The 144,179-nt window shown below is 38.3% G+C and overlaps 1 protein-coding gene across 2 annotated transcripts; it reads left to right on the top strand.

The window, feature by feature from the left end:
* The first annotated feature begins 37,983 nt into the window (after nt 1-37,983).
* Nucleotides 37,984-134,959, top strand: LGR5 (leucine rich repeat containing G protein-coupled receptor 5). Of its 2 annotated transcripts, XM_071552222.1 has the most exons (18): nt 37,984-38,306; nt 75,318-75,389; nt 88,286-88,357; nt 89,902-89,973; nt 107,079-107,294; nt 110,019-110,090; nt 112,441-112,509; nt 115,059-115,130; nt 115,936-116,007; nt 116,114-116,182; nt 116,314-116,385; nt 119,714-119,779; nt 119,975-120,046; nt 120,924-120,995; nt 122,861-122,986; nt 127,549-127,694; nt 129,144-129,227; nt 130,989-134,959. In XM_071552222.1, the coding sequence occupies exons 1-18, from the start codon at nt 38,092-38,094 to the stop codon at nt 132,077-132,079; spliced, it is 2,730 nt and encodes a 909-aa protein (XP_071408323.1). In that variant the 5' UTR covers nt 37,984-38,091; the 3' UTR covers nt 132,080-134,959. The 2 variants fall into 2 exon arrangements, with proteins under 2 accessions (XP_071408323.1, XP_071408324.1); XM_071552223.1 differs by lacking the exon at nt 107,079-107,294.
* The last annotated feature ends 9,220 nt before the right edge of the window (nt 134,960-144,179 follow it).

Here is a 144,179-nt window from a genome sequence, read left to right as displayed (position 1 = left end):
AAACTAGAAGTACAACTCTCTGTTTTATATACATTTGATGGATAATTTCATATTTTCTTTTCCTTACTCCACTTCAAGGCCCAGAAGTGTGTTCTAAGAAAAGAAAGAAGAAAAAAGTGAAAAGTTTATAAAATGCTCCAGCCTTTTTAACTGTGTGACACATGTAAGGCAAGAGCATAAGCTCACAAAATTTCACAATGGTATCTCAGAAAAATCTTCAACGGTATGTGAAGTGTGAGAGATTCTTGCCTGGCTACTCCCTCAGGCAGCCTACATTGAGAAATACTTGAAGAATCAAATCTTTTTCAAGATCCCTGAAAAATCCCTGATCTTGAAAAATAGTTTGTATTGTCTTTCTATGTCCTGTAGACTCTGAAAACAGACATAGGAGTTACATAGTGGTTGGCCTTGATATATTTTCTTAACAAATTTCTTTTCCTTTGTTACCATGAGTCCCAACATCAGTGTCCTCTTCCTCCATCTTTTACAATGACAAATATACCTATTGCATAAGGTACTGAGGGTAAAGGGCTTGAATTGATAGTACACTTTCACATCCTAGGATTTTAATGGCTTTTCAGCATAGAAAGACCCCACAGCAATAAAGTTCTGAATTCATGCTGAATTTTAAGCAGATGTCTGTTATCATGGCTTAGCACAATACATAACTATGCACTGAAACATATATTGGACTGGTTCCTAGCAGTGACATGGTTTACATGCTTGAAGTGCAATCTGCTCACATGCTGCACTGAATCTCGTATACTTGTCTGGGGAAAGTAAAATTGTATTTCAGTATGCCACCTGAAGCATCACTGGCAAAGAAAAGTAGGATATTTAGCACATGTGAGCATATGTGCCAGCATCTTTTCAGGGAATAGAGTGTATAAAAAGTTTTCCCTTATATTGACTTAACAAGCAGCAGCCATAGCCATGGACCATGACTATAGAACACAACAGAAAGACAGTCTCAACTTCAAAGACTTTACCCTAAAAGAGAAAAGTGATAGAGATGAAAAAAAAGGCAAGAAAATATTTCAAATTGTGATAGAAAGTGAGATAATAATTTGTCTGCTATGCAGTTATGGTGGTACCTCAGCAATATACCCCATGATTTTTTTTGCAGACATCAGCAAGGAACAATTGAGAAGAGACATCTGAAAGATAAAACATGGAGTGGCTTTGCAGGTTTCACAGGGAGCACTTCTCAACTTGACAAACTTTCATTAGAAACATTAACAACTGAAAAAGTACTTTGCAGTGAAATTATGTAGAATGATCACCAAACACTCTACTTCCTTTCCTGATTAACTATTAAAATGTTGATAGTCAGCTCTATACAAGACTTAAATTTCACTACAATCATATGGGAAATCATCAGAGAGGAAGAAATAATTTTTAAAATCTGGTAATTTGGGGTTTTTTTCCTGAATATTTCAGCAACTTCCCTAATGTTTTCATCATTTGATAAATTTCATTTACCTCTCCTTTGCTCTGTAGCCTCAAATGAAAAATCTGAAATTCTACTCCTAATCGAGTAATTTGGCATTACTTTTGCTTTCAATATTTTAAAGTGTAACTCAGCATGAGGTTTATTGTAGCAAAATTTACAGGAGTTGCCCACAGAACTTGTATTCTTTGCTATTCAAGTAATTGAGCAGAAAAAATGTTTGCTTCTAGGCCTGTTAATACAGGTTGAATTCAGTGGCAGAAAGCAAACAGCTAAAATTGACTTCAAGCTATTAAATGAAAAATTTACAGGAAAAAATTAACACTCTTTGTTATTTTCAGAAATAATAACAAAAGTTCTCTTTGTCTACATTTTTAATTACAAGCCAGAATCTAATTTTTAAAAATATTTTAAAACTGCAGTCATCTCATTTTGAATTATCTCTAGGTTTATATTGTGAAGTAGAGCTTGATGTGTTTTTCTTTGATAGTGTGATTTACAAACATGCCACATCAGCTCCATTCTCCTTGTTTCAAAATAATTTATAGTTTATAGCTCATAGTTATGAAGTTATGCCAGTAGAAGTGGCTTTCAGCAAAGGTCTTAATCCTGTCCAAACTTAGCATGAAAGTCAGTTAAAGACAGAGGAGCTCAATGGTTTCTAACATTTATGTATTTAAAGGTAGCAAATATGCAAATTTTCCTCTCCTGGAAAATGTTGTTGCATAAAATTAGCTGACAGAAAGGATGTGTAACAGGTCCTCTGTTTTCATCATTGGTTACATCTGTAGTCTGTGGTTTCATGTCCAGTTGCTCTATTAGATACAGAGTATGATTCATGTGCATGTTATTATGAAGTTTGATAATACCAGGGCTTATTCTGAAATGTTCAGTTGGATTTTGCTTTAATAAGAAAGACGGAGGAAAAAAATCAAGAATATCAAGAGTTGGCACAAGAAGAACTGCATATACAAAACTACAAAAGAAATGGATTAAAGATCTTTTGAGCAGCAAAGCAGTTTAGCCTAATAGAATCTTGATCACATAATGGCAACTAACTCAAATACTTATACACTCCTAAGGATTTCGGTAGAGGAAATTATTTGGGACCAAGGGATCTTAGAGTGGGAGAGATTTTATCATCATTAGTGCATATTACCCCAAGTAAGAACAGCAGGATATAGCCAAAAACAAAGAATCTCTCACAATGTTTTTTTTAAAATGTGGTAATTTTGAAAGGAAGAAAAAAAAAAGCTTTGTATATCCAGGCAGTTTTGAAGATAGTAATCTCCATCCCAAAATCAACTTTTAAAGTGTATGGAAAGATGGAATGCGAGGCTGACAGAAAAGATTTACAAGCTTAAACAGGAAAGTAAACGAATCAATGCAAGAAAAGCAAGGCATTTCCACTGACTGATCACCACAGTCTAATTAGAGCAACGGCATTGTATCCAGTTCCCTCACCTAACATCCACTGAGGCATAACGACCTAAAAGAAATCACCAAGAGGGTAGGAAAGCAATGCACAATGGAAAGTTCCACAAAATGTTCCTGCTGCAAATGGCTTACAGGGATGCTCAGAAATAGACACTGCATGTATTTTGGCATAAATACATCTGAATTAGAGTCAAGGATGTCTGTGTTGAATGACTTTGACAGTAATAAAGTGCTTAGTAATTTTACATTTAACATGGAAAATTATTTCCAAAGTATTGAACACCAGCTCAAAATTATAGCCACTTTTGGAGCTGTCTGACTAATGTATATGTTTCACAATGTATAATGCCAGTAAAGGTGTTATTTTCAAGTTAAGTCTTTGTTGTGTCTGCTTACCATTTTAATTGCATGGGAAGGTTGTATTGTTTTTCCAGAATCTGTTGCTTGGCATGAGGAATAATGAGTCCCTCAATCATGCATTACATTTCTACAAGTGAAGGGCCTAACCCATGTCGTGTCTTAGAGCTCCAGTTTGGTGTCCTAAAGAATACCATATTTTATCAGTCTAACCTTGTTATTGTCATTCATGGTGATAGGAAATGACATATTTAAGAAGAAATGTACAGATGCTGAACCATGGACACAGACAGTATAGTGGCATTTGGCTCATAGTGAGCTGGTTGGTTAGCTCTCCCTCCATGTCCAGTGTGTATTTCTCACTTCCATGTAACAGTCTTTTTATTTCCAGAAGCTCTTTCAAAGGCTATTCCCCTGCTTTTTGTGTGTAACCTATGGTATGTTTTGTTTGAGTTGATGCTGCTTTTCTAGGGAAAATGTTGGGTTTAGGCACAGATCATGCAGGTGTAAGTTCACACAGATCATATGGCATAAATTGCAGGGAGTGTCAGGACAGGCTTAGGCTTACTGTTTACCTTCTTTGTATTCTCAGGAGTTGTGGCAGTGAGAAATATCTGGGCAGAGAAAGCTACCTTATTTCCTCTGCCAGCAAAGAGACCTGTAAAAGCTCAGTGGTTCTACCACTCCTATCTGGCTCAGCTCACTTCCTCTCTCCATTGAAGCAGCAAACAGCAAAGGTGTCTACTTTTTTGGAGTACTCTGGGCAGTGTGGCAAAAGGCATTCCAAGCCAATTCTTGCCTTGTTATGCTGTTAATTATATTTTGGCTTCCTCTCATTTTCCATTCCATCTCTTTCCAGAGCCTTTAATTTGTGGTCAGTTTTTGGCCACTGGTCTAAGCGTGCCTGCCTACATAGAGCTAGCCTACAGCTACAGTTCATAAAGAGATGGAGTTCAGATAGCAGCAGCTTGATTTGTCGTCAAGTTGCACTCCCACGTAGTAAAACAGCTTTTACAATGGCAAAAGTATATAGGATTTAATTTTGAAGGCAAGATTTCTGTCTCTACATGGCCTATAGTTCTTGCTATTCTACCCTTAACATCATTTCATAGTAACTTACTCTATTTTTTCAATTCACATAGAAATAACTTACTGTACTTACTTGTTAAGGACCTACTAATTAATTTCATTAATGAGGCTTACTGTTTTTAATAGTAGGAATTTACTAATAAGCAATAACAAAGTATCTTAATTTAATTATTAATTATAATTATTTATAATTCATTATGAATAATTATAATTATGAAGATTTACACACATCATTACTATTTTTTAATTATGTATGCATAAAATGGCTAAAGACATAGCCATATATGTCCTCCTTATACATATGTATATACACATACAAAACACACTGATAAATATATGTTACTAATTGGTACATAAAGCTATCAGCAGTTTTGGATCCTTATTTTGTCACCAGTAGAGACAATTCCTATCAAAGCCAACAAAAACCCATCTGTATCTAAGCTGGCATTTTATTTATCACATCCTCTTGCAAATAGCCTTCCACTTAATACAGGAATAACATGTAGAAGTAGGGCTAACCAGCTCTACAGGCTGATCTTTTTTGCTTCATAAATAACTTGTTTAAGATGACTACATACAAGGATAGAGACATTTAGGAATGAAGACAGTAAGCTGAATTGAGAAGAACAGGGATAGTATCTCAAACCACAGCATCACTGGAAAACTTGTCAAAATCATGATTATTGAATAGTATCTGTTTCCAATGTGGTATGGACAGGGAAGATAGTCCTTGAATACAGGGATGTATAATAGTGTCAGGAGTGGTAATTTCTTAGTAATACAGTATTAATGGATCACTGCTGAAATGCACTGCTGTCTGCATTTCTAAAGGAATCTTGATGGCAGGATGTGAGAAAACAGCTACACTAATTGCATATGGGAATAACAGTGAGAGAGTGACAGAAGCTCTATTCATAGTTACAGTGGCTGGATCTACACATGCTACAAGTAGCCATGTGGGGAAGAGATTTTTGATAGCAAATAGATTTTTAACAGAACTAAGGAAGGCATAGTAAGACCCAAAGGTTATACTTAAAATGGTGAATAGAGTTTTCTAGCCATACAGCATTCTGATAAACAGAAATCAGGCTTCTCATAATCTCTATTTCCAGCTGATAAACTCTCAGCTCACAAGAAAATTTTATATTTTCTCTGTAGTACCTTTCTGAAATGCTTTGCAGTTCTTACAGCTGAATCTCATGTCTACTTCATTTTACTCCTGTAGCTAGTAATAGTCACCTTACTGAGAAGCAGATCAAATTACTCTCTCACTTTGCATCAATAGGTATGGTTTCTTTAACACTTTTACCATTCAGCTCATTATTTAAGGTCTTTAGCTTCTGTCTTCATCCCTATGTATCTCTATCTCTGGTGTTTAGAGCATCAACACAGTGAAAATCTGCTGCAGAGTAATCATCTTTCTAACCTATAGTTTGTCAGCTGCTTCTCTGTGGTCATGTATGCCCATCTGGTGGTTAAATGTAAGGCAGCTGATTATCTCCAGAGAGGTTTGAACTAATGTGTTTTTTATGATTGAGATGTGTTCACATATAATTTCTGTGCTTCGGATGACAGGTTGTCACTTATAGAGCTGTTGCTATTCACTAAAGGCATGTTCTGTATTAAAAACTTACCAAACTCTCATCTTTTGAAATCCTAAGTCCACTTCCAGGTCTGAATCTCAGCATCCTTCTAATCGAATTTCCAATTGCCCAGTCTAAAGTTATTTTCTGTAACATCTTCCTTAAATGCAGACTGCTCTGACTACTTATAAGCTTATAAGTTTTTCTAGTGCTCTCCAGTTGTGTCAGAAATAGTTGGCGAAGAAATGTGTGTGCTGTAACAGTACAGAGATTGAACTCTGTCTTCAGAATGGGGTTTCCTGAAATGCAACTGCAAAATGAAAGTCTGTCACAATGACATACTCTCACTGAGATGTCTTTCTTTAGTATAAGCAATGCACCAAATTATTTGAGTAAGCAATTATATTTTTCTGCAAGTAAGAGCGAAGAAAAGCACGATTCCTTCCACTTTTATTTAAAACTATGAGAAATGGGAAAAAACCACAAACCCTCAGGCTGCTGGGGAAATGGTTGACTTATATTCAGTTTTGTGTTTTGACCCCAGCAGTGACCAGGAAGTATCACATTGCACTGAATATAGAACACAACTCATACTCCAGTCTAGAAGGTGCCTCCTTTTAACAATTACTCCCTTTGTCACCTTTGCATGTTTATGTGTGAAATCTCTGGAATCCAAAATTTATAAGTTTTTTACTAGAATTCTGTTGTCTTATTATTGTATCTTCATGTGATCTCTCTGTCTTTCTTTTAAGTGATGTGATTCCACCACAAAAGCTGACCAAACTTTCGACACTTTTTCACTGTGAAAGGTGAAACACATATTTTAGGCTGCAGTCTTTAAGCATAACCTTGATACTGACTCCTATTTATTTCCAGAACTAAAAGGATTTTCAAAAAAATTAACTATAAAATTTTATTAGTTGCCTCTCAGTTATTGACTAATACTCTCTCCAGGCATGTGTTTTCTCATACTTTGACAAAAGTACCCACCTGAGTGAAACCATGGCCCTTTTGATGTCAAAGGCAAAACTCAATTTCATGACTGAATTTTACCCTCTGGATTAATTTTTCAAAATATACATTTAAACAGTATAAAATGTCCTGTAAATCCCATGCCAACACCACCAGCACCACACATAGTAGGACATTTTTGCACAGGCATGAAAAATCCTGGAACCACCCTTCCTGTGGTTTTACTTTTTCTGTACATAGGCATTTAGTTTCAAATTTGGGGAGAAAATATTTATACACCCATCTACATAGGATGTATATCCCTGCTGGTGAAATATAAACAACATCGGTAATAAATAATAATAAAATGCTTCTCTTTCTTCTTACATTGCCTTTGTATTAGCACTAACCAATGATGTATTGATTTTACATTTCTTAAGTTTTTTCTATTTTAAAGTCCTTGGTAGTGAGGGCCTTTATTATAGCAGAGTGGTTCTTGATCCTCATCCTGATGGGTCTGTTCTCAATACCAGTAGCCTTTTGGGCACTCCCACCAGAGTAAAGTGCTCATGAGATATTTAACAATGTGGTGAGTAAAACACATTTAGAATTTGTTTTTCTCCATTATATTGCACATCACTCTAAACACCAGAAAATACAAACCATAAAGACATTGGATTTTTAATGGACATTATATTGTTTCTATGTATTGTTTCTATAATAGGTATTTTTCATGAGAACAGATTTTTTCTTCACCATGTTAGGTTGAAGGATTTGTTTTGATCAGAATTCACTTTTGATTTGACTGACTGAAGACCCAAACTTACCAAAATTCTCATTGACTTGGCTCACCAGGATGTCAGAAACACAAACCTTCTTCAACACATTATATATTCTACATACCATAACTAAAGAATAATAAAAACTCTATGTTAATGAAATTCAGAGAGGAAAAACTACAGGTTTCAACAGAAGGATCACATAAAGATAGCCCCAGAGAATCAGAAATAATGGACCAGTGTTCTTTCTCCAGTCTTTTTTTTGATAGAATCCTTCTACTTAGCAACAGCAATACATGTTTCATGAAGAAAAAAGTTTTTACTCTCTCAAAATTATTTATTTACTATGCTTCTTTAAGAAAAACAGCATTTGAAAATTATTCTAAAATAACCTTCTGTGGTAAAAGACCTGCACAAAACTAGACATGAGCCACAGGCACAAGAGCATTTGGCATAGACAGAGAATACTTACAGGAACAGCACTGAAAGTATTATTTGCCTTTTGAGAAAACTTGTCCCTTGCAAGCATAGATAATCCTCACCAGAGCTGAATAATAGAAATGTTTATTTAACATACAATCCATGGTTCTTATGTATAAAAATATTCTCTTTTTTCACAGATCACCTTGTGTCAGCATGAATATATGGAGAAGTATAGATGGAAAATGTAAAAACTGAAACTGAAGATCAAAATTATCCAGCTTTTATAACAACAAAAAGCCAAAAATTATACATGCGATTTAAACAGATGTCTTACATGTGGAAGCTGCTCATATTTTCCCACTCCCTGTAGTGTTTCTGTATATAGTTATACTGTATGATATACAATTCTAAAGTGCCAGAGAACTGTCATACACTTTACTTGTTTTTGTTGGGTAACAACCTATGCCAGAGCTCCTTGATCGAGCACCATTCAATAGTCACACAACATTCTATTAAACAGAACAGAAAAAACTTTGCAATCAACACTCACACTTACTGTAAATATTATCTTCTTACTCAACTGAGCTACTTCCTCTATGATTGTTAGGTTTGTATCTACTAACTTTATTAACATAAAAACCTTTACTTAACTTTATTTCTATAAGCCCTGTGAACCATTACTAAAAAGTACTTATTAATAGATTTACTCACATTTGTGCAAAACTACAGAGTTGTTTGTACATTCTAATCACAATTATGTTTTTCAATCCTATTAAAAAAGAAATAGAATTAACATGGAAATCACCTAGAGACAGACTAACCCAAATTTTTATAACAGGTGAGAAAAGGTAGTCAGGAAAAGTCTCATTTTCTTTCTTTGCTCTTACAATTTGCAGCTTTGGCAGTTTTCACAATGTTTTTTTACTCTATAAACTGGGTTCTTTTATTTTTTTTATTGTTCAGACTCAGCAAACATGGAACATAGTGATATCAGTTTTATTCACTTTTCAGATTAAAAGTAAGCTTTACCTGTTCTTGAAAATTGGTTTCCAATTCTATGGTTCACGAAGCACAAACTACCCCACCATGTGAGCTGCACCTTCATGTACACCTGACCTACTCCAGTTTCCTGGCCTATCTTCACAGCTCAAAGAGAATTACAGAAGATAAGTTCTGATGCAGTTGAGTGGCTACAGGGTACTGAAAGCAACATTAAATAAATGAACTATTGTTAGTTATCAGTTTGATTCTCTGCCAACCAGCTAAATGAATCACTTTGAAAAATTAAACAAAAAAAGGTTTAATTTGACATGACTGTTGTTTGACTTTCCGCTTTTTTGTTTTAGTGGGGACCCAGTGTTGATGCCATGCCATGGCAGCCAGAGAATAAGCACCACATATCTATCCATTACTAACCCATAACTAATGCATTAAATGCTCTTATTTTTCAGTTCTAGTGTTTGCCACTAGAAATCTGTAGTGCAAACCCACAAGTCTACAATAAAAACCCTGGATATTGCAACTAAAACTTCTCTTAAGATATTCAGCTGGTTTTCCTTGCTCTTTATGTAGTAAATAAACCTGGATGGATACTGAACACAGATAGCAAAACAATTTTAGGTGTTTTAGCAGTTTATGTGGGCAGAGGAGTCAAGGTTGCTGCAATAAAATGTTTTATACAGTAGATTCAGCTTGGTTGTGTAAAATGTTAATGTTGGAGTAAATCACTGGTTTGGCAGATAAAGTTAGCATGAGGCCTGCTTCCTGGCCATTTACAGTTTTGTGTTTCTTCTTCTTTTCCTTATTGCTACTTAAAATAAATACTCTGGGCCAAATTTTCCACCCTGCTATAGCATGTGACCACACTGGCACTAATTCAGTAACACTGGTGTAACCATGGCAGGAGAATTCGCTCTTCACATTTATAGTCTGCCTTTCATCTGAGGATATCAAAGAACAAGCCTGACCAAAATCAAGTTCCAAGATCTAAACACTCCAAAGCTTTGGGAAAGTATAGAGCCAGCCTTTGCAGCCAGATCCATTTCTTATCCATATTTAAGGTACTTCTGCTTTGAACCAAGACATGCAATTAGTTACAACATTCTCTACACAAAATGGGAACCTGAAGGGAACACTGAGAATTATTAAAACCTGTGACCTGTTTCAAAATCAACTTCTTGTTTAGAGACATAATTGTGGTTCTAAAGGGCATAAGCCCAAAACAGTTCTTAATATTTTATTTTCTGTTTAATGCAAACCCAATTGCATGAATAGTTTTGCCTGAAAGAAAAACAAAACTATCTAAGGAATTTGAAAACTTAGTTCATGTTGCCTGCAGAAAGAATTAAACAAAATAAATTATTACTATGATACACATTATTCCATGCCTTCTAATCTCAGCAGCAGAAAACCATTTCAGTTTAAGTCAAACAATCAATTTGACCAATGTAATATATATCCTGCAGTATTCAGGAACTAAAAAGTGAAAAATACAGAAGTTTCGTCACCACAGAAGAGAATTCACCATTTTAAAAGAACCTGCAGTAAGGGTTACTTGTATTGAGTTGTCTTCCACTATAAGAATTTATTGAAAGCACGCCCTTGCCTGCTTATGGACCCTGCCTTTGCCAGATCCAGAACTCACCTGGGCAGATGACTGGGCTGCTCTGAAGAAACACAACCTGTTTCAACTTGTGGTGATGGAAGCAACAGGCATGAGTCTTTTTCCCTCCCTGCAGAGGAAACAAAGGAAGTTCAATAAAGTTTCCTATGACCTTATTCATAAGCAGACACTAAACACACATTTTTTCAAGCTACTATCAATAGAACTTATTTTAAAAAAAAATTGTGAAGATGAACATGGGCTACCGAATGACTTGGTAGAAGTAAATCTTAAACCGAATTAATTGTCTTTCATTTTATTCATTGTTTTCTAAAAACTCTGAGGGTGGGGAGGGGGAGAAAGAATAATTACTAGAACATACACAGCTAAGAAATTGAAATACCCCAGCCTTAGCATGGCACAACACTCCCTCTTTACAGAAAATCCAGCTGTGGGGCAGATGAGAGCAAAACAACATTTCTAAAAGCCATTAAGTCTGCTTATGTTGTCCTAAAGTATGACCAGAATGCTAATGGAGCAGAGTCAGTCTCTGTTCTATGGACTTCCCACCAAGTTTATGCTTCATGCACTACATATAAAGAAAAGCTTCGCATGTTAGGCTAAAATTAACTCTTCCTTTTCTTCCCTCAAAATGTGGAAAAGAGATGCTATGCATGATGCTGCTGTGGGCCTGGGAATCCAACTCCCTCAGCTGCTCTCAGCACCACTGTGAGGAGCAGCACAACTATCAGCAGCAGCTTCTCTGCCATCCGTGTTGCAAGCTGGGTAGTCCTTCCAGCAAAAGGATTTACAGTCAAAGGATTTCTATCTGCCAAGATCACCCCAATGAGCTGCTGAAAAGCTACGTTAGACATTACTTCTCAGTCACATGGGCTTATGGATATACACCAGACAAATCCTCATGACAGACTGACCTCCACATTAAAGCAAATTTTAATCTTGGTTTAGAAATTAATGGATATCAAACAGTGGAAGTATCAGACACACTCCTCTCTCAGAATGAGTGACTAAAAAAGGCATCTATCTTTCTGTGCTGGTTTAAAGGTAAACCAGCAGGAGAAACGAACCCAACTCAAAAAGAGATTACAAGTCAGAGTTACAATTTAATAAAAGGATTAAATAAATAAAATTCACAGAGAACAAATTGGTTTTAACACACAAAAACCAGATGTATAACCCACCACCCTGGGGCACGAGCAGAATGGTGTCTATTAGCATTGTGCTGAGCACCACATGGTCCCCCTGAGTACAAAGTAAAAGGAAAGGAAAACCAATTGGTGCAGAAGATGGTTGCAGTCTGGTCGAGAGTGGCAGTCAAAGTCCTGTTGAGGTTCTGGTCTTCCTCTGGATCTGATGAGAGGTAGCAGAAGTCCCAAAACCCCAAGATTATACATGCTCATGTTCAGGTGGGAATGCCCAGTGCCTCCCCAAGGGCGAGGAGTTCCTCATGGGTGATTTAACCCTGTGAGTCATGAGATTTTTTTTTTTTGAATCATTGATGGCCCATTAGCAGACATGACCCGTAGGGCTGGGTGTGAAGGAGCTGATGCCCCCCCGAGGGGACTTATCACAGCTGAGCCATTGGTGTAAACAACAGGAACACCTCCCTATCTCATAGGGTCCTTTAACACCCAGCTTGTAGCATGAGGGATCAGGTGTGCCCTGGGCAGCTGCTGCAAATGATCCATTATTAAGAGTTTGTCAGAAATGACATAGATTCAGTCATGGTGTGATAAGCTGGTCAACAAGGACACTTTTTGCAGTCATCCCTATGTCTCAAATATTTGTTCCTTTAGCACATATATTTTACAGGATGAAATTTTTCACTGAATAAATGCCAACAGGCAACATCTACCTTTTTATTTTCTGTGTTTTATAAAATGAATCTGACCTGTAAGCTCTTAAACCCAAATCAGCTACTTTCACATTTTTAGCATTTAGCATTTGAGAGCAACCTAAAAGGCCAATAATAGTTGTCAAATGCTTTAGTACTCTTAACAGACTAACTGCAGGTTCTCTGTTTTGAAAAGAGGGAAAGATTTATAAGAAGTTTTAAAAGCAAGGCTATTATTTGCAAGTTACTGAATATAACACATTTTCCATTTTAATATATAACCATTTAGGTTTGAAGAGTAATAATATAACTGTTACTTGAGGTTTTCTCTGAGAAAATATAGAACTCCTGTATTCACCTTTTAGAACATTTCTTCTAGTAACATAAATATGTGTACACAGCTTCTAGGTCATTCTTCAAAAGAACGTCCCTGTCGGTTTTTGTGGCAACTACCCTTTCTTTCCATCTCATTCTCACTACGAATCTCAGATTAGTAAATGCTAAGAAGTGGGGATTTTGTGATGTTTGAGGTAAAATCAATTAGCTCTGAGAAATCTAATTTACATGCACAGAAACGTAGGTGATACACTCTTCTAACTTATACCTTATTTCACAAAAACAATAATGAGACCTGAACAAAATCATACTGAAGAAACCAAAAACTCCCAAGCCCTTTGTTTGGAGTATCTTAGCCCTAAGGGTAGGGAAAGGAGAAAAATAATTACATTTGAGATGTGTACAGACCATCACAAACCTATCAGGTTTTTTACTCAAAAGTGAAAAAGAGACATGACATACCATCATACAGAGTCTGAGGAAGACTAAAGAGTATCAACTTTTTCTCAGAGGCTCTGTGCAAAAGCACACTTGAACACAGGCACCAGCATTGTCTAAAGCCTTTGTGCTGTATCCAGGAAGGATGTAGGCACTTAAAACAGGACTGAAGTTCGAATTGAAACTCTGAGACCAAAATTGGGATCCAAATAAGGCTCACCAGCTGTTGCCTAATCTTGAGTTGCTTAAATTCACTCAGCATATATACATCTGTTAGATTCAGTGTTTTTCCTGAAATTGTCAGCCTAGTTATGGTCAAGATCCAGAAAAAACATCTTCCACTTAAAATCTCTGAGTAACAAAATCCAGCAGACATTCAGAGAGACATTTAACACATATTCATGGAACTGGACTTTCTAGAGGCCGCAGTTGTGAGCCATCAAGTTTGTTGTGTTTTTTAATAACCAGAGGTGAGTGCACCCAGGAAGTTAGAAATGCAAATTCCACAGTTTAAGGACATATTTTGAGAGCATTCAGCTTCTGCCTTTGGAGTAGTTGGCTAATATGGAGGCTATCGTGCATACAAAGATCAGTTTCAATACAGCAATTTACAGCACAGAATATGTTTCCTAACAGTAGTGATACACATAACTTGTCAACCAGATGGAGTATTCCAGTTCTGGTGTTTGCTCCTGAGGCTGGAATATGGATAAAAATCCAAAATCATAACTGAGGTATGTGTCCAAAATAGGAAGTACACAAACAGGTTTCTTCTTGGCATTTTTGGATCAATGAATCTTGAATACTTTTCTGGATGGTGTCACAACTTTAATAGTATGGGCAGGGTGTAGTTTAAAGACATCTTGTGGGAAGTAAGAATGATCATTTCCTGTCCTTAGTTATATCAGACCCTTGAATCTCAGTAAGTGCCCCTGCCACATCAACACCTAAAACAAACAGTGTGCAGCTCTGTACCATCACCACAATGTCACCTTGGGACAATGAAACTGAAGTTCACAGCCTGAACTTGAAGCCTCAGTGTGTTATAGCTAAGTCCCTGATGACATCTTCAAGAGACCAAGACTGCAATGTTCAGTTCAGAGTCCACTGATCTGCATCCAGATTTGCCTCGCAAGACAATGACAATGATCCCAAGTTTTCCAAGCCCTCAGATTGTTAGTCCTTAAGCTTTAAGTCAATTAAGAGAAGCAGATGGCTGTCACACTATCAACAAATGTGTGACCAAAGCAATGAACTGAAATTTGAGGGTCTCCCATGAGAAGGGTTCTAGACCAGGCATTCACAGTTAGAAATATACACCCTTTGAAGTTGGATTCTCTCAGCAGAGAATCAAGATTCCTAACATTTCACTCTAGCCTTCTGTAGAAAGTCCCCTCCACAGGTCTCTTGCAGATGTTTTCTTGGTTCGTCCTCTCTCCCCACAGCTAACACTAACACTTAGCTCAGGATGTGGGATACAGTCTAGAATTCCTATTTTAAAAATGCCTAATTTTTAAACAACTTTTACAAGAGCTATCCCTTAGTGTCTGAACCAAGTGCTCCACTCTTATGAAAGTACAAGTGTATTCAAAGGTAGTCTTTAATTAACAATCTGTGAATAAATTCTATGCTATTCTGTTTTGGGCTCACCTAGGTAGTGTCTACAGAACTCTGTGAGGCTTCTTGTATAAAAATCTCTGAAAAACTTGGTATTTTGGGTCAGTAAGTCAGGAGCTTATCTAATACTAAAACCAAGAGAAATGTCCTCACAGAGTGATTAACTCAAATCTAAAAATTTAGGTTAAACCAATGCAACTTGCTTCTGCAAGTTCAGGGCATGCTGCTCTACATTTATTCTGCATATCCAGACTCCTACAAAGGGAGCACAGGGAATAAGATTTTGAGAACAGTCCATTCCATATAATCCTAAATTAACTTTCAAAAAGGCCAGTCAGTGTTGGTTAAGGCCCTTCTGGCTAAGGTTTTAGTACACACTGTTCCCTCTAATACCCTCATTGCTCTACATTCTTAATCCACCTGGGTGTTGCATATGCTTTCTTTTGGTGCAACATTTATATTTCACCTATCATGCAAAATTCCTTATGCCATCACTAGCAGGCCTATCAGGAAATCCAGAGACATTATAGCCTTTATACATAGTTCTATCAAAAGGTATCTTAATTTACTGCTCTGTCCCTAGCAAAGTCTTTACATTCAAAGCCAGTATGTGCCAGAGAGCAGGCATAAAGTAGGCTGTCTTTATTTCTAATTACTACTAAAAATCAAAGAGTAGGTGGCTATATGAGAAGGGAAGTGAAATAAGGTAGATACAGCAAAAGCTGCCTGTCTTTTTCCATGAGTCAATAGTTATCTATGCTTGCATGATCTGAAACCTGAATTTTAAGAAAGATGAATATTTAGAAATAAAAAATCTGCTCACTTTTTAACTGAAACTGAACTCATGTTTCATATGTGGAGTTAGGAGACTTCCATAAAAACTCCTGTCTGGCCTTGGATGATTCTGAGGTATTTTTGTTGGGCCTTGAACTCTATAAACTAGCCACTACTAACAGTTTCCTTCTGTGAGAGGCTCTGTTTCAAACTACAGCAAAACTCAAAGGTTAAATCCAAAATAAACAATTCCTGTGAAAGTAAATTGATAAATAGCTCCCCTGTAATCATATAATTAGTAGTACAATGTGCTAACCGCTTTTGTGAAAGCAATTTAAATGTTCACCATTCACATTGTCAAAAATATCATTGACCCAGTTGCTTGAAAACAATTGCTGAAATGAATGCTGGTCTCTATTGCAATTATTAATGCTGGGGCAGATCTTGCTGCATGCAGACAGCAACAGACCCTTCATTGGTACACATCCATGCTGTGTTTTTTATTCTTTCCTAAGAAAATCTGGAGATTGAGGCAGGGTGGCAAGGATCTACATCTGGCTTATTCACTTATCCCCAGACATTGCATCCACTAGCCAAACTTCCTACATACTGAGGATCAGTAGCTGGTAGGAAAAATTGTACCTCATCAAATTCAAAACATTTGATATCTAAAGCTTCAGTAATACAATCATACTTCACAGAACATGGATGTGCTTCCCTCCCTAAAGGCTTTCACATTATAGTGATAGACTTACATTTGCAAACTAAGAAAAACCCTTGGTAACAAAAGGGATTTTAAGGAAATTTTCCACCCCTCACCAGAAAATAGAGGTCAAGATGATTAGAGCTGAATACAATTAGGTCTAAATAAATGTTGGAATTCAAGCAACAGAAGCAAATACACTCATCATCACCAAGAATGCAAAACTTCTGGAGTCTGCAAAATGTTTTATCTCCATGAAATGTCTAGTGTGAAGAGTTTTCCACTTACCTGCCGTTAAGCTGATAATTATAGAGTAACATTTGTCAAGATGTAGAACATTCCTTAGGAAATGGACTAACTTTGGTGGGCAACTTTCCTAACAGATGCTAAGAAGCCACTATTAAAAATTAAGGCTTTAACTCTTGTGGTTGTGAAAGGTGCCTGCAAAAAAGGGAGCAAGTGGTTGAGAAGGGTCTTCCTTCAGCTTACATTCTTAGACATGGACTAAATCCACCAAATGCAAGGGGTGCTAATGCCCATACTACTATCTATTTCACTACTGATGCACGGGCAAAGGAAAAAGCACCTCGAAAGAATCCTTACCTCAGTTGTTTTGAGAGTAAACTGTAAAAAATGGCATGTTATGAGGAGAAAACAGAATACACATATGCTAGGGTGTTTGAAGTTAAAAGCTCATGGAAAAGCAATAGGTTAAATTGATTTCACTTTGGAAATGATCTCAGCTTTTAAAAGACTGAGAAGTAGTGTTACAGGAAGATGTAAAGATTTTACAGTAACAGCAGATACTCAAATAGCAGCAAAGCACTGTACACAAAGTTCCTGATTTGCAAGTAAACAGCTGTGCAGCCCATGCCTATTATTCTCAACTCTCAATTTTCAACTCCTTTCCTCCTGAGCTTAAAAGAAGACTCTTTACTAATAAGCTAATAAACCTACATATATATTATCTTACATTTAAATGTCATTTAACCACAGTTTGACCCAGATGAGTGACTTTCAAGCTTTCTTTATCAGCATACCTAGTTTCAAAAACTCAGCCCTTCAATGAGTTCCACTCTTCAATTGTTCTTATTCAGAACAACTCCTTTTCTACAAGTCCATACTATTAAAAAGAACAATCACTTTCAAAGACCGTCATCTCAAGGCTGGGTGTCAGTTTCCCTCAAGGATTGTACTCTGCAAACACTGTAATTTCCAACCAACCAACAGAAATACAGCTTAGCACAGATCTAGGAACAGATGCTAAATGCAAAATTAACACACTGTTATATCAAGCAGATAGTATTTCTGCTTCTTTGTTTTCCACTCCTTTTCTCACTTTGAGAGTATACCATCTTCTAAAAAAGTAGAATTGGGAGCTACTGATCCTTCATATTTTTGTACTTTTAAAAGAAAACAAAAGTTAAATCCTTTCATGATGCAGCTATGTAGAACAGAGTAGGAGAAAACTTGATCATGTTGGGGGAGGCATGCGGGAAAGAGGAGGCAATAGACTTTCATTGCATTGTTCTGGACATGCAGGGGGAAAGACAAGATGCAATGGATGTGGTTTATTTTGGCTGCAGCTTTATTAACTCAACTCCTCTGGGAACTGCCATCAATAACTTGTACAGTACAGGTCATCATTCTTTCCATAATCATTTCCACCTGCTGGAGAGCTGCAGTTGGACTCCTTTCTTCCATCACTCCTCCCCTTGCTCCCTCTCACCTCCGCCTCCACAGCTGGTCACCAGCTCGCTACTGACCATCATATCCCCCAAAAAAGAGTAAAGAGGCTGGAACAGGCAATTGATTCCTTACTGTTACAGACTATAGTAATTTCTACTCTCTCGCAGCTTCTTACCTTTCTCCAAATCTTCCTTCTGTTCCATTTAATCATACATTCAGATCTTCATTTAACAAATGGCTATATTGCACATCTGCCTTATGGAGGAGACAGCAATTAGCTTGGCTGAGCTTCTCCACCCCTCTACACTGTTTCCCACAGAATTAAGAGTTCACATTTGCTGCTAAGCATAAAACTGCTATCAAACTGTGTACATAGACTCAGCAAAGAGATTCAAGTAGAAATAAATGCCTTTATCCAGAATGCTGATTATCATGATGTTTACAACTGCTGTAACAATGTGAAAATATAATTTTAAATGGCAAAGGAAGTGGATTTTTACACTGGTCAGAGAAAGTGAGAAGCAGAGAGCAATCTAATTTCCATGGGTTTTATACATGCATCAAATGATCTGCTGACCTCACATTCTCAACTTTGTTCTTTAGCTCTAACAATGGACATGATACCTATGAAGAGAGAGAACCAAGGAATGAGAGGGACTGTGTTTCGCAAGAGCCAAACTGTGTGGAAGTGTATGGGGACAGGCCTATTGAGTCTCTGTACGCACAATCAGTCCCTTCAGTTGTTCACACATAAAGTTTATATGATTTCATGTAGACTTGCTCCCCACCTTTTTCGTCAGGCAGACGGGCCCTGTGTGTGCAAATTCCATGTGGAAGAATGAAGGATGAACAAATATAGCAAGAACTACACCCCCATCAAAAGTCTGTCCGTTAAGAAAATAGCAAATATACAACCAAAAACATCACAGAAAAAGTTTTCTGATCTAATGCAAGCCATTAGTCAGATAACAGACACAGAAGTGTCTATGGAAAATTTCATCCAATATTCCAATGGTATGACCACTGCATCTTATAAAGTAATCAGTCTATTTCTATACTTCTGTTCATCTAAGATCTTTTTATTTGTTTTAGTAATGTATATACATTTTCTAGGAATTATCAGTGAATGTAGGAAAGGCTTTCTAGGACCTTCAGTGCAGCAAATGTGTTTGGAAAGACTTACATTTCTTAAGCCTTTAAAACAGAATTGTATGCAGTAGCTATGCTATCACTGCCATGCCATTTTTGATAATTATCTCCCTTCTTCAAAGAACAGCTAATGCAGATCCACTGACCCTTCCCTCTTCTGAACTAATTCTCTTTTCTACCTCTCTTACTGCTTCAGTAACCAAATTGAAAAAATTAAAAGCTATGCCAGTTGTAGAGGCAGTGTAGGAACAGAAATTGATCTGTTCCCATTGACTTTAGAGAACATAGGACATTGGTGTGCATGTTGCTGGCTTCAGGAAGACAAAATTAGAAGGACTTCACATTTCTGTTTGCATATTTTTTACACCCAATTCATTAGTAAAATCAACTGCATAAAGAAAAAATGCACAAATAAAAATGGAACACATTTTCATCTGGGTTTTATATTTTCTAAATGAATTCCCTTGAAAATGAAATACATAATTGAAACAGAAATTATATACTTATTGCTCATAAAAATATATCATGCACCAGACATTCAATGTTGAACCACTTAGAGAAATTTACTCTAATGAATTTTTCACACGAAGTCCCATTATGGGAACTGATGCATCTTTTCTGGATTCAAGGATATTTGTCTCTGTTCCCAAATGCAGAAGAATGGAAATACAGTATTCTATCATTATGTTGTGCTTGGTCCAGGTCCATTCAATTTTTTTCCTAATGTTTTGGAAACACACAGACATGAAAACCAATGTCTGCCTGGCCCAGCAGGAGATAGTAAAATACTCCACAAACACCAGATGGGATTTTAACAATGTTTGTAAAATATAAAACACTCGAAGCATTCTCTGTAAACCCAAAACTGGACATGTTTCATCTCATTATAATTCTTTTTTTCTCCTAATGAACATCTTTACATTTTTGTTACAAGACAGACAGTAACAGACCTCTGATATTTAAAAGGAGACCCAAAAATCGATTTCCTTGGAATCTAATATTGATAAAGATACTTGTGCAATGTCATTAGTGTTAAATCCTCGGTAATCATTATAATGTGACTGCATGGTCTCCATGCTGTAAAAAAAATATTTTGTGTCTCATTCCTCTGTTGAATAACTAAGGCATTTGTGGGTTTCAAGGTACTGCATTATGTTTATGTTTCTAACCATCAGATAACTTTTTAAAAGTACAAAAGCAGACTGCCTATTCATCATCACATCGGAAGAAACAATAATGAGTTCCTACTCCTCCAGGATTAGGAATGCTGCTGAATGGAAAATTTAAGAAAACTGTTTTTGCCACAAGATACAAAATGATTTAAACTGAAGTTGTCTGGGGGAGATGAGCCAAAGGCACTGAATTTCTTATTAAAAAAGGGAAACATTTCAAAACTATGGAATAGTTATTTAGATTATTTTCTAACTAATTTTCTGTTTGATCAGTTTTCCTTTCAAAGCTTTCATCTTTAAAATATAAGGCAGCAATAGCTGAAATAATACCCTTAAAATGGAATTATATATATATAAACAATGAAAAAGAACAATTCGTGTTAAAGCAGTTGTTATGTTCGCAACCATTCTTGAAATTTCAACATATTGCCCTGATAGTAGGGGGGACAGAATCATGCAAGTTTTCCCAGGACAGAAAATCATTTTAAACTATATGAAACAATGAAGTTCATTTACATGCAATACAATATAATGTTCTCTAAAAGGAAACCGTGTCAATATACAGTCTTGTAGCCTACATGTTCTCTTAAACCCAAACAGTATTTAAGCTAACTGAATAGTTTAAAATATATTGTGTGCAAGAATTCTTATTCCCCATACAAAACATTTCTCCTTGTAGGGTACCTGCACTTTCCCAAACACATGCAGCTCTCTTATAATCTGTCAATTCACTGCCTCCATTAGATAAGGCAGTAATCCAAAGCTAGATCCTTTACTACCATTAACAGAGTGAGATGTGAGCTCTCCTGAACCTGGTCTCCTCAACTTGGTAAGATGCAAAGTCATGCTTTTTGATGCAGTCTCTTGCATTCCCAGCATCACAGTGATCTGGGTCTAATCAAACGACTCTCTTCTTGGCATGCACTGCAGCTGGAGCACTCAGGACTCCCAGAGGAAGTAGCAGTAAGTGACTCCAGAGAGCCTGAAGTTTCTCTTTCTCACCTCCTGGCAGAATACTGTGATGCAAACGGGACAGTGGCACTGGCATTAGTCTAGAAGAGGAGTGGTCAGGTTGTGACCACTGAGTATAAATGCAACATCGGCTTTGGATGGGGGAGGAATTCCAAACTTCTGCAAATCAGCAGAACTCAGGTGGGAGTAGAGGGCACTTTTACCCACCCTGGGGGCACTTCTGCATGGGCCTGGGGGTAACTTCAATGGCAATCACAGTCACGCTGAAGAAATATTAGGCAGCATAAGATGTAACAGTGGTAATGGTGAAAAATAGCTCTTTTGACTACTTCTTCAGGCACCTCATTTAATGCAGTTTCAGCAATCTTCCACTTAGGAAGCTAAGTGGTGGTAATGCAAAATAGCTTAGCTCAGAAGGATTTAATTCCAGAAATGCCTGTTGCCATCTGAAGGTACTTAGTAGAGTGCAGCAGTCTAGATATTTTTGCATCAGGTTTACCAGATTCTCTCAGTTGCAATTTATATTTATCACATAATTTTAAAGAGGTATCAAAGGAATTTTGGCCTCCTAGAATATGCCCCTTTTAGTTATGACTCTTGGATGACTTTATGCACAAAAGTGCAGGGTGTTGATTGAAGTAAAGCCACAAATGGGTTATGCATGGTCACCTTTAAACCAGAAGAGTATTAAGTGTCTTTAAGTTTCTCTTTCCCTTTGCATTGTAGGCCAGATTTTCATAAGGTGAAGCTTGATAGCCATATATTTTATGAGACTAACTTTTGCACTAGCAAGTGCTGCAATTGCATCCTTAAACACAGCTTTAATTCGAGAAAACAAATGGATATTTCTGTGGATAAGGGACTGGTGAGGTCTTACTGAATTCAGAATGAGCCTTTCCACCAATTTCAGCGGGATTAATATCAACAGTAAAATCATATTTTTATAAAGAAATGAAAGATATCTGTAAACAGTTGCATAAAACAAACAGAAGGATGAAGGCAGATACGTCATGACCTCTGGCGTGCTTTGTGAAAATCCTACACATAAGACCATCCAAGAAATAGTGACTTCAGGAGAGCCAGTGCTGTCATAATATTTTTTTATGCTTTTTGTAGAGTTGTTTGTTCTACTAATTTAGTAGCAGATATTGCTATAGCAACTGAAATGTTATAAATTATTAATTGATTATTTTTATTCTCTTATCCTGTGGTGCATTATTGTACTTCCTGAGAGTTTCATGTGAAGTGCAGTTTGTGCATTTTGGTTAAATATTTTTAAACCAGTACCACTACCAGGATAAAAAATATAAGCCAAAATAAATTCTCATGAAAATTTTATTTTTGCTAACTAATGTGTATATGTGTATTATCTACACATTTGGCTGCATTCATTTACAGACAAAATCTGCCTTCATAGAAATTTATATGCAGAAACAAGGGACACACTTTAAAAGCTGGAACACTTCAATAGAGATCTTTTTATAACAATCCTATAATTTGAGTTACTCAGTTCCACATGTGTCACCCCCTTGAAAACTACAGCAATTGTGACTGTACAGTCACAGAAGAATTATGAATATAGAATATATTCCTTAATGAGAAAGATATAAACAGTGTCCTGAGGGAATTCACAAAATAAAACTTATCTCACTATGCCATTCTGTACTAAAATACGCCTGCGTAAAACTCCGGTCTTTGAGTACTTTTATTTCCCAATGACCTCATAGATTTTCTATACATTTTATTCAGTTCATAAGTTAAAATGTTTGCCCTTCCTTTTGTAAATGTCACCTCTCTGAACTAGGCCTGAAATGTAAAAGTCAAGTTAGATTTTCTCAAGTTTATACTCATCAGTATCACCAGTAGAAGAGGCTTTGCAGCTGGATCTCCATTAGCAATGCTATTGTGCAAGACTGACAATAAACCAAATGCCTCTCACTAAATTTGTTGGCTCTTCAGAATGGGAAAAGCAGCTAAAACACACTGGGAAGGGCTGTGGTACCCTTAAAATGCCTGTAAGCACCACTGCTCATACGTGGCTGTTAAAGGAGAGCTGCAGACTGCTTACCAAGGCCTGCCAGTTTGTATTCTGTCCTGCACTGGCTTGCTTTCTGTGTGATTTTAGGCTTCAGGGTTCCTTATCCTGTGCTTGAGAGCCTTTTTGAACCCTGAAGGAACACAAAATTATAGACTATGAGTCCTGTGACCCTCTGGGGTACATGAGAATGACCCTCTAGGGACTATACTCATCCTTAACGTCAGCACAGCAAGCTGGCAAAGCTCAGCACACAGTGGAAGCAAACAATAAGAGGAAAAATGTATCATTTTCAGTGGGCACCTTCATTTCATTCTCAATAATTGTTCTCAGAGTTGCTTACAAGCAGAGGAGTAGGCTCTGAATTTCTGTGGGAAATGGGAAGCTGTGTCTTCCTTTGCCTCCTTTGAAAATCATTCCCTGTATGTTAGTTTTGATGTAGCAAGGAAAAAAAGTTGTATTGAAAGAACATTTTTTTTCTGATTTATTTTTGGTCATAGAACAAAACTGTCGATTATTTGTGCTAGTGTGTGTATGTGCCCAGATGCTACTTTTCAAGTAACACATCCTACCCAAGCTCCACATTATGGCTCCATCCATGCCTTCAGTTGCACTAAGTTCTCATTCCTGTTTTCCCTTTCTTCATCCAAGAGAGAGTATATGAGGCTGCATGAGTCCTGAACTATATCACTTTTAATGAACCCAAATGCTTAACTGCCCATTCTGCATTTCAAAATTTACATCTGGAAACAATAATAAAGCCACTTTTCCTATAAGTAACTTTATCCATGCTACTTACAACTTAAAGAACATTGTATTTGTATTTCTATTTAAATAATTTGACTAAGAGATCTCTCCGATGCTGGCTGGTTTTCCTTGTCTTGGCTAAAGGATGTAGTGTACCCTTTCAACCTCCAAATGTGTTCTCTTTGTGTCTCTTCAGGAAAAAACTTTCCTTTTGAAGTTACTAAGGCAAGCCAGTGGTGTTGGTTCACCTGGCTGCTTCCCTAAAACCTATTATTCATAATTTGAAACACCTACTTGATGACTGTAAAGGCACAAACTACAGGCTGGGATTCTGTATATTTCAGCAAACATCCTCCCATGTTATTATTACAGAAGACAAGTATAAGGTGCAGAAGAAATTATTTCAACAGAATTTATGCTTGAAAAACAGATACACCTACTATAAAATTAAGTTAGAAAAAAACTCTAGATTTCATAGACTATGTACTGTATTTCAGTGAGCAGTGCATGCTTCTCACAGAATTTTTTTAGGCAGCATATGGAATACTTATTTCTTTTGCATTTTGTTATAGGATCAAATAGGCTAAAACTCAGATAAAACTGAGAGGAGAGTAATCATATTCATATTTTTACACTACATCTTGAAACCCCAAGCATTCATCTCAACAACATATTGTGTTCTCCAGTATATTGAAAATGTGCTAGAAAATAAAAAGTCTAATAAATCTAATGGCTAAAGCAGTGCCCCTTTTCTGGTTTCAGAAAAAAATGGCCCTGATTCTTAAGTGCATCTGCACTGCAGAACTACCTAAAGCAGCCACTTGGCAATTTGCACAGTTTGTGGATATGGTGCTTAGGGACAAGGTTTGGTGGGACTTGGCAGTCTTAGGTTTATGGCTGGACTCAATAATCTTAGGAGTGTTTTTAAATCTAAATGATTTTGTGATTCTATGACATGAGCTAGCTCAGCTTTGCATTTGTTCTGAAAGATGTATCTGCCCAAAGCCAGCTCAGGTATATCAATATAGAAATATAGAGGCATGTAAATACTCCTGTTCTGTGTCATAATGTAGCCCTTGAGAGTTAAAATTTCCACTGACTTAAATTAAAATTAGTGTAATAGAGTACGGACCAAAAGACTGGCACCTACAGTTATAGCGTTAAGACAACTGTGGAAGGGAATGAGTCCCTGAACTTATATTTGTCTCATTGTGAGTTCTCTACTATTCGTAACGATATCCTAGCTCAATTATCAGATTTTCTTCTTTTTTTGGTGACAGGAAAAGTAAGTCTTGAAACCTCACCCTTCAAATCCCAACATCGTTCATCATGTGTCTCAAATCTAGGTATAATTGCAGAGAGTTTCTAACATAAGGATGCTTTCAAACCAGGTTTTTTTCACCATTCATTTGCCTGCATAGAGTTTAGAGTGGCAAATGGTGTCTTAATGGTTTGAATGTAAGTGAATTGCACACAGCTACCCAATAAATGCAATATAGTTATATAGGGCGCTTCTAAGGTAATCACATAAAAGCAGTGAGTTCTAAAAATCACCAGTTTAATAAATCCATATATATATATATATATATATATATATATATATATCATATGAAGACACAGATGGTTCATGAACTTGAGGGAATATTGTCCAGTTTCTATGTACTACTACTACTATCAGGTGCCTTTTAGTATCAACAGGATGAAAAAATCACAGCTGTGCTAGTATAACTAAAATTATTTTAGATAAATTTGCATCATGCTACAAAGTAAATCTAAGAGCTATTGTGACAGATGTTACAACAGCATCTGGAAGTGGCAGTATAAGCTGCACACTTTTCCTCACTCTTCTGATAGGCTCCCTGCGGGGAACATGCCAGTACCACCATTAATCCCTCGGACTATATTGTAGGTTCACCATTTTCAACAAGTATCTCTGAACAAGGCAACCTGTAAAACATACACTGACTTCAAAGTCAGTTCGATAAAAGACATTTTCGATGCCAGTTTCTCCTAGTAAACAGAGGGGCAACTTGAAAAATAATAACATGAGGCTTATTGTAGCTTCTCATTGTGACTTTTTTCCTATTTTCTGAAAAACTGTTTAGTAAGTCAAGGGTATGGTGACTAAGGAGGACTAACTTGAGGATACAGTGTTGTCATTAGGACTATCATCACAGAACTACCAGGGTGGTTTTAAACCTTCCTTCTCATATCTGATTGTAGCTGGGTTTACCGTTAACATGTGAATGATTCAGCAACCCTGTTTCTTCAAAATTTCAGAGTATTCCTTCAGAATTGTCCTTTGTATATTGGGCTTTAGTAACTCCCAAATAAAGCCCATCTTGAAATTTATCTCATAATAATTCTGGTGTCATGTTTGTAAAGGCAGTTTTCCAGAATATCAGTAGAAAAAGCATAGTCCTTTTTTTGACAGTTATCCCTTAATGGAAATCAGAGCACAGTCCCAGACAAACCTGTCATCTGACACGTCCATGAAAGAATGATGGGAATCTGTTGCAGCAAGATGATCTCACCACTTTTTCACATGTAAGTCAAATTCATGAGATAAAAAACAAACTCCATATCCATCCATAGGCTAAAGAACTGAGAAAATCATTCTGGACCCTGGAGTGAGAGATGGGAAGGAAATACTCACAAAAGTTAGGTTTAGCCTTCAAAGATCAGACTTGCAAAGCTTGCATTGCTGATAGAAAGATGTAAGCTGCACTAGGGGGAAAAATCAGAATGCCTAGATGATGGCTTCTATTCAGAACCACCTTCTCACTCTTGGAATATTGTACATTGCCCTGCTTCCCCCTGATACTGCAAACTTCTCTTTCAAGCAAATTATGTGCTGCTGTTCAGTATTTTGGGGGAGGGAGAGTTCGTATTTATCTATTCTCTCTCCCTTGCATTGAACAATTGTGTCAAGCAGCTCTGTCATAACTGTTGGTCACAATAAAGGGTGTTGAAACTATTCCCTTTCATAGAGCCTGTATAGCCTTCTCTCAGTGTACAGACATGTAAGAGACTATCACCTCAGTACTCAGCCTAACAGATAATATCCAAGATTCCTTTTGAAATGAGTAGCATGTTGTTTTCCACATCTTTACTAGTAGCTATTAGCCAGTACAGGGAACATGCAACCATTTTCCTTGATGTCTGAGGAGGTCCCTAATCTGCAGTCTTGTACTCTGCACCTGTATCACACCTCTCCTCTTGCTGGTATGCAAAGGGTGACAGTGCAGAAAGTGGTACCAGGCCCCTCTCATCGCACAAGTAGAATGCCAATTTCTACCTTGGAATCTAAAAGGTCTTTCAAGACAAACATGGGGTTAAAGGCTGTATTATACAAACTCTTTTTCTTAAGTTTAATCTTTCACATTTAGGATAGAAACACTGAACAATGTATGCTGGAAGGACTTAAAGAGGTTACCTTGATCAACCTCCAGCTCAAGGATCAACTTTAGATCAGGTTTCTCATGGCTTATCCAGTTGAGATCTGAAAAGAAAATTGATGGATCATGAGATAAATTATTCCCCAGAGTCTGGGGATGGCTAAAAAGAAGTGAGATGGAATACTAGTTTCTTTTTGAGTTTTACACAAGAGCTAGCATTGGTTAATCTGCATCCTCACTTCTCCACTCCCTGCCTCTCTTAAAGTACTTGAAATCACAGAAAGTAAAACGTTGTTTCTGTCTAGTGTTTTGTTTACTTGTCTAGCCGATGCTCTTTCATCATAAAACTACAATTATTTTAGAGTATCTGGGCATTTCAAATGCAAGTTTCATATTCCTGTTGTATTTTAAAGATTATATTTATTAATTTTTAATAGCCTCTTGATTATATTTTTGCATCACAGTATATTTGCTGGAAATAAGCTGCGACTCGTGTCGTCTCAATTCTACTGCCTGGAGCGCCTGAAGGCAAAGGGCTCAGAGCTCCCGCAGTAACCAGGAGAGGGAGCCAATGCTTTTACCTTGGTCTCGTCTTACTGACGGAGGGGAGCAGTGTAAAAAGGAACTATCAAGCATACAGATTCTGCATGGATAAACTCAAGTGTTGATAACAAATGGTAGCCAAATTACTTTTTAATTCAAGCAAAGGTATCTGTGTCTTGGGTGAGTGTACTTTTTGGCAAAACAATAAATAAAATCCACACCTTCCAGTAATAAGCAGTAAAAAAATATAATTGGTATGAATACACAAATGCATTGGAAGCCATTCAACTTCTTCACAGATAAACTCGTAGATATGGTTGGAATCTTTTAATTAGTCTTTGGCCTCATATGCCTTTTTGTCTGTCACTACTTTTTCAAAAGTCAAAAATAATGTCTTTAGCTACTGCTTCATCTTCCTCAGTTCAACCATAGCTTTAGACTCCAGGGTTAAGATCAAGTCTATGCATTTATTTTGTCCATATGAGGATTCCCAAAGAAGTTATGCAATCTACAAGAAATAGATTTATAATATATACCTGTGAGATTTTCCAAAAACCTTTCAATGTCTTACTGAAATTTAATTGCTTGTGCTGTTTGGTTTTGTTTGATTCTTTTTTTTTCCAAATAGGTCCTTTACAACTTATGTTAGTCTTTATGTGTAAGCATTAATAAAAATATACTTTTCATGTGTTATGGTTATGTTTTTACAGAAATTTCTCTCAATAGTTTCCATTCACTTAAACACAATTCTAAACTTGTTAGGTTTTACTCTGGCAAGATACTGAGACAAAAATAGAAATAATAGCTTTGTATGCTGAAAGCAATGGCACTATGACAACAGCCTTTATAATTTAGACAGCCCACAGTAAACAATAAGCTGTATTTAAGAAACAACTAATTACCTGACAAAACATTTTCTTTGTATCTATCAACCCACAGCAATTGTAAGAGATGAAATAACTTAGCCTCACCACGTTACTCTGAAGTTCTACATATCAAAATAATTTAATATCAAAATTATCAATGTTAAATTTAATGCTGTCCCTTAGATACATGTTTCCAAGAAATACAAAGTAAGAGTTCTTACTTCATGGAAAAGGTTTTTTTTTAAAAATGCAGTGGGAAAACACTGCTGATATACTAGACATGCTAGACAACCGTAAAACGGGAGGAAATACTAAACAATAAAGCTCCAAAATAAAATACATAATAAATAATCTTCTTTGGTCACCACAGTAAATCTGAATTTAAGATCTCAAAATGTCTTACTTAGTATAACTTTTTAAGTTGTTCTCAATTTGTAATTAAGTTGTGAAAAGTTAGGAAGCAAAAACTGCCTGTCTCAAAATTAGCAGCTACATTTTGAAAGTGTAAATACATAGCAATACTGCATTCTGAAGATTCCAGGGCACAAATGAACATTACTAAAGAGTAGTGTCTGCTTTGACATAAATTCACCTGTAAATAATATGCCTCTGCCCTAATTAAAGTTTAATACATTGTTAATGTATACACATATCTGACAATTTATCCTCAATCTCTAACACTGTATGGAAGCAGCAGCTTTTGCCCCCTATTACAAATGGGTCAAGCTGCAAGTTCTTGAGAGGAGTGAAGTCTGAAGCAAAATAAGAGACCAGTTGAATTCTGCATGGCCATCAACAAGCAATAAAGCATTCCTTCTGAAGTCTTTCTCTCCCTCCTAGCCATTTCAATTGTGATAAGTGCACATGTTTGAATAAATACTCCCTAAAATCATCAGCCAACAGACTTGACACCTCTGACTTCTTTCTATAATAAGATTTTCTAAAATTCTGGATGGAACATTACTGTTCTTAATGTTAAATGCATTAAGTGTGCATTTGTTTTACAGATGAAGATACATTCCATACAAAGGAAAACCTATGATGGAAAAGAAAGTGAAAACATACAAATACATTGCTTTCGACTTGCTGCTTTTGAAATCCATTCCAAGCAGCTAAACTGAAAAGTAATTATTTTTCAATACTTTATTCTGCATGTGACTTCTCAGGGTTCTGCTCTGTTGCAGCAGCAACACTAATTATAATCAATGCAAGGATAATTTTGCCTAGCAACCCCTATTAAACTATCCACAAATACATTAACTAATTAATGTAGGTACTTTGAACCACCTTCTGGAGGAGTCTGTTACTCTTAACCAGCTTCAGAAAGATTACATTTGGGTGTTATAAACACTCTCTTCTCATTAATTACTGAAGAAAAGTAGTCAAACCCTCAGAGGTCCAAGTTGTTAACATACATTGGCTTCCATGGTCCAGACCTATATAAATTTTCATTTTCTTTCAGACACTTTTAAAAAGAAACTCCAGCAGCAACCATGAATTTGTAAATTCCAGTTCTGGCAGCAGCAGGGGGTATATCCAAACCATCCAGCATGAGAAAGTATCAAACTTGAAAAGTCCCTAAGGTTCCTTTTGGGATGTCAATGGACAGGGAAAGTTCTCTCGGCTTGAAACCAGAAGCCAGCAACTGCCTTCTTCAGGTACCTTTTTGTCTTCAGTGATGACAGATGAAGCTAAATGAAGCAATACCCTGCTCCCTGCTTTTGTTACGTGTAATTGGCCTGTGCTGACACTCTGTTAAGTTGGGATTTGTAAGTATGAAACTCTTTCAAATAAGTTGCTTGCTTCAAAGGCAAAAGCATCCCAAAATAAATGTGCCTTAAAGTCAGCCAACCAGCCTTGCCAAAGAACAGACGAGCAACATAGTGCATGTTATAAACATGTTAATGTTATGTAAGGCCCTGATTCTGCCATTCAGTCCAGAAATATATCTCTCTATCTTTCAAAAACACTTAATGCAAATACATAGCAATTCACAGAGTATTAACACTATCAGGGGCAGTGTAGAAGAAAGCATAGAAACTTCAGCGTTGTGTATTTCAGCTTGGTGACTTTATTGCATGTACCAAGACCTCTTACTTCTTTATCCTGCATGTTCTTTGTGGGCCACTTTCTCTCCTCTTCTCTTCAAAGACCTCCTTGTCATTCCTTTGCTCTAAAGCTCTATTAGCTCTGAGTGTCCCCATTCTCTTTTTTTTAAATACAAGAGCTCTTCCAATTCACTCACTCTCATCTTCCTTATAAAAATCTGTGCAGCAATCATTCCTCCTCCCCTTTGTTCCCCTGCATAAGGTTCCTTCTCTCTTTATCTCCTTGGCATATGACACAAAATCCCACTTTTGCATCCTGATGGTTGCTCTGTCCAAATTCTTGAGCAGGTCCCTTCCTCCATTTGCAGCAAGGGCCCTGCATGATTGCCAGATGCAGAAGAAATAGCATTTCTTTTACCTCCATGTGTCATTGGCAGGCACTTTGTGGAGGCTCCATGGATGTGCTGCAGGTCATAGACCTACATTTTGTTCCTTCCCTCCCTTTGTGCTGTTTTGCATTACTGCAGATGGGACTGCATCAACTTAAGAGAGCCAACAGAGGTGGGTAACACACCCTGACAGTTTATCACTGTGGTACAAAGTCTGGACAAAGCATATGAGCCACAGAAACATGGACACTTCAACATCTGTGCTGTATCTACTGTAAAGCTTTGGGAATTAATTTTGCACTGGGTAAAATGCAAATGGTTTTTAAAAACTTCTTGAAAAATGAAGTTCCATAAGGTATTTCCTATCTGATTTTTCCAAAGTCCTAGTCAGTAACAGGGGAAGCTCTGCTATCAAGAGGATAGAGATGTTTGAAATGTTTTGGTCTGACTCACTAACAAAAAAAGTCTTGACTTTCCTCTTTACAAAGAAATTTGCTTTTTCTGTGCTTACACCTCAGAAGACAAATACACAGAGACAGAAATAAAATGCAGGCCCCTCCCCTCCTTCTAGAGGGGAATGTACAGGAAAAGAAAGTATTATACCACATCTAAAGCCTTCTGACGATTTGTCACAATTAAGTGATTCTTTCTTACATACACTTCTTCCTTTTGCATGGCACCTGATCCCAAAATTACTAAAGCTATTACAAGCATCACAATAAAAGAAAAAGAAGTAAAAAAAAGATTATTGAGACCTCCTTCAAACAACTACAAAACAATGTAATCACTCATTATACAGTATCATGAAAATACACTTCAAAAACCACAGGAACCCCAGAGTGTTTGCCATATAGACACAGGGAGAGAAGGATGAAAAGAATTGGACAGAATTTCTATAGGAGCTGCTAGATTAAGAAATTATTCTATTCATGCACATGGTACATATCAACTCTTCTTTTTTTGCCCAGAGAAGAATGCAGATCACCACAGCATGTGTAGGACACCGAAATACATAATTCCTCTCCACATGCATATATAAGTTTTATGCTTTGCAAGTGTTTAGGAAAACAAAAACAACTCTGCAACCCTCTGTGAACTGGAGTTAACTTCCTCACAGATGTGGAAGTACTGACTTTCCATGGAAGTGATAAACTTTTGTTGCATTAAGTGAACAGGATTTTGGAGACCTTCCTGAAAGTCCCACTGACAAGCACCACAGAATGCAGCACACCAGTGCATTTTTAAATGTTTGGCTCTGACAGCTGCCATTATATAGAACATGATATGATTATTTTTGTGGGAAGAGAAAGGAGGGACCCAATTCAGGAAACAGTCACAGGGATCCATCCATCCAAACATGCTCTTCCAAAATTCACATCCTTCTTTCAGTCCTTTCAGAGAAACATTTGAGGCAACTTGCCATTTGGGTCCAAACATACTTTTGTTCTTCTCTCCATGAAAAACAGGACAAATCAGTTCAGAGACCTGTTGCCATGATTTTCTGACTATCAGAAGCCACAGTTAAGACTACAATATAAACACCTGACTAGAGGAAGGCAGCAGTTGATTTGCCCTGCCTTGCTGCCACATTCCCAGTTCTGCAGCTTTTTGAAGAAACCGTATCATAGTTGTTGATGAGATTGTCTGAGTCTACAAGGGAGACAAGCTTTGAATGGGCAATTAGACATAACTTGATAAAATAAGACTTAATGAGCCTAAATGAGGTCTTGCCTGTTTGCAACTATTAGTTGTTCTGATAAAAAGTATTGCTCCTCATTTAATGCCTTACCATTTTTCATGCATCTTTAGACACAGCTTACGTGTCCTTCTCTTTCTTCTGGCTGTACATGAGATATAAAAGGATAAGATAACAGATCAGTAAATGTTAGAGATAAAAAACATCATTTAAAGTATTGTTTAAAGCACATAGTTTCTGTGTTGGTGAAATATCCATTTCATGCTTTAGCAGCCTGGCTGTAATTCTCTGAATGATGTCACATGCACCTCAGCTCAAAATTATAGAAAGTTCTCTTCATATACCTTATTTCCACATCTTCACTCTAACATGTGGATTTATTTCCTAAGCTGATAATTACTGCAACAATCAGCTTTCATTCCCTTCAGACAAATATTCAGTAAATCTGTATCCTATGTATTCACAATTTTCCCTTGTTTCTTTCCCCAAATTTCTAGCTATTAAAATGTGCCTTGGTTTTCCCACTAATGTTACAAACTTTACTATCTCATATTTTCAGACTAAAAATAATGATCATACCAGCATTTGCTTCAAAAACATATGTATAAGTCAACTGCCACTGTACTAATTGTAACAGTAATAATACTGGTTTTCTATTTTTATCTCTTCCTCCCATCAAAAACTTGATTATTGAAGCATATTTCAGGTGAATCCAAGTAAATCTTAGCTGTCAGATATTTCACCTCTGTCCTACTATCACACAGAACTGCTTAGGGAAGCGTAAAGGTAGGTGGCAGTGTGTCAGATTAAAAAATCAATACAAAAAGATGGTTTCTAAAGATGCATGACATGGAGTGATTTAAATAGCACCAAAACATGAACAAAACCAATCCATAAAGCAAAAATAAAATCATCCATAACATTATTGCGTTTGAAAAGCTGTAGCCAGGAGATAAACTGAGCCAGGGCAATTAAAAGTCCTATATTTCATTCTGATTCAAGGAGTGACTGCCCTACCACCCAACATTTTGGGCACCAGCATTATCTTTATGTGAAACACAAACAGTGTGATCTGCCTTGGTGTGAAGAACATTGCATGGTTTAATTAAAGGATGTGAATACACATACATGTTTAAGATCCTCCATGAAAAAGGATAGATAGCATGATGCAAATGAGTGTAAACATACACTGATAGGTAAATATCGAATCAAGTGAACACAGCATATAAATAGCCTCCTGGTGTTTGTATAAAAGCCTATATAGTGATAAACCTTAAAAAATATGCACCATTCTCCAAGGCTATGCAGAATAAAAGACAAATCAGGTGTCCTGCAAGAAGGAAAGGATCCTTGGGCTCAGATCCCTGGGCAGTTGCCATATTGCTCAACAGTAGAACAGCCTAAGGGCTGCACACTTGCCCACTGAACTCTTTCAATGCAATGATTTCAACACATCCAATGAAGAATGCCTTATCCCAGTAGGCAGAAAAAGAAATCCCACCCTGCACAAGAGGTTTATTTTCTCCATAGTCTAAACATGCAGTTGCACTTACAGCCTTCTAGGACCCTACCCTTCATCCATAGGGAGGAAAGGAAAAAAACATGCTGCAGTCAAGTGTAGACTACCTTGTCCTTTGCTGCTGTGCTTTTTACTTTGGCTCTGTATTGGATTTGCCTTAATATTGAAACACTAGCCACTACCTTCATTAGTGCTGATCTGTTAACATTTCTGCTTTAAACTACATTTTGGCTGGGACGATTGATCATTTCAGGATTAATCATAATTTTCCATTGTCAAATGTTTTAGCCAGCCACACTCCCTGTTAAAATAATTGTATTCAGTTTATGTTTACAAAACACAAATAACAGTGAATATTTTGGATACCCAGTTTTACTTTTACAGACCTGTATTTTAAAACCAAATTTCACACAAAGTCTAAAATCTGTCATGCTGTGGGGAAAGATCTAGAAGATTAATGTTAAATATATACATACATTAAATATACAAATATTTGTATCTACTGTGCATTCTTGAATTATGAATTGTTATGCTTTTTGTGTGCTGACAATATATAACACAAAATATCATTTTGTTTACTTGTACGCAACATTCCGTAAAGATATCCTTTATAGTGATAAACCTTAGGCTGGAGCGCCATAGGATTAGGGTTAGGGTTAGGGTTAGGGCTAGGGTTAGGGTTAGGGTGACTTCATATATCATATTCAGAAGACAAGGGGTTTGGCCAGAGTATCAGAAATACAGATTCAAGAGAGCACTCTGCTGGCATCCCTAAGGGATTTGTTTTTTGCCATGATGAAAACTGAAGACCACTGATGGCTGTACCACGATGTCACTCCAAATGCCTGGGACCTTATGGTGAGATGTTGGAACCTGCAGGAAATCTTAACAGTCTCAATGGCCTCCTGGAAGTTACCAAACAACTGACAGATGTTTTTTCTTTTCCCTTTATGGAGAACCAGAGACCTATGAGAAACAAGAAAAGAAAATAACTGAACAACGTAATTTAAATGCACAAAGGTAGGCATTACCCATATCCATTCTTATCAAATCCTACTTTTAATCTTCAAGCTACTTGTCTTTCAAAAAAAATCTTTAATAAAAATTATGGAGAAGTACAACAAATATTCTAAAGAAAGGCACTAGCTCAAAAAATGTATTCATGCAAAATACACAACATTAAAAGGAGGACTTTTACAGCTGAACCCTCACTACTAATTAATCGATGTCTACTTGAGATATCTTGTGCAAGATGGTAAATCCTCAGAAAATGAAGAAACAGTATACTCTTTGCTTTCTAGAACAAACAAAGGAAGAGTGCAAAAGTCTCAGGTTATATAAATACTATTTCACTACATTTATGAAAAATACTTATTTATTGACTATAACTATTCCGATGTCTTTTGGCACCTTGAGGACTTAAATATCACGTCATTTAAATGCTTAGTAGAAACTACTTCATCCTAGAAGAAAGTAAAGTTTTTGCAATTTATTGAATGTACGTATCCACCACAGTGTGAAACTTTTTTCAGCCTATTAAATTCAGTTACAAAGTATTGCTGCTTTGAAGTGATATTAGACATAGGCAAGGGACAGCCAGAGGTTTTGGGGTAACAGGTCTCCTGGACACATATTATGGTACAGCAGGAAAAATCCGCTTCCTGCAGAATTTTTCTCCTGAGGCATTTCTCATGAAAACTTCATGCTTTCAGTCATTGTTGTTAGGAGCTTAGGATAAGGTGATGCTTGGGGAAAAACTTTCCAGCAGCCTCATAGGCCTAGATTTGCAAAACATTCTGACCTGTCTAACCAGCCAGACAGCAGATTCCTTTTTTATTATTTTAAGCACTTGAGCTTCAGTACAAGAACCTTCTGCAGCTCAGATTATACCAAATGATGGTCCAAAGGTGAGAACAGGTATTATAAACTGGGTAGAATATAAAAGCATGTCTTTTGCTGGCCATTTCACTAGGCGCTCATTTCAGACTTAATTGTAGATTCAAAGACAGTGTAGCAGAAAACTAATACTCTCCAACACATACTGAGTAGCCTGACCAACAATTTAGTCACCAGTCAAAACAAGAACTGGCCTGCGACTGGGTTCTTAAACTAGGAGCTAGTCTCAAACCTGGAGCTTGCGGTCAACTTTGTTCAAACTGAAAACTGATTTGGAGGACAAAAAAGGTTTAAAAAATGCCATCCTCACCTTCACTTCACCACTGACTTTGGCATAATCACAGAAGCTTATTACAAAGGCCACCACCTGAGGAATGGAAACCTCTGGCAAGAAGCTGAGGGACAGCTTAAAGCTTTCAATGGCAGCCTCACTGTAAACTCCTTTTCCCTAAGCACTTGATCTCCTTTAGAAAATTGTGGCCTGTTGGCAAGCCTGAGATTTAATCAAGTGGTTGTGAGGCAAGTGAGTGGATACTCATCATTGACCAGGACTGTGGCTCAGTCTGCATCTGGAACCACGGAGTGACTAAATAAGGTCTTAGAGGTTAGACTTCTCTTCCAGCCCACAGAACACCCAGGCTTTTATCCTACCAACCCAGTGACACACCGCTAACTGTGCTGCTGCCCATTCTCCCACCTTCCAGAAATGTCCATTGCACACATCCCTGCCCTCAGGGGAGATTCCTTCTTGAGAAGAGATAGATGACTGAGAGGGGATTTCACTAATGTGTATAAATATTTAAAGCGTGGGAGAGGGAGATGCCAGAAGATGGAGTCAGGCTTTTCTGGGTGGTGCCAACCACTGGGACACAACGCAATGAGCAGAATGCTTTCACATACATGGAGTGATTCTTGGAGTGTCCTGTGCAAGGCCAGGAGTTCTACTAGATGATCATGATGAATCTCTTCCAATTCAGCGTATTCTATGATTCTATGATTGTATCATGCACAGGAAGTTCCACCTGCATATGAGGAAGAACTTTTTAACTGTGTGAATGACCATGGATGGGAACGGATTGCCCAGAGAGGTTGCGGAACCTCCCTCACTGGAGATATTCCAGAACCGCCTGAACGCAATCCTGTGCCACGTGCTCTAGGACGACCCTGTTTGAGCAAGGAGATTGGACCAGATGACCTCCTGTGGGTCCTTGCAGCCTTACCCATTGTGTGATTTCGTGAGATCTCCGCCCGACGCGAGCCCCGAGGCGCGGGGGCGGCTCGCAGGAGGGCAAGCGAGGAGCGGGGCTTCCCCCGCCTCCTGCTCCCCGCTCGCTCGCACGGCGGCGCGGGCAGGGCCGGGCGCGCTCGGCGGGCAAGGCCGGGGCGGCGTCAGCGGGCGCGCGGTGCCGGCTCCAGGGCTTTAAAGCAGCGTGTAAGCTGAGATGCTACCACAGACAGCGGCGCGGCGGCGGTGGCCGCAAGAGCTCCCTGAGCCCAGACGGGCGCCCGACTTTCGCCCCCGCCGCAACGCGGGGCACGAGAGCGGCCGCCCCGCGGCTGTAGTGCCCCCCGGGCCCCATGGCGACGCACCGCGCTGCCCGCGCCCTCCTCTTCCTCCTGGTGCTGCTATGCCTGCCTGCGCTGCGGCGCGGGGCGCGGGGCAGCGGGCAGCGCCCGCGGGGTTGCCCCGCTCCGTGCCGCTGCGAGCAGGACGGCGTGCGGCTCCGCGCAGACTGCTCCGACCGCGGGCTCACCGCCGTGCCCGCCAACCTCAGCGCCTTCACCTCCTACCTGTGAGTGCGGGCGGGACGCGGAGCGAAGGGGTCGGGGCAGCGGGAGGGCTCGGGGTGGCCGCGGCGCTGACAGGCGGCTCGCGGGAGCGGTGCAGCCGCCGCCCGAAGACAACACCCCACTTCAAATAAGTTTCTAATCGGTATTTAATCAGCGTGCGGGCTGTAAAGCGGTTATAGGTGCCTGGCCATCAATGTGTGATGTACCGTTTGGGGGGCAATTAAAAGCGATTGCAACAGCAGAAACTCGGTGCGATCCGCAGGGACGTTGAGCTTCACCTTTGCTTCCGGGGACAGCGCTTTGATGTGCACTCGATACTGATTTAATGGTTAACAGATCTCCCCTCGGGTGGGGGAAAGGTAGTAAATACACTGCGCTCCCAGGAGGCGGGCAGCACTCGGGGGCAACAGTGTCTGTGCCCCGACACAGGTGCCGTGTCGCGATCCGGCCCCGCCGGAGCCCCCCTGGACCTCGCAGTGCCCCCCTGACGGGGCATCCCCGCTGGCCGGGCTGCGGTGCGTGCGAACTGCGCTGCATCTCGGGCACGCTGAGTTACAGCGTGTAGGGACAGACTCGGCCAGAACGGAGAACCTTTGTATTAACAAAAACAAACTAAACCAACCAACCAAACAAAAACCTGTGCAGAGACTTTCTTTGTTTCCGTATTTTTGCCTCAGTGGTCGTCGTTTAGCATCTCTCAGTTTCCTGTGTTGAAAGTGTTGGTGCACTAAAAGTGTTCCTTTATTTCCCTCCTTACCGATTCCATAGATTTTTCGTGGTTGCATGACCAGTAGGCTGTTGATGTGATGCTTATCCTTCATATCCAGCATGAAGTATGTCTGTTTCTGAATGTGTTTGTCCATCTATATATTTTGGCATGCTGTTGACGTGTTTGCTGCTATAGTCACTGTAAAGATGCTTTCACAGTGTTATGTATCTGGAGTACTAAAGTGATCATTCTGAACTGGCTTCTTTGTTAATATCATACTTCAAAGGACAGAAAACATATAGTGCATCTGAAAAAATAGATTTAAATAAACTAGAAATGGCTTTCTAAGAGAAGTACAAACATGACAACATAGACAAGACAGAAATTAAGTGAAACCAATGAAATCTTAAGTACTAATTATATGTCATGGGAAAGCTGAGAGGATGTAGAGCTGAAAGACTTTTCTAAATATTGTGTATGTAAATACTTTTCGAATTTTGTCTTAAGATCAGTTTTAGCTTATTTTATCACAAATGTTTCAAAGTCAAAGCTATTAATAATCTTAAGAGGCAGGAGTCAGCGTAATGAACTACTGCTCATAGTACAGCAGAACTCTGGCTACGCATAATAAAGATACACTCTTTAAGATGCATCCAAAGTCTGCCACTGGTTTCAAAAGCAGCAGGTGGGATTTTGGGGTATACATAAGATACAATTTTTTCTGGTGCTTTGGAAAGCCATAAGGAGAAAGGTAAAGGTATAAAGGCATAGTTAAGCTGTACATATCCTGTGTCAAGAAGCAGAGGCCCTAAATTCTTTGTTGCTTGGAAGAAAGCTAAAACTGGAAAAACGTTTGACTGTTTTATGAAGAAAAAAAAAGCATATGCACGATGATGTCAAAATACCACTACTGTGGCCTTCTGCTGTGGTTCTTCTGTGTCTGGTAACCTGTGTCTTGGTAGGCTTGTGATCTAGTCTGCACTTTTGTTTTTAAATCCTCCTCTCCTTCAGAGGGAACATCTTTCTCCAGTCAAGAATTCTCTGCTGTTCAGTAACATATGCAATGAAGTGAAAAAACATCACTTGGACAGGCAGAGTTTTAAATGACCCAGACAGCATACAGGCAGTATAACAGTATAAAAGACTGGTTTATAAACACAGGCATCTACACTTACCATTTTCCAAATTTACAAGGCTGCTATCCTTGAATTGACTAACTATTGTCTAATTATGCAGAATTGTAGTTCCTGCCTGCCTTCCATAAAGAACTGTCAAATCTGATTGTCTGTAGATGGCTGAGCAATGGCAAATTTTAAAACATGCCTGCTTGTTATAGAGATTTTTGCCTCCCTGAGCTTGGTAGTGAACAACTAGCTGCTTCTTGAGTATTTTATTTTCTGTTTGTTTGGAGGTTTTTTTCCACAAAAAAAAAAGCAGAAATGTCTTTGTACTGTGACAATTTTTACTTCAGATCAAAGCAGGAGATTAAAACTGTGTACTCACATTTAATCTTCTCTAGTCAATTCTATTCTTGCATTGTATACATGTCTGACCAAAACCAGTCTGTAGTACTACCTCTTTGAGCTTTTAAAGATTTTTTTCTAAATTTCTCATGGTTTTGTTTTGGCTGAACACTCACATAGGAGAAAAAAGGCAGACATTTTCTTGGTGTGCACTGGAAATTGTGTGAAAAGTTGAAATGCTAAGTCCATTAAGGTTTGTTTGATGCTGAGACAAATGTGTACTGAGCATGATATATTATGGTGACTGAATTTTGCATGTATGATCATTATTTTAATGACGGTGCTCTTGCAGCAGAGCTAAATGTAGTCTACAGATGTACCTGCTACACTTTTCTCCATTCTCATTTATAACCCCAGGCAGCAATTCATGCCTCCCATCAAAAATATTTTTATGATTATGTGTCTGCTGCCATGAACTGTTAGACTGCTTAAGAGTAGGCAAGGAGAATCCATGAGTTTCCATTCCTTTTTCTTCATTTACTTTTCAGCTAAGTGATATACACAGTGTATTTAATGCAGCTCCTGTTGACATAAATGAGAATTCCATGTGCTGATGAAGGGCAGCACTGAGTCTCTGTTTCAAATTAACAACAGGTCACTTTCCTATCAGTACACAGAGAAAAGAAGAAGCCAGAGTCTACAGGTCTTCTGCACATGGTACTGTCATTAATTCTCAAACCAAACATGTGAGTTAGTGAAATATCATTACCATTTGCTGTAATGTGGAAAACTGAGGCAAAGAAGGGCTTGCTCAAAGTTAAAGTTTAGGACAAAGCAAGTAGTTAAAAACAAAATGCCTTATCCTAACTCTGTTGTTTAACCACAGGCTCATCCTATTCACCTACATAATTACTCATTCAAAATTGTAAAATCTGGCAACTTCTGTTCAAGAATATTTAGTATGAGAAGTATGAAAAGAAAATCTGTTTTCATATTGCATGTGATGATGTGGTAGTTTTAGCCCACAGATGATAATATAAAAGACAACTCCTAAAGGTTTTTAGGTTCTCTGTTAAGGGCCTGGATAGCGCAGAAGAGTAAATTTATTATAAATGCCAGGTCTGCCTAACAGTTTGGATTCTGTGTTTGTGATCAAAATGCATCAATTATGAGTAGAATGTTTGCATAATGTTACCATCTTAAATTGACATTGATATGCATGCATAAATATTGCAGTATGCTGCCTTTTACATTATCGTTTACTTAAAAAGTTTAAATTTGAGTACGTTGTAAGTATGTATAGTAACACTTGGGGAAATGTGGTTCATATATTTTTTAATTGTTCATAGAAATAATTGATTGAGAAAAATTAGATTTCAAAACTTTGATAACATTGGTATTATTACATTAGAACCTATGAAAATAAATCAATAAATCAGTGCATATTATAGGATTCCTAATATATTAGTCTTCAAGTAAGTTTTGGCCTTCTGCTTCATAGTTTGCCATAATACTGTATTTGTTGATAAATAATTCTGTAGAGCACAGTCAAAACTCTGTAGCATATCTCAAAGTGTTTAAGACTACAAATCATAAAAATAAAAACAAAGACAACTTGGGTAAATTACTTACCTCTTCAAAGCTTAAGAAGTATATTCCCAGAAACTAGTGATGCTTCAGAAATCAGAAAGAGTAATTTCTATGTCAAAATTAAGACCAGCCCTTTAGGGTAAATTTGCACCAGTTTAGTCATTCTGGTCTCACCGTGCAAACTCAATCTTGTTCTTCATCTGAGGTATCTTGGGAATGACATGTTTTTTAAGAGATCAAACAGCAAGGTATCTTCTGATGAAGAAGTGAGATTTATAAAGTCTCTCGCACCTTCTAGGTCCCTTGACAAGATTTAGAAGTTAGGTATTTCATAAAATTTCTGTCTTTTCTTAGAAAGTACTTCTTTAAATAGTTACAAGCTTTACAAACCATTTTTGTGCCTTAAATTAAATCATTGTCATATGATTTCAGTTAATAATCTGAGTCTTGTCCTGGTTGAGGATGAGGTTGAATCCAGGTTCTGGGTTTAGAATTTAGTGCTAAATCTCCCTTTTGAAAAGGAAACAGAGCATTTCCTCTCTACTTATGGCTATAGTACAATATAGGTAAAATATACGCATAGATAAATTAGAGGTAAACAAAAACTGAAGAAGTAACAAACTACGTAAAGTTCATATTGACCAGTCTTCAAGTGATTTGCTTTAGATTTCCAAGCATAGTATGTCGAGTCAAAGATAGTTTCATTCACAAAAAAACTGGATTAAAAATATGTTTAGGAATGTCACTCTTCACTTTTGAGAATGCAGTGCTAAAAATAACTCTTTGCTTTCTAAAGAGCCTTTTGCTGCTCAGAAGTGGGGGGGGAATGGTTGAACACACTAAGTTCCTCCTTTGTAGCATTTACTCTGTGGAAATGTTGCAACAATTGACCAGGAAAAGGAAGCTGTCTTGAAGCTGGTAGAATGTCAGGTGCTGACAGAGTGAAGGCACCTTCAATTTGGCTGTTATCTGAAGTGCACAGGACAATTGGCTGGGCAGAGGGAGCCTGTCTCCAGCTGCGAACGCGTGCACTGGGTTGACCTTCCCAGTCAGCATGCCAGCAGAGATTAGACTTTCCTCAAGTGCTCCCTTGTTAACCCAGTCTTTTCTCCGATGTCATTTGTCTTTCAAATGCTTAAAATTGCTACTAATTTTGCAGTAGTCCAGATTGCTTTTTTTATTCTATTTGTTAGCCAAGATAATATTTCATCTGCACGCACTGATTTCTCAGTTCTCTGTTGGTTATTTAAATGGTCATGATTAGTACGGTTTCTGGTATTTTCTCTGACTTCCTGCCTTGAACTGTCCAGCAGATCTGATTCTTTTCCCAGGGAAAATCATGGTAAATAAGGTGTGGTTCCTTTGGCTCCAACTAAACTGATTGAGGGCAGAATATGATGTGGTGTTTTTGACATACCAAAACAGCTTTAGACTTCAGTTAGAAGAAAGTACCCTAACATCTTTTAAAAGAATGGGATGTGATCAAAGCATGCTTACTTCTCAGAGATTTAGCAATTCATGTGGCAAATCCTTATGCTACATGCTCTGTACTATTTGCTGAGAAGACCTGAGAAACTTCTGTACAATTTTCCTGATTAGATGTGAGAAATTTAATGCCTGGACAATTATAAAAGACATATATGTAGTTGGGGAGGGGTAGGGCCTGAAATAAAGTTGCTGTCACTTGTTAAAGGAGTGTTACCCTTTTCTATCTCTTGGAATCAAGGTTTAGATGCAAAATGTACAAAACTAAGACAGTGAACAGTGTCAGCTGTATATGACAGCAATTCCTGGTACCTCTGATTTAGTGCTAGTGCTTTTTTTTCCAAAAGTGTATGGACAACTGCTTCTAATTTTTCAATGAGAGACCTTAGAACAAGTATTAAAGCAACATCATGCAAATAGAAATACCATCCTGGATTGACTTTGCCATTTAGAGGAAAAATTACTCCCAGCCAGCTTGTATTATAGTAGGCACCAGCAATACCTGGAACTCTAAGCAGGAATTAAATGGGATTGCAATGCAGGACCCCAGGAAGTGGCACAGTTTTAGGACACCTTTGCTTGGACAGCACTTTCTGTATCACCCTTCAGTTTTATTATTTTGCTGTGTTTTACTAATTTTTAGCTTTGAGCTTTGAGGTTTTGGGACTGTGGCCCTAGCACTGAGGTCAGTCCCTGAAAGGACAGGTTATATTTTCAAGACTAGACACTGCTGCAGAAAAATAATTAAAACATCCAACAATGATAAGCACAGTAATCAGCCACTCACAAACTAGGATTTTATTGGTAGCAAATGTGCTCTTATTTGGGTCCAGTTGTATGATTTGGCTTCAGTCCTGCAAATACTTATCCAGATACGAAACTTTAGTGTTAGGAATGGTTCCACTGAAATCACATGTGCAAATGTTTGTCAGATCAAGGCCTTTAATAATTCTAAAGCAATTATCTCTTCCCCAAATATCAACTCACTTGTGGGTAGTAGTTTCATTAAGCTGTTCTGTTTCACTCTCATTACACTGCCTAAAGAATTGTGTGTATCATAAATCTCTTAATACCATTAATTTCAAAAATTTTCAGAGTCTTACATCGATTTGAATATTTATCTTAATCTGGAATGCACTGTCTTTCAACAGTATGAAGTTACGTAGTTGCAATGAAATAATTTCAAGGCCATATTTTTTATTAAAAATTATTAAAACTTTTTTGCACTATAGTATAAAAGTATAGTCCTTTTTGTACAGGTGATATGTTATTCTGTGCATGGAGATGCGTGTGTATAGACAGGCTTTGGGCAGATTAAAAAATGCATCTATGAGTCTAAAGTAGTACAAACAGCTCTAACTCCCACCACACAAAATCTCTCCCCTCTTTCTATAACACTTGCTAAATGCTTTCCCTTTTACTGAGAGTAACTATGCATAGTGAAAGAACTAAACTTAAGCAATAGTTACTTAAGTCATTCAGTACTTTCTGGGTAGGGGCTTAATTTCTATAATGATTGTGAATAAATTTAACCCTTTAAATCTTACTTTTTTTTGAGTGCTTGTGTCAACAAATTTTCACATGAAAGGTGTACAATAGTTTGATGCTGATATTTATGAAGGGAGGGCAGGAGGAATTAAAATAAAGCTGATGTTTAGGATGTTTAATACTACTACTTCTCTATTTTCTTCCTTTTGTTTTTCCTTTTAGTTCCTTTACCTAACACTTCAGCCTGCTTTGTTTGAGGATGGAATGGCTGAAGTACTGATATTACACAGAAACAGAACGTTCCTAGCCCTCTTTTCTGCAGCAGTCCGTATCTTACGATGCCAGTTATACCATGTCTTCTGGATCTGTGATAATAAAAATGCTAGTGTAAGTGAATGAAAGAACAGATGTGTGATGATGTCAGCATTAGGGGAAGTGTAATTGCACCAATTTGACATTCATTGAGTTTGTAAATGAGTCTCTGTGTACCCTAAGGGGAGAAGTAGGTCATAGCTGGCAAAGGAAGCAAGTAAGATAAGACAAAGCTCTCTCTTACCCATCAGTGAAAGTTACCTGTTCTGAACCACCTTGATGAGTAAATTTCCTTTGAGCTTGGTCCTTAATCAGCTAGATGTGGAGGCTGCCTCAGAAATTAAATCTTTCTTCTGCTGGTCTTGCATATGATGAGGTTGCATTTATGTTTGCAGTGGGGGATAGACCAAGTTATCCAGTGTCCAGAAACAGGATTCATCATTATGAAGGCATAGAAATCAAGTTTCTTGAACACCCTGATTCTGGGAACAAGGACTGTGATCAGTTAGCCATAGCTGAGATTCTTTCAGTTCTGCTCCTGGATACAGTAATTAGGTAGATTACAAATGCAAGTAAATCATGCAACTTTTCTCTAGTCTCACTCTATATATGTGATGGTTGACAACTACCTACATCTGAATTTGACTTATTTGATAGTAGCTGAAAAAAGCTGAAGATCTGTAGATTAAAAACAGGTGCTAATTATGAGTATGACATGGTAAAATAGGGGAATCACAAGCAATTTTCTTCTCTCCATGACGATGTATGTCTGCCTTTCCATTTTGCTCATGGCTGTCTATTTGAGCTGAGCTCTGTGATATATAAGATCCTCACTCACTGGAACAAGTGAAGTCTATGCAGGCATCTGAGAGCAATGTCTGACCTGCTGGCAAGAAAATACAGGATCCATATGCTTGGTGCAATATGGAAATATTTGCCTGCACTTGGGTTGAAGTTGTGCAAAGACCAGGATTTGGAAGCAGTCCAAAAAAGGTGCAGGTTCAACCTTGTGACCTGACAAGAGTCTCAGGGAGTACATTCCAGTCCTACAATGTCCCTACATAAAGCCTCATGGTATTGACTGTAACCTGCAACAGGCACACACAATTACAGGAAGATAACAGAGAACCAAAAAGTGCATTGAGAAGAAAGAGATGACAGGTAGCTTGGAAATCTGCCTTTCTCAATGCCATAGAGTAGTGAAATGTGGCTCTCATCAGGCAACTCAACCAATTCTAAACATTTTAAACCCTCAGGAGAAGAGGTAGTAATAGAGATTACAGTTTACATTTGTGCTTTGTGTCTGCAATAGGACTTTGTAGGGTACAGTTATTATCAGAAACGTTTGTGAGTAACTGGCTCTAGTGGAGATAACACCTGAGTATATAGTTGTGGTTGGGTGAAGAGTACATTGTGCAGTACTACTGCTAAGTGTTTTTAAAACTTGAGCATGAGGCACTGGGGAAGAGTAACTGGTAGCTGGAAAAGAGGTTCACATGGTGTTATATAGACCTATCACTGAAAAGGGACAATGTGAAAGCTCTTGTCAGAGAATAGCATGTGAGAAGACTGTAAGTTCCTCAGCATATGGAGGCTTCACATTGCCTCTTACCTGTTGGCTATACATATGTAGAGTAGTGTGAACTGCCAAGTGCCAGAAGTTTACTTCCTTCTGGTCAAAACAGAAGATGTGAAAAGAAAGACCAGGACAAGCACCTTGGAATATCCTAGCTGCCTGAAGGCCAGAGACGGTTCAGAACATAGCTGAACACATTCTTGAAATCTTAAAGTACATGTTCTTAGAATAAAACAAATGCTTACTTAAATACTTACAAGGGGGAAAGCTTTAATCTGAAATAGGAAAAAAACATTGTGTAGAAACATATATATGAAAGAATATTGTAGCAGAAGTATTTCATAGGTTATTAGAATGGAATATATAAGATAAAGCAGTACAGGGAATGGCAGAAAAAGACCCAGGACCAGATTGTGGTGTACATCTTGAGCTATCATCTCAGAAATGCTTTTTTACCCCTCAGGCTTGACAAAAAGCACCTGGACTAAGTTCTTCTTGACTTTGCCAGAAATTCTGTCTTCTCCCAAGAACTAGTTCTGTCTAACAAGCTCTGGTTTTTTAACAAACAGCCTTGGAAACTTATTTTTCTTGCCTGAATAACAATACAAGTATAATGTTTGTGTTACTAAACTTTCAAAGAAAGTTACCGACCCAAATTGTGGCCAGGATGGAAAATTACTATGACTAAGGCCAACTCTCTTGCAACCCTATAGACAGCTGTCCTAAGTGAGACCCTTTGAGCTCTCCTGGGATGCCACTCAGAGACAGAGAACTCTCAGGTTTGCTGTACTGGGAGGACCACTGCCAAACACCACTAATGGGGCCTGGGTCAATATTCCCAGTCCTGGAGGCTCAACGCTTTGCCTGTAGAGAAGACACAAAGGCATCTGATGTGAGTACTCAGTGAATTAGAGGGGAACTTTTCACAGATACAAACCTTGTACATACTCCTTTAGGTCTTTGTGTGAGTGACTGTGAATATGCTATAGCCCAGGTGCTGTAAATGTCCTCTCTTAGATTCTTAAGTAGGTTAGATTCATAAGGTAGCTCTACAAATGAGTTACTATTGTGCACAGAGGGCAGTTAAATGCCACCCTGACATCCGATCCTGTAAGATCTTGGAAGCCAAGCAGGGTCAGGCCCGGTAAGTGCTTGGATGGGAGATCTCCTGGGAATACCAAGGGCTGTAGGTTCTAGTCCTGAGGACTTCACTGTCACCGTCCAAGCTCGCTCCGCCGTGGCAGATGAACCTCAGGAGTTACAGGGTGGGGCCAGTCCTGTGCACGCTGTGCCTCACCTAAAAAATCCACTGCACAGGCTGGAAGGGCACACCCACGTGGGGAGCGCCCTTCCCAAATCTTCATTCATGAAACCTAGCCATGATGATTGTGCATATAGTCAGTTCTATAGAATCTTTTGTTAAATTGTTTAAATTGCTCTATCAGTTAAGTGCTGCTAAGTTTAAGTGTAGTTAAAATCTTTAGGCATAAAAGCATTGTAGGGCTAAGTTTGGCAAGCAGGTCCTCTCTAAACCTTATGGTTAAGACCAAGGATCTCCCTCATTCATTTTTATCTTTATTATTTTTTCAATCCCAGCATCCACAGAGATCATTTTTTCTTGATTTTAGATGTTAATCCAATTTTTCTCTGTGTGCTTTAGCCATCTAGTAAGTAGTAGAGTGAACCTTGCCTATGAGCTTTATTGCACCTTCAGTTTAATATTTAACCTGTTTTGCTGATGCTTTTGCTGGTAATTCTTTGAGGAACCTATGACAGCCATACATGACTTAGATCCATCTCTGTGTGTGAATCCATGTAGAGAAAGACTTCATGTAGTTTCTGCTTTGCTAATGGAACTAACTTAATTATGTGGAATTGGTGCTTCTAAAATAAACTGAATTTGAAAAATTTGAAAAATTTGACAATTTTTGAAAAGCATTAATTAATATATTGAAGCATTTGCTTTAGTTTTAATGTGCTAACTCTTGATAGAAAAGCTTCTGTCATTACCATGCATGGTGTCTGTCCTGAAATAAATAAAAGTCAAATTTTATTTTTTTTAAATATTTTAGTCATATAGCCAAGTGATAATCATTATTGCCTTGATTGCATCCCAATGTAGACTCTGACAGGTGAGTTGTGTTGTGTTGTGCCAAGGAGTTGTGGTCAACTGTACAAATTTTCCAGTAGTTTGAGAAAGGAGGAGTTTTCTTCTGTTTTTCAGTCTTTTTTTGGTTGTTGTTGATAGCATTCAGTGAAAAGAGTAACATGGTTTTTTTGGACAGTGCTTACAAAGTGCTGTGATACATTAATTCCATTTATCATAGATAGAAAGAACCATCATGCAAATAGAGTTAGCAAAATCACATTTCTGTACGTATTGGTGCCACACTTATTCTGACTTCAGTGACTGTCTCTAGTCAGTCTGTGAAGAGTCCTGTAAAACTGAAGCCAGATGTGGTCTGTTTTCTACATTTATCATCAATCGTAGATGCAGCATCCTGTAGTCATGCAGGTCTGTGTTCCTGCCTGTCTGACCATAAAGCAGTTCTGTAAGAGCATCAGATTTCAGACGGAATTTGTAATATCTAGGTTAACTGGATGTTATTATTTGCAGTTCTGTATCTCTGTGTGGGAAGTATATAAGGAAATGCTGTGTGTTCTCAGCATGCTGCTAGTTTAGTCTCTTCTCGTAGGGGTTTGTGAAAACTAATTAGAGCCAGTTGTCTTCCCAGTGAGGCTAGAACTGCAACTCCTTTTAATGATGTGGATTGAGTTCTTGGTATGTCACAGCTAGTTTTATTGTAGAGGGTTCTGTTAGGTCATTATGAGTCTAATCTAAGGGAAATTACTCCCTCTTTATCCAAAAATCTCCATATATTGAGTACACTAGCAGGTTTGGGTTTTTTCATATTTGGTGAATGAATAATTACCTAAGTAACAATGATAGTAATTAATAGTTAACGACATTCATTAGTGATTTTTATTATCTTAGTGTGGAGGGCTTCCATTAAATTGTGTTCACAGCTTTTATAAAGCAGTATTGAGGTCATTGTTCAATAATGGCCAAAGGAAAATAAGAAATCTATGTGTCATCATTTAACAATATAATTTTGGTAAATGGATGAATGTCCCAAAAACAGGAGAATTATAATAGAAAGACGAAGAAAAAAAGTACATCTTAGCAGCAAAGCATTATGTCTATATTCTTTCAGTCAGTAACAACACTACTAGTACTAAAGATAAGTGAAATACATTTTGCTATAACAGTGAAACAAAATCAGACATGAAATAATCCTGCTGTTTGTTCTCTATGTGTAAAATGGTGTTGCTTAACAGAAATAATTCCAGCAATTAAAATATTTAGTAATTTAACATTTATTAGCAGATTTATACAGTAACCTGATTATTCTTCTATGCTATAAATTCCATTTACAATGAAATACCAATAATAGCCAATGGCACACTTTAGAAGATGGGTCTAAAGAGCTGACAAAGCACCGAGTATATCTCTGTGCTGTTTAACTCACAGAGCAGGTCCTGGCTTACTGGGCAAACTAAGGTCTTCAAACTGTGACAAACAGAGATCCAAGTCAGTCCACTTAGGGGCATCAGTGGAGGCTCTTGCTGCTGCAGTGACCATGGGTGCACTTTGGGAACACGGGCTTCAAGACTCTGTAAGCTGACCCAAAAAAAACAGCCCAGGGCAGGGCTACACCAAGTGGGAAGAATGACACAGGACAAAGGGAGTTCTAAATTTTTCTTTATACACTATTGCACAATTATTGATGAAGATGAAATATGGAGTGACAATTTCTCAGTAGTTACAGTACGAGATAGAGGCTTTGAAGTTACATTGTAAGACGATTTTGCAGTGCTGCTTCAGAGCATATAATTCTTGAGTAAGTATTTTAATTATGTAATATATGTGTGTTTTCACTTCTAGTTAAATAAAAGATAGATTTTGAATATTTGTTTTCCATTCTAGGGCAAGTATAAAGAAAGAACGGTGCATAGAGATTTGATTTCAGTGGACAGGGTTTTAAATCTAGAGGAAAAACCCCAACAACATTCAAGATATTTATCTTCCCTTTTATGTAATCATCCACCAGAACTGATAGTGCAGCTCATGTAAAATAGAGTTTTACTTCTTATGAATATTGGGTTTATTCATTTTTCATGATAATCTTGTTCATGGGGCTGTCTCTGACTGCTAGATTTAGTAAAAATACGTAATTAAATATTTGATAAGCAAGGTGATGGTTAGATTTACCAATGGCAGGAGATCATAAACTAACTTAAAAATTACTGTGAAGCACTCAGAAAACAGATTGCATTACCATAGTATCTTAAATTTTATCATGTTACTCAATATTGATGAATAAAAATTCAAACTGGACAAATGAAAGTTCACATTAGACCATTAAATAATATCTTCAGACATATGACATGAAATAGACCTGCAGTTTTCTATGAATAAATAAATAAGAGAAACAGGTTTGAGATGTCACAGTATAAGTATATGTGTAAGGCTGAGTGATACTAAAATGAATAAAAGGCTGTGTACCAGTTTGAATATGAGTTCTGTCCCTCATGCTACTTTCACAAAGCACATGATGCAATTGACTGCACTACTTACTCACCAAGAAGAATTCAGTAAGGGATACTGGAATAGAGTTTACACTGCTCCTAGAATTCAGGGACAGGGATGGCTGGAAGTATCTTTTGCCATTTTAAAATATTTTCATTTTTAAGTTGCTTAAGACGAGAACACAATGCACAAAGAAAGTAGAAAAGGCCTAAGGCTGCTTCCTAGAAGAGCAGTTAGCTCACATATATCTTGGCTACTGTTCAACTAGTCTAAACAGTAAAGCAGAGAATGTAAAATGTCTCTGGCTTCTGAGGAGGTTTGCTATTTACCTTTGCCTCATCCCAGGAGGGCTACTTAGAGATGAATGAGTGCCCTTCAAACTGATCCACTGTTTCTCAGTTCTGTTAAAAATGATGATCTGTCAGAACTATCAATTTAGTTCAGTAGTTCAAATCATTTCCTTGGATCTTGAAAAAAAAGTACGTTCTTAAACTTTCACATCCAAAGACATGACAATAAAACTACAAATGTTGCTGGGTCTAAGTAAAACTCTCCGGTAAAATGATTGCATTATTTATACATACTATGTTTTCTGGAGACATAAACAAATGCAGGCTAATACAAATATGTGCATCTGTAGGCTGAGGATTTCCGCTGCGGTGCTTCTGTATAGTGCAGTATCTCGTACACTCATTAAGTTCTATCTTGTAAGTGGACAGTATGTTAGGATATAGAAATCAGTGGGGGCATTTTCTCTGTATCTGCAGATGCCAGCTGTTTTGTGTTTGGAAGGAAAGACAGATTGTGCTGTGACTGGGATAACATCAGGCAATCAGCTGTGATGACTGTCACCTCAGTATCATCCAGTCAGTGTCTGGTCCTTCCTAGTATGTCTGTGTTTGTCATCTGCAACTCTAAGTGCCTATACAGCTTTTAAGACCTCTGTCCTTACCATCTTTATTGCCTGACACTGGAAAACAAAGCTTTTTCATGTTTCTCAAACTACTATTCCAGATCTAGAAAGAGGTTTTTCCTAAGATTTTTCCTAGCTATTGAATCTGAATTAGACACCTCACTTTCTCAGACATTAACTGATAACATGACAAATACTACCTGCTTCATAAGTTCCAGTTGGTACAATACATGGAGATATTGTGTGTGCCTGTATACAGGCTGGAAAAGAGGTTCTGGCAAATATTTGACCCTTATAATATTTAATTTTAGATTATTTTTTTAATGATCTTATTGTAAGGGTTTTTTTAAAATTCCTCTAAGTTAGAATTCTCCAATAGTGAACGCTCAGTGAATACAAATTTTTTCTGTAAGTATTTAATTACCAAAATGAAAAAAATTGCAGAGTAATCAAAAATCAGAAGCCATCTTTGAGAGCCAGTTTATCCTTTGCTGTAATTACTGTACCTGAAAGGACAACGGAATGAAGATGTAGTGGACATGCATTGTTCAGTCCAGAGATTGTACCTGAGGGTATGTCATTAAATCTTGTAATATTAATGGTTTAGTGAAAAAGATGAGAAAGAAGGCAGGAAAAGTTTGATTTCTATACTTTATTTTCTGATCTTGTCCCTGAGATTAGCTCAGTTGGTTAAAACTTTGTTGTAGTAATGCCAAGGTCATGGGTTCAATCCCCTATGTGAGCCATTGACTGAAGAAGTTGGACTCGATGATCCTTGTGAGTCCCTTCCAACTCAGAATAGTCGGTGATTCTGTGATTCTTACACCCCAATATGTTTTATCTACATACTTTCACTTCTGGTCCTGTAAGCACAGAATTTCATCATACAAAAGCATAAGAAACCAAAAGGGGCTTTTTCTCCAAGTTGTTAAACAAATTTAAACAGTTGTTACAGATTTAGGACTTGCTAGATGTATGAGGAAAAAACATTAGGGAAAGTAGACCACCAAAAGTGAACTTCCAAGGTGCCAGCATGTGTGCTGACTCCTGACAGTTCTGGCTCAAGCACAGTTGACAATTTAACTTAGCAGGGCAGGGCACTGAGAAAAGATCTTGCTTTCTGCAGCAGAATTCCCTGTGTAGGAGCTGCCTGTCTTTGCTAGTTAAGTTTTGGAATTCATAGAATTGGAAGAAGATAGTGCTCAGAATTTTCTGCAAGACTGGAATTTGAATAGGAAACTCAGAAAAAATGTGCTTCCATATTAAAAGTCTTTCTGAAAAAGACAGTTTCAGCTGTTCATATTGGTCTTCCTCCCCTTGGAGCCAGTTGTTCCCACCCTCCTGCTCTAGGCTCCCTCTTTCAGCTGTGCTGACTCAGCTGTTTGTTTAAAAGGAAACACATTTCTGGTTGAAAAGTATGTATCTCATTGCAGTGATTTGCTCTAGAATGTAGTCATACAAACAGCCAAACAAGCACAACTGAAGGGACAGGGACAACTTTTTGGGAGTTCAGTGAGCAGATGGACATGAGTGGAAAACTTTCCAAGTGTCCTTGCACCATTGCAGATTCCTGTGCAAAAAAAGACCCTACAGGAAACAATAGGGGTGGGATTTTCTTATCTTAGATTTAGTTGTATTCATATGCTCGTTGGAAAAATATTTTGCCTTAATTAATTTGTTATGGTTGTTAAACAATACTTTGTCAAAATTCCATTGGAGTGGCTTGTAATGCACACATTATAAATTCTTTGGAGTATTCCAGATGAATCTAGAATCCAGCAAAACTGAGCAGCTAAATGTTCTTGGAGAATTTGAGTGCATTTATAGTGGTTCAATGTAGTAATCAATGGTGAGAAAATTTTCCAGCCAGAGATAGCTCTATAAGTTGCAGTTCTTGAATTTTTGAGTCTAATAAACATGAAGTATATACACCAAATTTCGTATATATATATATTTATACATAATTTCACAATAATGACTGGGTGAAAATCTTTTCCAAAATTAGAAAACAAAAAACCCTCTTCACTCCATATTGAAGTACCCATGGGTAAAATTTTTTGTCTGCCTAATGGCAAACTTCACCCCAGGTGTATATATCTTTAGCTTATGGGCCACACAAGACCATGTTTAAGAGAGTGAAAGAAGATTCATCAGATATGAACTTACAGTTGCAAATGCCACTTTGCTCCGAAATAGCTATAAAATGTATCCTCCAGAGCAAAACTTCAACAAATTATTATGAACACTTCTCTAATGGTAATTATTAACCCTATGGAGAGCAGTGTGGCTTGTTTGTATATAAGCAACGTCTTTCTACAAAAATAATTTCATTCCTTGAGGTACTGCACCACTATTATGATGCAATAACAGAAATGATTTGTTGTTCTTACCTTATTTCATATGCAGAAATGAAATACTCTTTTCTGTCTCCCATCTGCCATTGCTTACATTGAAAATCAAGACAAAATCTGCATCCACAACCAGTGTTCAACAAGTAAAACAGGTTATCACCTCATATTATAACTTTACAAAAAAAACACAGACATGTTTGTGTTTCTAAAAAAGCTAAAACAATTTTCCAATTTTATGTTTCAATTTTCTAAAATTCATGAATATAAGAAGTGGTACACTTGGGGCACAAAAGAAAATATACCTTTAAAACTGAATCATATCATTGTGAGCCTCTTACAGTAGCCAGAGACTGGACTTTATATGAGACATACAGCATGGCAACACTCATCAGAACTACTTTTTCTTGCTAAGATCTGTATTTTAACATTTTCAAGGCAGTTGTCTGTTTCTGCATTATCAAATATCAAAACCCTCAGATATGTTTTAGAATTACTTTCTATTTCTATTTAATCTTATAAGGAACTATGTTAAATATATAACAAGATAAGTAGAGTTGTATTTTAGACCTTTGAATTCCTTACACAGTGTTTAAGGCAAACAAAACTGTTATATATACTTCTGTAAAAAGTGTTTATTAAAACTGACTTTATTTGTTTTACAGTTTAGAAAACTCTGCAGGTAGCCTTAAGAGCCTGCTCACTTTATTATCAGTAAATCAACAACCAGATCTTCTTTCTGCCATTCCCTGGCAGCATTAATGGATTTTGGCATGATTTGTGCATTTAACAGTGAAAGCTCTTGCTGGGTAAGCCAGCAAGCTTAACTAATTCCCAGTTGTGCTGACTTCATAAACCTATTTTAAGGTTTTAACTTTGACTAAAGATCAAAGGAAGGGACTTATGCTATTACCTTTGAATATATCTTACATTATTATGGTTAATAAGTGTAAATATATTGAGTATATATTTTATGTTACATGTGAAAATGTGTATGTTACGAATATTGTACAATTGTAAAACCTCATTTTTGTGGTTTAAAATGAGATTCCACAAAGCAATTGATGTAGTAATACTAAAACACCTGCATAAATTTAAACTCTTTATATATTAAATGAGTGAATTCGTAACAGGGACCGATCATTTGTATTTCAAAATAGCTTACACTTAGTCATAAAAGTGCGCAATTATTATTTGATTTGATTTAAAGCTGGCTTGCTCAACAAAGCCATTTTAACCTGTAAAGCATTCCAGTTACTATTGGGTTTTTCACCTTTCCAGACAACCCTAGAATCAGTATTCAGAAAAGCCTAAAGAAGGGAGAAAAGAGAGGAAAAAAATATTTTCAGCCTGTCTGACAAGACTACATAAAAAGCCTGTGATCAAAGGATCTTAAATACACGTTACTGGTGTGACAAACAACATTTTTGTCCCTTTATTAGATTTATTTTCCTTCTGAAAACTGCAGTGGCCAGAGTATAGTTTGTAAAAGAAAGCTGACAGGGTTGTATTCTTTGATTCCTAATTAACACCTTCAGTCTCAAAAGAGAACTAACTGAAATACCATAAAATGTTGCAGCTGCATTGTTATTCCGCTTGGTTGGTTTGTTAAAAGTCGGCTGGGCATTGGCAGCTGCAATAAAGGAAACGCTCAATGGATGTTTTGTATTGTGCCCACTCAAGTGAAAGAAGGCAACCATTTTATTTTCAAATGGGCAGCTGCATAGTGATGTTTAAATGGAGCTAAATGTGAGATTTACTGTTAATTTATAGTAATTGGTTATAAATAAAGTAGCAGTATAGCTTGGCTTTCACCTATTAAAGCCATAGAACACAAATTGAAAGGAAATGAAGGAAAATGAGTTATGAAGGCTAAAATACTGGAGTGATAGAAAATGCAGTTACTTGGAAGGAGTAATGGTATTCAGTTTTGCAATATATTGCAGCAGCCACCTTGGAAGCAACTAGTCAAACCTTCTTTAGATGGTGCTTTGAGAAATAAAGGTAGACATTACTTTGTCCCACTGTAGTGAAAACCAGTGTTTTAATGCTGGGATCAGAACCAAGTGCAACTCTGCCTGGAAAGCATAGGTTTGTGTTTTGGGTAGTAGAATAAAGGAGGCATTTAACTCTGGTCAGATAAATTGCACTCACATTCAAAAAACGCAATTAGGAAAATATGTAAATCTAGATGTTTCATCAAATGCTACCTAAGGGGTTACCAGTTCTTTCCTTGCACAATGACTGAACTAAAGAACTTCAATGTCTGTGTAAGAACCATTGTCCCGGCCCCAGAGCCTGTTGGAAACCGAGTCCAGACTGGCCGTGGGAAATACCTACATATTTGACACAGGCCCCATTTCTGAGAGAAAAGGGGGTGGAATAGAAAGTATGGAGATTTTACTGTTGCATTCTAATCAGCCATGATCTGCCTAATTTGCTTTGATCAGGAAGATAAACTAATTTTCCTATAGGCTGGATAAAAGTAATTAGCAATCCAATGCTTTCAAGCTTTTGAAAAGGGTAAAGAAAAGAATAGCAGAAATTGTAATGGTGGGAGCAAAGTACCCCTTTTCGGCTCATCTGAAAGCATTGTTAATTGAAAATAGGATGGTGCTATAGGAGAGAGGCCCTGGTTAAGGTGCTATTTTAGGTTGGAATATCATTGTACACCATGATCTACAATGTTACACAGCTAAATGTTTTTGAAGATTAATTTCACTTGAGTTTTAGTATATTTAGCTTCTATTCTCTGGAAAAAGCATATCTTATGTAAACAGTATGTCTGACATTCTATAAGGATGCTGTTTGATTTCCCAAGGCATTTTAATATCTTTTTCCACAATTACATTAGAATGATTCAGTGGTTAAATTAAGTCTGGATCTGCTGCCACCATAAGGCTTTAAGATGAGGGTTTCTGAGGCCACATAGCGAAATCAAAAACTCCAGAGCCAAAGCCAAATTACTGGATATCCCAGTCTCTTGATTCTATTAGGTAACAGCTGTGTAGTTCTGTGGGCCTGCAGTGTGAGTGTTAGCCTGACACACGTGCTATGGTATAGTGTGCTTCAGCTAAGTTTTCTGGGAGCTGTTACTCCTTCTTAGCTTTGGCCATTCCATTTAAGTACAAATCAAGATGTCTTGAAAGATACTGTTTCACTGTAAAACCCTTAATTTGCAGAGCTAATGGAATGCCAGCACACAGAACTACCATCTTTACCCAGGCAAACAGTACTCATTCAGATAATCTTACTGAATTCCATAGACTGCAGAATACTTCACTTTAAATATCTATCTTGCCATAGGTTTCTCCATCATTACATGGATTGAATAGTTCAGCAGGCAGTGACAGACAGCTTGTATAATAATTCTGTCCACTTAACTCTTTGTATTTTGAAAGTTATATTTAAAAAGTCAGATAAGCTGAAGGACTCTGTTTATCATTCATGTTACAGCTGTATTGCAATCCACAGCAGTAGCTGGAATTGTAGATCCAGCTGTCACGAACAGCTAAAATACAGAGACAGGCTCTATAAAAGCTTTCATAGGAAAAAAAAAAGGCAGCTATTTGTGATGAATGAGAAAAACATTTTATGGTGTGGATAGAGAAACAGGGGCATGTGTTCTATCTCAAAGACGCTCCTATTAAAAAAATAATATCCTTTAAAGACTGAGTTTGGAAAGTTAATTTCCCCTGCCAGCAATATGCCTTGAATAGTGTTTGGAGGAAAAAAGCTATGTTCCTGAATGATAGCAGTCTTAAACTGAAGTATATAACAAATGTCTGAGTTGTCTTTCTACGTCCTAAAATATGTTGGCTTTGTGATCATCTGCAATGTTTGTATTCCAACTCGTGTGATATCAGCTGCAAAAGCTATGTTGCTTTGAATGTGAGAACACAATCACAGAAATAAAAATTGATGTAAGAACTATAAAAAAGTAGAAGCATTTATTGAAATACCACTGAGAGTTGTGTTTAGCCTGGGAATATTTATTTGTTTTTCTTATGGAGGCAGCGCCACCTCATAGATAAAGCATTGGTTTGAGATTTAGACCTATATTTTCTTCATTTCCTTACTGTATTGCTTAGTGCCACAGCAAAATTAGTTTGTCTCCCACTCTACAGTCTCCTCAACTTCTACTTAGTAGTTAACTCTTTCTTTATATTGTTCTTTGAAAAGTACTGCATAATTGAATATTGCTATACAAAAGGTGCAGGAGGGAAAAGACGTAATTCCTTCAGCCCAGAAAGTTCTCCCCCCACCCTCTGCCAATATACATCCTTCTTTTGGGTATGGGTGGGCAGAAGTTGCTTCCCTGGCCCTCTCAAGAGAAGATACAGCAATTCTGTCTCAGACCTTTGAATTACATAACATTTTCTGTAGGATGTGAGCTAGAGTGTAGATTCCTACAGCTGTTACTCACAAACCTGAGGAAGGACAGGGAGTATTTTTGTGCTTCTTTTTGAGTTACACAGAAATTAGTTTACTAAATCTTTAGGAGTTTTCCAAATGAAAGCCATGAGGAAATCAGATGACCTCTAACTCTTACAGGAGGAAAACACCCTAATGATGAATGTTGTCCTTCTTCCATAGCATTCTGTTCATTACAAGGCTGAGGGTTTTGACATAACATTCTTGTGCTAATATGGGAATACACAATTCTCAAAATGATGCAGAAAAATAGTTTTACAAGGAATACTTCATACTGTTGTGATAGCACTCATTTCTAGTTTCAAAGAACTCAATACACATAGGAAGTCACATCTATGTAGTATTTTTTGGAAGATATGTGTAAACTCAGCCCTTGTTTTGAGCCATCTGTAAACCTTGAGCAAAGCCCTTAACCTGACCTTACCTGAGCACTAGCCTTACCAAAAAGGGTGCTATTTATCTGGAGATACCTAAGAAACTGCATGGGGGAGAAACCTCCACCTCATTGAACCTAGAGGAGTCTGACTAAAAGATTGAAACCCACATGAAACTGGGCTTCCTAAGGTCTGCTTTCAGGAAACACCTACTGAGTTACAGAGATGAAAGATTTCAAAAGTCTTGTTACAAAAACATTACAAAAGTGTTGTTGCAGCCTAAATTGCAGTCACTTTCCTTAGGTTGTACTAATTTTTATTAAATCCTCCCTACTAAGGTTTCTGTATTTCTAGGAAGATCTACCTATTTATATTTTTATTAAAAAAGCCCAGCAGTGAAGTCACAAGTCTTAACATATACTGATGAAAGCAAAGACAACTTCCTGCTTTTCCATATAAAGAAAACTAGTTATTTTTATCCAAAGAAAAACTTCGATAACCATACAGACATTACAGTATGCTTCTGATATCAGAAAACTTGTATTGGTGTAGATAAGGAATCAAGGAAGCAGATTTCTTCATCCTTGCACTACCACTAGTATGAATATTGTGCATACGGTTTACCTTCCAAGTTAGTTGCTGGAGTCAACTTGAAGAGGTATTCAGGTATTCAGCTCAACATGCGCATGCTAATCTAAAATGCAGCTGTCTAGAGCAAGCATTGCCTCACTCTCCAAATAGTCAGTATAGTCCCAGTTGTTGGAGAGCACTGACCAGAAAAAAAGTCAGATGAAGATATATCTACCTTTAAATGACTACAGTAGGAGCACAGAAGTCTGTTTCACATGCAGACAGCTAACTTCAGAGTGTTAGGAACTGAACTACAGTCTCAGGGGTCAGTGGAATTGGCTAAGCAAAGGTATCTATCTGATGCACTCAGTTTGCCTAAGGGTATCTTAGCTGGCCTTCGCTTGTTCTTTCCGAAGGCAGCAGGTTATGTCATAGGTCATAAATGCCCAATTTACCAGGCCAATGTGGATACATCAAGTAACATTTCAAAGACTGTAGATGCCTGCATTTACCAAACTAAATTGAGTCTCATTTCCCTAATGCAGCCAGAGCTTCATTTTAATGCTCCCCCATGCCTGCCTTGTGCCGCTTAAGACACTCCAGGTTATCTGACATGTCTTCATGAGATACATATGATATGGGCTCTACAGGAAGTGTGTCCTCTACCATATGAGTAGTTTTGGTTGGGAGCCAGGCAAGTAATCTCAAAAAGTGATGACCCACAGCTAAAAATCCTCTGGCAGTTTGGTTTAATTCTAAAAGTCATGCCATAGTGCCCTTAGAAATCTTAAAGATACCTGAAGAATTGCAGTACTGTTAAGATAACCTGCATGAGAGGGGAGATTTGGTCTAGAAAACCCCCTCCTGTTTGAAGTTGTGTGACAGGCTTCATATGAGTTTTACAGTGAGTTGTACTGAGCATAGATGATCTGTTATGCCATATCCAACTGCAGAGAGTCTTCACATTGAAATTATGAGGTTTCTTCCACTGATAGCAAAAAAATGTGTGGGACGCGTTGTGACATCCCACCCCTGAGAGGAAGACAGCACCCAGTATTCCTAGATGACCATGATTGAAAAGGAACAACAAAACTCAGAGGGTCCACAAAAACTTTCAAAGTTTTATTAATACATTATACACTTGCTGGGAAATTGGTGTAAGTTAGTCCCTTATGGTATAATCCACATGGTGATGGATTTTGAATAAGTGGTAGAGTGAAAGAGAAGAGAGAGAGAGATCAAAGAGAGGAAGGAAGGCAGGCAGGCTGGGAGGAAGACAGGCAGAAGGAAGGAAGGCAGGACAGCAGGCAGGAAGGAAGGCAGGAAAGCAGGCAGGATGGAAGGAAGGAAAGAAAAGTACAGTCCTAACTCCAGTGTCAGTCCAGCTGATGGGTTGTCAGACGACCTAGAGGCACTGCCCAGGCTTTGTGGGGATACCTCTTTATAAGTTCTCCCATCCTGGAGCTAGGTTTCTCTCTTTCCATGTAAATTAGTTATCATTCACAGTTTGTTGTTCTGTATCTTTCTGGAAGTGGGTTGGAGAGCTTTGAAGGGCTTTGGTGGTCTTGATTACTCTGACTGGGTCAGCCTTTTTTTGACAGTCCATGCCTGCTTCTCAACTTCATTCTTGTGCCTGCACTGTACTGTGTTCTGCTTATCTCTAGGAACCAGAACAAGGACATTTGTCCCAGAAAAGTGCTCCTCTATCTCTGTATGGCACTCTTCTCCAGCCACATCCTGTTTTTTCTCACGGTGTGTTCGTACCAAGAGTCCTTGATTGGCACGACTACCCAGCTCTTGGTGTTTGAGATATACACATTAGCCCCTTATCTATATTAAATAAATATTTTGACCTGATCATTTCAACAACAATAATAATAGTCATCGTCATCATCATAAATGCCTTGTGCCCATCAAAATAGCTCATACCTTGGCTCTGATGTAACTTATTTCATACAAAATAAAAAAATAGAAAAATTAGAAAGCAGATAGTGAAGACATCCTTGGAATGTAAGACAGCCTAAAAAAGAGTTTATGTGTGTAAGGGGCACGGATTTTGAGGGTTTAAAGCCTGTCCATTAGCTTTATTTGGGGAAAGGTAAATTAAAACATTATTGTTCTAAAAAACAAACTCAAAGCAGTATGTAACACATTATAAATTATTAAGCCTTGTAACTATATAAAGTTTTTATAAAATATCATAAATTTAAAATGTTGAGTAAAGATCTTTATAAATTTCTTGTCTGTTCTTTCAAAATCAAACAAACAAAAAGTCTTCTGACATCTGATTAAGGGAAATTTCAGACTGTTTCACTAAATAAAGCAATCAGGTTGTGCTTTAATCAGTTTCATTGTTGAATTAGATACCTTCCAGTCTTAAAATAGTAACATAATTGTAAAGTTGTCAGTCTCAGGTTTCTATTTGAACTGATTACACTTGATAAAAATAACAAACCATGACAAACAGCAGGGCTAGGTTTCAGTAATTCACTGAAGAATGTCTCTACCAAGTCTTTATGGCAAAATGTCTTGTTTGCAGGACAAATGCAGAGTTGAAATAACAACTCATGAATACCACTGGTGAAATGGCTATGTACACAAGGTGAATGCTAAAGTTTTCCCTTCTGAATGGACCTTTTAATCCAGGCATTATTTAGGCTCTGAAAAAGTCTTCAGTGGCCTTACGTACAGATTAATGAGAAAATCTGAGACTTGGAGTTGGGCTATTTGCAGAAACAGTTTTCAAGATTTACTGATGGTTGACAAATGCCATTTAAGCTTTCAAAGCCATCAATATGCTATTGAAAGGGATTTAGAGGGAAATCCTCCCACTATAGAAGAGGAGGACTTTGAAGGATCTCGGTGGAAGCCCTTGGTCTCCCACCCCTTCAAACCTTTCACTGGCTTCCTTCAGCATATAGAGCCCTGAAACGCGTGGCTATGGGAAAGGGGGGGGAGAGGCTCCTTTCAAAGGCGTTTGTATGTAACTGAATGTGCCAATCTGCTTTTGTTCAGGCATGAGAACTGAATAGAAGTGTTTCCAGAAAAAGTCTCTTGTGCTCATGGTCAGCTTTTCAGTGGGCTTTCTGCTAATAGATTTTTAATATGGGAGCTGGAAATGGTGAAAGACAAGTTTGAAAAATTTAGTGAATTGAAAAATTGCCTAGGAAAGACTCTCTGCTCAATAGCATCTGTTACCAATGCTACCATTTCCTTCTCTAACACTATCTCTCAAAGAAAAGTAACCTCATGCATTATACATGTGACAAGATAAATCACATAAGCTTTGAATTAATTTTTTTAAATAATGACTTTTTTTCCAAAGGCATTTAAAAACCTGTTTCTAAGTTATTTCTTTTCTCTGCTTATTTAAAATCTCATTTTCAAACCATATGCTTTACTAAAAAGACATCCATTATGGGATTTGGTAAGGAAAAAAGATACCTTAGATGATCATGTTTTCATTAAAGAGGTTTTAATTTAAGATCAGGATGGCTTGAAGTCCTTGCTTGGTCCTGTGCTGTTCTGAATCTGAAGGATTCAAGATGAAAATTCTGAAATTTAAAAAAATTCGGCATATGAAAAAGTGGCAGAAGCCACTGCACAGTTCTGGAGAAGAGAGCTTTCTGGAATCTGTGGTGGATTATGCAAGGGTTAGATGGGGCATTATTCATGAAGTTCACAAGAGATTTGTAGTTTTCAGTCAGAACAAATGCCCACAAAACCCTCTCTGTGGTCCTTTTAATAGCAACAGTGTTTATGCATGGAGCACCGTGTGGTGGTGACTTCTTCAGTCTGTCACAAGTACGTGAAAGTTGAGATCCAAATGCCAAGACCATGACTGAGGAGAGCATCCTTCGTCTCTGACCTTCACACCACTCCCCAGGTGGGCTGGGAGAACAAAGGCAGGATGTTGGCTACAGTAGTCTATACCCAGTGTATGGTGTGAAGAAGAACATCACTGTGTGTCCCACCAACTCCAAACCCCTCATGAAGGGAAGGCAAGGCTGGCTGGATCCTGCAGAGTGTGAAAAATAGGACAACGCCTCTCGGCAAAAGGCTTAGTGAGGGCTTTGACTTTTTTCTGTCCTATATTTGAATCTGCACCATTTTCATACTGGCCTCCATTTTGCCACTATTTGCAGGGGGAAGTGCCGCAATAACAGTATGTAGCAGATACTGTCTTGTACAAGGTGACCTGTCGTCATCAGCAGCCACTGTCATGTTAGGAGGTGGGTGTTGTGGTGTTCATTTGTGCTACCTGTTCATTGCAAAGCAAATTAAGCCTGTAAGTGATCTCCCAAATTGTCTAAGGCTTCTAGTTCCAAAATGTTGGTGCATTTCACCCAGAAAGAACTGCCTGTCATGCCCCAGTACATTTGTTGGGTTTAAGGGAACATTGTTTGATTCACTCTGGGTGGAGCATGGGAGAAATAACCAAATTCTCAGAAGGTTCAATAACAAACCTTGACTTGCAAACTTTAGAATATTAAGGTAGAATAAGGTAGTTGGCAAATTTTAAAACAACATTCAGACTAAGTAAGGCACTTAAACTTTAACTTAGTAAACTTAAATTTAGCCAGCTTTAACTTAGCCAAATACAACATGGCACTCAGTAAGGCATTGACTGGAATCGTTTTAGTCTGGCTTACAATGTATTTTGAGAGGTTGTAGTTATGAGAAGAAAGAGAGAAAGAGAAAGGATAAGAGTAGAAAGATGTTACCACCAGTGAATCCAGCAATGAGAGTTGATTGTTGCAATTTAGACGTCCATCGCAGAGTTGATCTGTTGGAGTGGGGGAAGCGCAGGAAACAAAACGTTCAATGAGTTAATATGCGCTTGGGCTTGATGGGAATGCCCACGAACCTCTGCTTGGGAGGGGCTTCTACACTGTTGCACCAGTGTGGATTGAGCACAGTCCTCTGGTGGAAGGACCCAAAGAGGAGGCCAGAGGTGCTTCAGGTGTCTTTCGTGGTTTATGACACCTTCTAATACAGGACAGCTGCCTCTCATGTCAGCATAGCATCCAGAATGAAAAGTTAAGTACCCAAATAATTGAAGCAGATGTGACAACCAAACAGGAAACAAAGAAAGACTGTAACAGCAGAAAATGCCACACTTACCTTTCCTTACTGGCCCAAAGAAACAACATCCTGCCTTTAACTCAACAGATTTTGAAAATTATAAAAGAATATGTAGAAATGTTCCCGGTGAACCCATCAGTACTGCATGCACTACTGCAGGCAAATCAATCTGCTGTTGCATAATTTCCACAACTGTGTAGTACTGCCTGTTGGGTAGAACATGGCATTAGGAACTTGCAGGCCTGGCATGACGTCTTCCTCCCTTGGGAGTCACTGGGAGTTTTGCTACTAGCATCAGTGGAGCCAGGTGTTTACCCCCAGGCACAGTTCTAGTGCTGACATTGACTTGCTGTAGTAGAAGTTTTAAGATATGTAAATAATAGGGAAACTGATTGTTTCCAGCATTTTTATAGCATTTGGAATAGCTAACTGAAAGTGATCTTGGAATGATCATTTTGTGTGCAAGAAAAGCAGACCAGACAGGTGCAGTATAAGGGACACACTTATTTCACATATGCTCACAGGTGCAAGAGAGTTGACAGTAACCGTTTCCATTTGGTAAAGGTTTGTTTGGCTACTGATGTTTTGTGGTATTCATTATTTTCTCCAGGAAGATCGAAAAGTGATACTTGAAGCCTGAAACCAAAACATTGCAGTGGATTTGGCTGAAAAGCACCAATTAATTGCTTGCCCTGAAGGGATTTTCCTTTGATCATCATAACGACAACAAGAAGTGGTGGATCTCTGGCCACAAAATGAGATTGCCAAAGAGTGGACTATGTAAACTCTGAAAAAAAGAAGGAAACACGCATCATTTATTCTGGATCAGAACGTGCTGTCTCTACTCCCTCTAAATATTAGCGTATCTTCTGAACAACCCAACTGATCTCAGTAGAAATAATTCTGAAGTATTTTGCCCTTAATATTAATTCTACAACTCTGATCCCACTAATTTAAGTTATTGTAAACTAAAGTAATTTATCCAAAGAGAAGACATTTATATACTAGAGGGAGCACAGCACTTTTCCCTGAAGCTTGTGCTGGTGTAACCACCTGAAAAAACACTTGCCAGCCCAATCCAACACATAAGATCTCTCTACCAGAGATTTCTCCTTGGCAGGGTGACTTAATGCATCTCAGCCCTGCTCCTTGACCTCAATTGTTTAAAACTGGCTCAAATATTTCAGTGCTCTGCCTATCTGAAGGGCAGCTGATCAGTTTCAAGCAAACAAAATGTGTGAAGACTAGGTATAAGTGGTGTCAGTATGAGATAAAGGACCTGGTATTTATATATATTAAGACTTTTTTTACCAGCCTATGTGAAGTTATCTCATTATGAAAGTGAATTTTGATTACCTAAGAAAAAATAATTACCTGATGGAGAAATACAGTGTTTTTAAGTGCATTATCCCTGTAAAAATCAAGCTATGCATATTTCTTGGCACTTACTATTGCAAGAATTTGGATGTTCAGTCTGTCAGGGAAAGATCTGACAGCTTTGTCATTCCTCTGAGCTCTGTAGGAGGTGTTGGAAGAGACTGTCAGCCAGCTGATAGCTGGCAGATCTGGAGGCCTATTGTATTTCAGCGAACAAGCTCTGTCAGACATAAAGGTAGAAATATGTGTATAAAAAAATCCACAATTCCTATATCTGAAGAATGTTTACAATATTTACATTCTAGGCACAGGATCACCCTGCATTACTCTAAGCCAAAACTGCCAACTGAAATAAAACAGTTCTGCGTCACCTTTCTTATTTGTTTCTCCTCTCTGGTTGTGCTTGTGGAGGCACAAACAGCAATATAGTGAGCCAATTTAGGAACTGATTTGGATTAAAAGCAATTTTTTTCCTGCTGGATTTTTTTTAATCGAGATCAGTTGCCAGCTCTGGTTTATCACCATCCTCACAAGGAATGAGTAGTGCTGGGCTGAGGAGGCGATCAGGAATAATTCTTTTGGTAGTGACATTGAATAAAACTGAGCATGTTGGTATTATAACATCCCTTGTGTTGTCCATGCCTTACAGAGAAGATTCTGTAAATAATTATTTTCACTAAGCAGTAAGATAAGAATTACCAAATTAGTACTTCAAAGAAGAACCATAGAAGGTGTGATGCCATGTAGCAACATTTCATATTCTCTGCTGAAATTCTTCAATTGCTCTTCAACAACACAAGGTACAACTAAATTGTATTAAAAGCATAACTGACAGTCCTGTGTTAAAATGATTGATCTTGATAATATTAATGATCTTTTCCAGCCTAAAGAGTTCTGTGAATAGTTCTGTGAATCTATGATTCAGCACCAGTGCATAGGAAAATGGAAAGCTATAGAATATAAGTAGTGAAGAAACTTGCCAGACTTTGACTGATAACTCATCTGACAAAAATCCCAACCATCTGAGATCAATGAGATGGACTCATCTTTGCTGAATGATGTTTTTGCCATCTCCTTTACCAAGCCAGGATTTCCGCCAAAGTGTATGTGTATTTTGCAGTGAGCCAGTTTGCAAATAGCAGGTGTACATGTACACAGCACCTGCTGCGTTACATCACACAAAGTAGCATTGTGCAGAGACCCTGCATGGTGAAATTAGAAGAGTCTTACCATCATCCCACTGTACCTGGGGTAATTAGTCTTTCTGAGGGCACCTAACATGGTCATGTAACTCTGATCTCTGGGCCCAGCTCACTCATCTGTACCTTGGGGACCTTTGCACTGTGCAATGTAGGATGTGTATTTCCTGCCCTGAATACAAGTCTGTTGTGCACAGTTTTCTGGGTACTTACATTCACACTATCACTGTTGCAATGTGTTTGCAGCAGATGCTCTCATAGCTGTTTGTTTTTTAATTCTTAAAATCTATGCTCTGGAACTGAGGTTAAGGCAAAGATCAACAAGATCAGTGACTTACAGTGTATCTTGTTATGAATGAAATCAGGCTAATCGTAATTAATGTACACCCTCAACAGCTTCACTGAAGCAATATTAGGTGTTTTGGTGAAGATGAGTTTTAAAATTTGCTTGTGTAGCGCATAATCTATGCTGTACATAACTTGTCATTGAGTATTCAGACCAATGGGCTGTATGGTTCATAATACTTGCTTTAAGAAATTTATGACAACATGTGTTTTCAGTCTTCATCTACACTCACATATATTTTGAACTAGTTTCTGCTGTGAAAAAGGGTAGTACACTAATAAACAAATGGTGCTATGCTTTTTGTAGATGCTCTCTTCCCATATAGATAGTTATAATTTAGGAACAGCTTCATTGAAGTCGGAGGGATGAAATTATAGAGTGGGAATTAGAAGGAAATTGGACTCCAAATTCTTAAAATAGATGAATATGTCCACTCATTCAGAAATTTTTGTAACATATAGTTGTAAAATAAACAACTTCTGAAGTGACAGAAAATATTTTGAAACTGAGAGAGGCCATGGGGTTTGTTTCCCAGACTTGATCACTTCTAATAGGTATTGTTTCTCAATTTAACTGTGCTGTTCTTCATCAAAATAAAATAAACTGTACCTGATAAACAAACAGGTAATGATGAAAAACATGACAAACATGCTAGTAGTTGTCTTCATAAATTACGATAAAAACTGATATATGTTTATGTTGTGTATTGTTCAGTATTTAAACAAGATGAATCATGTATGCAGTACTCATTTAATCTATTTGAATTAGTGAAGCAGAAACAGGCAATAACTCATAAAGTAAAATAGTACTAACACAATCTGTGGGCATGGGAGGAAGAGGAATTCCATTCAGTCCTCTTTTAATTGCTCTTACTGGCTTTTGTATTGTAAAATATTCCTTATTAGTTATTTTTTTAATATGCCAGTTAAGTATAGGGATTTATTGACATGTTGGGGTATTTTTATAACTTACCCTGGTAATTATTACTTGGCAAACTGAGTCTTCATCATCAAATGAACAGCCATGAATCAGCTTTGAAAGTAAATAATTGAATTCATCCAGGGAGCATCATGAATTTGATATACCAAAAAAAAAAAAAAAAAAAGCAGAGAGCCAGAATCTTTGTACCTAAAATGAAATGTCAAGTACTTGTCAGATTAACTCAGCACTGGGTGTATTTGATCTGATCTTTGATCTTTACTTTCTTTTTTGACCCGAATTGTTTTCTATGCCCTGCTCCCTCTGCTGGAGTCTTGAATAAACTGAATAGCAAAATTGTTTCCTGAAAAGATTAATCATGCACATACTGTTTACTTTACAAATGTTTTACAGCCGAGATATAAGTAAGGCTTTGATAGCTGTTTATGTGACAGAATTGCCTATGTTCAGGAATAATGTATGCTGTTTAAAATTACTGTTACAGAGCTTCTCCAGTAATAAGCCAAATTTTGCTGTCTTTGACATCAGAGAAACACACTGACAGGTTGTTGAGAAGGCAGAATTCTGGCCAAAGCATTTTTTACTTTGTATTGAATCCAGGTATAACCTATCAGCCTGGTTTGCCAGAATCCAATGTCATGGGCCAATACAGAACAGCAGAGAAGAGATACATACAGAGCCCTCCTGACCCTACTGGATCACCTTTGAGGCTTCCCTAAGTTCAAGGTGCCTGATCCTTACCATATATATCTATTTACAGTTGCAATGGTTGTATCTTCTGTAAGCAAAATGCACTTCTAGAACAAGCACTGCTGGTGTGCCGAGGAGAGAAAGGCAGTTTGAGGAGGACAGCAAGAGTCCTGCCCATGTGCTGGCATAAAGGTCTTTGTGAAGTGTGCAGGCACACGTACTTTCACTGCAGGGTCTGTTCTCATGGGACCACATGCAACATCATTTGCTTTTTGCAGAGTATGTTTTAATACCAAGGTGTAGGGTCTCTGGAAACAGTGAACTTCAATGTCAAGTAACAGAAATTTGCTGTAAAAAATGTGTAGCAAACAATCCTCTTTTAGCCCTGCATCACTTCCATGTAAAAGTATAGCATGGGATCAGTTGCTGTGAATTTGTTATTACAAATAATAGTACATGAGATAATGAATTTTTAAATACTCAACTTTAGCATTTGTCATTATCAATGTGCAGAAGGGCAGAAATATCCATGCTATTGCCACTTGTTATTTACCTTGAATATCTTGATTGTGAGATTTTCTGTTTTGTGTAATGTCTATTATAACTCTCTTGCTACTGCTTCTTCCTGCAAATCTACCACTTTTTTTTCCAGACGATTTTTCCAAATATAAAGATGTACTCTTCAAATGTGAATCATTTAGTAGAAATTCACATCTTAATCATAGTTTACTAGAGTCCTTCAAAGAATCACAGATGAAGTTTGAAGCTAGTTAGAAGAAAAGCTATGTGTTAATTGTCAGAAAGCACTTACAATACTTATTTATGTGTGCTTGTACTCTGCCCTATACTGCTCATGGGTATATTAAACATGCAAATACATAACTAGCACTTCTCGTGTTTACTTTGAAATATAATGTAATCTAGGAACATTAAAAAGAAAATATGGTCATTGTTTTCTGAGTCTGTTGACAGCTTATGCATCGCACTGGTGTAAACACCTTGGTTGGACACTGTGATCTAATGAAAGGAGTACTGGACAAATCATCATCCGTGTTGGTTTCCTCTGTGGTATATAAACATCTGTTTGATTGTGAACACGTCACTCTGCCATTAGTTGTCTTAGTTTCTCTTCTAGAAATTGATGGTAATTCTATTTATTTATTGAGACTCTCAAACAAAAATGTCTATAGCAATTTATTTGTAAGAAATAGAAACTACTACTGCTACAGTGTTGGCAAATAGATCTATCTCCTTTAAGCAGCTGTAGCAGATGAAGATATTTTCCATATCCATAGAGGAGCATTTGCATTAGTAGGTAGTGTGTAGTCACTAGCTAACATACTGTTCCATCATACAGCGAAGCTACTGTTCTGCCAGCAGTAGAAACAAGAGTGCTGTGTTATAAAGATAGGCAGAGCAAGGGAAGAGCAGAAGCAATATTCACCTCTTTTCATTATTTTGTATTACTGCATGTAATCTAGTGTCAAATTTTGCAATAAATGAACTAAAGAAATTGTCTTAGTTTAGAAACTTTTCTTAGCTTGTATTAGCTAAGGGAGTACATTCAGTCTGTTGTCAGTATTTTGTCAGAGTGCTTTATCTTTCAAAGACTTCCATAAAAATAATCATTAATACATCCTGTTGGGATAAGGCAGGCTTAGAAGAATCAAAGTTAATAATCCTAATAATTAGTCTTGACAATTTTTTAAAAATCGAACAGGTTGCAACTGTGAAAAAAAATGGGCTCCAACATTAATTATCCTTAATACTGGATTATTGTATTAGACCTGCAATGGGTAGAAAAGTTTGTACCATTCAATATAATAGATGTTTAGCCTAGTAGTAGATTGGCAGGTTGGTGAAAGTCAGTAGAAGTTCTGTGTGTATCCCTAGACAGTTTTCTCCTTTAAAAGACATAAGTATGATGTGAAAAACTGATCTTCCAAGATGAATAGTCCTTGAAATATCTTTTGTAATAACATTTAATATCAGATTAGTAACTCAGTCTCCAGATTCATCTATTATACGTTAAGAACTAGTTTACTTAACTTGTTTTACTGGCTTTATGGAATTCCTTGTGAATTCACTATTAAGATGGTAACTGGATGTTTTTTCAGTATGTCTATGCATGGACAACAAAATGGGGGACAAAAAAGACCTGTTGTGTTTGCCTTCTTGGATGCTGTTTTGCAGATGTTCAGAATTTGCCAATCTACTCACCAAGAATAAAACAGACAGGTACATGGTGCAGTTTGCAGTATTTTCCATTCTTCAAAGATTTCATCACAGATAGGATTCCCTTCGCAAGTCACCAGAGACACAGCATGGTGATGGATTGGCACAGAGTACCATTAAGATATCACTATAATGAGTCATGTGGCCAATGCAGTCATTGAAGCAAAACTTCTTATCTTTCGAAAAGTTGAAAGTTTCATTTGCTGTTATGTTACTTTTATAGTGAACAGTTGGAAACAGGCTGCAGGAATACTGTTGGGAAAACAGATGATGTGTCATTCTGACTGTTTAAAATAACATACTGCCTTTTCAGTATAATATAGCAGCTCATGGTGTAGGTAGTTTTTGCAAAGGTAGATCTGCTACTATTGCTAGTTATATTGGGATCATTTTAAAACTTGGGGTATACTCTAAACATGTTGCTCCTACTGACATCAGTGGGGTTTGTATGTGCTTTGACAGTGGGACATAGGAGTAATTCTGTTACACTGAGTTAGTTAAAGGTTTTCTGCATTTTAATAATTCTATGTTTTTCATTGCTTTTGTTTGTAAGAGTCTACCAAGATCCGATATAAAAGCAGAACAATTCCACTGAAGATAGTTAAGGATCCAATACTTTGCTTTTAATATTTTAAGCATTACACTGCAACTGTATCAGTTAGCCTCATCGAATACATTACCTGTCCCTACAGTATATTCTGTATATATACTGTATACATATATAAAGTGTATATATAATGTATATGTAGATATACTCCTTTATATTTTTAAACCCCTGTAGCTAAAAGAATAGCACATTGGCAACTGCAACTAATTAGTTGCTAGTGTGTTAAAAACTGGTTTAAAAAACATTACTGGGCAAATTTAGGAAATAATTTCTGTTACATCTGGAAGTATTTAAAAGATGTGTAAGTGTGGCACTTAGGGACATGGTTTAGTGATGAACATGGCAGTGGTGGGAGAACGGCTAGACTGGAATGATCTTAAGGGTTTTTTCCCAACCTAAACGATTCTATGTTTCTATGAAATATGCATAGGTAATGTTTTGTAGTTCTGTTGCACAAAAACATCTTTGTATGCTGTGTTCCAAGAAAAGAATAACTTGGAAAAGAAGTAACCAGAAAAAAAGTAACAGAAGGAAATCATTTAACTGGTAGGTTTAAGAAGAGTTAGCAATTGCTGCAGTGTATACTGGGAAGGATGTTCTACTCCATCATATGATGTGGAGCACATACTTTACCACATGACTGAGTCCAAAAAGGAGACTAGGACATAGAGGTTCACTATTGGCAAATCCCCCTCTGGAGTCTAAAGATGTTATTAAGAAAAATGCACATACTGATTTTTTCCTTGAGCATCAAAGCATGTAATGAAAGCCACCTTCTTTCATTTTAATCCTCTTAAGATATTAGGGTCTGGTCTGTAGATTGCTTCTGACTGGTTCATCGTGGAGTACTGTGGGTGATACAAGCAGACAAGCATTGCCTACTAGTAACAGAAGTTAATATGCTAGAAAACCAGGCTTTCCTGTCAGCTTGTCACTGGTTAATGCTGGTTTTGTAGAATGCCCTAAATATCTGTGTATCTGGAGATAAATCACTCCCATCTTCCACCAGGGCTGGCTTTTTAAGTCTGAAATGGTATTTGGCATGTTTCCGAAACCCCATTAGGACATGTGTTGAAAATGCCACAATCAAAATGATCTTGTTAAAATACTGGGTTTATCTTAATATTCAGTAGTATATAACTCACTACCTGGATGAGTTTTTCTTTTGCCAAATACATCCATGTTTTTGTTCCTTTGCCAGAATAAACCCTTTGAGGCTTTATCAAAGTAAAAGGGCAATAACCTGCTAAACAGTATGAAAGAATTAGGTGATAAAGTATTACAGTAAAGAATGAATTCAATAAGTGTATGTTTCTCAAATTATACTTTGATTTTTTAGTAAATGCAAAGACCTTACTCCACAGTGATTTGATAATTGTTGTAAAGTATTAACACATTGCCTTTATTTCAAAATCTCTATGTGAAGTATGTTTATAAATTATGCATTTTAAAATTCAGCGAAAGATCAAATATATAGCAAGCATATATTCTGTAATGTGAAACAGACTGTGAATAATACGAAATAGATGGAGTAGAAATAGGGTGCCTACCCACCAAAATACAGATAACTTATTTACCTTGAAAGCTCTCAACAGCTGGAAGAAATAAAGTTATCTAAATAGTACGTAAAGTAGCTGGAAACTATAAGCCCTGCTACAAATGCATAGATGTGTTTAAAGAGGGGGAAGTTTTAAATTACCATGTAATGTTTGCATAAACTATGCAGATCATTCTTAATTTTATTTTAAGAATCTACAGGAATTCTGAAACAGTTGTGTAAGTTGCGTCTTCCACACAGAATTTTTATTATGCAATCTGTTGACAGTTTTTGTGCTTAATGAAAAGTGATTATAATGATACTGTGGGGCATGGGGAAGACAATGGAAAATAATGAAAAAGCAAATTAAGAATAAAAAGATATTATATGAAATTTAGTCTAAAGTATGGCTTGAATGAGCTCTGACAAAGCTGATATGGTTGGTAGTTTCCTGTACCAGGAACTACTGTGGAACCCCACCAGGAAGTGTGCTACAGAGCAGGATCACATTACATCCTTGTTTTATGGTTCATTTCACTTATTTAATGCAATTTGAGTACCTGTAACAAAAGAGCACTCAAAACCAGAATGTTTATTATTTGAAAATATGTCATTTCTTTGAATCAAGTGGGTTGTGGGGACACCTGATGTGCCTAATGTGAGGTAAGACAAATCAGTATGACCATGCAGCAGGTTGTACAGCAAAAGTAAAGTGTTTCCATATTCATTAAATAAAAAGGATGTTGCAGATAGTATGTTCTGTAACTTTTGCCTGTCTTCTTTAGTAAACCAAGTGTATTATGATGCTACAATAACAAAAATCATAGTTTTCCTTTACAGTACAGTGGTTGATTAAAATTATGTCAACTAAAAGGGTTGTTTAGTATTCCAGCTGATTTATAGAGCGTGATAAAATATTTCAAATTCTCTGGAAATGAGGAACATGCTACAGACTGTATTTGGTTTCACAACACAGTGTTCATAAGAAAGAAGAATGTTTAAACATGCTAACTAGATAATGATTCATCAGTTCTGGCAGAAGAATTAGCTTTTGTTAATGTAGTACTTAAAAATGTGTGGAATGAACAGCTGGATGCCACAATTGTGGCATGCCATATTAAGTCTCTGTCTGTTTTCCCCTACAGTGATCTCAGTATGAACAACATTACTAAGCTGCCCTCAAACCCTGTGCACAATCTCCGCTTCCTGGAAGAGCTGTAAGTATCATTGTATCCTTGATGGGCATAGTCAGCACTAGACACATTCCTGTGTTTGTCTCTAATACTTACTGTGGGAACCAGATAAAGCAGTGCAGGAAAGCTGTCAGCCTGACACTTTTGGCACATGTAGAAACACTTAGTTGAAAAAAGTCCAATTGCTTATGATTCTGGAAATGAACTTATAAAAGAGTTACCGTGAGGCTACAACTTCTCTAAGAAGAGACAGAGCCAAACAAATTAAAATTTTTAAACAAGGGCTGTTTAAAAGAGCTGGATTGCTTTTTGGAAATAGTTAAGCAGCAGGATATTAGAAGTTTGAATACTGGCACATGTTTATTAAAATCACAAGTAAAGCTATAATCAAAACCAAAATCTGCTGCCTTGTTCTGCCTGTGTCAAGGACAATTGAGTCCACATTTGATAATATCGAGGCTTCTTGTCCTAATCATTTTTAATTACGCTCTCCTTACTCTTAAACTTAGCATCCCTGAAGGCTGACTGTAGAATGCAGAATCCAGAAAAAAGCTTAGTTATGCTATCTAGTACATTCACTGAGGGGAAAAAGCACATAGTGAAAACTGGCTGACTGAGCACAACATCAAAAGAGGAATCCTGGCTTGAAGTGATGGTGGCTAACCAAAAGTGAAAAGTATTGTGCATTCAGAAGACCTGGATTTGGCAGTTACTCCAGTTACAATGACGTGGGCTTAAAAGAAAATATAGGTTGCTGAGGAATGATGAAGACTCTGTAACTGATGCACCATAGATCTGGAAAAAATCTGGCACCTGTATTTGCATGAATACCTCTAAATGTTAATTAAAAGCCTTTTATGAAATACGGTTTATAACTTTAAGTGAAAGTCTTCTTTTTAATAGCATGTTTAAATGCTAACATAAAATCCACATAAAAAGTCATTGTGCTGCCCTTCTTGCAAAGACACAGACTGTTTTAAGCTATGAGATTTGTACAGTCCTCTGCAATTTAGGTGGGTGTTGCTCTGAGAACTTTCGGTGTCCTTGCTAATGCTTCTTTGAATTTTGCCAGCTGGTCTTTCCAGGTGGCATCTCTGCATCTATGAAAAGACAAAAAAAATTTAAACCACTTTGTAATGCTAACATTGGACAATACCTTATTTGTAAGCAGATTTTCCTTTCATGACTTATTTTTATTACTTGGAGTTTTTTAAAACTTTACTTCTTTTCATTTTGTCTCTCTTCCTTTACTTACTTCTTTGGTTATCATTATCTGTCTTGCTGTTAGTGCAACTTTCTAATAACATGACACATATGAACATAACAAGGAGAGATGTCACACACCAAATGTTGACAGTATCAAGTGTGTATGAAGTGAATCATGCCACAAAGCCCCTGCTTGTGGACTTTTGCATCATGTTCATGTTTGCTTGTCCAATCTCCTGTCAATGGCCATAACTCTACTAAAGCCATCCAACCCAGTGATTGCTCTTCAGCCATTAAGGAAAAGAATTAAAACAAAAGTTTGGGCTTTTCCTGGAAGGAAATTCTAATACATGAAGCCAGTTACCTTCACTCTTTCGTTTTATGGTCCAAAGTTAGATGACTCAAATAGCAAGAATTAAATCACTGCATGAGAAACTATTCCATAGTCTATGTCATCTTCTTCATCAAGACTTTTGAAAGTGTTCTCACCTTCTTCTTGTGCTGGGCCTAGTTTTTTCACTGTTAATATTAAGCCTTTATCCTTACAACCCTCTGTTCCAAATCAGGTAATGCCAGTCCTTCGTTGCTGGTAGTACTAAAAAGGTGTTTATTTCTTTAGTGTATTTTGTTTTACATACACACAGTCAATTCTTGTATTTGTTTCACACAAGCTAATCATTTCAATTTCTCATTAATTTAATATTGTTTTGTGAAACCCTTCCAGTTTGTATTTACTTTTATAATAAGCATAGAAAGCTGCAGCCTTTGAAGATGTGAGGCAATTGGTTATTTCTTCTCATTGTGCTGAGTGATTCTTTGGTGTTAGAGGCATGCAATACAATTCAGCTTAATATTATATAGAAAAAGGTCTAGATAATGGAGAAGGAACTGGATATTCAATTCTGAAGCAGAGGGTAACAGTCATTTTAGTTCCCATACTCCCCTATGTTAATTTCTGAGCAGTGATTGTACATATGAAAATTATTTTTCCCATCCAGGCATTGCCACATGACTTTTTTTTCTAGCTTAGCTGAAAAGTCTGTGTTTTGTTTATGTGGCTTAATTTAAAAACACTATTGAAAAATATAACTTGTTCCATAATGCAAACATTGTTAAAATAAGATTTATGAGATCTTTACCAAAGCAATGTTTCATAAAATTAAAATGCATTTTAGAAATGTCTGTCTGCTCTTTACAACACAAAACCAGCAGGAGCTTAAAATGTATTTTTAGGGGTTTTTTAGTGTCGAAAAGGTGTTCCTAATGCCTTTATTAGAGATGTGGTTCAAATATCTGATAAAAGTTAATGATTGATCCAGTAAGTTTTAGATTAATCCTAGGTGCCTGGTTTGGCCATCCAGATAATTCATTACCCCAAAAGAACCGAGATTTCTATTAAGACAGTTAAACCAATTGTTTTGCCTCCAAAGTAATATGTGAGCCAGGTCTGTTCAGCCAGTTCTGACCTTCCAGGCTGAATCTGATCCACTTTTACAGTCAAGGTTAGAGAGCTTTGCCTGCACCATTCTTGCAAAGCTGATAATCATGGCTGGTATTTATTCTTAACCAAAGACTGTGATGCCTAAAGTCCAGCATATTGAAAGTACGTTGTATTTTTGAGGTACATGTTTCTCTGAAAATTTTGGAAAAACATAGTTGTACTTTGAACTTTTTAACTCCTGAAAAGTTTAGTTATGAGCAAGATCTTTTAGTTGTGAAAATGTTGGACCTTTCAGGCCTAATTTTCTCTTGAAGTGTGTATCATAGAGCTCCCCCCAAGAAAGAAATATGCTTCTGTTGCTTGATTATCAGCACGTTCTCTGCATTAACTTGTTCAACACCATTATGTCGAATTTTTCATTATAAATTCAAAATAACTGCAGATATTTATCAGTCTGACCAAGACTCAATCTTATGTTGATTATTTCTGGACATATGATGTATGTCATTGTACAGTATGTATAAGAATACCTGTACTATTAGAGCAGTGAAATAGAGTAATGCATGGAAAAAAGGTTTTTTAAAAACTGTGAAGTCTTACCCAGGGTGGGATGCTTAAGAATTTTGGAGTCTACTGCATCTGAGTGTAGACCTAACATTTTGTGATAAGTACCACTTCAAAGTGGTGCCTGAAACTGTTTTATTTTATACGTTAATGTCTCAGTGAAAAGTGAAGAAGAAAGCCAGTAATAATTTAAAGCTATTTGAATCAGACCTAACTGCAAAATCTGTCCAATTAGATATATATCAACATATACATAGATATGCATAAATATATGCACAGACACCCACACATGCACATATATAAGGCTTTAATTTTAAGCACAGGAACATTCCACAGATAAGCAAAGCTCTGAGAGATTTTTAGTAAATTGCTATTTTTCAGGAACTTAATATTGGTGTTGTAGTAAAACAGCAACAAAAGACTGTTACATTACAATTACTTTGCTATAGAGCAGGACAGTCTCAAATAATTTCTTTTTCACAAAATGAAGCAATGAAGTCACCATAACTTAATTGCAGTCTACATACAGGTGCAAGAACATTTTTTGACACCCATGTGATTATTTTAAAATAATCTTAAAGGGATTAAATATATCTACAAAGTGTTTCCCATTGGTCTTGGTTTTATTACCGCAATCACTCAGACAGAAGCACCTTTAAAAGTACATTTTAATGTAGCATAGAAGTGCAGAATTACAGATACGATCTCTAAGAGATGTATTCTGTAAATCTTAACCATGATTTGTGTTGAAATACCTTTACACTGCACATGTGGTCAAGAGCCCACTGTATAAATTAAGTCCTAAATTACCAGGCATGATCCATTCCCATCTGTTCTTATTTATTTTTTTCCTTTCAATTCTCTATTTGCTCTTTCTTCCTACAAAGATACAAAGAGCTTTTCAAAGCTGTAAATGGGAATTAGGTGTTCTTTTCCCCACAAACTCTGTGCATTGGGACTGAGACCTCTGGTCATGTATGTCTTTGAAAACTGAGAGTGTTTGCTCCTGGAGTCCCGTGCAGTCTTTGCTTTTGTGCTGGTGCAGGCACATTGTGACAAGCACTTAAAACAGATTCTGTACTTTTTACTATTATGTAAGCTGGTAGAAAACATGAAAGTGCTGCAGACATAGTCCAAAAATTTTTTGAGAAAGTGAGTCAATCTTGTCATTTACTTCAACAATCTTGGAACTATATGGTTAAATACTGCAATCTTTCCCACAGATTAAGCTGCATAAATTTAAAAACATTCAAGGCAAAGCAGTAAAAATGCCTGTACTGAAATGCAGAACTAAAGTAAAAATAGAGCATCATCTAGTGATCTCACAGTGTCCACACACATTCCAATGTCACTTCAATACCAGTTTTACAGTTCTTGCACAGCAGGGTTTAGCGGAGCTGTGGCTGGTGGAAATTGGCTTGTGTCACCTCCGTCAGCTGAAGTTTCAAGAACGTTCACTGCTAAATTATATGATGCCATGGGTAACTTCAGAGCTGTGCACAATCTAACACAGAAATTGTGAATTCAGTTTCTTTGTATGAATTGTGAATTTGGTTTCTTCCCTTCATGCACACATACATGTAGATCAGACCATGTCCCTGTGTTCAGTATGGGGTGTTTGTCAGTGAGAGGTACCTGTCACCAGCCCAGCAAGTGGCCCATAGTGCATTCTCAATTCTGTCACTGTAAGACAGACTTTGTTGATGCCTCAGGAATGTAGTTCCCAGCTTTACTTCAATATAAGGCTGCACTCAAAGTCCTGACAAAGGGAAGTGCACCAGTTATGAAATTAACCCTATGTTGGTAAAAACATTACGCTGTTTACCTATTTAATCAGTGGGAAACAATGACAGTTGTTTTCTCCTCTAGTGTTTGCATGCACAGTTTTGGTTTACTAGGAAAGGACAAACCCAAGCACAGAAGATTCCTACTGTATGAGCTAACAGCTTGTAACCTTAACACCCACAAGACAAAGGCCCCGATGTTCTGGAGCTGTCACTGCCTTTGTTGCTGTCCCTTTAATGTCACCAAAGCAAGCAACAACAAAGAACTGCCCATGTGGATGTATCAGCCTGACATCCTCCAAACTGCTCTTTTTGCTCTCTTATCAAGTATGACAAGATGGGGAACAAAAGAACCCCAACCAAAACCAAAAAACCCACAGAGCAAATGCTAAATCAGAGCTGTTCGTGTTGCTTGTTGAATAGCTTGTGCTGACTGACAATTACTGTTCTGGAAATGTTAATGCAAATTGCGTGGAGCAACCTTGACACTGGAACTGCTGTGCATCTGTGGTGTAAAGGGGCAGGAAGGGAGATGATGGAGAAGGAAGAAAATAGAAGGGAAAAGAGTCAGATATGCATGAAAACAGAAACAGTAAATGTTCTACGTTGATATGCAAGAAATCTTGTCAGTGCTGCTGTGTTAGTCTTACTGAATGTCCATTGAAGTTTATTTTTGGCTTGTAGCTTAAAAGTGCACTCTGGAACTTGTAGTTTATTATCTAGCAATATTCATTAGGAACTAGTTTAGAACATCAAAAAGAGTCATTGGAAGCGCTTTTTGTGTTTTACGATCAATACAGATAGTGACATTATACTTAATTAAACTAAGGTGAAGCATGCTATACATCTGTAGATCCCGAGGCAGGATTTTAATTTAAGTCTTACACGTTCTATGCGTGTTGCAGTAGCAAGTATGCGGAAATAATTCCCCTTTTTCTTTCAGGGGAAGTTCAACCCGTTTGTAGACTGCTTAAATTTCAGTGCAGTGAGCACTTTTGGTACCTACATAGGTCAATTTTTCACTTTTTTAGGATTATGGCTTAGGAATTCAGCCCATATCACATTTATATCTAATAGGTTCACAAGTACAGTAAAACCAACTTCTCTCTAAATTGCTTTTTTTTTTTAACTTCCAAACAGGAGTTGCTGTAATTTCTGCAGTAATTCATTGGTGTTGTCTTACTGTACCCTCAGAAAACAGTAGCAACCTCAAAACTTGGATCTGTGTAATTTATATTCCTTGCCTACCACACTGAAATGACTAAAGAGCTAACACATTTTTCATTATTGACACTGTGATCCCAGTGTGTTGTACTGCAGTGCATTTCAGCCAGTTCCTGCTATTAGTGATTACTGTTATTAATTCCTACTCTTTCTGGTGATAGTGACGCTACTGGAATAAAACTAAAACCAGCATCAGAAGTGTAAATGACACTTGGAAGACCTAACCTAGAAAATGTGATGTGTATCATCCACCATTTATTGCTCCATCCTTCAGTAACATTTAAACAGCAAGAAAGAAATTTTAGCAGTTTTAAGGTTGTTCTGGAAGTAGTGATTCAGTGACAGCATTCTTCAAACAGAAAGGAATGCCTCTTATTAGTTGTATTCATGGGTTCCACTGCTGGAAGTCAGTGTGGGATTTCCTGGCTGATGTTGGAGTCCCTCCAAACAGTTGGCCTTGCTGCAACTGGAAGGCAGTTTCTGGGATAGGTGTTGAGGAGAAGGGCCCTGTGGAAGAGCAAACCAGCTTGTTCTCAATGCTGGCTGGGGACAGCTCCACAAATGGAGGGTCCAGTTGGCATTAGCAATTACTGGATCACACTCGTGCAAGGTGCAAAAAGAGTCTCTGCCTTTTAGAAGTGGAGAAAGAAATAGTACATTTTAGACCATATCCTTGACTGACAAAAATCTGTGATCTGTTTATCAAAGCCAGCTCAAGATCAAATACACACTGACTTAATTCCAACTGCTTTAGGTCAGTTGGAGTTATTCCAGTTTACAGCCTATGAGAATTTGGCACATGGATTTTAAAAGGTAATTAGGCCCTAAAGCAAGAGCAGACTGTGGTATATTTGAATTTGCAACTAAATTGTAAGTAGCAATAAATACAATATACAGCACAATTATGACTTGCACACTCCCCTCCCCTTTTTAAAGTAAGGGGAATATCTTTACACCTTCTTTTATCTCTCTTAGCATCAGATTTTTAATATATTATTTGACCTGCATTTCTTTTTTATTAACATGACAGATTGAAATATAAAAAGATAATTAAAATAGAAACTAACATTTAAATTCCAAGTCTCATTTCTCAATATATGTTGATATCATCCCTTAATTGTTAACACTGTAACTAATCACCCATTAATTCATACATTCCTGTTGCATTGACCTGAGAATAGTCACTAAGAAATATAAAATTAAAGTCTTACCTCAAAATTTTAGTTGACTTTGGATAAGTGCTGGATGAATATCTATATCGTTAAAGCTTTTTTGATGTAAGAAGGATCATTTCATGCTACCTATTTATTGATGTATATGTAAGCTGAAGAAAATTATGGTAATTGAAATCATATAAATTATATATTGGCTATATATTTATATAGGTGGACTAAATATATGTGTAGTTCTGTGTGTGTCTTTGACACAATTGGACAGGAAATACAACTGAAACAAGAGTCAAGATTGGTAATTTTTCCTTGAACAAAAGCAATTTTTTATGCCAGAATAAGTTGTTTTAGAAAAACATTTCAAAATTTATGTTTTCTTGTTATACTTCCATGTTGTTTCTCCTCAAACAGCCATTTCCTTAATTAGAAATTGGGATAATAGTTTTAGGATTGATAGTAGTGCTATTGGTGCAGGTCCTCAGAGTAAAGTAAATTACTGGCAAGTATGATACTGTGGTAGGACACAAATGAGAGTCCTATTTCTACTTGTGTCAGCACAAATTTTTCTACAGACATCAATGAGATTGGTATTTCACCACGTGATCTTTATCAGTTACTAAGAACAATTATGGCAGTTGGAGAGTTGGATCAGGATTTTAAGAAAGAGGTTTTAAATTACAAAAGAGAGTTTCTTATCTGTACACAGGATATAAAAGACAGAGTTACAATTACATTAATTTTAATGGAAGGTACCACATAGCAGCATAACTGTCCCCTCTGTTGGGGTTTCTCACTGTCTCAAGCCTTCTGTACTTCCAATTTCTATTCAGAAAAGCAAAGATGTTTTTTTCAACAGTCTTTAGGTTCTTTTCAATTTTCTGTCTGGAAAGTTTGTTAGCTGTAGTATGTAATGTAAGCACATGATGAATAGAACACCTGTTTTCCAAATGAGTGGGCAAATATGAATCTGACTGGATTTGTATATATGAGTAGGTTAACAGAGTCACAGTACGAAAACGCTGCAAGGAAGACATTAAAAATTATCAGGAACAAATAAGCCAAACAATGAGCTTTGCAGCATGCCTTAAAGAACTGATGTGCTAACTTTCATCCAAGAATACTGAATCAATTAGATGATGGTCCAAATGAATATTTTTTCCTGATTTTTACTGAATACAACAATGCTGGGGAATTCCAGTGGGCTGGAAAGATGCTACCATTGTGCCAGTGTTCAGAAGTGGTTTCATGGAGCATCCTGAGATTTGATAGGTGCTTTTCCTGAACTTGTTTGAGAGTAAATCATGGATCAACCATCATGAGAAAGAATTTTGTATGGTAAATGAAGGTCAGACAACATCATTACATGAAAGTAATTGTTGCCAGATGTCTGCCATCTCCAACACTGTCAGTTTGCTTGGTAACAGAACTACAAGGACATACATGTATTTTGGCATTTGTGATATTAGCCCTTGACTGAAATATGTAGGGGTGTACACGATGAGCATGATCTGCTGCTGTATCAGCGGAGGAATATCATATAAGATAGTATTAATCGCAGTCTGCAAAATTAGTGAGAGCTCTTTCCAAATTAAAAAGTATTCAAAGCAGAACTTCAAGAATAACCTGAGGTTAAAAAAACCCTCCTAAGGAGTAAATACAAAAGCTGTGTCTACCAAAAAGATTGACAAGTTCATCTGTCTAAAGTGTTTCTACTAGACATATTTACTAATTGAGAAGTTATGATCTAAAACAAAAAGAAGCAAAACAAAAAACAAGAGTTGGAATCTGAAACAAAACAAGAATTAGAAATTACATCTCAGTTTAACAGTCCAGATGACTATCATTCAGAACAGCTCAGGAACATGGATCAGCATCCCTTGCTTACAACTATCTGTCTACTTTGGATATTCCTGTAAAAGGTGTTGGAACTGGAGCCATGCAGAGGGCTGTTAGGATGGCGTATTGTGGTCAGCCAGATGATGAAAATGGACTTTACAATCAAAATGACAGCAGTTTAGTCTGTCAAATCTTCTCCTGAAGACAGTGTAACAGAAAGCTTAGCCACAAAAGGAAACAGGTAAATAAATTGCATGGAAAAGTTTCAGCCATGAGAGACTAGCTCAAGTACAGCCCAATGCAGTACAGTATTTGTCAGTGAGTCATACAGCATATACATATGTAGGTGTGGCACTGTCCTTAGGTGTTTTTCTAAAAATACTAGATATACATTACAGGTACCATAAAAACGGCTTTAAATTATGACGGTACTTTTTTTAAATTGCCAGACATTAAGGCTTAGCACAGAAAGCCAAAATGATGCTCTGCAACTGGCAAAAGTGAGTATTACGCATTGAACAACACTTTTAAAGCTGTGTAGTGTCACAAATTGCTGCAGTCTTGCATTTTCAGTCAGATAGTGCATGCTTGGTAATTGCCAGAGCTCTTCTCCAAGAGCTCTTAAACAGGTCTCATTTTCTCAGCTAGCCCATTTTATGAAGGGTGTTTCAGTTTAAACAGGCAGTATTAACATGTAGTGTGTTTGGCAGTTTGCATTACCTCAGTTATGAATTAAGAAGATGTGCTGGTTTAAAGGCGAACCAGCAGGGGAAATGAACTCACCACGAGAGAGATTATAAGTCAGACCTAAAATTTAATAATAATATTACAATAAAAACACTGACACAAAAGGGAAATTGCTTTCGACTCACAAAAACCCAGCAGTATAACCCAGTGTCCTGGGGCACAAACCCAGGGGGGTTTGTTTGCCCTTATGCTGAGACCCCTGTGGCTCCCCCAAGTCCAGAGCAAAAGGAAATGAAAAACCTGTTGGTGCAGGCGAGGGCTGTGGTCTGGGCGACAGCGGTGATCTCCTCCTGTCAAGGTCCTGCTGCTCCTCTGGATCTGACGAGAAGTTCCTGAGGTCTTCTTACCCACCACTTATGTACCCTCAGGGAGCACCCAGTCCCTCCCCCTGGGCGGGGACTCACACAATGAGTGATTAACTGGAGCCAGGGGAAATTGAGCTGTTGATGGCCCATTAGCAGCCACACCCCCTCAGGCTGGGTGTGAAGGTGATAATGACTCCCTGGGCAGCTGCTGCTAATGGCCTATTGTCCTTGGGGAATGAATAGAGGGGGTAGAATACACAGCTTTGATCACCCTCACACAGTGTTAGCTGGTCCCTCCTGCTGAACTAGGACAGAAGGTATAGTGGTCTGAAAGAGCATAAGCTGGAGTCTTTGAACATGTGGGTTTAGTTCTCTGCTCTTTTTGAAGTTTTCCATATGATGTGCAAAGCAGTAACTAAAGTGAAAATCTCTACCTGCATCTTCTGTTTTTTTCCATGGAGGTTTTGCAGACTCCTCACTTTCTGTTTCATCCCAAGCTCATGTCCAGACTCATGTCCAACCATATAATTAAAATGGCAGAGCAAAAGGATGCTGGGATTTGAAGCAATCTTCAGGTTTTGGTTTGTTTTTTTTAATCATATCATAAACTGAAATCATAATTAGACAGGTCCTCAGCCTCCACTGTTAGTGATCCACTGAAAGGATTTACTTTCAGGAAGGCAATTTGGTGAGCCTAATGTAGCACACACCTGCTTGATCCAGCAACAACCCAAAAGTCACTGCCATTCTTCTTCAGAATAAAAGGTAAAGCCAGAGAAGGCACTCATACATCAGCAAAAAAATTAGGCTTAGCCTATGAGTGCAGTATCTTGGAGCAAAAGTGAGTCGGGTTTTGTGTGCTGATTTGCCTGCATGAATTCAGGTGCATGTGCCCCGTTCTCAGATACCTGAAGATCAGACTCCAGAATACTCCAGAGTGAGAGACAACCTTCGTAGCACTGTCTGAAGCTGAGCATCTTTGCAGAGCACAATTACATTCATGTAACAGAGAGGGGAAGAGCCATTTGCTCTGCATTAAAGGTCACATCTCTCAGCAGGGGTGTGAAGAGAGGAAAAGCCTTTACCACAAAATGAAAATTGCTGAAGTCTTTGAAGCTGGGATCTAGATTTCGGGGGGTGGGTAGGGAGCGTACTTTGGTTTTGTTTGTTCGGGGGGGGGGGAGTTTATGATCCAATTTATCTTTTTATTTTCTGTATGGAAGAGGTCTCTAAAAACAAGGTGTGCACAGGACCCTGTAGTTAGCTTGGGGCAACTCAACTTTCAAAGAAAGGCCAGTAAGTGCTGGATCTTTGGGAATGCTGTCATAGGTACCTGGCCTTTTCCATGAACAGGATTGGTAAATCTGGTGCTTACTCCAGTGCTGTAGGTTCCTCTGGTAGCTTGGTACCTAAGGCATTTCCTGGAACTAGTCCTGGGTTCTTCCTAAGGGCCATAGGCCAAATCAAATGTCAGCTCTATTACCACATCAGCTGGACTATGGGCTGTGAAATTCTGGAGTGTAGTGTCTTGGGTGATGGGAAATAAAATTCCACGTGGCTTAACTTGGTCTGCAAAGAGGGTTACATCATACCAACCTACATTTGTTCCCAGCTAAAAGCAGACACTATGGCTCTACTTACTCAGTGTAGCTTGACATGGAATCTGAACCTTACCACTCAGTTTTCCAGTTAGGATACAGGTATCACAGCCAATTCATGCTGAGTTGCAGTGTCAGAAGGTTAAATGCAAGATCCTGGAGTGGTTTGAGTTGGAAGAGACTTTAAAGATCATTTCGTTGCAAACCCCCTGCCATGGGCAGGGACACCTTCCACTAGCCAAGGTTGCTCCGAGCCCCACCCAACCTGACTTTGAGCACTTTCACAACCCTCTGCAGTTGCACTGATGGGAAACATGGAAATGCCAGTATTTCATATGAAATAGATTATCGCTTTCCTAGACACAAACCTTACAGAATACAGCCTTTTTTTGTTAGAGTAACATGCTTTACAGAAGTATTTGTTGTACTTAACTATGTCTGTAAAATACTTTCAGGCATTCTGAGAGGAAGGTGCAATAATAGTAGGGGAAAAAAGCCCTACAAATTTTAGCAAATACACTTTTTGCCAACCTATTACACATCTAGTCACAGGGAGAACCATTACTCCGCCAGTACAAGAGTTTTATGTGTAGTTATTTTAAAATGAACTGTGGTCATTACTGTATCGATATATTTTTATATTTGTGCAAATGACTTAAATGTTGATGGACATTATACATGAACAGTTACAAATGTGAATGCCTGTAAATCCTATGGTGGTAATTGTCAGTATGTCTGTATTTTAGTTGCTGGGATTGCTCTAACCCCTCAAAAGAACATGAAGAGTTGAATGTGCATTCTAAACCATAAGCTCGATTTGCCATGAAATTGTATTTTTTTCTCTGCAGTCCAGCTGTGCAGTTCAAGGCTTCTCTTTTTTTTTTTTCTTTGCTTTTATAAGTGTTGTAATGACAAAACTAGACTCTTAAACTACTGTCTCTGGCATTGGTCACTCAAACATAGCTGTGTTGCACTTTTTAACAACAAAATTAATTCCACATGAAGAGAAAAAAGTATTCACTCTTTTCCTTTTTCAAACTTTGCAGACGTCTTGCAGGAAATGGCTTGACATACATTCCTAAGGGAGCATTTGCTGGCCTTTTCAGTCTTAAAGTGCTGTAAGTAAGCTGTGTGTTGTTTGATATATTTTTGATTTCCTAAATGCTCCAGGGAACTAATTAACCAGTGAGGTTTTGATCAAGTAAATTACATATTTTGATCAGCTTATGTTGAACAGTTCAATTGAAGTGAAGATACATATGAACATCATTAAATCTTTGTTTTTTCATATAGAAAATATCCTAAACAAAGGTTGGAAAATATTAATGGCATTCTAAAAACAACTTGCTCATCAAGTAGATGTCTCTGTACAATATCAAAGGTAAAAATTGGTTCAGTTCATAGTTTCTTTAATCGTCTCAAAAGTTCTCATTTCAAATGAACTTTCCATGATCAAACAAAACTGGGGTTAAATTGCCTTTTGTTGAGAGCTGGGAGAGATAAAAAAACATTATTGTAGAACACAATGTAATTTAAAATTAAGTCTGTATTTCATATCTTGTTCTTCACAATGTAGTGATTATTAGATAAATTACAAAAAAATATTACAAAAACCTGTATTATTTGGAGTAATAAGTCAGTACATATAGTTACTAAAATTATTGGTAGGTGACATCTCACAGTGTTGCCTACATAAAATTCACAGAAACTGTGTTATTAGCAAGAACACCGACCTCCTAGGCAGCATCAAGCCTGGCACTACTGTAAGAGTATACAAAACTCTACAGAAAAATACACAACTGGAAAAGAAGCATGAAGACATTCCTACTTTATCTACTTTTAAGTTGCTGAGCTCTAGCTTTTTCTGGCCCAAGGACATTTAGGCCCTCCAAAAGTTATTTCGTTTACAATGTTCCATCAACAATACCATGTTTTTAAGGCAGCATATACTGCTTCAGATTTATCCACATAGAACTCTTTTATATATGTAGGAGTTTGTCCAAACAAGGATGTTAAGTAGTGTCAATGAAACCGTATTCGAAGGAAAAGATTCTTTAGGAATGGAAAGTGATTTTTCAGTCTTTGCAAGCTAAATGATGTGGTATTTCAGAAAACAGATTTGTCAGGTCCTTGTGAAAATTTATTTCACTGAAAAAAATGTAGTAGTTTTTATAGAGATCAGATTTTCTTCACACTAAATCATAAACTCCTCATAAACTTCTATTTGCCATAGTAGCATTTTCCTGAGTAAGGATTTCAAGAGTCAGTCCTTCATAGCTTTATCAGAATAGAATCACTTCAGAAGGAAAACAAAAACAGTACATGAGAATAAAAATTTCAGAATCACTGGAGGCAATTAGGAGCTTAAGCCCTATTGAAAGAAAATCGGATTTATTCTTTTAACTTCCTTAGCTGCTTTGAAAATCTGACTCAAAGCTGATGTCTAGCTGTTAACAAAGCTAATATGCTACAGGTATTTGTTTGCTTTGAAGAGAGCAGGCTTTTGACAGGGGAAGGGGAATGGAGTATTTGTGTAGCTTTCCTTTGTTTGTAATCTTAAAGTAGAACCACTACAAAGAAGGTAAGCTTGGAAGAAAATTTGCAATAGAAAGAAATTATCTTTACTCTGTTGATTCTGGTTTTTGTGCTACTCAAAATGTAGGATGCTGCAAAATAACCAGCTACGACAGGTTCCTACTGAAGCACTGCAGAACTTGCGCAGCCTGCAGTCCCTGTGAGTATACCTGATAAATCAACTTGCAACCTTGCCTGAACAGTAATATATGGTTACCTATTAATTATCTGTTAATATCACTTAGTAATGTGCTCAATCCACTTTTTCTTTTCACTCTCTGTGAGCTGCTTTTCAAGAGAATGGTGCTCTCAATTAAACATCAAAAGTGCCTGATTTCATTCCAGTAATTTCATGACACTGGCATCTTCTTTGTAGCATTATAAACTGGTTTACCATCTGAGAAGACACTCCTTGGCCTGCAATGCTTTCTGTCAAGAACATGGTTGCTTGTTAAGATTCTTACCAGGGAAGAGAAAGAATCCCAAATGACTCCCTTGGTCTTTTTCATTTGGTGTATTTTTCTTTCTTTTCAAGCAGTATGAAAAACAATATGAGGTCATGAAACAAAGTGTACTAGAAGATGCTTAATTATATTCTGTGCTTCAGGCAGATCTCTGTATTTATAGTTCTTGACTGTGTGTGCTGACTCAGTCCACAAGCTTCAGTTTTAACAGAACTCCTGCCAGAACTGATAGACCAGGAGTGAATATTCGCTGCTTTGTGGTATTAATGAAGTTATTTTTCTGTGCTTCTGCCATGTAACATAAGGATTGTTGTACCAGATTGTACTTAGAGCTGACCTAGCCCAGCTTCCAGCCTTCAAGAAAGGAAAACTAGAAAGTACAGCAATGAATATAATAATACTTCTTTGGTAAACTGTCCCAGCTTCCGGAGATTTGCACTCAGCCACTCAGCCTATTGTGGCTTTGATAGCTGCTAAAGAGTTTTATTCTTTGAGTTTGTATAATTGCTTTTTGAGCCAGTGAAACACTCATGATTTTTTTGTGGCAGCGTGTCTGCTGATCAACTAACCTGTGTAGCATCGTGAAGTGCCTCCAGTTATTTACTTGGAACTTCACCACATTTGATGTTCCCCAAGTGCAGAATTGGGATAAAGTGGAAACAGCAATTCCATATTTATGGACACCAGACTTACACACTTCAGTTGCATCTCCATTAGTCAGTTTTTGAGATGCAGACTGTTAGGATTGTTTCTCATGTGGAAGCTATTCCATTCCTCTGGTCATCCTTGTCACTTTACTGAACTTTCCTTCAGTTCTCATGTGTTTGATCTGAGACAAGTCAAGGAGGGATAAGCCCTGCACAGCAGGTTTAAAGTGCTTGCATACCATGGATTTATAGAGGGCAATTACAGATACTTTTTCTTTGCTTTCCTACTAACTCTCAAACTTTGTTTTGTTTAATTTTTTAACCCTTACTGAATGCTGAGTTGTTATTTTCATACTTATTGCAACTGCAGGACCTCTTCATAGCATGTAAGTAGCTACTCAAAAGTTTGTCCTGTAAAGTTTAAATTGGCTTTTCCCTAAGAGTCTCTCTTGACACCTGTCCATATGGAACTTCATCTGCCATGTTCTTGTTCAATCAGTTGAGTAACATGAGTTCCTTTTCTTGCACTTGGCATTCACATTTTGAAACCACAAAGACACGCCTGCTTTCTCAACACAGGATGCAGTAAATAGAGCTAATTTTCTGAATTATCCACAGAATTGCATTGTCACCTGATATAAAAAAATATTAAATTTGCTAAACAATATTGATTTTGAATCTGCAGCATAAAATATCTGGATGACTGAGAACAAAGAAGCAGTTCTTTGGTCAGAGGAAAATGGCAACTGACTCTTCTCTCCACTTTAGTTGACCACTTTATATGAACTACTCTCAAATCAAATTATTTTCCTAAAAGTTTTCAAGATCCAAATGGGGAATTCAATCTGGAAGTTCAAATAGCTATTACATAAAGTGTTGCTACAGTGTTCCCTGATTAGCAACTTCACTATAAAAGTCTTACAATGACAAGGATAGAGTGACCATCTGTACCAATCTGGTTAGACTTAAGATGTGTTGACTGGGAACGGTACTGTGTTGAACATACTCTTCTGGTTTTTTTAGTGTGTAAAGAAGTTCCATCAGAAGGTTAACATATTTTGCATAAATTCAGTTCAGCCAAAATTTGAAGAACAGAATTAATGAAATTAATGGATTTTCAGCAAAATTATGTCACCTGTGTATAACTTAACACTACACAAACACACATTATACTGTATTAGTTCCCAGGTTCTTATGTCCATCCTGAACAACATTTACCTCTACACAAAGCATTTGTTAAGGTTTCTAAAGGTGAAAAAGCCCTAAGAATTAATTATCTTATAATTGTTATTTGGTCTGTGCCTTTTTTCTTTATTGACCAGACACAGACAGAAATATCTCAGCCATATACTTTTGAGGTTACAGTTCTTTCCTTTGATCTTTGAAAAAGTCATGAGAAAATGCTGGTCTAGTGAATATATTAGGTTTTCTTTCTGCTAAACAAACAAAAAAAATCTTGCTGAGATCACATCACTCTATACATGTTCTGGACCAAAACAAGATAAGCCAAGCCAACAAGAGTTCCTTTGTTGCTCTGAAAAAGATTGTTGAAATTTCAGTACAGTTTCTAAACAAAATGACAGTCTCACTCAGGCTTTGTTACAAATATTTTTTTATTGGGTGAAGAAGTTGAAGATGTAAACCAGAGTTTGCGCAGCCTATGTTAGATTGTTAGTGTGTGACTGAATTAAAACAGGGAGAATAGGAATGGTCGGTAGAAGCCTTTAGACAGCTGTTTAGCAGACCCAAGATGGAATGATATGGATTTTTACAGAAAAACTACTATCCCTTGAAAAACGATCACTGGCAAAAAAGGCCTCTTTGAGGAAAAGAAAACTATTATTCTTTTGTTTGCTTATAAAGGGTTGTGCCTGTCAGATAACGTTGCGCACATATTCAATTTCTTCTTTCTTATAGTCTAGGAATTTTCTGTTCACAAGGTTGTTTTGCATTGGTTTCTGATTTACAATAGGAATTATTTCTTGAAACCTTTGAAATAGCAGAAGTCTTTTCAAGAGTGTAATTAAGAGGTTAAAAGCCTTCACAAAAGCAGTTCCTATAACAACTTCTTGTATTTACTATGTTTAAGTATGCAGGTGGCATGATTTCTGAAAGCTTCGTTAACCCTTTGCGTTAGGTTAGTATAGATGTGAAAGACAAAACTGGTGACTGGACTCAAATCTCTGCCTTTTGTGGTTTTACTCAAGAAAGGCAGTCATGCAAGGGGCAAACCATAGCAACTGCCTTGCTACTTTGATCAGTGTAAAGGATTATGTTAAAATCTTTTTTATATAAGTATCTAATTGTGTGTGTGCACACAAGATGTGTATGTGTATATATGCTGCACACATGAATTTTCCACATTCACTCACAATGCAAATTCATCACAAATTTTCGCACAAAAAGGTATTTCTGGGTGATATGGTCTCCTTATTATCTAGTACCAGGCTAAAAAATTATAATATAGGTATCAATATTGATAAATTCATTAACCGATATTAAATGGCCTGTGGTGCAGAGAATAAGAACTGATATGCTGCAGGAACAAGTGACAATTTTTTCCACTTTTTTATCCAAGTTTTAATATTGCTGGTATACAGAATAGCATGACAAGATTGGGCGGTAAGTATTAATAGATTTCTTAAGGCTTGAACAGATCAGTCTGCTTCAGACAGCAGACATGACTTAATAAATACTATAAAGTGAGAAATAGGCACAAAAATTAACCAAAACCCCATCAGATTTGTAAATTTCACCTTTGACAGCAAAAACCTATGAGAAAACCTTTATATTTTTTCCTCAAAACGAATGAACAATCTTGTTTCTTTCACTGAAGCAAAAAAATAAGATTAAACAATATTAAAATCTTCTCCAATTTTATAAAAGTCTTTGTAGTTCAATAGTTAAAACCAGTGATGTGCTGGTAAATGACAGTAAATGACTTCAGCTACCAAGGCTTGGACAGTGTGTACGTAGGACTCCAGTTCCCTTTGTAGAAGAAGGATTTAATGCAGTAATCAGACCATGCTGATTTTGGGGTGTGGTTTTGAGCAGAAGGATATCTTCAACTTGTTATATAGGCTATAATTTTCCTCCGAAACCTAGTGTGAACACAAATTAACTGCATTACTAGTTCTAACAATTGAAATGGCGTTTATTTCTGTCAAGTGCAAAAGAGTTTGCAGGTACCATGACTGAAAGGGAGGAACACACAATCATTGAAGTGATACAACTTGGTGCTTGGCAGGAGGGTTTGAAATGTCACTTGAATGCTGCCAACCCTATTACTTACCTTGAGCAAATGTATTTCTTTAGAACAGAATATAAGCAGCTACTCTCTGGGTTTTCTGTTTCACGCATCTTCAATATCTCCATTCCACATTTTAATTGTGAAACCTTTTCATGACTTTGAGTATCAATATATATTCCAAAAACTTTTTATGTATGTGTATTAATTTGTTCTTCAAATGTCATTCTTAATTAACAGCTTATTGACTGTCCAACTTTTTTCATTTAATACATGTATTTGTTTAAATGGGTATCTTTGTTTCTCTAGCATGATCATCTTGTAATTTCTAATTACGTCCTTTATGTACCAGAATTGACATATAACTTCAGTATTTATGAACAAGAAGGGATTGGTTAAACTGGTAATGACATATCAGTAAGTGATTTTACTTTTTTCTTGAACATTTTAACATAAATTTTATATTACTAGCATCCAAAAAGTTGCAGATCTCCGCTAGCAAATGTTGCTAAATAATGGAGGAAAGGGTAATTGGCATTGCAGATGGAAAAGCAAAGCTTCTGCTCTTCTTTTATTTGGACTGTGGTAACAACCTTTGCAGTGAATACTACAGATGAAACTTCATTCCCTGTTTATTTTCTTCTTTAGATACTGTTGTTAATAAGCAGCTTTTACTGCTGCATTATCAGACACAGAAATAGTCAAAATTAAGAAGAGATCATGTGCTATCTCACTGCCCATGACAAACCAGTCATGAAGGACATTTAAAAGCAAGCATTATTTACTGTATTACCTGTTTTCATTCCTGTGAAATTTAAGAGGACTTTAATTGTAGAAAATAGGGGAGAATACAGCATAGCCCATTTCCCAAAGCAATTTAAACCATTGTTACTGGGGAAAAAAATCCATCTCTTCTCCCTTGACAACCACCAAAGTTGAAATCTAGTGAAGTAAATTAATTGGACTTTACAAGTAACAAAAAAATAGTATCAATGAAATTGTTTAGAATTTCCCAACAGAACTTGTAGATTGCTTAAATTTTATTTTTAAGATGTTTCTGTAGTTTTAGAGCACCTGATGGTGACACCAAGTTTACACAAAATATTATCTAGGATGTTCTCAATAGTTACCTGGCAGGAACAGGTCAGCAAATTGATTTTTCATTGTCTCCCTGCTCCCACAAATATTTAACCTGAACAGAGTTGGAGACTTTGAGGGCACAGAGTTCTGAAATGTTTCCTGTTCAGGCTTGAAATTAGAAAGCTGCTTTTTTTTTTCCTGCAGAAGTGTTAACTTTAAACAATTTTTTTCCAGTTTGATGCTTAATAATCCTGATTTTTAGTTGAAAGACTAAACAACTTTGATGAAATTATGTTCTCCCAAGAGAACTGTTTCCATGAAAAGTCAGGAACCTTAGTTGTGGTTTTCCATGTCACACCCCACGATAATGAAGGCTACAATAGGCATTATCCTTCTTAGGGAACCTGGTACCTGAATAGGTACTCACAAAGTTCCAGAGGAGGAATTTCCCACATTTTAAATCAGGGTTGGTTGTGCTTATGAAGGTGTCTGCACACACATGCGAAGCTGTCTCAAAATTCTCTGTTGCAGTCTCCTCATTTTGTTGCTGTGTTCACCATCCGACCTGGTGGAGCCCCAGGGCATGGGGCAACCAAAGAGAGACTGAAAGATCAAGCACTAGTACAATATCAGACCACCTGTCTCAATCACAGGCGCTTTCCTGGTTTCATAGCCAAGGGGAGGAAGGCAGAGGTGCAAAGTTCCCTAAAATGCTTTTGCTACTGTTGATGGTTTTTATGTTCAGTCCCTAGCTCAACCAGACAGTTGATTTCAAAGTGTGGTGCAAATAGACTGTATTAGATCGGCAATTCCAGAACACCAGGTGATGTTTTATTTAGTCCAATAGAATGTACTCTTTTCTGTCTGATGACTAACGTCACCAAAGGGGATTTATATTGCTTGTCTTAGAGACAGACAAGTTTCTCCACCTCAGAACTGCTAGCCAGAGATGATCCTGCATGGCTGAAGCCACCAGGACGTAGACCACATGCAGAATGAGGACAAGAAGCTGCTGTTGGAGTGGTTAGCAATACGGGGGCTTACACTAGATTTCCAAGGAGGTCCTCCTGGGTGACCTACAGTGACACACTTTGGTAGTCACAGCCAGCCTAGAAAAGCAAACAGTGTTCCAGAGAGCTCCCAGGCTCGGGCCGTGACTGTCTGTCCTGCTGCACTGTAAACAGGGTCCTTGGCACACTTCTGACCTGTGCCTGCTAGCATTTGCCTGAACTGTTCCTGGGTCCATCTGGCAGTTCACATGCCCCTGGGATTGTCCCCAGGAAATGTTCTGTATACAGCCACCTTGCTTGGGATGTCTCCAAGCTGGTTGGCTGAGGACTTGTGTATGTTCCCAGCCACACTGAACATGCCTGTCTGGCTGTGGCGTTCTGATCTGCGTCTGTGGCCAGATTCATAGGATAACCCAACAACTCCTGCTAGAACCCACTTTTTCCTACGTGTGGGGATTGAAGATGCCCAGTATCAGACCCAGCCTTTGTCAAACATAGCATTGTAGTTGGCTGTTTCGCTGTATGCAGTATGCCAGTGTCTTAGTTTGAGGGGAAAAAACCAAAATGTTTACCCACAAGCGGGGGAGGGGGCCTTCTCCACAATAATCACACCACTCTTTATCAAATTTAAGGAAAAAAACAAAAGAAATTTAATACAAGAAGGATAACTGTTCTTAACTGCTATATATGTACAGGCTAGTGCAAACCGCTTCCCCAACACCACAAGAGAAAGAAAAAGAAAAGAAAAAAAAAACAACAACAAAACCCATCAGGTTTTCTTCCAGGAGGAAAGTTATACTTAGGCAGTGTCAAATGTCACAGTCCGACTGGCTATGGAGTGAGTTTCCAGTCCCTGTCCAGCGAGACAGATGAGTGGTGAGCTTTCAGATGAACTCTGTCTCTTCCCCCTGTGTTCCTTGTCCAAGAAAACAGAAACACGAGCGGCCAGAAACAGTCCAGGGCAGGCAGCAGCAGCGAGGGGCCAGAAGCAGTACCGGGCAGGCAGCAGCAGCAGCGAGGGGCCAGAAGCAGTACCGGGCAGGCAGCAGCAGCAGTGATGGCTTCTCCTCTACCCACACACACACCCCAACTCCTCGCCGTGTGTAGTCCCCAAGAACAAAGGAGACAAACCTGCCCCCGCCCAAGTGATCAGCAGTTAACTACTTTTTTTGTTAACTACTGGCATGGGCAGTTAGTGGCAGGGGAGAGAATTTACATACTAATTCCAAACTACAACATTATCCACCCCTAAATTCTCTTCCATGCCAATACTCTACATCAAACTTAAATTTTCTTTCAAATATTTAAATGTTTATAAATACAGTAATATGAGTCGTTTACCCAGAGATAAGTTCCCCTTGAGGTACACATCATGTCTCTCCATCTTCCTGCATCACCCACCAGGTGGAACTAGATCCTTGAGCAAAGACAACCCCACGAATGGGTTTGCCTTTGCCTGAGGCAGGGTTGATCCAGACTGTTTTCCCTAGCATACCTCTCAGGTGTATTACGGGGACTTTATCTCCATCTACAGTGTGAGGGGGTTCTGATTGGGCAGGACCGGCTCGATTGACAGAGCCTCTAGTGTTGACTAGCCATGTAGCCTTTGCTAAGTGTTGATCCCAGTGTTTGAAAGTCCCTCCACCCAACGCCCTCAAAGTGGTTTTCAACAGTCCATTACACCGTTCAACTTTCCCGGCAGCTGGTGCATGGTAGGGGATATGATGCACCCACTCAATGCCGTGCTCTTACGCCCAGGTAGCAACTAAGCTGTTCTTGAAATGAGTTCCATTATCTGACTCAATTCGCTCTGGGGTGCCATGTCGCCACAGGACTTGTTTTTCCAGGCCTAAGATGGTGTTCCAGGCAGTGGCATGAGGCACTGGGTGTGTCTCCAGCCACCCTGTGGTTGCTTCCACCATGGTGAGCACATAGCGCTTGCCTTGGCAGGTCTGTGGCAGTGTGATGTAGTCAACCTGCCAGGCCTCCCCGTACTTATACTTATCCCAGTGTCCACCATACCACAGGGGCTTCACTCTCTTAGCCTGCTTAATGGCAGCACATGTCTCACATTCCTGGATAACCTGAGAGATAATGTCCATGGTTAAATCCACCCCTCGGTCTCGTGCCCATTTATAAGTGGCATCTCTGCCCTGATGGCCTGAGGCATCATGGGCCCATCGAGCCAAGAACAGCTCTCCCTTGTGCTGCCAGTCCAGATCTGTCTGTGATACTTTCACTTGCGCAGCTCGGTCTGCCTGTTGGTTGTTGAGATGTTCCTCATTGGCCCGATTTTTGGGCACGTGTGCGTCTACGTGGCGGACTCTCACAGTCAGCTTCTCTACCTGGGTGGCGATGTCTTGCCATATATCGGCAGCCCAGATGGGTCTCCCTCTGCGTTTCCAATTGGTTTTCTTCCATCGGTCTAACCATCCCCAGAGAGCATTGGCCACCATCCATGAGTCAGTGTAGAGGTAAAGCTTTGGCCATTTCTCTCGTTCAGCAATGTCCAGGGCCAACTGCACAGCTTTAAGCTCTGCAAACTGACTCAACCCACCTTCTCCTTCAGTAGCTTCTGCAACTTGTTGGGTGGGACTCCATACAGCTGCTTTCCATTTGCGATTAGTCCCTACAGTGCGACAGGAGCCATCGGTGAAGAGGGCGTAGCATATTTCTTCTTCTGGCAATTGATTGTATGGTAGAGCTTCTTCTGCACGTGTCACCTGCTCTTCCTCTTCATCTGCTAGACCAAAATTTTCACCTTCAGGCCAGTTTGTGATGATTTCCAGGATCCTAGGGCGATTTGATTTTCCCATACGGGCGTGCTGCATAATCAGGGCAATCCACTTGCTCCAGGTAGCATCAGTGGCGTGATGTGTAGAGGCAGCCTGTCCTGCCAACATCCACTTCAACACTGGTAGCCGAGGTGCCAGAAAGAGCTGTGCTTCTGTGCCAATCACCTCTGAGGCGGCTTGAACTCCTTCATAGGCGGCTAGGATCTCTTTCTCTGTTGAGGTGTAGTTGGCTTCAGATCCTCTGTAGCCTCAGCTCCAGAATCCAAGTGGTCGGCCTCGAGTCTCACCAGGCACCTTTTGCCAAAGGCTCCAAGACAGGCCATTATTCCCGGCAGCGGAGTAGAGCATGTTCTGTATGTCTGGTCCTGTCCTGACTGGTCCAAGGGCTACAGCCTGAGCAATCTCATGCTTGATTTGGTCAAAGGCTTGTTGCTGCTCAGGGCCCCAGTGGAAATCATTCTTCTTACGCGTTACCAAGTAGAGAGGGCTTACGATCTGACTGTATGCTGGGATATGCATCCTCCAGAACCCTATGGCACCCAGAAAGGCTTGTATTTCCTTTTTGCTGGTAGGTGGGGACATTGCTGTGATCTTATTGATGACTTCTGTTGGAATCTGACGGCATCCATCCTGCCACTTCACTCCCAGGAACTGGATCTCTCGGGCTGGTCCCTTAACCTTACTCCACTTGATGGCAAAGCCAGCTCCCAAAAGGATCTGGATGATTTTCTCTCCTTTCTGAAAAACCTCTTCTGCTGTGTCCCCCCACACAGTGATGTCATCAATGTATTGCGGGTGTTCTGGAGCCTCACCCTTCTCCAGTGCAGTCTGGATCAGCCCATGACAGATGGTGGGACTGTGTTTCCACCCCTGGGGTAGTCGGTTCCAGGTGTACTGCACGCCCCTCCAGGTGAAAGCAAACTGTGGCCTGCACTCTGGTGCCAGAGGAATGGAGAAGAACGCATTAGCAATGTCAATCGTGGCATGCCACTTTGCTGCCTTGGACTCCAGCTCATACTGGAGCTCCAGCATGTCCGGCACAGCGGCACTCAGCGGTGGGGTATCTTCATTCAAGCCACGATAGTCCACAGTCAATCTCGATTCTCCATCAGACTTATGCACAGGCCAAATGGGGCTGTTGAAGGATGTGTGGGTTTTGCTGACCACCCCTTGGCTCTCCAGTTCATGGATCATCTTATGGATGGGGATCACAGCATCGCAGTTCGTTCGGTATTGACTACCGTGCACTGTTGTGGTGGCAATTGGCACCTGCTGTTCCTCAACTTTCAACAGTCCGACAGCAGAAGGACTTTCTGAGAGACCTGGCAATGAGTTCAATTGTTCAATCCCTTCTGTCTGTACAGTGGCTATTCCAAAAGCCCATCTATGCCCCTTTGGGTCCTTAAAATATCCATTCCTGAGGTAGTCAATGCCCAGGATACATGGGGCTGCTGGACCAGTCACAATGGGGTGTTTCTGCCAATCTCTCCCTGTCAAGCTCACTTCAGCTTCTGACACAGTCAACTCTTGAGATCCTCCTGTCACCCCAGAAATAGTTTCTGAGCCCACATGTCCTGATGGCATTAATGTGCATTGAGCGCCGGTATCAACCAAAGCCTTATACCTTTATGGGTCTGATGTGCCAGGCCATCGAATCCACACAGTCCAATAGACACGTTTTTCCCGTGCCTCTACCTGGCTAGAGGCAGGGCCCCCCAAACACTGATCCTGGTCATAGCAGTCGGAACCTTTTCTCGATGAGTACACCTGGGAGGTGCCCTCCTGTGGGTCAGATTCTTGCCCATGGGAAACTGGGACTGCACTTACTCTCACTGACCTGCTTCCATTCTCCTTCAGTTCTTGTACTCGGGCTGCAAGGGCATGGGTGGGTTTCCCATCCCACCGTCCCATGTCTTCTCCATGTTTGGCCAGGAAGTACCACATCTCAGTTCATGAGGTCTGTCCACTTCCTCTGGTTGGGGGGCATCTGGCCCTGACTTCAGAGGTTCTCATTCGCACTGGTGCCACTTGGAGACTTTCCCTAATTTCCTCTCTAATTGCTTTTACCTCTGCAGGCAGCATCTTGAGACTCAACCAATGTCTCTACAGCAGAAATACGGGCCTGCATTGGGCTGTGGGTCATGCATTCATATATCCGGAGCTTATTTGCTACAGCGCCCACTGTTTCTTGGTTCTCTTCCCTATACATGGATGCCAGGAAATCGGTGTATTCAGCTGGCCCTGAGTGTGAAAGGTTCCACCACATATGTGGTGTGCATCTGACCTTGTCAGGGTCATTATTGGTTTGCCCACCCCTTCCAAAAAGCACTTCCATCATTGCCATCTCAGACGTAAAATTCCTTCTTCCATCGTCTTCCAAGTCTTCTTAATGTGATGTTCCTACAGGATTTCTCTATAAACAAACCTCTCTTACACTCATTAGAAGTCGTGCCCAGAGTGAAAGGGGCTTTGATTCCCTCACAAACACCTGTTCAATAGCCACATCCTGGGCCAGAGCCCCCAAAAACCTGGCTTCAGCACCATCCAGTTGTAAGGTTTCACCCATAAGGTCCCAAACTCGGATCAACCAAGTCAGGATGGGCTCGTCCGGCTGTCGAGCAATGTCTTTCCGCAAACCACGGAGGTTATCAAACAACAGTGACTCAGTGATGATCTCAGGCTCTGGGTCTGCTTGCTGTGAAGGTGCAGCAGCCCCCTAATCATCCGCTGGATGGGGTGGTTTGGTCTTATATTTCCTTTTCTGGATAGGAGCAACTTCTGTAGGCTTGGCCTGTCCTCCTGGTTTAGCCTTGTCCTGCGTCACTGTAACATCAGAGGTTTTACCCTCTTCCCCTTTTTTAGCCCCATCCTGCATCACTGTAACGTCAGGGGTTTTACCCTCTTCCTTCTTCCTCTTCACTGTAACGTCAGGGGTTTTATTCACTTCCTTTTCCCCCTTCACTGTGCCATCAGGGGTTTTATTCTCTTCCTTTTCCCCGTTCACAGGGCTAGGCTTCTGAATGCATTCTGGAAAAACCCTGGCCCTACCTTCAAACATACTGTAAGCCGCAGGGATACAACCTTGCAGAAAAACCATAAAGAGCAAGATATCTCTGGCATCCAGGGAGAATTTAAACATCTCAAAAGCCGTTGTAGCAGACTTGAAGGGGGAATGGATGAAGGGTTGGGAGAAAAGATTCCCCTTTGTTCCTTCCCAAGGGTCAGTACTATTATTACTAAATCCCCAGAGGTATCAGCTTAGGTTACGGCAGGAAAACAGCCTTGACAGCACCACCCAAATGACACCCACAGGCATTGAATTCATAGCACCATAAATCCAGAGTAAGAACTCAATAATAATTGCGGCTATTTGAGTTCTACTCATTGATTTGTTGATAAGACTTAAACCTGCCGCTCCTTTTGGCATAAATTTGTACCAACAAAAAGCCAATATATTATACAGTATGGTCCTGATGAACCCTAAACTCAATACCCACATGGTGCCACAAGAACAGTTATCCTTCTTTGTTTACAAGCCCCACGTTGGGCGCCAAAAATATGTCTTGGTTTGAGGGGAAAAAACCAAAATGTTTACCCACAAGTGGGAGAGGGGGCCTTCTCCACAATAATCACACCACTCTTTATCAAATTTAAGGAAAAAAAAAAAAGAAATTTAATACAAGAAGGATAACTGTTCTTAACTGCTATATATATACAGGCTAGTGCAAACCGCTTCCCCAACACCACAAGAGAAAGAAAAAGAAAAGAAAAAAAAAACAACAACAAAACCCATCAGGTTTTCCTCCAGGAGGAAAGTTATACTTAGGCAGTGTCAAATGTCATAGTCCGGCTGGCTATGGAGTGAGTTTCCAGTCCCTGTCCAGCGAGACAGATGAGTGGTGAGCTTTCAGATGAACTCTGTCTCTTCCCCCTGTGTTCCTTGTCCAAGAAAACAGAAACACGAGCGGCCAGAAACAGTCCAGGGCAGGCAGCAGCAGCGAGGGGCCAGAAGCAGTACCGGGCAGGCAGCAGCAGCAGCGATGGCTTCTCCTCTACCCACACACACACCCCAACTCCTCGCCGTGTGTAGTCCCCAAGAACAAAGGAGACAAACCTGCCCCCGCCCAAGTGATCAGCAGTTAACTACTTTTTTTGTTAACTACTGGCATGGGCAGTTAGTGGCAGGGGAGAGAATTTACATACTAATTCCAAACTACAACAGCCAGCGTCCTGTCTCAGCATCTTGAATGCAGGTTTACTAAAACACCTGAGCAGCACGTTTGGATGTGAAGAGAAACATTAAGGACTGAAAGTCCCAGAGCTGCAGAGATCTCCTCATGCAAATTTGAACAGTGGGAGAGAAACATTTTTGGTCTTGCTGTTGCCACACAGGGGTCTTTGCATCAGTCCTGTGAAAGTGAGCTGTGAGAACTGCTGGGCTGGTGTGCTGTATTTAAGCATTTCACAATACTCCTGACATTTTCCCCTGTGGACTAAAGGGGATATCCTGTGTAAAAGGCCATGTTTGAAAAACATGGCTTACAATAGCAAGCTGTATTTTCATTACATCCACTTTTCAGAGCCAGTTTAGATGTGACTTGCCATTACTAAAATGAGACTTTAGTCAAGCTCCTGTGAACAAACCCTTGAGTGGGTCTGTGTCCCCAATGCTAACAAAGATGGTGGGGCTGCAATTGGCCCTCTCTTGCCCAGTATACACCCCTAGGCAGGCCCTGTCCACAACCCCTGTCCATTGTTGCTCTGCACTTTGTGGCAAGGCTTGACTAGGGCTTCCTGTGTAACAGAGCTGCATCCACGAGAAGAGGAAGGTGATAGGAGAGGGAGAATACACACCTTCTTTAATACACCCTACGTAACATTAGTCCTTGTGTGCTCTCACTTCTCTGCCTCCCCTACGTATTACATACAGCCCCTTTTCATTTAGTTTTACCTCTCCTACTTCAAACTGAAATGTCAGAAGAAAAAATTTATCCTTGACTCCTTTATGTGTCTTTGTGATTTCCCTCTTCTCCAGACCCTTCATTGCATTCTGGTCCTTATCCATTGCAAGAAGAGGCAATCCATGTAATAGCTATTTATTTCACAAGGAGAAATGGCCTGGGGGAAACCTCCTTCCTGATCCCATATTGAACATTTGATTTAAACCTAAATGAATGAACAAGTCACTCTAAGAAGACATTAAGGAATTTCTTGATTGCTAGATACACCTACGTTGTGGCTGGTTTTGAGGGGTGATGCAGAAAAAGGAAAAAAAATATTCCCTTAGAAACTTACTACTGGCATAAAACTTAGTATCCATTCATATTGAATTGATTAAAAAGTGCAAATCGAATATTTTTCAAACATCTACCTTCACCTGTACCAGTAAATGAGTTCTGTTTACAATTCTATATGAACAATACCTTTTCATAATTCATGCAGATGGTCATAGCATTCACAGTATGTCACAGAAACACTAGTGGGTTACAGTCCACATAGCTCAAGCATTTGCTTTGAAAGGTTTAGAGATTTTTAGTGAGCTCATGGTGAATTTCATAGTGGCTGCTTTATTTACATACTGCCTATCAGAAGAGATCAAGTATTTCTGTTTCCCTAAATTGGCCCTCTCTGGAATATAATAGCAGCTTTCAAACTTACCACATGTTATCTATATATTTTCAATTAGAAATAGGGTCATGCTTGTGAGTTAATGGGTTTAGTTCTGAAAGTGCCAAAACTTTGATCAACACATGTAAAACAATTGGCTGAAAAGGGTGATTTTGATCCATGCTTTATACATCAGTGTGCATTACCCACAGTATGACAGGAAACATAATCACTACTGAAACCTTTTAATATCTGCAAGAGGGAAAACGGTACTTGGAAATTTAAAAAAGATTAGATAACAAAAGAGCACTTGAGGCAGTACCTGTTATGAGTACTTGCAGGATATGTAACCCAGTTATGGAACCTGAAGCACAAATCATTGCAGTTTCTTATTTCTTCCAAGCTTTGTTTAAACAATAATTCAACTATTTAGAATTTCATTTATAGTAAAGCAGTCCTATTTTTCTTTCTGTGCTGTGTATTTTATTTACATAGCCAGTGGTGGGTTTCTATTTGGAAACTTAGGCTATAAAAAAAAATCGGTTCCTTGATTTGCTACGAAATATTGGTAAGATAAAAATCATGATCTCACTGACGACAGCACAAATATTGCCATTTCGCCCACAAGGTCACATACAAACAACTGACTCTTGGCTTGGCCACACAGCCAGGCATCCTGTGAGTAACTCCTGTGGAGTGAATGGAACATCAGAGCTGCACAGGCAGGCTTCCTATTGAATAAGATTTTAACTGCAATACTGCAACACATTTAGTTTGAATAAAGCCTCCATTCTTTAATCAGTGTAACTGTCAAACTAAGGCAACTGTAACTTCTTAGTTTACATACCACCATCACCCAGGGAAGAAATTTACTTCTGACTGAACACAAAGAAACTTCATCTACTCATTCAAATTATACCTTATTTGAAAACACAGGCATAACATGGTTCTTGCCTGGGGAATAGGGAAGGAACAATATGAGTATTTCTAAACATTTCCAGCCTTACCCATTTGTTGACAGACTCTTGAGTTATTTTGGAAGCTATGTCTCTGCTGCCTGCCATGTCAGTTATTATATTGAAAATGTAATTGTACAGGGGCTTTGACACTGAACTTTATAAATTTGTTCCAACTGACCTTGTCTCAGTTATTTGCCAGCCTGGCACGGAAACTTAGCAGTCATTATTTGTTCTCATGCAGTAGGTAGGAGCAGCATGGAGCAGGAGATAGAATGGACCTGACATTTTACATGACTGCAAATGAGGAAGAAGCTTTAAATAAAGAGATTATTATGCCCACCACAAAGAGTGTTGCATTTCTCTCAAACAGACCAGATTTAGGTTGTACTGTGGGTGTGACTGTAGTGTTTTCAAACATCTATTTAAATTTATATCTCTTCCACCATTCATTGAATTATACATTTCAAGAAAAGTTTTAGAGCATGGCTTTCTGTTCTGAAAAAGGTACAAGTCACTGCAGCGCATTAAAAGCAGAAAAAGTGTATCGGAATACAGATCCCCACCTGGAAGTTTCACAAAGTTTCAGAAGTCTGAAGCACACATTTAAATCTTTCCTTAAAAAAATCAGAGTGGAAAAGCAAAACAGAGCAAAAGTGAAAGCTAATGAATAAATGATGTTATATGTGTAGGACCACATCTGCAAAAGGTTCAGTAGATTTAATCCTTACTTACACAAGTGTGAGAGCAAAGCATCACCAGCAGACACTTCAGAGGTACAACGTGCAGTTGAGCTCCCTCTGTTGGCTCTGCAGCAGCTGAAGTGCCTTTAGTTACTTCTTTTTCAACATAAGCACATCTACTTGGCAACACCAATCTCTATGTAAAAAACATTATATTCCAGTCGTAAAAAAACGGAACTTCAGTTTTCAGAATCATTGGAATAAACAATATTTAAGAAAAGGTAAAACAGGAAACTCTAGAGGCTCAGAAGTGAGTTCTATTTATGGTTCTTGGAGTGAGTGTCTAGCATACGGAAATCCAAATTATCTTGCAGCTCAATAATTTACAGGTTCTGAAAGAGAATCTCTGGATTACTTTCTTGCACTTTTTTGTTCCTACTTTCAAACAATTGGGAAAGGAAACAAATTCATACCCAGTCTTTAGAGAGACTCTGCTCATAAATGATCAGTGTGTGCTCTCAGTGAGTTGATGGCTCCAAAGGAGAGCTTGTCTGCGCAGAGCCAGCTGACAAGGAGACTTGTAAACATGATTTGACGTCTCAAGGGTGAGGCTGACAGCAAGATGGAAATGTAGGATTTCCAGGAAATGAAAACTGGATATAGCAACCCATGTCTGTCTTTTGTGGTTGTGTTCTTGGTGATAACTTCTGATAGCCATTATGCAAAGCCACTGTGCTTTTCTTGAAGCCAATTTTCTCTGTTTCTTTTTCTCCTAGGCGTCTGGATGCCAACCACATCAACTATGTGCCCCCCAACTGCTTCAATGGCTTGGTCTCCCTTAGACACCTGTGGCTAGATGATAATTCTTTGACAGAAATTCCTGTCCAAGCTTTTAGGAGTTTGCCAGCACTTCAGGCAATGACACTGGCACTGAATAAAATTCATTATATACCAGACTATGCCTTCGGAAATCTCTCCAGTTTGGTAGTTTTGTAAGTTTCATTGATTTCCTTTTAGACACAATCTCTTCTTGCAAAGCTGTGGCCTCGTCGTGATTAATTACTTGAAGATCCAATGTTTAATTTAGATGTTGCTTGAGATAACCTTTAGTAATTAAATATTCCCCTTGGCCATCTCCAGTTGGCAAATTATAGGTAAATAGGTATAGGCATGGATCTGTTTTGTCTTACAGTCTTAATATTAAATTGGTGTCTTGGGGCTGTGAGTCTACAGTTTCCCTTCTACAGTTGCACTAGGCTTACTGGTATGCCTTTACCCAAAGATCAACATCATTTGTTCAGAAAATACTCTTTTTGAAATATAAATGCAGTTTTATGGGTTGCTTTTGTAAAACAACTCAAAATTTTAAAAAATTACCTTGAAGAAACTGATTTTTTTGCATCTTCCTACAGTTTGACTAACATTTCCTAAACCACTTGTTCTGAACTAGCTTAAAATTTCTCTCTCAGTAAGAAAGTATGTAAGGGAATTAAAAAATCACCCTATCTAGTCAGCAAAACAAACAGGAAGGGAGGAATTGTGCTCTCCCTAAGACTGACTGAGAGAAGATTAGAAACAGGAAATGAACTGAAATCTTTTGGGGGGACTTGGAAAGAATGCTGTCTAGTAGAAAAAAAATGCATTTCCCTTCATAGAAAATATATATACATATATGTAGAGAGAGAAAGTATATGTAGTTTTGTATTTGGTTATGTTTGCATATCAGTTCAACTAATGGGAACATGCATGGCTGGCACCAAAATCTGGAAGGTATACTAAGGAGCATGATTTCAGCTTTTTATCATCTGGGATTGTACCAAGTGGAAAAAAATCTAGGCTGGCTGGAGAAACTGAGGTGAAGAACTTATTTCAGGATGCTTTGGAAAATGTTAGCATTATTAAAGAGAGAATTATATATATACAAGCTTTATGAGCTGCCTGAAATGATAATCTGTAAGACACTTAGCATGTTTTAGCATATTCTAGCTCCAGTGTAAACCCTGAACCTGGCCCACATCAGGGCTCTTCAGTCACACTCTGCCTGATGCTTAATATACTCATGTAAGTACACAGGGCCCCAAAAATGTGGATTGACAGTTGCCTTGTGCTGCAAAACCTTTGCCTTCTCTTTACATTAAGTATCAGTCACATTCAAGTTAAGGAGTGGATGGACTTGTCATTTGATTAAGCTTCTAGACTTTTATCAGTAGTGGTAAAGACAAGAGGCTGTCTTAAACATTGTTCACTAGATCCCTACCAGAAACATAGTGGTAAGAGTACAGTTAAGAAATGCAGGACAAAAAAAAATTTCTTTTCATGCCCTGATTGCTTCTGTTCAGTTAGGTTATTTAAGATTTGCCTTGCTTATTTCTAATCTTCTAGGCTATGTAGTCGTTAATAATTGAATCATTCCTTGTTACATGCAACAGTTTATATTTTTGGCTCATCAAAATCTTTGTGTGTGGTTCTTCTTTCATTTGGTTGCTCCTCTATATGGTCTGGCAAATTTTGAACTCAGTGCAAAAATGCATGGTCAATTGGAGCATGTCAAAACCTTTATAATTAAAGATCCAGACATAATTGGAATTTGGAGATGCACTCTTCATGCTAACGAAAGCACTGAAGGTCAGCATAGTCATTAAGAAGAGTTGACTGGGTTTCTTCCTAGAAAAGGAAAAACCCACAGAACATTTTTATTTTGCCATCAAAATTCCTGCCTTTCATGGACAGGTAGACTCAATTTCTTTAGATTCTGCAGCAAATTCAGAGAGCTTCTGATCTTTAACAAGATTTTCAGAGCAAAATAAAGTATTGAAGGGGCCTGGCTGCCCTCATTCACAGCCTTTCTTTTCTTTTAAAGCGTACTCCTCTGGTTTCCCTCCACTATAGGGGTAGGATTTGAGAACAAAATGGAAGGAAAAATCTTCTGGGAAAAAGGCAGCCTTTTTCAGTTAAACGACCTGAAGCGGCTACAAATTCTATCTACTCACAGTAATGAGCTTGACTCTGAGTGGGGTTTTATCGTGCTGTTTTAAAAGACTTAGAAATAGGCAGAACTCATAGTCTTTGGAGGAGGGGAGGATTGGTTAAAATACACAAAAATTACTTTCAGTTGCTAAGTATTTCAGGAAGTAGCTATTGATAATTATCATTTCAAAGGAAGGCAAGTTAACAGTGCTTTTAAGATTAGTTAGTTTGCTCGTCTCAGCGAAGCTACAACTTTGTGTCTTCTTGCATTCTGCAAGCCTAATGCCCCTTACCTGTGTGCTGCGTTATCCATCTCCTCACCTGCTGATGGTTTGTGCCATACCCACTGACACCCTCTGCACATACGTCTTCCAAATATACACCTCATAACCCACACAGTTTTTGAGACAACATATTAACCAGTTCACCATCACTGAGAATATGTCTATTCAATATGCAAACCCCAACGTGGAACTCCAGAATTCAACATTTTTGAACAATCTATGTGGTTTTAAAACAGATCCCCTCCAGGAAACCACATGGAAGCCTTTGTGGGTGAAGAGGTACCGGGAGAAAGGGTGGAGGGTGCTGGAGGTGCCCCCTAGACATACACTTGCAAAAGCATGACTTGCATATAATCAATGCATGCCCAAAAATAAGTTTCTTTTGATTGAACCATTAAAATGTTTTACTTAAGACCACTGTGTGCAGTGTGCTTTCCTGACTGCGTGCTTAATGTTCCCCTGCAGACATCTCCATAACAATAGAATCTATTCCCTGGGAAAGAAATGCTTTGATGGGCTCCACAGCCTAGAGACATTGTGAGTTGACCTCTTATTTGTTTCCTTTTTTTTAGAGTGTTTCATTAATATTCTGAAAGAATAAAAATAGCCTAAAAGCCAAATGTGGGGTTTGGCTTGCCTAATCGCTACAGGATCTAAGTGATAATTCACAATGACTCTATATAGCAAATCCTCTTTTTGACTGTAAAATTAGTTTGCCTTTTTAATAAGCATTGTCAGTTGATAAATTGTTTGAAAGACAGTTGAAAACTGTATTGAGCATTGAAAAGGAAGCAACTATTCATGAACAGTTATTTTTGCCTAGTTTAGTACTATTTATTTGTTTTATTTCATCAATAAAACTAATAGCTAGGTTGGGGAATTGTCACAATGAAAAGCTTTAACATTATGAAACTGTCTTACAATAGAGGAGTGTTATAAAAGTCGATGGGGTTATATTTTTATACTTGGAAGAGTAAAAATTCCAGGTAGTCAAATTCTGCACGTGCTTTACAAATGGAAGAAGGGAAATATGTCAGTTATATCCAAGTTTTTGTCTTTAAAGAGCTCTAATAAAGAATAGCACTGGTACAGGTTGAAATTTCCTCAAGTTTTCACTGTAATTCTGTTCAGACTAATTCAAATTTTCTTGAGTTGTCTAGGAAAAAATTGTTCTACAGAAAATGCCAAACAGGAATGCAGTGCAGTATGCCACTACAGTTAGTCCAGTAGAGATGTCTGCAAGAGTCACCCACAGACCAAAACAGTGCTACAGGGACAGGAAAACCTTGCATAGCCTTCCTACAGCACCTGCCACAGTCAGCTGCATCATTTTCTGAGATTTTAGATGTTCTACCCCACCAGCACAGAGGCTAAAGCCTGGTATTCGGAAGAAATAGTTTTGGACATGAATAATTCTAGGCTAAAGGTGTCTATTTGCTTTCTCATTCTGCCCACTGTGCACTGCCCACTTTCATCTTTCATTAAGATCAGGAAGCAAAAAGTTTTGAGCTGTTGTTGTTTTAATGACCAGTTTTTATTACATTGAGCCCTTGCCATTGAATTGCAGTTTTACCGTATGGACCTTTACTGGCTGAGAGTTGAGAGGAAGTCCCTTAGTGTAGCACCGGAAAGGGAGAAGGGGAAAGGAAGAAGGAAAATGTAACTGGGTTTTTCTGTTTTTTTAAGTGATATTCACATGGCACGTGGTCAAAAATGGGGAAAAACAGAACAGTGGAATAAGTAATTGTAAACTCAGTCCCAGCCACCTGGCATGAGAGAGGTGAAAACACAGAGCACAGTCAGGAACCTGGGAATAAATGTAGGTGCAGCCACTTCACTGCAACAGGACAGTGTAGCGCTTGCCTCAAGCACAGTCATTGCATAGTGTGTAGACCAGTTTCCAGAGAGTTTCAAGGTAATCTAAAGATCTTGGTGTCAATTACAAGATGCCAGCTTTAAGATCATTTGTTTGCATTGACGCATAGGTCTGGAAATCACATATAACTGGAGGGCAAAGCCAGACTGTACATGTCTGTAATCTCTTTTTGTCAATAAGCAGGAGAGATTTACAAGCAGGAAGGAAAGCCTTGTTGAGTTCAGACAGCAGTTTCCTGCCTGCATTACTTCAGTCTGATACTATTTCAATTTCAATCTATTGTAAACTGTGGCTTGTGTTTTGCCTGTTTAAAAACAGCTTTTGCTCCAGTTTTTCAGACTATTTTTGTCATGAGGCATTGCCAGAGAGCATCACAGTAAACTGGCATAGCTCAATTTTAGTTTCAGATATCTCCTAAATGCTGAAGGCAGAAGTAGGATTATAATCCATTCAGCCTACCAGAATAAAATCTAACTACTGCTGCAGCATGAGCAGTTCTTAAAGCAGAGGTTGCTACCCTATATCATTTTTACAGTTTGTGTGGTTAGAAATATTCGTTATTTGACTATTGTCAAGTCTTAAAATTACAATGCAGTTAGAAATCTTTATAGTGAGATTTATTAGCCATGTAAAATGCAGCTTACTAAACAAAGTTGTTGAATATTCTGTTTGAAATTTTTTTTCTCCCCTTTGAAACAAGGAAAAGGATAAGTAGTTTGTAAAACAGCAAAACCCATAGTAGTATCCAAATTCACTTGTTTTCTTTATTGCAGAATGTCTTAGATGTAACAAAAAATAGTTAAATTTTTAGGTATGCTGATAAAAAATAGGAATGATAATGTGCCCTAAATAGAGTTTGTTGGAAAACATGCATACAGTTTTGAGGACTTCCTGGCCTTTTGTTGTATGTATTCAGTGCGTGGAAGATGATAGTTCATTACAAATACCAACAATGCTATGTTATGTGATGTGCAGTGCATAATCTAAATAATAAAATCTATTTTCACACAGAGATTTAAATTACAACAGTCTGGATGAGTTCCCCACTGCTATCAGGACACTGACAAACCTAAAAGAACTGTAAGTACAGAGGGCATATTAGGAAGGAGGATGTTTTGACTTGTGTGTGATTTTTTTTTTTAATGCTGGTGATTTTATCAGTAGTCCTTAAAATTTGATACCCTAGGAAAAACTAAAAAATATGCCAACATACATAGAAAGTAATTTTCAACATTCAGTTTAGCACATTTAAGTTCTCACAACTTTTACTTCTACACTGCATTGTGCAGTGGGTTTTTTCCAGGAACTTCATCCTTGGGATACTGTAAATAACAAACACAATTAATTCACTTTTAGTCCCAAACAGAACAGTAAGATTTTGTGAACAATGCAATATATTAGTTTTGTAGGCTAAGAAGGAGAAGGCATGGTATCCTTATTAGTCCATCAGGTTTAAATGTCTAGACCAACTTTCCTCCCTCCTCTCCATTAAATTAAAGCAATTCCTTTTCAATATATATAGTCCTTTGTAATCACAGAATCACAGACTATTCTGCGTTGGAAGGGACCCACTATGATCATCAAGTCCAACTCTTAAGTCAATGGCCCACATAGAGGATTGAACCCATGACCTTGGCATTATAATGCCGCAAATAAGATGCTTTCAGATGCACAGCCATAGTTTGCCTTAAAAAGTCAACAATGAAAATAAATTTTTCAAATTCATTGTAAGAAACAGTTGAATCATTAAAAAACAAAAATAGTTAAATTGTATCCACACATCATAAACACAATGTGCACATTAATGCATATGTTCAGAATTCTTTCCATTTGAATTATTTACCATGTTACTGGTACCATCAACATCGATTTTTGACAAAACTAGGTAATTATCTACTAGTTGGACATGGTTGTACCCAGACACTATTGACTCCTGCTCAGCACCCCCAGTGCAGGCAGAATGTAGCTGCCTGGAAGAGGCAGCTGGGCTATGAGTTTCTCAGCCCAGCTGTTCTCAACTGCTGTTTATGTCATAAAATAATTGGTATGAAATCCAGCAACCTAAAAGGATTGCCTTTTTGATGACCTTTGGAGTCAGTAACCAAACATGGATAACTGAGGTTTGCAGCAAATGCACCTTTCCAGCCCAGCAAAGTGCCTGATGTGCTTGAGATTACTTGCTGGCCCCCACAGCATTCACCTCTACGTGTTAAACTTACTATTTCACCTAAGCTCCCATGTGCAATACCTGGAGTTTGAAATCACAACCTGACGTCCCAAATCCAGCACTGGTCATGAAACCATGTGGTTCAGTGCTTGCCTTGGGCCCCAGAAGCCAATCTTGTAAGGGATGGGATCTCTCCCATCCAGCTGTCCATGCCCTGCTGTTCTCACCCATGTGGGCCCCAGGCCCACAGAGGTTCAGCTCAATGCAGGACCACCTTAGTAAGGGTGCTTCTGGGTGGGACCTCATGTCTCTCTCAGAATTTGTGCCTGGGATGAAAACACTATCACCTTTTGTCTAGAGCTAGCAGCAGACATTTCTCTGGGAAGTGGTCATGCTGTTTCCTTGGTTTTTCTACCATGCAAGGAATCCCATTCAAAACCAGTCCTTTTACTGCTTCTAGATTAAATGAGATGCTTGTATTGCTTAGAGTCTGCATCTGCATGTTTTTATTGCATGCAAAGGAAGGTGAGATGTAAAGCCTTGCTCTGTAGCTCATCACCAGTAGCAAAATCCCTAAACAAGTAAAGCAGTAATGTGGGACCTGTCCAAGGAATGGCCAATGCATAAATGCATAAATTTAACTGGGAAGCCTTCTTCATACCCGACTGAACTAATGGGAGTTTCCCACACAAATCATCATTGTTCTTTTGAAATCTTAGTTGTTCCTTTTGTTTTTCACAATAGAAAATTACTCATATGAATGAGATGCAGCAATTAATGATGGGACAAAGATTTGGCTTTCTGTCCAGCAGGCACAACTAAATTTTGTTTGTGTCCACATTTAAAATATTTCAACAAAGAGGTGGTTTGGGCAGGATCAACATTACAATATAATGCATAAAAATCATTTACTTTAGAAACTTGTGCTATCTGGAAAAAAATAGTTGCAGTTCAACAAGCACAAGGGGAAATAAATTGTACGGGGTTTAATTATTAATATCTAACTATTAATGTTCTTAGTTCATATATGTGTATACATATACATTATTTCTATACACATACATGCATATATTCTGAATTTTAAAAGGTCATTTTGCAGTTTCTTTCATCTGAATGGTTTTGTTTTTTAGAAAAGTGCAAAATTTCAGCAATTTTGCTTTTTCTTTTCTTTTTTCTTTTTTCTTTTCTTTTCTTTCTTTTTTTTCTTTTCTTTTTTCTTTTCTTTTCTTTTCTTTTCTTTTCTTTTCTTTTCTTTTCTTTTCTTTTCTTTTCTTTTCTTTTTCTTTTATTTTTTCTTTTCACTTCTGTTTTTATTCAGTTCTCTCTTATTCCAGAAAAGGATAGAACTTTACATACAGACACTTTTATTATTACAAATGAAAAACAATCATTGTGTATTGTGAATACAGATTGAGTCTTCACTTTTTTTTTCTTACCATAAAAACCATTCTTCCTTTTATAGGGGATTTCATAGCAATAATATCAAGTCAATACCTGAGCGTGCATTTATGGGTAATCCATCACTTATTACAATGTAAGTGGTAAGAATCTTTTCAATGACTCTTTGTATTGGAGAATGTGAAACTAAGTATTGTATTTGTGACTGTTTGGCAAATAGCATGTCTTGTCAGTATACTACATAGCACATCATCATACAAGCAAACAAGCTTATGTCTTTCCAGCTTTATGGAAAGAATGGCAGTTTGCATGCCCTGTTTAAGGGAAGCAAGAAGTGGTCTCTGGCCTTTGACCTTTTATTTGAACTGTTTCTTCTAAGTCTCTCAACATTACTGGCAATGTAGAACCTAGTAAAAATTATTCTTGATGGATTCCAGTCTGAGTTCCCATTGTCTTACATGAAAATGCACTTAATGGGCAAACTTCAAAATAAGAAACTGCAAAATACATGTAAGAAAAATAATTACTCATCTTGAGTAATATTCTCTTTGCAATAGCAGCATGAGTACAAAAGGGCAAGGGAACTTCTTCTGAGCAGGTGAAGTTCTGACTTCTTCACATCTCAGGTCATAACAAAGTTCTTCAAATGAGGATTTCTATCTTTGCAAACCTGGCAGAAAAGACAGAATATTTTGTTGAGTGACTTCTGGCTTTAAAACCAGGAAAACAGCTACTACTTGAATATTAAAAATATGAATTGTGGTTGATGAATATAGATTAGAGGGTGAGAAAAGCTCAGAGGTTCACCTCTACTACACCCAGAGGTGCACAGTCTATGATTCATCAGAGAGGTTACTCATTTGCTTATAGTATAATCATATAATATATTTAGAATATTTTGAAATATATTTCATTAAATGTTTTTTTGTCCTCTTTTCCAGCCATTTTTATGACAACCCTATCCAGCTTGTTGGAAAATCTGCTTTTCAACACTTACCAGAACTTAGAACTCTGTATGTGTTTACTTTTTATTTTAATTGTCTTTATATATTGCAATACTAGAGTTGTCCCACACTTCTCTCACTATAATTTTATTAAAATTATTTTTTCAAATTCTAGGACTTTAAATGGTGCTTCACAGTTAACAGAATTTCCTGATCTGACAGGGACTACAAGTCTGGAGAGTTTGTAAGTACTAGAAAAGTATTTTCACTTGGTTTATTTTCTTGGATATTAGCTTATTGTAAAGAATGTCCTAAAAAAATACTTGTTTTTCAAACTGTGAAAAGTAATTTTATTTTCATAAATTCTTTCAACAGGACACTCACAGGAGCCCAGATCACCACTCTCCCCAAATCGGCTTGTGACCAGTTACCTAATCTCCAAGTGCTGTACGTTTCAGTAAGGTTATTAACATTACATTAATGCAAGAGATGAATAGACAAATGAAATCATTATTATTTCAAAATTACCCAATTGCTGCTGTTTGAGTGTATCACGTTACTTCTTAGGAATTCAGCTCAGCGAGTGGGTTCCAGTGTTACTCAAAAAGTTTACAGCCCACTTATCAGCCAGGATTTCCCATACGTTGCTGAGAAAGATAATTATTTAGTATATTTTTAGGAAAGGGTAAAATGGTTCTTGATTTCATTTTAAAAACCACAGAACTACCTTATTTTCATTAACTCTGTCCTAGAGTAGTTTGGGATTTTTTTTCTCACTAATGCAGATAGTTTAGTGAATTGAATAGAAAATATAACTGAGTGAGGGGTACACTTTTGAGTCCACGTTATGCTCCTCTTTTAGTTTCTTTCTCACCCAGACATAAATAGCTGACTGCAATTTTAATTGACTGTTCCTTGGCATAGTAGGGGTATATTTGATACACTAAGTATCCAAAATTATTTTAGCTTACAAACTTCCTTGAAGTGCGCTTAATCACTAATGAAAGTGATCATTGTGTCCACTTTGAGAATGAGCCAAGAACTCTTTCTTCAATCTATTACTTCACTAGGAATGTATTTGGTATTAATTCTTTGGCCAACATTGAAATAGCACTAATTATAATGCATTATTTGAATACCAGAGAGGATGTTAAGAACATTTCCAGAAAAAATTTAAGTTTTAGTTAATGACCTCAATATGATCATTTCCAGAAGGATAAAAGAAACAAGTCTGTTGCCAGAAGAAAGTCTGCACACATACTTAAGTTTAAGCATGTCCTATATTATTCAAAACCAGTAAATTACCTCAAAATGGCAACAAATACTACAGCGGTTAATAATTTGGACAGTTCACAGTAGAGTAGGACTGTCCATCGGAAATCCATGTTTTTTATTTTTGAATATCGCTCTTTATTATTAGAGCTGATACTTAAAAGAGAGGTGTACCAATTTAGCATCAATTTCAAGTGCTACAGGACTTGCTCTTACCCCATTCCTGTCAGACTGGAGCAAGCCTGCCAAGTCCCTGCTTTGGTTTTCACATTAGTGTTGCCTGTGCCACGGAGTGTAATGGTGTGCTGAGCCCCACGAGTTACCTGGAGATTGCACCCTTGGAGGGGCTCCCGGCTCAGATGCACTCACAAACACTACAAACACTGTTTTGAAAGGCAATTTGTGTATCTTACCTAGCCATCAATACTTCCAAATGGGGATTCATGTACATAGAGGCTTGTTGGGTGTCTACACACCTGCAGTAAAGGTGTACCTGAGAACACAGTCACAGCAGTGCTTGAAAGGCTGCCCTCAGACAGGTTGGGTATGCGCATCAACATGGGAAGCAATACCACTTGCCCTCTGCTGCTGCCAAGAGGCTCATATATTAAAAAGGTGGGGAAAAAGACCTTAAAAATAAACAAGTAAAATATTTCCTGGAACGCTGATAGAAACTGAGGAAAGAAGGATCTCAAGTTTGGTATGAGGTTTTTTTCCATATGTGAGGAGAGAGTGTTAATATATACAAAATTTAAGCTAGTAACTTATTTTTAAGAGGACCTAAGTCACAAATCTATGCATGACAGAATAACCACTGTCTTCTAGACACAGAAGACATCCTTTACCTTGACCTGAAAGCCTCTAGCTCATTGAATCCTCCCCTGTAATGTCTGATTTGGACCACAGAGTACCTGTAAAAAAGACAGAGGCTGTAATCTTACACACTGGAACAAAAAAACCTGACAAACACATAGATGTTTGCCTTTGTACATAGTAAAATCAGTGTAGAATTCCTTGAGGACATGTACAATCATTACTTGCACCAACCAGATAGAAAATAGTCTCAATGCCCCTGTTGGAACAATAACAGTGAAAATACAGTTTGACCAAGTAATGAAATAGGTGGAAATGAACTAGTTTTAGGGAATATGAGAAATAAGAAATGTTGTTACAGTAAGATCAAAAGTGACCCATTCAGATCTATAGAAAGCCCTCTGAGACTTAGCTATCAGCCAGAAGCAGCAAAGAGCTCAGCTGCTGCTGGCTGATAGGGAGGAGGTTACTCCCCAAGAATTCACATAGTAAGAATTCACAGGACTCTGCAGGTGCATGAAAACAGCCAGGATGAAATAATATAAACATGGGACTTGTGAGAGATAGGTTTTAACCAATTGAAGTATCTAGCATGGTGGTGTGTAACTCTTTTAGCCAATAAGCTGTAGTCCTAACCCTATATGAACTGTGTGCTTTGTGTAATAAAAGGTCTTCACTATGAATCTCATAGATTGTGTGGAGTCCAGTTCCTCTGCCATTTATTTTTTGTTTACTTTAGAGAAGAATTTCACAGAATTGAAAAGTACTACGCTTTCAATTGATAATACTAGATAACTGTGGAAAATGACATTTTTCCTAATTATAGGCATAAGCTTTTTTCCTCTATTCTTTTCACAAACAAATTTCCCATTCAGTTTTCCCTGAAAAACACATACACACATACATATATACATATATATATATGTGTGCAGGATGAGACTCTTGGGTGATGGGGGCTGGTGTTTGGTTTCTTTTTTTTTCCCTCCAGTTTCTGCAAATGGCCTGTGCTTGGTTTTGATTAGTTATATTATACTATAAATCAGTCCAGATGTTTCAGTTATTCTGTAATTTGTTTAGTTTTGGCTCAGGTCTTTTTAAGGGTTTTTTTTCCCCCCACGTAGTGATGGATTTCAAAGTTAGTTCCAATTTCTATTTTACCATTTCCCTCAGTTAGAATATATAGCAGTCTAATGATCAAGGGAAATAGTGCTTAATTAAAAGTGTAGAATGGAAAGCTGACTGTGATTCTTATCAGAAAAATACAAGATCTTTGCTTAAAAAAGTGAATATATGTATTTAGTAGATTATTTTAAGTGGTAAATATTTATCAGAATTTAAACTCGATAAATAAGATATCTGTGATATAAATCCAGAATTCCCTATGAGCAGATGGCCAGTATGGTTACTGTAAAACACTCAGTAGAAATCTATACTTCAGACAGGAAATCATCAGACAATGTAAGGAATTTCCAAATATAGGATATGGAGTTAATACATCTTGCCTTTTCCTCTTCTCTCTCATCTTCAATTAGAAATCAAAATCTGACAGATGAGAGATAAGTGAGTTCATATACTTCTATTCTTCTGTGGATAAAAACAAGTTCTTTAAATGCAGTATGAAGGTAGATAATGAAAGCTGTTCTTCTAACATTACTTTGATGTTAATCTGTTCATTTCTTGTGTAATACAGGGATCTGTCTTATAACCTGCTGGAAGATTTACCTTGTTTTACTGCATGTAAAAAACTCCAAAAAATGTAAGTGTCAAACTACTGTAAAAGTTTAAAAAGACACATCTATGTGTGTTTGAGCATAATTAACTTGCTTATTGCTGGCTGATTTGATGCATCCCAGATACACTATTTTGATGTGGATCATAAACGCAATCTAAAACACCCCAAAGTGCCCTCCAACTGTCTTTGAAACTGAGGAGATTCTTACTGCTATTTCAGTGACTTGCATCACAATGAAATCGGTGAAATCAAAGCAGACACATTTCGGCAGCTGGCTGCTCTTCGGTCTCTGTGAGTACTCCCCTAACAGTCATTCACACAGGTTCCCAAAAACATGGGCTATATATGGTCTGCCCCCTATGTACGCTGAAAGATCCTTGTTTCAGTTTTTCCTCGCTTTGATCTTTTGCATTAAATCATAACTGTGAAAGGAGAATAAACAATTAATTAAAATGCATAAATCTGTATATTATAGCTATATTATTATAACTGTAAAAACTGTTGCTTCTAAATGTTTCTGTTAGAAGTGGACAGAGATACTGAGCCAGAGATGGTGTCTGTTGGCAGGTTCGCATAATAATCAGCTCTAAGGAGCATGACATCTTTTTATAGAGAACAGCATCTTAAGACACAGTCAGGTCATTTACAGGTTTCTAGTTTTCACACAGGCACATGTACTAGCAGAATAATTTTGTCAAGAAATTATTCATGGTTGTAAGGTTTTTTTTAATGGAAACCATACATTTTTTTAAGAGTTGCTTTTAGTCTTTTCAATTTTTCATGGGTGGTGAAAATTGAGATTAGGAAGTTAAGCCTATTGACCATGGATTTGCTGTTCTTAGGCACATCATGAGAACATCTTAGAAGACTTACTCCATATAAACCACCCTGGCTTCTGGTGCCTTAGGAAGCTTTAAAGCAGACTGAAAAGCCTTAGACTGTGGAAGGCATTAAGATGTTTTAAGAGCATTGTCAATTTAATAACACCACAGCTAACTAACAATTTAAAAGTTAAAAAAGTTTTTTGTACTATGAGATAGGCAGAAACTTATTGAAAGTATTTGCATGTAATTAATACCTTTTTTATATTTAGGCCTCCTAATCAAGTGTTTGAAAGCTTCCATATTCACTCAGTGGGTATGTAATTTTCTACTCACTTCTCTTGTAGGGATTTAGCTTGGAACAAAATTAAAATTATTCACCCCAATGCCTTCTCCTCTTTACCATCTCTGATCAAACTGTAAGTATTTGTGTATCTTAACATTCGACTTTTGCATTTTTCTTGCAAGAACATATGAAAATTGAATGACTTGGTGTCCCAGCAGAAATGGAGAGTTTTCTGTTCTAATCATATGGTCTCTTGCATTCATATCTAAATATCTGCTTTCTTGTATTTCACCAGGTCCCACAGATATTATAGCAAAGCTGCACACAGCCCTGTGTAATCAGCATGATTTGGGTTTTTATCAGTGCATCTACCTTTCTTCATTCAATTTCTTAGCAGTTTAGTTTGTTGTAGCAATTAGTTGTGTTTCAAGACTAAGGAATTGGATTAAAAATTAAATAAGAAACTTTTTCCAGTATGCACTTTTATTTCATTGTTCCTCATTTGACAAAACAGATTTTCTTCTTTAGTGAGTTCGGGCAGAGCACCTAATGGTCAAAGCATCAGCAGCCAGATATGCAGGCCTTGTTCACAAGCATTTCCTAGTCCATACTAATTTTTTCCTACTTTCTGCTGTCATTGTAGTGCATTTTTAAGGTGAATCTCTGAGACACTGGCTATATGGGGAAGACATGAAAAAATTCTTCTGGAGTCATATTGTTGTATGGCTGTCACAGAGATTTGCTGCTGGGCATTTGCTCACAGATGATTCAGTAGCTGCTGGGAACCCTAAATTTGGAAAAGGGGTATTCATCTCTGTTGATGTGCAGAGTCCTCTGAATGGTGCACTGAAAAATGTCCATAAAGACAATTTTGACTATAGCATCCCTTTTGGGGCCCTCCTCAGATCTTTCCTACTTTGTGAGGCGAGCCATAGATTGTAGCTTTGGACAGTAACATGTAAGAGGGGGTTAAAGGAAAAAGCCCTTTAAAATACAGACACAATGTGCCAGTGTTTCCTGAAATGCTAGTCTCTAACCTTGGTCTGACTGAAGTCAGCAGTCATTTTTATCATTGCAGTAGGACCTGAGTTTCACTTTTGGTGTGCACTGTACTGTGCACAAGAAAACACACATTAAACCAGACAGGTAGAAGACCAGTCCACCAACATACCTTGTTTTATGTCTATGACTTAGATTTTGGTATATAGTCCGGACTTTCCTGTTCAGCCTTGGACATAAAAGCATTTCAGCTACATTAGACTCCACTTCTTCCTCCTTGACTCTTGACTATGTGAAGTATTGCAGTGTAGGTAATTGTGAGAAGGACTGAAAATACTTATAGTATAAATAAATAGAATAAATAGGAGACAGCAAAACAGAGAAGAGAATTCTTCTGACTCCCTCCTCTTTCATTACTGTATCTTCTTGATCACTTACCACTTTTTCATTTACCTGTTTTACTTTCTCCAAGTTACATATTTGTGTTCATCAGCACTGTCTTCCCTCAGCTACTCAGACAAAGCTCAGCTTGGAAATGTCATGTTCATCGGCTCCAGCCTAGACCTGCCTGTCCTACGCTGAAACTCACATCTTCCTCCTTGTGGAGCTTTCAGGGCAGCCATGATTCATCCCCCTCGATCTTTTAAACTGTGGCAAACTGTTCTGCTACTGGCTCCTTTGAATTCAAACAGTCTGATGAACAGATTTTAAATTCTTTTGCTAGTCTCAAAACTGGCACTAAGAACATTTGAAGTCAAAATTTGGCAATAGAGACCCAACTAACTGCAGATATTACTGTTAGCTTTCTGCTAGACATAGAGTTGTGTATTCTTGAGCAGTACTGTTGCAGCTTTGCTCTGCTGACTGGGGCCTCTGTTTACTGAAGTCATTTTTTTATTGAGTTAGAAAAGTTTAACCTGTTTTTTCCAGTGTGACACTTCTAGTGCTGAAGAAAAAAAAATGAAAACCATAAGCTGATTTTTATTTGCTGTTATGCAGGGATGTGTCATCCAACCTTTTGTCCTCTTTTCCTGTGACGGGGCTACATGGTTTAACTCATTTAAAATTAACAGGAAATCATGCCCTACAAAGTTTGATAACATCTGAAAATTTTCCAGAACTCAAGTGAGTATATCGTTAAAACTAATAAGCCACATTTGTGTTCATGTGCAATGGAAGGTGTGTCAGTGTGTAACGCATGTTCCTTCGTATTGTCAGTCTTTGATCTGTGCCATTAAAACTAAAGCAAATATGATAAAAATAATAGACTTATTTTATTATGCTCACTTTTAACTGAAGAAACTATGAAGGTTTTGAAATATTAACCCTGGTACTTACTTAGTATGAGCCACATCTGCTTCCTGGTGATACGTTTCAAAAGCTGTTAAAACACTATCGCTGGCAGCTTGGTGATACATCAGTCTTTTACTGGACTGTGCTTATGGAACTTCCATTATATTTAATGAGAACACAGAAAATACAAGGCAAGAATATACTCCTGAAAGTCCAGATCTGACTTGTTTGAACATGATTTTTCTGTAATCTTTTGATTAAGATTTAGATAATGCTTTGCCATTATTACTAACATACTTTGATACTAATAATTTCTGCTGAGTCCTCTGTGACACAGGAAGGATGTGTCCTCTAGAGATCATTTGCAGCTCTGCAAGTCACTGGATGACCATGGCCTGTACGGGGATTGAACCACAACCTTGGCGTATTAACACCATGCTCTAACCAACTGAATTAATTTCAGAGTCACAGCAAAGAGAGTTTTATCTCTGTCTTCAGGGTAATTGGGAGTGTTCTGTAACTCTCCCTTCATTTTTATATTTTTATTAGACTTTGTCAAGTGCAACATGTATTTTATGCTTGGTAGCATAAAATATGAAACAACTGAACAGTATGCACATAGTTACAGAATCACAGAGTGGTTGAGGTTGGAAGGGACCTTTGGAGGGCATCTTGTCCAACCACCTCCTCAAGCAGGGTCACCTGGAGCTAGTTTCCCAGGACCATGTCCCAACAGCATTTTATATCTCCAAAGATGTAGTCTCCATCCTTATGTCTTCACTAGATTTGTCTTTCCCACTGGAAAAGTCCCAGGAGGCTTATAAGGCAGACAGCTCAAGAAGTTATTACTAATGAAAAGGACTGGAGTATTTGGAGCTATCAATAACGGAATCATGAACAGGAGTGTGGAGCTGACTAAGCCTCTCTGTACAGCACTGGAGGGATCCACCCTTGAACACTTTTATGATGGCATTTAATATGAACTGAGATAAGAGCTACAAAAAATGGTTCCAAGGTTAGGAAACAATGCCTTAATTAAAAGTCTTAATAATCCCAAAAAATGTAGATTGTCACAGAGGAGATTGGGCAGTGACCTCATCACAGTGCATGAAACCACTTTATAATATTAACATTTAAAGCCTTACACCTCTGTTAAACTAGAGATCTCTTGAGTTAGGTTTCAGGTCAAAAAGTAGAGTACCATAAGAAGTCATGAATGGTTGAGGCAGAGCTTATACCATACTTTCTCTTCTCTCACTGACTTTGCCCAAATGTTGAGGCAGGTGGCGATTCTAAAATAATTGAAGTTTCTTCAAAAGAATGTAAACAGAAGAAAATACAGTACTCCAACCTGACAAAATACATGGTGATGTATATACCATGGCCTAGAGCCATAAGAGGTGCTGAACTAGTCCTGGAATAATCCATTATTCAACTGAAATATGTGTAACTAAATTTTTTTATTTCTTTTCTCAAAATTTTACTTTATATGATTTCTTCATCGGTAGAATTGTGTACATTGTTCAAATGAACATACACTGTATTTAGTCCGGGAAAATTGTTAACAAGTATTTGTCCAACTAATTTAAACCTTAATAAAATTATTCAAAGTATGATTAATATATCTAGTTGATTAACATCTGTAAAAACAAATTATATCCAGTCAGGAAAGAAGAGGGTAAACTCCTGACCGACAGTCTCTGTGACTTTTACCATAAATCCAAATGAGGACAGGACTTCACACAGGTTCACGGCACAGATAATGCATGAAGCACCAAACTTGAATAGAGATCTAAACCAAAATGATATTTCACCCTTTGTAATTGTTGTAACTAGACACTGGTTACAACATTAAAGATGAATTCCTGTATGAAAACTTCCTACTCAATTAAATTGATCAATATAGACACATCAAAGAACTGAGCTTCCTCTTCCTTGTCTTCATCAATAGCACTAGGACACTCTACAAAGCTGAGCCCAGCCTATTATGGCAAGCCTTGAGGAAGCAGCCAGACTGCCAGCCACTCCTTCCTTCTTTATCTGATGCTTTGTTTCAGCGTGTAAAGAACTCAGTGCTTTGCTCCATTCATTTTAACTGTGCCTTCCAGTTCACCATCAACCCCACACCTCTGTGAGGTAGAAAGTGACCTTGTGTTCTCTGCTGCTTAATCTAAAAACAGAAAATAAAGAGTCATTCCTTGCTAGAGGAAAAGAATTATCAAAGATACATATACCATTAGTAAGATAAGCAGTATATAAAAATAAATTCAGCCAGTGTTTCTAAAAGAGTTTTATTAGACAAAGTCCAAATCTATTTACCCACATTAAATAAGCACTAGCTTATTTGGACTGCTTCCAGCACTGTATGCCTGAGAGTTCCTTCTTTCTTTTATTTTTTTCAAATGTACCTTTTGCGAGAAAGAAACTCCTCTATCACTAAGAACTGATATATATTTCCCTGCATTGCAAAGTGTCTGTATCCTAGTATCACAGGGCGGGGGGGCGGGAAGCAAACAAAAACTGTTCAGGTTTAAGAAAGTTTGCCAGCAATACCTACAGAGAGAATAAGGAGTCTGGCCCTTTAAAGATCATTTAAAAGCTGTGGATGTTTTCAGCTACATCTGTCATTATTAAGTACATAGAGCTATTTGAAGAACCAGAGAATATATTTGTTAGTCCCTTGAGCCTAAAATGTCCACTAACTGTCGTTCCCGCAGCTACATCAATGACTTCCAAAATGTTTGAAGCTGCAAGTTGCAGGGATCACCTCACAGAACTGTCAGTGTTTCTTTAATAATTTTGTTATTGTTGCAAAAAAGGGCATTTCTAGTTGGAGATGGGGATTGTTTTTATCCCAGATGATTAGCTGTGGGTTAGTCTAGTAATCTCTGGGTATGCTAATAGGTTATTTAAGAAGAGCTTCTGGGAAATGCATTCAAAATTGTTTTATCAAGATAATCTTATTTTAAAAGATGGCATGAACAGGAATAAGTTAAATATTTATGTCTGCTGGAATGAGGTTGCTTGATAGTTAGATCTTGGTTATCTTTTATTGAGTACCCTAAAAATTGGGGACAAGGGTACAGATTATTGTGGTTAATTCCCAGTAGAAGTGTCAGGATATAGACTCTAAATGCCCCGTTTAGAGCTTAAGAGTTCTGTCTGTTCCCGTTTGTACCAAGTTTTTGCCTAGTAGACAAGTTTAAGTCCTGTTGGCACTGGGCCTGATTCAGTCTGATTTCCTTGCAGATTTCCCAGGGGGGTTAGAGGTTGCTTATTACGCTAGTTATGTTAATTTACATGATTAACCTGTTGAAAGTAATCTGATAGGAGGATCTAGTTCGACTTTATTCCTTTTAAGTCAGAATAACTTCTAATCACCTCTTTATCTTAGAATTCTTTGGGTTATGGGGCTTTGGGAATTAAGGCGAGTTGTGAGGTTTTACTATGTTATATTGGCAAACTGTGCAAATGAAATAGCTCTGCTTCCAAAGCATAAAATAGATCTATGGAATAGAATAACTAGTCTACAGAACTCGGATATACATGGTTCTTCCATGCTGCCCCAGAATGTGCACATCCCCAAAGGAATTAAATTCACAGCATTCCAGAAATGTGCCATTTTCTGACAAAATAAACATTCATAATCATTGGAACTTACTGACTCAATTATGTGTTAGGAACACCAGTGATCTTAAAAGAGTTAGAAACGAGTATCCACTGTGTGTCCTGCAATGACTGTGCTCATTTCTTTAATAAAGATTTTTCTCTCAGTGACATCCATTTTCATACACAGTGCCTTTCTGATTCACTCGTCTCTTGGTTTAGAACGCTGTTTTCTTGATCTGTGCACAAGAGACAATCTCCATTTTGCCATCTTATTGTGAAAGGACTTGGATGTGGTAAGGGGTGGATAAAGCTTGAATTCCAAAAGAACTTGTTCTCCCAAAAGTGGAGATGTTTTGGTTTTGCCTGTTAGGCTGGTAGATGCAATTGAGATCTTTGGATCTGTTTCTTTTTTTTAAATAAACCATTGCAAAAGTAACTGTTGGAGAAACTGTTGAGTCACACAGTAAAATCATTAAAAATAATAAAACAGAAATACGGCTCTAAGTAACATTCACTCAGTGGCAAGGCATAGATCTCCCACTTTCACATCTCCTCTGAAAACACATAAGAAAACTTTATTGTGCCTTTACTAAAATTAGCCTAGAAATCATCTGCATTTCTGATGTGGAACTTTATTTGCAAGTCCCTATTTTGTATTATCATGACTGATTTTTACCCAGAGGTATTTTTGCTTTCAATCATGGTTATTTAGACAATTTCCTTCGTGCTGACAGTAGAGCAGCTGTACAATCCAATAACTCTGGTGCTTCCTTATTCTTCTGCAGGGTCATGGAAATGCCTTACGCTTATCAGTGCTGTGCCTTTGGAGCTTGTGAAGGCCACTACAAAATCTCCAGCCAATGGAATAAAGATGAGAATAGCAGTATGGATGATTTTCATGGGAAGGATGCTGGGCTGCTACAAATTCAAGGTAACCATCATCTTAGACTTTTGAATCTACTTAAAGGCTGTGAGCAACCTGTGATGTTAAGCAAATTTAATACTCTTTACAGTCACAGAGGCTCACCCTGTCTCTTGCTCAATGATATGTTGTTGAAGCATTCCTGTGTTTAAGAAACTCCTTTTTTTAGGTCTGCCATTCAAAAATCTCACTCGCTATCTTTTTGTCGAAATAATAGCTATAATAATGTGAGAAATTAAATATTCCTTTTATATGAGGGACAGGAAAGTGCAGCTTGTGTGTAACTCCATACAGGAACAGGCCAGCTAAGATCTAGTTTTTTGCCAGCCTCAGAAGTAGCAACACATCCCTGGCTTACCCACATGCTTCAGGATGATTTACAGCTTATATGGCTACTTTGACATTATTTTTTGTAGAATCACAGATTATGCTGAACTGGAAAGGAACCAACTCCTAGCCCTGTACAGGACACCCCAAGAGTCACACCATGTGTCTGAGAGTGTTGTCCAAACACTTCTTCAACTCAGACAGGCTTGGTGCTGTGACTGCTTATAGGAGGAGCATCTTTCAGTGCCCAACCACTCTTTTGATGAAAAACCTTTTCCTGATATCTAACCTAAATCTCCCCTGGTTCACCTTCATGCCATTTCCTCAAGTCCCATCACTGGTCACAAGAGTAAAGAGATCAGTACATGCCCTTCCACTTCCCCTCACAAGGAGGTTGTAAGTGCAGTGATGTCTTCCCCCAGCCTCCTCTTCTCTGGGCTGGATAAGTCAAGTGCCCTCAGCCAATCCTCATACAGCTTCCCCTCCATCCTTCACCATCCTCACTGCCCTCCTTTGGACACTCTAACAGCTTAATATCTTTCTTACATTGTGGTGACCAAGACTGCACACAATATTCAAGGTGAGGCTGCCCCAGTGCAGAGCAGACTGGGACACAAGACTACTATATTTTTCTTCCCCTTCAGCACAAAATGTGTTACTTGGCAGGTTATCTGTTACTTAGGTATGCACATACATTTATACCATCCTGTTGCTTTCTGTGCTCTCTCTGCCCCTGCAAACCAGAAAATGTCAGAGTTGAACAAGAGTGCATGCAGAGAGAGGACATAGGAAGCACAGAAAACTTGATGAATTCTTAGTAGCCTGGCGCAGCAGCAGAATTCCTATTTTAAACCCCTTCCTAGGCAGTCATCAAACTGCAAATTAGGTAATAGGGAATTTTAGTGATCACATTTTAGTGATTATTTTCAGAGTAATAATGATGCCAACTTTTTAAATAATTCCAAGTACAGTAATTCAAAACCAAGCAGGCATATGTCTGCTTCTGCTCACAGTTTGGCAGGCAAAGGGACAATACTAGGCCTTAAATATCATGGAAATTTTTGCAACTTTTGCTAAAGGATGTTTTCCTGAAAATTGCAGTAACAAATCTGAGTCTTTTCTCCCCCATAGATGAGCGTGATTTTGAGGATTTTTTTCTTGACTTTGAAGAAGACTTGAAATCTCATCATTCAGTGCAATGCTTACCTTCTCCAGGTATGAAACTGCTAGACAGATAGGAATCCAAGGACAGTGGTATCAGGTATTTCAAATGCAGAACAAACTCAGAATCCGATACTAGGAGAGCAATGTGGTGATGTGCAGTAATTTGATGAGTTTAATACAAATACATTGCACATTAATGTAAATCTTTGCACTGAACTCCAGAAAACTATTCAGCTACTAAATTCATCTATGAGTGTAACAAAAACTTTACCCAGACATCAAACAGATACTTACTCTGGGCCCTTTTCACCAGAATTGATCCCCATATCAAGGGAGTGGGAAAGGAAAGACTTTTCTGCTAAGACACAGATGATAAAGGCAACAGATTCTTTGCTCACTGTGTCTTTTGCAAAGCTAAAGTAATTCTTCTGAACTTCACTGACTTATTTTACACATGAGCAACTTGAACAACACACAGTTTAGTTCAATGTCTGAGAAATACCAAACACTACTGCACGGATGTACACAGTCCCTCACAAAGAACACCCAGCACTGTCTTTTTCTTTATGGAATAGTGGATTCGCAGTGTGACAGAAAGGAAAAAATACACTGGTGGAATAGCAAAGCTACAGGCCACCAATTCCACTGAAAGTTTCATTTAAGGAAAAGAAAGAAACATGCTGTAGCAGCCATGGTCCTAAGTTTTGCTTGCTTGATTCAGCAAATGTTTTCCCTAGCCATTCTTTCATTGTGAATCATGAACAAAAAAAAAGAAAACAAGTAACCACTTCAGCATTCATTTCAAGCCAAGATTCTTATTTGCAACAGTAAATAATAGTAAATTTTTTTAAGTTCTTTATAGAGGAATAGAAAACGCAGGAAGACACAATAGAGACATTTGACTGTCACATATTCCCTAATGGCCTAAATGTAACTCCTGAGTTCATGAAAATGTTGCTGTCTTAAAGGGAAGTTATCACCAGACGCAAGAGAAAGTTTAGCTTTGAACTTTCAAATACTATCTTAGAAAAACTTGCAGACTGACACAATAGAGCCTTACGCTTACTTGATGACAATAGCCATAGTCATTTGGCTTATGGAGCACATTTCATCTGGGGGGTTTATGTCTTCATGGAAAAGCAGAGACCACTGTGAAGGACTTGCTTTGTAGGCTTGTACCAAGATCAGTAATGTTTCTCAGACTGCAGAACATTCAGCTACAACTGCACAGCATAGGCACATCAATTCTATGAGAATATACAGTAGGCTTCAGTTATAGTGACATGACTTCAGCCACAGGATATCCAAAAGGGCAGCACTTCCAAACCCAGAGAGAGCCTCAATTTTCTTGGGTTGTGTAATGATATGTTATAAGGTAGCCAAGTGCATCTGTCCATATCCATTAGGTGACACTTCACCAGGACTCATTCGCAACCTGTCCTAATTTAGTGAGAGGTAATGTTTTGAGCTTTTTTCACACACTGACAAGTATCACAGCATTTCTTGAAACTTCAAGAGTTGACATTTGCGCTGTATTTGTACTGCTGGGCACAAAAGGAAACCCACAGACTATTCATGTTGATGGACTCATGCACCAGTAATGCAACATGCAACACATACTTAGCAGCATGTTATCAAGGTCTCAGATTACTCCAAAGGAAGAGCAAATTTCAAGCTCCCGTTTTGGACTGAAATTCACTGTTGGCTGTGCTGAGAATCTTCATGAAGCATGAACTTTATTGTCTTAAAAAACACAAAATTTTTTATAGTTTACAGCGGTTTCCCTTTACCCATTTTATTTTGTCATTTCAGGTCCCTTCAAACCATGTGACCATCTGTTTGGTAGCTGGCTGATCAGAATTGGAGTGTGGGCCATAGTGGGTTTGACCTTTATTTGCAATGCACTGGTGTCTGCTACAGTTTTCAGATCTCCATTATCTATGTCCTCCATAAAACTTTTGATCGGTTTAATAGCAGTTGTAAATGCCTTGATGGGTCTGGCCAGCGGAGTTCTGGCTAGCGTGGATGCATCAACTTTTGGTAGCTTTGCTCAGTATGGAGCACAGTGGGAAAGTGGATTTGGTTGCCAAATAACTGGCCTTCTCTCCATTTTTGCTTCAGAGGCTTCCATTTTCCTCCTTACTCTAGCTGCACTCGAACGTGCTTTCTCTGTAAAGCATAGTACAAAGTTTGAAACAAAATTCTCCATTGCCAGTGTAAAAATTGCCATTTTCTTTTGCTTTATGTTGGCACTAATCATTGCAGTGATACCACTTCTCACTGGAAGTGAGTATGGGGTTTCTCCGCTTTGTTTACCGCTACCGTTTGGAGAAGCCACTGCTATGGGCTACATGGTAGCACTGGTATTGCTGAACTCCCTTTGTTTTCTGGTAATGACTGTTGCTTATACAAAGCTCTACTGTAGTTTAGAAAAGGGAGAACTAGACAACATTTGGGACTGCTCTATGGTCAAACATATAGCCTTGCTACTTTTTACTAATTGCATTCTTTATTGCCCTGTGGCCTTCTTATCTTTTTCCTCCTTATTAAACCTCACCTTTATGAGCCCAGAAGTGATTAAGTCAATACTTCTAGTAATTGTCCCACTGCCAGCATGTCTAAACCCACTGCTTTATATACTTTTCAATCCACACTTTAAGGAGGATTTGGGAAGTCTGCGAAAGCAAACTTTGTTATGGAGGAGATCAAAACATGCTAGTCTTATCTCTGTGAATTCAGAAGACATAGAAAAACAATCTTGTGACTCAACACAAGCATTGGTAACCTTTACAAGTGCCAGCATATCATATGATATGCACACCAGCAAGTCATTAATGCCATCTTCTTATCAAATGACTGAAGGCTGCAGTCTTTCCTCAGTCGCATTTGTTCCTTGTCGCTAGTTTCAGTGGCAGTACAGCAAATATCTCTGTTTACAAAATTTTTAATCCTGAGAGTAAGTGTGGATGTGTCCATACCAGCTTAGACAGCACTTCTGAATTACAGTTACGTGCATCAGAAAACAGACAATGACAAGACTTGTGGCAGGCTGAAAATCCAATACATGAGCCTTCTCAGCATGCTTCCAAGATGCTGGGATGAAGAAGGAAACTGAAAGCTGCTGAAGTTTGTGCCATTGTGTAAGCTGCTCACTTCTAAAGTAGCACTCATCAGAAAGGGCATCAGTGGTCAAGAGCAAAAATACCACCGTAAATTCGTAACCTTTCTTTTTCAAAACATCACCTGGTATTTTGGGGGTTATGGTTTTGGGTTTTTTTCCTGTCTACTGCAGTTTTGTTTTAATGGTAGTTTTTCAGTGCCATGATTGTTTTTATAAGCATTTGTTTATGACCTTCATTCAGCAGCGTATCTAAATGAAAAAGTAGTCCTGTTCAAGTCCTAAAGGTTTCTGCAGAATACCCTGTGGTAAAGTTCCATGTTTGATAAAGCTGATTATATTATTTAGCTGGCATGGGGTTTGGATTTTGGAAGTCATCTAACTTGACAAGGAGTTTTTAATTGTCAGCAAAAACTAAAAAATTAACATGATGTGAAAGAAGTTAATCAAAATCCTGTTAAGCATTTAAAATGTGAATGTAAAGGGCAAGGCATTGTTACCTGGGTATTTTTCTAATGAGGTTCTGCACAGTTTGGCCCTGAATTGCTACCATGCTGGTAGAATTACTCACAAAATTACTAATGATAAAATTGGTAGGTGACTCATACAATTTGAGGGTGGAAAATACTACGTAGAAAGTCATCAATATAAAAAAAATTGCCATGTTGAGACCTATTAAAGGATGTCAAGGCACTTGCATAGAAATATTCATTTAAGGTAATTTGTCTAGGAACAAAAACTATAGACCTGCTCATGGCATGATCTGTGTCCTGTGAAACAGTGATCTTAGAAAGCTGCTAGTTCATAGTCACTGGTCAGTTGAAGATTCAGAGGCCACTGTGACCTTTTGCCTGAGGATACCAATATCCTTTGCTAAGGCCGTATCAAGTAGGATCAAGCTGTGTGATCTGTGTTCTTAGCCCTGATGCAAGCACTCCTGGGATACTTCAGTTATTTCATTCATATGCTGTAAAGAACATTGTGAAATTGAAAAGGATATGAATACCATAAACTTAAAGGAATAGAAGAAATAAGTGATTTGATCACAGTTTATAAATAGCTGCTTCTAGGAAACAGAAGTTTGAAGGGAGAGGACTACTCATTTGAGAGGAGGAGAATCTGGTAAGATCAGCTGGAAATTGACATTAGTGGTATGCATCATATAAATAAGGGTGCAAATTGTTGACAGAGATTGTCATTAGCTAGTGAAATTATCTATCATGAAAAGTCTCTAAATTCAAATTGGATATATTGCCAAAAAAGATAATGGAGCAGCTGTTGAAATTCAGGGACTTCTGATGGCTTTAGTTTAGGAAAAGGCTAGATTAGATTAACAGAGTTCTTCTCTGGCTTTAAATCTGTTAATACTCTGGTGAACCAAGGCACGTATGTTTACACATCAGAAGCATCCCAGTTAGAGAGAAGAAACTTCAGGTCCACTGTTAAAAATCTCAAACAAAAGGGCCACATAGAATATAATTCTTTGACCTTGAGAAAGCCATTGGGGAATATTCCAGTACTCTTTTCTCATAGCTGTGGTTTTTGCTTAAGTAAACTGATCATTTAAGACAGAAAAATGCACAAATTTATTTTTTTGTTGATAAAAATAGCTCCCTGCAGAGTAACATTTAATAACCCAGTACTCACTTCTCAGTTAAAGGCCACTCAACCTTCAGGAGAATGGCACTAATTTTTAACATTACCAAGGTTAGGCTAGGCTCAGTAATTAGGGTAATCAGTTACAGATGATCTCTGTTGTTCATCTGTTCCTATATATAAAACTTCCTGGGACTCAAAGGATGGATTTTCACAATGAAGAATTTGTTGCCAGCAATGGATATGCCTTGATTTTCTTGTCCTTTCACACTGGCATGTTTTCAGTTTTGCAGTTACAGATGGCATCAGTTGACTTTGGCTGACATCCTTCGGAAAAAAAAAAAAAGAACCAATTTTGAAATTATATATGATAAAGTCAGCTGAGTACTTATCATAATCCTTTATCTTTTGTGGCTTTTGAAGCAGTGCAGCATACAGCTGCAGAACGATGCCTGAAACCCCTTTGGATTAACTAGAGGATCAGTCAACCATTGCACAATACCTACTTACGATGTTTACTTAGCTTTAATTTAACTGGGGTCCATCTGTGCTGCACTGCTTAATGTCAGTGAAGTTCCTTTCAGCTTGCTATATTTAAGAAGTTTGTAAAGAGATTGAGAAGCAAAATTATGTTATAATTCTAAAGACTAGTTAAAGAAAGCTTCTTTTATCAAAACTTGTTTAGCTTGCAGAAAGTCTCAAAGGCTTTGTGTCTTATTTTTATAAGCATGTTTGAAATATTTTGATCAGGTATTTTAAACTTGAAATTGTTAAAAATCATTTAATAGATTTTTAAAGTAAAATGTGTAAATATAGGACTGTATTTATTATTACAGTGAAATGCAACTACAGTAAGAATGTGAGATTAAGCCCTGTACAGTTTTATATTGACATTTGCTATATTTTCTGCTCATATATATTACTAAATTCATTATCTGTAAATAATATAATGTAAATGTGTAGTGATTGTAAATAGGTGACATGCTTTCTTTTCTATCAGTGTTCCAAACATATGTAAGTTGTAATAAAATGTGACTACACAGTAAAGAGCATTTAATCATGACCTAACACTCCCAACATTGTGTGCCTTCTCCATTAATCCTTCCTGAGTTATTGTAATATTTACACTAACCTCCCTAGATGTCTGAAATTCTTGACAAAGTATAAATTACAAGTTGTGTGCTCTCATTACTTGCCCAGAGAGGAAAAAAAAGAAGAGTAATAGTGTTTCATTTGAACATAGACTAACTCTTTTATCAAAACTTCACTCACAGACCGTTATGAACAGATCCTGCTCACTGTGCACTCTGTTACATCTCAGTAATGACCTCTCCCAATTGCCACAGCTAAGACTGGCACCTCCAGCTGTGTGCACAAGGGTGTGCACGAGTTCAGGCAATGAATGTGCACAAATTACCCGTGAGCTTCAGACCATACTGGACCACGAGGAGTGCAGCTGAGCAGCACTAGGCTGCTGCTTCTGATGAGACAACAAATTTGCCTACATGCTTCCTTATTTTCTCTCCACCCCCCATATGTGGCAGGTGAAGCAGGTCAGGGCATTACCAAACAGCTGGCAAAATTCATATGTTACAGGGCAGAGAGGCAGTAGCACCATCAGGTATGAAATGAATGAAGCTACTAACGGCAAATCAAAGGTGGGGTCAAAAACATGGGACTTATCAAGAGCCAGGTTGCTCAGGCTGCACTAGAACTTCCAGCTCAGTTAAATTAGCTTAAAAGTAGCTAAGCACAGTCATGTCATTACCTAGGCATCAAGGACAGGTGAGACAAGGGATGCATTCCCGTTAGAAGGGACTGCAGAATGGGACAGTTACATGTGCTTGGCTTTTCTGAGATGGTGACTGTAGATGATTTCTATGAAGCACTTGAAAGAAAGAGGTAGAATACCAGTGAAGCAAAAACTCTGAGAAAGCAATTTTCTGGCCAGAAATTCATTACAAAGATTAAAAAAAAACAAAGTTATCCTAGTTGTAAATGGATTTTAGTGTGGAATGTGCAGGTTTATCAGGATAGATAAGGAGCCTAGGATGGGGAAGATCATTTCAGCTAGGAGGGCCAGTGGAGAAGAAGTAATTTTGGTGGATGAGTTTCAGAATAGTCTTATGGAGGTGGGACAGGACCAGCAGTGAATGGGAATAAAAAGGTCATTAATTATCTTTAGGAGGAAAAAAAAAAAGCATGACAAAGATATCATAGGAGAGTGCATAACTTAAGGAGGAGAGGGGGCATCAAGAGACAGGATGCAAATGGCTGTAGTTTTATGGGTTGTTAAAAAGTTCTGGAGTTTTGTGAATGATGAAGAGCTCAGAGTGGATACAAAAAGATGGAAACAAGAGAAAACAGGCAGTAAAGATGATTTCATATGCACCTAATTTGCACCAGACAGTGTAAGCAATATTAAAGCCAGGGGCCATAAGGACAAAGTTCTGTTATTTTAGGAGGAAAGTACTACAACTTGAAAAATAAAGAGAAAGATAATACCTACAAAGGAAGAATGGGCTGGTTAGTCAAATCCTTGGTGCAGAAGAGAAAAAGAGATAGCAAGGTTATATATCTTGGTATCTGGAGGAAAGGATTTTATTAGCTTGTGTACCAAATAGTGGAACTGAAGGAGGTGAAAGAGCACGTGCACAGGGGAACAGTGGAACTGGCAGAAGAGACTGGCACATGGAGAAAGATTTTCACCTTTTTAGATTTCTGTGAATTCCAGCAGTGCCTGAGGTCACAACTTCAGTGTTCTGGGCAATGTACTATCACACTTGTGTACAGGTGACTTCTCCCTTAAAGCACTCATGCCACAGATATGTAGTGTTCTCTGCAATAACAACTGAAGGAGAGTTTAGTGCAGGCCCATGCAACAGGTTATTTAGGGAGAGCAGACTGACCTTGCCATCTGCTCACTATTCTGGCTCAGTAGATAATGTTACTGAGTTTTATTTGGAAACTTGGTCCCTCAGAGAAATTTCAGATGGCCAAGAAAAAAGAGCTGGTCAGAGATACAATGAAAGCCATAAGGAAGATGGGATGACCTATAAGAATAATGGATGTGAATAAAGGTCAAGCCTTAGCAGGCATTAGCAGAGGAGCACAGGGAATGATGCCACACAAACAGTGCTGTATCAGGTAGGCATGCGGTTTCAGACTCCACTCCCAAAAGAGGAGAGAGCATCCCTGGTTAATCTGGTGGTCATACTTAATCTCAAATGGAGACCAGTAGTTGCTGTTACTGCTGCATCATGTTTGCTTCCTGCCTTAGTGACCTACAGATACTACACAGCAAGAAAGCTGCCACCATAAAAAGTGTCAAGCTACCTCTCATCCAAATAATCTGTAACAGGAATTTCGGCTTAGCAGGGACATCACTTACTTGCTCTTACTGTTAGATGAAACTCTGGAACAATAATATCATAATCAGACATTTCTCTGTCATTAGTTTAAGTTACTGTGTGAAAGTTAACGTGCTGAAAATTTCATTGATCAACCAGTTAAGAAAGGCTCAAATAATCAAAACTGTAGCAGAATTAATGTTTTCCTTCAGGAGAACACTGGAAGGCAAGGAAGTGGAGACAGAAGAGTAAGAACATAAATACAGGAAAGGTAACAAAAAACAGAAGTAGGATCACAACAGCAGCAACAACAGTGTTAGAAAATCCTTTCCAGATCCATGAAGAATAGTAATTGTGCAGATGCCCAGACATTGCAGGAGAACGTATCTCTCAAACTTCAGCAGAGCTGCAGTGCTTCCACCAGCAAGGAATAATCCAATATCTCCACCAGCCACAATTAGCACTTCTTGTTCCCTTTCATTAACATGTGCCAGCAAATCTGTCCTACAACAATGGAATTGTAAAAAATAATCCATGTATTACTGTATATTTTCTAAGATAAGCCTAGGAATTGATTCAATTCTTTATCTGTCTTTGGTTGAACAGAATCCCAGCTACATGAGATTAGAAATTTTAAAGAAAAATGCAAATTTACTCATGCTAATAAATAAAGCAGAAGGGATTACATGTGTTATACCTAACCCTTACAAGCATACTGGAAAGAGAAGGCAGTATCAACATTAAGAACATCTTGTTCATATAATGAGAATGACAGACTTGTGCTCCAGTACCTCTGGAGACACAGGAAACATGAGTATGTTCTCTCTGTAAAACAATTTGTTGTGGCATTGTCAAAATTATCTAAAGATCAAATCTCAGTCATAGGTAAAAACAAACATTAACAATATTCCTCTTGAGATCTGGCCCACAGCCAGGATTTCTGAAAAACTCAGTCACAGACAAAGAGTCCACTCAAAATCCCTATCTGATCTTTTCACAGGTGGCAACATTTTCCCCTTGCCAAGTAAAAAATATGCTTCATTAACAAGGGAAAAACTGTCCATCTGTGAATCTGAAGACTTCCACTAAGTATTATGCACGCACATACCAGGAGTCTTCTGCAGCCAGCCTTGGAAGTCTCAGGACTCCAAAAGTACTTCGTGAAGGAGGTTTCAAACATCTCCTTTTTCATCTGGTGTCATTCTTGATATGCAATCATTGTTTTGACAGGTGTCTGCAGTTATTAATTTGGTTCCATGCATAACAACAGCTTCTCAGGACTATCTGTAGAGATCACTGCAGTTATTATCAGCATTTTCCATTTATTAACTGACCTTTTCCTGGAGGAAGGAGGTCTCCCAGAGTTCTAAGAAAAAAGTAATTGGGAGAATTGTTCTACTCAAAACGGGGGGTTTGTCTCCCATACAAAGTACCACAGCCTTCTGTGAGGTCCTTCTAGGCCTCTTTTGTGGTTAATTCCGGAGTTTTGTGGGCCAGAATATTAATTATAGAATATGAAATCAGTCTTAAGTCTGCAATATTAACAAATGCCTCAGCACCTCTCCTTGAACATCATCATCAGTCACCAAATGAAAAAGAAGACAAAAATATTGTTCTGGGAAGCACATAGAAGAGGGGATTGATGAGAATGTGTCTAAACCATGGCACACTAGCCAGGTGAAGAGCCAGCTATTGGCATCCTAATGTGTGAAGTGGGAAAATAGTTTCCTGACATAATTTAATGAGTTACTGTGAATACAAAGAATGAACAGTTTTGCTTTATTTGATATATACTTGGCCCAGTATACAGATAATCCTCCATATTGTTGGAATTTCCCATGGAGTTTTTTGTTAGGGGATTTTGTTGGGGTTTGTCTTTTGTGGGGGTTTTGGGTGGTTTGGACAACTGGAGATGTTCTGGAAAAGCTTCTGCTCCCCTGGATACCCAGTCCTCCTCAACCTGGCCACCCAGGTGGGCTTCCCCATCCTATTCTGGAGGACGAGGAATCATAGAATCGATTGGGTTGGAAAAGACCTTCGAGATCATCAAGTCCAACCCTTGGTCCAACTCCAGTCCATTTACTAGATCATGGCACTCAGTGCCACGTCCAACCTGTTTAAAAACCTCCAGGGATGGTGAATCCACCACCTCTCTTGGCAGGCCATTCCAATGCCTGATTACTCTCTCTACAAAGAGGAGAAGGAGAGCTAAAGACACCAAGTTCTGAGACACTGGGAGAGTCTATCTCCAAGGGACAGTGACTTTCTTTCCGATCTGAAATAAGGCAATAAAGCACACAGGATGGAAGCTAGAAACACTGACAGCAGACTTTGGCAAGTATTCAGTATCACAAAGGCAAGGAGTTAATGTGCTTTGTGAGATAGAAATACTATTTCAATGTAGTACTTGGCAGGGAGGTAAAGTTAGGGCAGACTGGAAACTCTGTAGGATCACCATGAGCCAGAAAGGCTGTGCAATTACCTTAGGAAAATAGAGACCACACATCAGAAAAGTATTCTTTTGGCGATTGAAAGCAGCCTCAGGGATTGAAAGCAGCCTTCATGGCTTCCCAAAGAAGCCACTTTGGAACTGGTAGCCATGAGCCCTCCTTGCTCTAGGCTTAAAAGTACAAGTAGAGAATTTAGCAGAAATTTACTCATCTGTAAGTGAGCAAATACAGAGAGTTTGTATAGAGGTTGAGTTTCTTCTTGTGGAAGAAGCACAAGAAAAGATAACCTTTGGAGATGCTGGAGCTAAAGCATTTAAAGATTTTTAATAGTCACCAAATGCCTCATTCAAAAAAGTAGCAAAGAAGAACCAAAATAGCTGTGGGCAAACTGCTTATGGATCCATAAGCCCACTTATGGGCACAGGGAAGGATTGTACAATATGCTTTATTGGTGTGTGAAAAAGGGGGAAGAAAGAATCTCCAGTCATAAATAAGGACATGCATATGCATCCACAGTATGACACTATTTGTGGACCATCAGTCAAAGCAAGAGAATAAAGATACTCAGGCAAAAACAAATGAAAAATCATTAAAGAACGCACCTCTATACAAGGATCAGTAGAAAACAAACAAAACAATAAATCATTGTGTTTTATTGGGTTCATCAAGTGCTGACAAACTATTCAAAATTCAAATATGTTTTTTCTTCTCTTCACACCAGTTAAATAGGAATAGGTAATACAAGCTTGTACAGAACTGAAATACAGGTCTAAGTAAAATACCAGTATTTATAATTTAGTTCTATCCCCGAATCCTGCTTTTCTAGTTACAAAAATTGATAAGCGTTCCCTTGAAAAACATTCTCGCTCTTCTTTCCGTTCTCTTGACCATTTCTTACATAACACTGTTGGGTGTATGTAGGTCTTTCCAGGTCTTTAAGCAATTTTCTGCTCCTCAGAGGATTTCACAATAAGAAATCCATTTTGTCAGCCATAGGTGAACTGTTCTCAGTATCAATTTCTCTCTACTTTTATTATTATCAGTGTTAGGAGAGCACTTTGGAGCTTTGGTCACAGACCAGCATCCAACTGCTCTAAGCACTACAAAAACACAAAAGGAAGAAGGCTGCTTGGAAGCTCTCAGAGCTATATTCTGAATGCAAATAAGCATGAAGAGAAAGGATAAAAATTGGTAAGAAAGCCTTTGCACTGTAGAATTCAGAAGCTTTACAAGGACCACCTTCACTCCAGTAGATTTTGTTCCCATACCAATATTCCTGTTCACATAGTAGAACTCACATTTGTAGGCTGTGAATTACAGCATAGCTCTTTCTTTATGGCAGAGTTTCTCATCAAATCTGGGACCTCATAAATGATACAGTAGGTCTGATTTTTTAAGTGTTTTTTTTTTAAATAAGTAACAAATAATAGAGCCATTTTCCACTAAGTACCATTCTTACACCAAGAGCCTTTCATAATGACAGCATCATCATAACAGTGCTTTGATCTATGAAGGATCAAATATCTTTGTTTCCTCTTAACATAACTATTTTTCCCAACAGACCACAGAGCATTTCTGATAATGGCACTCTATTACAATAATTAGAAAAAGATTGTTTAGCTTATTTCCTCCTCAAAGCTCCCGGCAACTTTCTCCTTTCATGTTGTTCAGATTTTCTACCCCAAATACCACTGTCATAAGGAAAAAATTTAAAAGTTTCACATTCTGTGGCTCAAAAGTTTAGACTGCCAATGTGACATTCACCAGCCATTAAAAGATTCAGAAGGATCCAGGCTAAAAATTAAGACATCAACTTTTAAAAATACTTTTTTAAAATGTGAGCAAGATTTGCAATAACTGTGTCACAGATCTTTTAATAAGTTAGCAGAAATCTGCCTGGACTTTATTGGCAAGGGAGACATGAAAAAGCAGTCCAAGAAAATCTTGTCCCAAGGTATGTGAGAGTGTAATATGACCAGAAGCAGAATTCATATGGTAAATGACAGACAGGGGAAGACAATTGCTAAGCAAGTATTCCCAGACACCCTATTGGAAACTTAGATTTCTTACCTTATCTTGCCCTGCAATACTCAGCCTTTTTCCTCTTCCATCAGGGATGCAGCTTTGAGGACACAAGCAGTCAGGGCCAGAGGGATCGTCAGCCTTGTTGTGCCAGGCACCGAGTGCCATCATGTGCCCAAGTGTGCCTCACTGCCACTGCGAAACATTTGTTTCCCTTTTCAGTTTCTGGTTCAGTGAAAGGCTCAGAAGGACAATTTGAGGAAACTCCCTGAGCAAATTTGGGGCATTCTGGCAGGAGGTATGCTCCCAGCCTCTCCACCTTGGTGGTGGTGGAGATGCTCAGAAGGCTGGTAATGGGAGCCCTTAGTCTTCAGTGGCTTTCCATGTGAAACACAACATCCTTGATCAGCAAAATGGTTGCCACTCACAGCAAAACCTTTTAAATGCAGAAGGGAAACAATCAAAGAACAGATAAACTGATAAACTGATCAAGGGGCTCCAGCACTATAAGAGAAAAGGATCTCATCAGTCACATGAGGAAAATTATGTCAGAAAAGTGAAAGGCACAGAAAACAGACCCCAAACAAGCAGATCTGGGAAAACAGTGACTGAGAAAACAGTGACTAGTAAAGCATGTCCAGAGGACTCCTATGTCCACACAGAACAGTTAGGAAATTAAGGAAATGAAGTGTGTTGGCACTTACTGTTATTCATATCTATGCATTTGGTATTCTACAAAATGAACGTGTTCCGGTATGCTTCAGCTATCTACAAAGGTAAGCTTTAAATCCAGAGTATTTGGAAGGCTGGAGGTGGAACATGGATGTGCTGAATCTGTTCAAATGTTACAGTTCCTGATTCTAAAATCTAAAGGCTGGTGACACATAAGAAAATGTGTTAGAGAAGCCAAAAATGGTCAATACTGCAACCCACTTTGAGAGCCCACATGCATAACCTAAATACTTGCAGCCCAGTAAGTGTGCAGGTGGGCAAAAGCAGAGATGTCCCAGAAAGTACCACAATCTTCACACATTTGGCTGATTGGTCAAATTGGAATCTTCATTGCTATCATTACCATCACAGTTTCTATAAGCCATATGGAAAAATAATCATTTTAGAAGGAAAGCATCCCCTCTTCCACCCTGCATAAGTGTTTATATACCACTACAGTCCTGAGAAGCTTGACATTTCAGGCTAGCTCAGGGGACCTGAAGGAAAAGAGATGTGACCTGCACTGGAGGGCTTCAGCTGAAAAGCACTTGGGCAGTGCCAGCAGCACAGCTGCTGCCTCCAGGAAAAGACATCAAGATCCCATCTTCAACACATTGGGCACTGTTGTAGTTTTGGATCTTAGAAATTCTTTCTCCTTACCAACACAGAATTCGGGAGCTAATGACCCACCTCCATACCACTAGATAACAAAAGGAGTAGCCAACTGCTTTGAATTCCAGCTCGATTGCTGAGGAGTTGAGGGGGAAGGGAGAGGTTTTTCTGGAGGGGCAGGACATCACTTTTTGGCCAACTGCGGTAAGGGGAAGCCACTGTTTGCTGGACTTGTGGAGGTGTTTGGAGTTGCCCTGGTTTTTGGCCACCCACGACCCCAGCTCAGCTCCGGTGCTCTGTGCTGCTCCTCAGAGGGAGAGAGAAGAGAGAGCCGTGGCCACTGCTCTGGATTCTTTCTACAGATCCCTTTCCTGAGCCAGCTTGCCATCTGCAGAGCAGTGAGTACCAACACCGCCAGCCTGTCCCCAGCCTCTCATCCCTGACTGGAGGACAAAGAGAAGACTCTGCATTGCCTGCCAGAGGGTTCCACCCCGTCCTCTTCTGTGGCCTCCATCTCCCACCTGAGTCAGCGCCTCACAAACTACCTTCTGTCTTTTTCTCACAGCTGAGTCACTTTGCTGCCAGCCAAGGCGCAGCAGCGACCCCTTCTGTCCTTACATATAATTGCCCAAGGGAGCAGAAACAAAACGTTTCATAGAAAAGGTTTGTTCTTTCCTTTGGGAGTACAGTGTAGTTGTTCTGTCCTAGTTGTGGTTTATATATATATATTTGTAGTTAAGAACTGTTATCCTTTGTTCCTATATATTTTTCTGATTAAAAATCCTAAATTTCAAAGCTCTGGTGATTTTGGGGGGGAAGACCTTTTCTGGTCCATATAAATATCTTGATTTTCTTCTAAACTAAGACAGGCACTCAGGGCTTCCAGGACCTCAGTTCCATTCAGGAAAAAGCCGTGAGGTTTCAGTCAGTGTGCTTGGCTCTGTGAGCATCTCTGGTTCTAGAGCACCGGCACACAACCTGCCACGTGCCTCTGGACACAGTGGTTACTTCTGTACTGTGAATTAAGCTGTCTGGGGATATTGTCTGCCCTCAAAGCCTTACCCAGGTCTACACACTTACACTCCTTCCAGTCCCTCTTTCCCTCAAAAGAAAATGGTCTTGTCCATAACGCATCATGGGAACA

Source organism: Pithys albifrons, chromosome 3, assembly GCF_047495875.1.
Source record: "Pithys albifrons albifrons isolate INPA30051 chromosome 3, PitAlb_v1, whole genome shotgun sequence".
Taxonomy (NCBI): Eukaryota; Metazoa; Chordata; class Aves; order Passeriformes; family Thamnophilidae; genus Pithys; species Pithys albifrons.
The sequence above is the reverse complement of the archived record's forward strand: the minus strand, read 5'-3'. Positions and strand labels throughout refer to the sequence as shown.

Excerpts from the sequence above, each read along its gene's own strand:
- LGR5 (XM_071552222.1), top strand. The coding sequence starts at position 38,092 with ATGGCGACGCACCGCGCTGCCCGCGCCCTCCTCTTCCTCCTGGTGCTG. Across the intron at positions 107,295-110,018 it reads CTCTCCAGTTTGGTAGTTTT|ACATCTCCATAACAATAGAA; the intron begins GTAAGTTTCATT and ends GTTCCCCTGCAG. Across the intron at positions 122,987-127,548 it reads GAAAATTTTCCAGAACTCAA|GGTCATGGAAATGCCTTACG; the intron begins GTGAGTATATCG and ends ATTCTTCTGCAG.